The sequence below is a fragment of the Leuciscus leuciscus genome (assembly GCF_965113295.1).
Source record: "Leuciscus leuciscus genome assembly, chromosome: 6".
In the NCBI taxonomy this organism is placed as follows: Eukaryota; Metazoa; Chordata; class Actinopteri; order Cypriniformes; family Leuciscidae; genus Leuciscus; species Leuciscus leuciscus.
Genome location: NC_138730.1, coordinates 42,281,582 through 42,402,809, shown reverse-complemented (window position 1 = coordinate 42,402,809; position 121,228 = coordinate 42,281,582). Strand labels below are relative to the sequence as shown.

Here is a 121,228-nt window from a genome sequence, read left to right as displayed (position 1 = left end):
TTACTATTATATTACTCTATAACAATTTGTGTCTATTTTTATTCATCCAAACACATTTTAGGAGAAACATCTGAGACTACGTTAAAGGGTGAGTTCAACCCAAAATGAAAATTCTGTCATTAATTTCTCACGCTCATGTCGTTCTAAACCTTCCAAATACAAATGAAAATCTTTTTAATAATATCTGAGAGCTTTCTGTCCCTCCATTGACAGCTACGCAACTACCACTTTCAAGCCCCAGAAAGGTAGTAAAGACATCATTAAAGTAATCCACGTGACTCCATTGTGGTTTAACCTCAATTTTGTGAAGTGATGCGAGTCCTTTGAAATTGGGTGAACACGTTTACATGATCATGTGCAGTGTCAGCTTATTAAACATAATCGGGTTAAGAACGTGCATGTAAACGCACTCAGTGACAGACTTTTCATTTTTGGGTGAACTAACCCTTTAACATATCCAGTAAATCTCCTGAAATTAAAAGAGAAACCTTTGAGCAATAAAATATTCCTCTGGGAAAATCAAGTCTGCCTCAAGTTTGGCAGTCTGTTAACAGCTTAAAGGAGTGTGTTAACAGATTATAGTTCATTGAAAATGAAAATACCGGAAAAAAAGAGCATTTGGATTTGGAACGGCATGAGGATGAGTAAATAATGACATTTTTTGTGAACTATTTCTTAAAATTTCCAAAAGTTTTTAGTTTTTTCTTCAGTTTTGTCTGTCAGATCTCCCTGTAAGTATTTAAACCAGACACCAGGTTTTTCTAGTAATCAGCAGAATAACAAAGGCCAAATGCTTTCACCCCGGCCGCATGACCGCATGACCGCTGACCGCATGTGCAATGATACACAGCGCCGGAGATGACAGTGCATTCAGAGCTCACTGCAGGGGCTTTCACCCCTCCAACCCACTGTCCTACAGGGATCTGTTCACCATCATTTATACTGTCTGAAATGAGGTGAGGGGGAGAACACTAACTCACAAAAACTGAAGAATATCTGCAGAGATTCTAAAGGTCAACATATGCACACATTCACGCAGAGAAGAAGAGTGCTGTGTTATATACAGTAGGCTATATAATATAGCATAATTGTGGAAAGTGTTATTTTTATATCACACTGTGCTCCAAAGACAGCTCAAAATCAATAGCTGCCAGAAGTTCCCATGGTAAAAAGGAGGAAAAAAAATACAAAACACTCAATTTCCAGCAATATATCAGCAGGAGAACTTCTCATAATTGAAGAGCTCGCCAGAATCAGATGTCCTTCAACATCAGAGCACTTTCTAAAGCATCAAAAACAGCGTTCTAATTATTTAGAAGGAATTTTAAATTGAAGGTTTTTTTTATGTCTACTTTCCCTGTATTGTTCCACTGCGCAAATGATCCCCATCCTCACGGCCCAGCAGACGTCTCAAACAGAGCCGGTGCCTCATTCAGGGCCCTCAGCGCCCGCTATCGCCATGGTGATTTGGTGGTGACGCAGAGGCGATAGATGCTTGAAGGGTTGAGCGCTGAACTCCTGCGGCCCCCTGTGAAGAGCGCACTGCGGGGAGGAGAACGGAAGCACTCCATAACGGCCATCAACATCCACTCTCATTAAGAGGAGGAGAGCATTGGCGCTCACACGCGTGAGATGATGCCAGGCGCAAAACATTCACTGCAATAAAGTTTGCCAATGTAAAAACACAATACAGCTCTATCTTTAAGAGTTAAAAGTTAAATACACATGGTTGAGGTACACTACTGTGCAAAAGTTTGGGGTCTGTATGTATTTTTTTTTTTTTTAAGGAATCCATTTTATTCAGCAATAATTTTCCCCCAAAAATTATATTTCAAATAAATTCTGCTTTTTTAAACTTTGTATTTGAAGAATCCTGAAAAAAAAAATGCATCACGGTTTCCAAAAAATTAAGCAGCACAGCTGTTTTCGCATTGATAATAACCAGATATTTTTTTTCTGAGCAGCAAATCATCATATTAGAATGGTTTCTGAAGGATCATGTGACACTGAAGACTGGAGTAATGATGCTGAAAATTCAGCTTTGCATCACAGAAATAAATTACATTTTCAAATCTATTCACATAGAAAACAGTTTCCTAATACAGTTTTTCCTGTATTTTTTATTAAATAAGTTTGCAACATTGCAAACATCGTACCAGATCTCTGTTCAGAGTCAAGATACTGTTTTTACTAAATATGTGGTTACTTAAGTCAGAATCGTACTAGATGCAAAACGTACTCGGTTACTAACGTAACCTCGGTTCTCTCTAGAAGAGGGAACGAGTACTGCGTAAGATATCTTACGCTAGGGGAAAATCCTTTTCCGCGAGATATTGAAGCCAAAAAATTATCCTTAATTTTGTAATAATGCAAAACGCGTTGCAGCAGCAATGCAGACATAGGCGAGACAGCTCGCGCGCCTATTGGCTGCTCTGCGGCAACTGCAGCAGCCTATCGAGCGAGGCCTGGCGTGACGTCAGACCCAATCAGGGCACTTCGCGCCCGCTGCGTCACGTCCCGCCGAAATGGGCGTGGTCTAGGCCTATAAATATCGCTCGCAGGCAGCTATTATCTGGTTTTTCATCATCGAAGCAACCAGAGCGTGTGCATGCACGGCAAGATACGCAGTACTCGTTCCCTCTTCTAGAGAGAACCGAGGTTACGTTAGTAACCGAGTACGTTCTCTTACGAGAGGTCTCTCGTACTGCGTAAGATATCTTACGCTAGGGGACCCAATGTAAAACGCCGTGCATGCTGAGATCTGACACCAAAGACCCAAGGGCGAAAGCCCGGGGTACATATAGTGCACAATCACTCAGTGAACTCACAGAGAGTCCGGGAAGAAGGAGGGGTGCAGCCTCACTTTTCCACATAAAGTAGCGTCGAAGGGACGCAAATTTCATCATACAGACAGGGCGGGGTACGGCCTGAACTGATGGGAAAAAATGTGGGTCTTACACAGTTTGCCCAGCTTTAAACTGTCGAAAATTGAGCTGTGCTCAGCAAACGCAGCATTCTGAGCTGAACGCATCAGGTCAGATAATACTGGTAGTTTAGACCGACAGCAGCCTGGCCTGCAGGGCGGGAACCTCTAGGTTATAAAACCTTATAAATGTAGACGGGGAGGCCCAGCCTGCCGCCATACAAATATCTTGCAAGGCAATCCCACTTGACCAAGCCCACGAAGAGGCCATGCCTCTTGTGGAATGCGCTCTGACACCCAAAGGGCACTGCATGCCCTTGGAGGCGTATGCCAGCGCTATAGCATCAACTATCCATCTGGATAGGCTCTGTTTCGACGCGGCTAGTCCCTTAGAACGTCCGCTAAACGAAACAAAGAGCTGTTCCGTCTGTCTGAAAACAGACGAGCGAGACACATAAGCTCGTAATGCCCTGACTGGGCAAAGGAGGCTCGCGTCTCTTTCCTCATCAGGGACCGGTAGGGCTGACAGAGAGATAATCTGCGCCCTAAACGGTGTGTTGAGGGATTTTGGAACATAACCGTGCTTAGGTTTGAGTATAACTTTTGAGTCATTGGGCCCAAACTCCATGCACGCCGCGCTCACAGAGAGCGCGTGCAGATCCCCTATGCGCTTCACCGAAGCGAGAGCCAGCAAAAACACCGTTTTGAAAGACAGGTGTTTCAAATCGATTGACTGTAAAGGCTCAAATGGCGCACCTTTCATGGCTTCCAGAACCGTAGAAAGGTCCCATACGGGGACTGAGGGAGGTCTGGGAGGATTCAGTCTCTTAGCTCCTTTAAGGAAGCGGATGACTAAATCGTTCCTTCCTATTGACTGACCAAGCGTTGTTTCTGAGAACGCTGCTATAGCCGCCACATAAACTTTGAGCGTGGAGGGGGCCCTGCCCCCATCCAACAGCTCTTGTAGGAAGGAAAGCACCTCCGTCACATCACAGTTTGTGGGTGACACACCACGGGCTGTGCACCAGCCCGAAAACACTGACCATTTCGAAGAATAGAGTCGTCTTGTAGACGGAGCTCTAGCCTGCGTGATCGTGTTTAATACTCCTTTAGGGAGTCCAACATGTACCCGTTGATGGCCCAGACATGAAGGGACCATAGATCCGGGTGAGGATGCCAGATCGAGCCGCGGGCCTGTGAGAGGAGATCTCTCCTCACTGGTACTGGCCACGGGGCAGTACTTGCTAACTGCATCACGGCTGGGAACCAAGGTTGGTTTTTCCAGAACGGTGCTACCAGCAGTACTGAGCATCCTTCTTCCCTGATCCGTTCTATCACCTGAGGCAGGAGAGAGACGGGGGGAAAAGTATAGAGCGGGCGGCGGGGCCACACATGGGACAGCGCGCTCCTGCTCTTGGAGAAAAATTCTTGACAGTGAGCGTTTTCTTGAGACGCAAACAGGTCCACTTCCGCTCTGCCGAATTTCTTCCACAGCAGTTGGACTGTCTGTGGGTGTAGGGACCATTCGCCTGCCAGAACATTGTTCCTGGACAGTCTGTCTGGTCCTATATTCATGATCCCTGGCACGTGCGCTGCTCTGAGCGAGCGCAGGTTGCACTGAGCCCATACCAGGAGGCGTTCTGCCAGCCTGTACAGTTTCTCGGATCTGATGCGATTTATGTAGGATACCACAGACATGTTGTCCGAACGGACCAAGACGTGGTGACCTTTTATTTGGGGACAAAAGCGCGTCAGCGCGTTGTCTACTGCCAGCATTTCGAGGCAGTTTATGTGCAGGAGCTTCTCCCGTTCTGACCACTGGCCGAAGAACGGTCTGCCCTCGAGCAGCGCTCCCCATCCCGAGGTGGACGCGTCCGTGGACACCACTTTCACCCTCGAGGAAGTCCCCAGGCTTACACCTGATTGGTACCAGTCGTTCGCTTTCCAGGGTTTCAGAGCTGTAACGCATTTCTGATTGACCCTGAGGCGAAGCAAACCGGGTGCCCACGCTTTGCGTGGGACTCGCGCTTTCAGCCAAAACTGCAGCGGGCGCATGCGGAGCAGACCCAGCTGGAGTACTGACGATGCTGAGGCCATGAGACCTAGCATCTTCTGAAATCTTTTGAGCGGGACAGACGCGCCGCAGCGAAAAGAGTTCGCTGTGCGTCGAATGTCTACCGCGCGCTGTTGTGATAGTCGCGCTATCATGGATAGTGAGTCCAGTTCTGTGCCCAGGAAAGATATTTTCTGACTGGGTGACAGGGAGCTCTTCGCCCAATTGACACTCAGACCCAAATCCTCGAGGTGATCGAGTAAAATGGTCGTGTGTTCTATGAGCACTGCGCGAGATTGCGCTAGAATCAGCCAATCGTCCAAATAATTCAGCACTCGCATGCCTCTCATTCTGAGGGGTGCGAGCGCCGCGTCCATGCACTTCGTAAATGTACGGGGTGCTAGGGACAAACCGAACGGCAGGACTGTGTACTGATATGCCTGGCCCTCGAAGGCGAATCTCAAAAATCGCCTGTGACGTGACGCTATCTGTATTTGCTCTTTTAGAAATGTGTGTCGCGGCGGCGACACACACACACAGAAATACAGTGCAATAAAGAGAAGGATATAAGCGCCGGAAAGCGCAGCAGGAAGGCAGGAAGGCGGCGCGGCCAGCGACTTCAGTGACTCGTCCCGCTGAAGGTGCTCTCTCTCGACGGCGCGGCTTCTAATCCAGCTCCAGCGATGCGTGTGCTTCGCTTGAAGGATGAAAAATCAGATAATAGCTGCCTGCGAGCGATATTTATAGGCCTAGACCACACCCATTTCGGCGGGAAGTGACGCAGCGGGCGCGAAGTGCCCTGATTGGGTCTGACGTCACGCCAGGCCTCGCTCGATAGGCTGCTGCAGTTGCCGCAGAGCAGCCAATAGGCGCGCGAGCTGTCTCGCCTATGTCTGCATTGCTGCTGCAACGCGTTTTGCATTATTACAAAATTAAGGATAATTTTTTGGCTTCAATATCTCGCGGAAAAGGATTTTCCCCTAGCGTAAGATATCTTACGCAGTACGAGAGACCTCTCGTAAGAGAACTGCAAGTGTGCAGTTACAGTATATAGAATAGCATGTGTTCTTGTGTTCAGTTTCTGTGCCATTAAACCAGATATGTTCAGGGATCTAACTCTATAAACATATAGTTTAACCAATTTTAACTAACCTAGCAAAGTTCTCTTCAAAATTGTTGCTCTGTCCTGACAGTGGTTGATCTGAAAAAGGAAAGAATTAGAGAGCTTATGCAAATTCCTTCTTTAATGCCAAGAAGTCAAAAGGCTGTTAATTGTATGTGCATATTTACAAATACAAACATGTTTTGTAAAGCGACTAAATATTAGTCTTAATGGAATAAATATAAATAGTTCTAATTTCACTCAATATTTGTGTTATGTAGCCTATTAATTTGGTCTTAGCGAAATGCCAACATCAGACTTAGCTTATAAAGAGTACCTTGTTGCACAAGTTGCTGGCTATAAATGACATGTTATTACAGTGCACTGTGAACGCTGCTTCAGAAGGCAGCTGCCTATGTAGACGGCGAGGTCGCTCTCTATATGGGGTTTGGAGCGGATGACACACGTCAGGGCAAAGCTTCCCTCGAGTCCAGGCTGCGAAATCTTTTTGCAATTCAGGCTCACAGCAATTTCACAGCAAAAGTTTCATTTTGTTCCATTTGTCTTTGACAGGCCCGTTCTGCAGTCGTCTGCCAGCGCGAGCCGACTGGTGTGTGGAAGAATAACTTTGTTGAAAGCTTTTGTCGTATAATTACAGCATGACTAAAACGAGTGACATACATAGGCATTTGATTGACGCGTGTCATTGTGTTTTCACTCTTTTCTGTGCTTCAAAGAACAAATCGCTTCACGTCAAAGTGGGTGTGCAAATGTTATATATACTAACTTTATTAGGTAATATCTTGCAAGTCTAAGTCCTATTCTTCGTGGCAGAGATTCAACAAGGTGCTGGAAACATTCCTCAGAGATTCTCGTCCACATGAGAGCATCACACAGTTACTGCAGATTTGACAGTCTCCCGTTCCTGTGGGGGGCATTTGAGTTTAGTGACTTATTGTCATGTTCAAAAAAACAGTTTCAGATGATTTGAGCTTGGTGACATGGCGTGTTATTCTGCTGGAAGTAGCCATCAGAGGATGATACACTGTGGTCATAATGGGATGGACATGGTCAGCCACAATACTCCGGTAGGCTGTGGTGTTTAATCGATGCTCAATTGGTACTAATGGGCCCAAAGTGTGCCAAGAAAATATCCCTCACACCATTACACCACCAGCAGCCTGAACCGCTGATACAAGACAGGATGGATTCATATTTTCATGTTGTTTACGCCAAACTCTGACCCGACCATCTGAACGTCACAGCAGAAATCGAGACTCATCTCCAATGAGTGCAAATAAAGGTAGTGCATCTCAGCGAAAAAATTCAACAGCTTTTCTGAGTGATTACAAGTACAAAAGTGACTCTAAAGAACAACAAACTTGAAAAAAAAGAAAGATATATATATATATATATATATATATATATATATATATATATATATATATAAGTAGATGCACAATGCACAATGAGGTTCAATAAAATAATAATCTGACAGTTAAAAGGATAGTTCACGCAAAAAAAAATTCTCATGTCATTCCAATCGAAGGTGTTTGACTGTCTTTCCTCTGTGGAACACAAAAGAAGATATGTAGAAAAATGTTTTAGTGTTGAAAGTCAATTGGGTCCAATGTGAGTATGTTTGGCTGATGATCACCAATTCCTCTTATTTTTCAACCCCTCCCTATCAAACTATAGACATTTTTCACCATAAAATCATGTCTTTATGAATAAGTCTACATTTGTGACTCCTTGATTTATCTTGTTTCACTAGGAAATGTCCCATTACTTCAGTCAAATGGATTGCAAATGCAGTTTTATTTTTTCTTTGGAACATTATGTCCAGTCCTGTCAAAAAAACAAGAAAAAAAAAAAAGGGGTGAAGCAAGATGTTTTGTGTGGGAAGAGCATTTGGCATCCAGCTGAGATGATTATGAGACTCTATGAGAGACTAAATATAGACTTTACCATACAATTCCATACAGCAATATTCACACATTGTCTTTTGATGTAAAAAAAAATTTTTTTTGATGAAAATGCATGGTCCCTATAATACTGTACCTCAAAAACATCAGACATGTCATTAGTTGTTCTCATGTGAACAACTATTTACAAAATAGCACAAAAAAATCAAGCCGCTGCTGGTGATCTCCCATGACGAATGTGGTCTGTAGTCACATGTGGCTTTGGGTTCATGTTCATCAAAGGCCTGAATTCATATGGGAGTAATTGAATCCATTCTCACAACAAATATGAGATTCCACATTATTAACCTCTTGGAGGATTTCACTGTGGTTAATAGCCAATGAAAAGTTAATAGTTCTAAATGAATGCTGTGTTTATCGCTTGCAGAGTGTGACGTGATCACACACACATGCAAAACAATGAAGAGGAGGACTGGTGCAGCCTGATATAGTCAAAATATATATATATATATTTTTTTTAATATATTTTTGAAAGAAATCTCGTCTGCTCTTCTGCATTTCTATGATCAACATTATTATTGTGAAATAATATTATTACAATTTAATCTAACTGTTTTCTATATTAACATATTTTTTAAATATAATTTATTCCAGTGATGAAAAGCTGTATATTTTCAGCATCATTACTCCAATTGTTCAATTGAATGCATCCTTGCTGAATAGAAGTATTAATGTCTTTAAACAAATATCTTATGGACCCCAGACTTTTCAACAATAGTGTTATTTGCTGTGGCTTTCCTGTTATAAATGAGGGAAAAAGCAAGTTTAACCCGAGGTCCTGACTCTCTGTGGTCATTAAAAATACCAGGATGTCCTTCGAAAAAGAGTAGGGGTGTAACCCCGGCATCCTGGCCAAATTTGCCCATTGGCCTCTGTCCATCATCATGGCCTCCTCTGTCTCCTCTCCACCAGTAAGCTGGTGTGTGGTGGGCGTTCTGGTGCAATATGGCTGCCGTCACATCATCCACGGCACATTGGTGGTGGTTGAGGAGATTCCCCCCTTCTATATGTGAAGCACTTTGAGGACCCAGAAAAGCGCTATATAAATGTAACGAATTATTATTATTATTATTATCAAATTTTCCTCAGATATTTCACGTTCACCACCTAATATCGGAATTGATAAAAGCATTGATTAAACCATGCAGCATGTCTTGAGGTTGCCATGGTTATGCTGCACTCAAACGCACAAGTCACATGATATTAAAGCGCATCCGTTTTATGGTTATGATAGTGAGAAACACTGTCCAAAAAAACAGTGTGATGTACAGTGTTGCCGGGAAGAGTTTGGAGTCAAGTGGGCGTTCTGCGTGTACCCTGTCATTTCCTGAGGATTCTTAGCATGAGAGAGAGAGAGATTGAGGGGGAGGTGAGAGAGAGAGAGAGAGAGAGAGAGAGAGAGAGAGAGAGAGAGAGAGAGAGAGAGAGAGAGAGAATTGCTCAATTGGAAAATACATTGACGATGCAACGCACAATGAAATAAGAAAGACTGCTTTGTTGGGTAAACCAGCTTGTCACTATTCAGATAAAGTTGGAAATAGTCTGTCTACAGTCTGTCAGCAGCAAAAAAAAGCATGTAGCCCTTGCACAGATTGTCTTCTGAGTTATTATGCATTATTTATGTAACTGTACAATACCATGACAAGCTCCTTCCAGGATATGACCCGACTGCCACCTCAGGTCTCCTTCCATTTAATCCCACATTTCCCAGGAGTCCTAAAAACTGGATCCATGCAGCTGAAATAATACAACAATATCACTGATTTCATGTTTAAACTGATTTAAATCAAGGTGAAGTTTATATCTTTAAACTGTTTTAGGTGCTCGCCATTTTCAATTTATTTTTCAACTTTTTAACACTGTTTTGCAGTTCAATTTAGTATTTCAGTGGTGTGACAAATTCATTTTTAAAAGAACAAATGTTTCTTCTGCTCACAATGGCTGCATTTATTTAGTAAAAAAACACTATTGTGAAAACAATATTACAAATTAAATAACTGTTGTATATTTGAATATATTTGAATTTACATCATTATATACACACACACACACGGTTTTCGGTTCCTTGCCACTGTTGCCTTTGGCTTGCTCAGTTGGGGATATTTTGGGGATATTTAATTTAATTTTATCAATCAATAAATTCCTCTTGAAACAAACTTTGTTGAATTTTTTTTATTTAATACTGTGAAGCTGCTTTGATACAATCTGTATTGTGAAAAGCGCTATACAAATAAACTTGACTTGACTTGACACACACATATATATATATATATATATATATATATATATATATATATATATATATACAGTATATATATATATATATATATATATATATATATATATATATATATACAGATGAGACTCATATCTGACTCGTGTGTATGTGTATGTATATATATATATATATGTGTGTGTGTGTGTGTGTGTGTGTGTGTGTGTGTGTGTGTGTGTGTGTGTGTGTGTGTGTGTGTGTGTGTGTGTGTGTGTGTGTATATGTATATATATATATATATGTATGTGTGTGTATATATGTATATATTCATATCTATCTATATATATATATATATACGCTCACCTAAAGGATTATTAGGAACACATGTTCAATTTCTCATTAATGCAATTATCTAATCAACCAATCACATGGCAGTTGCTTCAATGCATTTAGGGGTGTGGTCCTGGTCAAGACAATCTCCTGAACTCCAAACTGAATGTCAGAATGGGAAAGAAAGGTAATTTAAGCAATTTTGAGCGTGGCATGGTTGTTGGTGCCAGACGGGCCGGTCTGAGTATTTCACAATCTGCTCAGTTACTGGGATTTTCACGCACAACCATTTCTAGGGTTTACAAAGAATGGTGTGAAAAGGGAAAAACATCCAGTATGCGGCAGTCCTGTGGGCGAAAATGCCTTGTTGATGCTAGAGGTCAGAGGAGAATAGGCCGACTGATTCAAGCTGATAGAAGAGCAACTTTGACTGAAATAACCACTCGTTACAACCGAGGTATGCAGCAAAGCATTTGTGAAGCCACAACACGCACAACCTTGAGGCGGATGGGCTACAACAGCAGAAGACCCCACCGGGTACCACTCATCTCCACTACAAATAGGAAAAAGAGGCTACAATTTGCACGAGCTCACCAAAATTGGACAGTTGAAGACTGGAAAAATGTTGCCTGGTCTGATGAGTCTCGATTTCTGTTGAGACATTCAGATGGTAGAGTCAGAATTTGGCGTAAACAGAATGAGAACATGGATCCATCATGCCTTGTTACCACTGTGCAGGCTGGTGGTGGTGGTGTAATGTTCAATGTTCAATGTTCAATTTATTTATAAAGCAAAGGGTAAGATAACAATCATAAAAACACATTTAAATTCTAAACATTACCATAGACAACCTCCTAATCTAAGTGGCATTGATAATTACCTATTACACCACTAGCACAGCACTCATGAATGATCAAATGCCAAAGTGAAAAAGTAAGCTTTCAGATGTCGTTTAAACTCTATAAGAGAGGAACATTCTCTAATATAAGGAGGTAAACTATTCCACAGCTTGGGAGCAGCGGCTGCAAAAGAGCGATCTCCTCTCATTTTCCTATACGTCCGCGGGACTACCAAGAGGTTTAATGACGCGGAGCGTAGTGCTCTCTTTGGTTTATTCACCTGGATTAGATCGGCTATGTATGTCGGAGCTCTACCATGTAGGGCCTTAAAAACAAATAAAAGTATCTTAAAATTAATCCTGTAGAATACCGGCAACCAATGTAGTTCTCTTAATACTGGGGTGATATGCTCATTTTTCCGAGTGCCTGTCAGTAACCTTGCGGCCGCATTTTGGACTAGTTGCAGTCTGTTTAAGCTTTTGTGTTGAATACCATAATACAGTGCATTACCATAGTCCAATCTTGAGAAAATAAATGAATGAACTATCTTTTCCAGGTCCTTCTGTGTTACAAAGGACTTAATTTTAGCGATTAATCTTAATTGGAAAAAACTCATTTTGACTACTTGATTTATCTGTTTATCAAATTTCAGTGCACTATCGCAGATTATACCTAAGTTTTTTACTTGATGCCTCAGATAAGGGGATAGTGTGCCCAATTTAATTTTAGATGTATCAGCGGACTCTGAGGGACCAAATAAAATCATTTCAGTTTTTGATTCATTTAGACACAAAAAAATTGCAGACATCCACCTTTTAATCTCCCCAAGACACTCTTCCAGCCTTTCAACAGCAGCAGGGACAGTTGGTTTTAAGGGTAGATACAACTGAGTATCATCTGCATAGCAGTGAAAGGAGACATCATATTTACTCATGATCTGACCTAAAGGTAGCATATAAAGAGAAAAAAAGACTGGTGCTAAAATAGATCCTTGTGGAATACCGCATGATAAAGGCGCTGAGCTCGATGTACATTCTCCCATTTGCAGTGAAAAACGTCTATTTTGAAAGTAGGACTTAATCCAATTTAAGACAACACCTCGAATACCTACATAGTTTTCCAAGCGTGAAATTAAAATATTGTGGTCAATTGTGTCAAACGCTGCTGTAAGATCTAATAGTAGAAGTAAGGTCACGTCCCCAGTGTCTGTGGCCATAAAAACGTCGTTAAATACTTTTAATAATGCAGATTCTGTACTGTGTTGTTTTTTGAACCCCGACTGAAAAACTTCACCGATAGTATTGTCAGTAAGGAAAGACTCAAGTTGGATAAAGACTGTTTTCTCCAGGATCTTTGCTAGATAGGGAAGCTTTGAGATTGGTCTATAATTGCATAGCACACTCTTATCTAAGTTTGTATTTTTCAGCAACGGATGCACTATAGCATGTTTACAATAAGTTGGAACAATTCCAGACAATAGACTCTTATTAATTATTGATAATACAAATGGACCAATCAATTCAAAAACTTTCCTAAATAGTAATGTAGGAACAATATCTTGTGGAGAGACTGTCGGCTTTAACTTACAAACAATATCTAAAAGTGTGGATAAGGAAATAGGCTCAAAATCAGACAACACAGCATGAGTTACAAGTATATCCATAGGCTCATATGAACATTGTTGTATATTCCTTCGGATGTCCGATATACGTCCGACAAAGAACTCCAAAAGATTCTCACATAAATCCATAGGTATAACTCCAGGGACCTCTAATCTAGGGTTTAGAAATACATCAATTGTTTAAAAAAGGACTCTTGGGTTTTGACGATTCTTCTCAATAATGTCTGAAAAAAATCTGAACCTAACAGTTTTCACAGCCTGTTGGAATTTACCTAAGGAGTCTCTTAACATTTCATACGAAATTTGTAGTTTGTCTTTCTTCCATTTACGTTCACATCTTCTACACTCTCTTCGCACCGATTTAACATGTTCATTATACCAAGGGGGAGACTTTTTTTTTTTTGCTCACCTGTCTCAAAGGTGCAATACAGTCTAGTGTTTCTGTGCATATAATATTAAAACTGTTAATAGTTTCTTCTACACCAAGATGTGGAGATAATAAGTCCACGTTTCTATACTGCAACTTCTCCACAAAAGACACATTAAAATCTACATATGAATTAGGTATTAGAGGACGATACAATCGTTTAGCTGCACAAAGTTTTCTCGGCTGACAGGGAAGAGAAACAGTACATAAAATCGGATTATGGTCAGATAACACCAAATCCTCAATAATAATGTCCTTGACAACTAAGCCAAATGATAATATCAAGTCCAAAGTATGGCCATGATTGTGTGTAGGGCCATTCACCATTTGTTGGAACCCAAAGGAATCAATAAGATTTATAAAATCTTTTGCTAAGGGGTTTGATGGACAACATACATGAATATTCAAATCCCCCATTACTAGAATATGATCGTATTTTAAAACAATGTCAGATAGGAAGGCAGCCAGTTCTGAAATACAGTCCTTATTTGCTCTCGGTGGTCGGTAAATAACCGCACAAAGGACAGGTGTCATTGATTGAATTTCAAAAGCTTGGAGTTCGAAGCTTGAAAACTGCTCAAATTGAAGTACGGTACAAATAAAATTGTTCTTAAAAATAGAAGCCAGTCCTCCACCCCTTCCTATTTGTCGAGGAGAATTAAAAACTGAGAAGTTATTTGGTACGGCTTCTCCCAAAATGTATGTATTGGCAGAGTTCATCCAAGTTTCCGTAATAAAAGCAAAATCTAGATCCCGAGTACTAATAAACTCGTTTAGGATAAAGGACTTGTTTTTCAGAGAGCGTGCATTTATCAAAGCCAACCTTATAGCTGATCTTTCGACGTCCATAATCTCCAACGGCTGTCCACGTCCAAATGGGACAGGGCGAAGATTCTGCGCGTCAATTCAATTCCGGTGGAAATATCGTGCACGCCGAAGATGATTCGCCACAGGCCCCTCCGGCAAAACATGCCAAATCCATCGAGACACCCCGCTCTCCACATGCCAACACAGCACCCGACCGCCGCTCCAGCCCCACAGCGGCACATCCGCACGTCGCGGCCCTCCCGGGAAGGAGATCAGGTATCAGGTATGCATCAGGTATACGGCAAAGGGGACCAGGGATCATGTTGCAACCACGTAGGAATCCTTAGCGGCGGTTTTATACCATAGGACTGGATTTCCTGCTGAGCTTCCTTGGAATGTTTCTCAAATATATTTCGGATATTTAAAAGTGTAGCACGATCATACACCAGTGCAGTGCTAGAGTCATGTATAAACAAAGTCATAAGTAGAACGAAAACAGTAATAAAAAACAGACTATACACGGGCAGACGGCATGCCATTAACATCAGCGCCATCTTGTATCCGTCGAATAGTCTCTCAGTTGTAATGGTGTGGGGGATGTTTTCTTGGCACACTTTAGGCCCCTTAGTGCCAACTGGGCATCGTTTAAATGCCACGGCCTACCTGAGCATTGTTTCTGACCATGTCCATCCCTTTTTGACCACCATGTACCCATCCTCTGACGGCTACTTCCAGCAGGATAATGCACAATGTCACAAAGCTCGAATCATTTCAAATTGGTTTCTTGAACATGACAATGAGTTCACTGTACTAAAATGGCCCCCACAGTCACCAGATCTCAACCCAATAGAGCATCTTTGGGATGTGGTGGAACGGGAGCTTCGTGCCCTGGATGTGCATCCCACAAATCTCCATCAACTGCAAGATTTTATCCTATCAATATGGGCCAACATTTCTAAAGAATGCTTTCAGCACCTTGTTGAATCAATGCCACGTAGAATTAAGGCAGTTCTGAAGGCGAAAAGGGGGTCAAACACAGTATTAGTATGGTGTTCCTAATAATCCTTTAGGTGAGTGTATATAAATATATACATATATATGTATATACACATACTGTATATATATATATATACACACACTGACACACATACATATATAAAAAAAATATATATATATATATATATATATATATATATATATATACACACACACACATACATATACATACAAATACATACATACATACACTCAAATATCCTCATTTACTTATCAAGGCAATAAAGAAGAAATTTTGACCAACCATACAATTAGTTCATACTACTTTATATGCACTATTTATTAAGTCTTTTAAAGCTGAAAATCTTCCAGGTCACCATAGTATTCAAATCTCATTCATGCTTCTGAACTTTCACACCTTGAGACTCAAGATGCATAACACTTGTTTTTATATCAGTGATTGTTACCCTATGGTTTGTTTTGTTATATTTATGTTGTTTTGTGAGTGTAAGGCTACATCCGAAATTGTATACTTCCCTACTATACAGTAGGCAAAAAACAAAAGTGACAAAAGTAGTATGTCCGAATTCACTGTACTCATAAAAAAAAGTAGGCAAAATGTACCCAGAAGACCTACTACTTCTGGAGAGATTCTGAAGAGTGATATTTATTTATTTATTTATTTATTAACATATCTTTATTGCGAGGATTAACAGGATGATATGATGGACACTTTACTATCCCATGAGGCCACAGGAGAGGATTTATGAATGGCAGTGACGTGACGCAACTGAAGCTGGTAGTCACATGATAATGACAACAAAGTACATGCAGTTCATCAGGATTACATTCATACTCCACACATGCAATAAGTAATTATATTCAAAAAAGCACCTATTTAAGAGAGTATGTGATTTCGGACGCATCCAAGTCTGTCTAGGAACGTCGTCTGATTGGTTCCTGCAGGCTGATTGATGCTATGACCTGATTGGTGCACAGCACATCATCACTTCCTCTGGAGTCATGTGTTCTGAGCAGAGAGAGAGTATAGTGCAGAGTTTGTGTGTGTTAGGAGAGTTTGAATGTGTGTAGAGCATTAGAGACTGTGAAATTGCTTGTTTGTTTTAAGTGAAAATTGCTTGCATCTGAGGAACTGTGTTGGTGTATTTAGCCCTATTCGCACGGGATAAGTATTACCTGGTGACCTCTAGTCATTTGTAATAATTGCGGAGGTTGTCTGTGATCTTAATCCCGTGCGAATCGGCCATGTTTGTAATTTGTAAAGTAAAAATCCCCCCCCCCGGAAATGACCTACCATATTTCGCCGAACACCGAGGTCCTGTGATAATATTAGTCCCATGCGAATCGGCATCTCTGTGATTTGGTGGGGTCGTTTATAATTTTTTCAAGGTTTTTGTTTCCTGTGCGCTTTTTTTATTCATCTTTCGCGAAGAATTGAGTGTCATATCGCTATACACCATTCAACTATACAATTTGCAGAAAGAGAAAGCTGAAAACCATGATTAGATGGAGATGGATGACATGTATAGCAGCATGTGGTAAGGAACATTCTTCTGTTTATGATAAATCATACAGTTAGACCTATAATAACAACAAGACATTTCCAAGCAATAGCCGAGTGACATCATATCCGGGAGATAAGTCAGTCAATTTGAGTAAAGTCACAGGCTTCGCTTATCCCGTGCGAATGCGCCACACGAAATTCAGATGTGGGGGGGGGGGGGGGGGGGGGGGGGGGGGGTAATTTCTAAATCACACGAGGTCCCCAGATAATACTAATCCTGTGCGAATCGGGCTTTTGACCCCTTTGCCTGTTTTCTGATACTGGTTTTGGATTGCCCTTTCAATTTTGTTTGGCTTTGTAAATAGATTTGTAAATACATTCTAAATTGAGGAAGTTGGAAACTTTAATCAACTTTTGTTTATCGTAAACAGTTTGATCTCTGTTTTGGTTAGGGAGATAAAGGGCCCCTATTATGCTATTTCAAAGTTTCCTAATGTTGTTGTGGAGTCTCCTACAACATGTTTATATGCATCAAAGGTAAAAAATAAAAATAAAAAAACTCATTAATTTCCTCATAATATAGATTTGCACATCATCACATTTTCCATGACTCTCAAACGACTGGTCAAATGAATCAATGTCTCTAAATCCCTCCTTTCCGCAATAAACTCTGCTCTGATTGGCCAGACTGCTCAGCCTGTTGTGATTGGCCGTGTACAGCGCGTCGAAAACAAAACTGCCCATTGCCATAACAACGTCAGCTCTGCTTGTCCTGAGGCTTCCCACACCATAAACTAATATGGTATGATTTTACCATATCAATGCGAGCGCGAGTCCGATGATGAAACATTGGAAGAACTGTTATTCAACCCGAACCTCCATCGCAAGGACGACTCGAGCAGGACTCAGTGTTTATCAGTGATACACTACTCAGTTTGAGGTAAGTTACATTATGAGATGTTGCAACTGTAATTCCTCACCATCAGCATTAACAAGTGCATGTCCATCAACAAACCAATTATTTTACTTGTACTAATTTATTTACTGAGTATTTTTCTAATATATTGCGGTGAACACGTGGAAACTGTATCAATAACAGTGCATGTATACAATATACATTAGCCGAGCTCTAGAGTGAATGATCTGGTGTAACATAAACGTTGGTAAAAGAAATATTTCTTCAATGTAGTGAGAACGACAGACAATCTGCATTAATAGACACAGTTATAGGTAATCGTGGCCCACAACTGATTAGCAGAAGTATTTCAGTAAGACAGTGATAACGTGAGTTAGTTAGCAGGAGACCTACACAATATAAAACTCAAAACTAAGTATTTTGAACACCATCTTTCAAGAGCAAGCGGTTTGTGAATCCTGCATGTAACTCCGAGATTTGAGAAGTACTCGTCAGTGAAATAAAGGGAACACAGCAAAAGTTTAGGATTATACTGATGTGATATCGTGGTAAAGATGAATTTTAACCACTGATTCTTCACATGCTCGTTCTTGGGCATTGAAAAAAAAAACTGGCTTTACCTTCACATTGTAGAGCACTGCTTCTTCTGGACATGATGCTGTCCAGTATCCACAGGAATCAGCTGCTAGTTTGAGGTTCAAGTTCTCCCTGGTGTCTGTGCGCGCAAAAAGTGGGCGGGCAATATGCTAATGTTTCGTCTTGACGTCACAACGAAACGGCTTATGACTCGTTTGAAAAACATTTCATTGAATTGACTCAGAGTCGACTCTTACTTTTGAAAGACAATAACTTTATATACGGTGCACTTTCAGATTTTGCAGGATGTTTTCATTCACTTAGAGCTGTTACACACTACATGAAAGGTCATTTTCAAAATTCCATAATAGGGGCCCTTTAATGTTTGATTTATTTTTGTTTAGAGATTAGGAAAGTAAAGTTTTGTTTATTATTTTGGCCCGGTCAGCTCCTGAATCTAGAGAATCAGTAAATTCATAATTGTTGTTCCAAATTCACTGCATTCCAGAGATGGATGTAACAGTGATGTCAAATGCCATTGGTTCTCACGTTTCATGCCCAGTTTTGAATAACTTAAATAACCTGATGTCTCTGTTCACTATTGTATGACTTCAGAAGCCATGGAGTATATTGCACAGGAGAAGTACAATATGGACACTATTCTTTGAATAAAGTAAAATGCTATTACTGCACCCTTTTTCAATCAGCAAGATCATTTCCTGCATCTAGGATCATGTGTGTTTGTAGTTAGAAACATCACAGTAATTACAAACACACAAGCATCCCAGCCTCATTCTGTCAGCAAAATCAAACTCAGATATTTGTCATTTCAGATAAAAACCATCTGTTTGTGCAGGCGAGGAAGGAACAAGAAGCCGTAATCTACAGGCAAAATATGGAGTCATGTGGGTTTTCACATCCAGCTGTCAACACTTCACTGTTCTTCGGCCATCATTTGACCAAAATAAGTTTTACCTGCCCTCTGTGTCTCAGCAACAGATCACAAAGGTCTCATGGTTACAATTTCCATGGTAACTATGACCAGATCCTCTATTCATCAGATAAAAACCCAAAGAGCTTCATGCAGATCAGATGAACCTCTCCAGTACAGACAGTTCATGACTTCATGATCCACTATGATAAAACTAATACACATATGTAGTTTGCTATTATGTGCATAAAGAAATAAAAAATAGATATAATTATTAAATATAATTATATCTCCGTATATATATACACAAATACACACACACACACCTCACACACGTGTTCATGTTTTAAATATTTCATTTTATAATAACTTTTATAATTATAATATGCGAGCAGAATATTATAGTTAATAAAAAAATAAATAAAAAAAGGTTTATAATATTTTGACACTTTTCATGTTAACATCTAATGCATTTTTTTTTACAAATTGCATGTCACATATACAGTATTTATTGTCAAAATATAAAATTAATTATTTATTAATCATATAAAATAAAGAATACAAATACATTAAAGAAATAAATTCATGAGACCTTAGCTCTGTTGATCTTTTATTTTAACAATTACATATTTATTTTCTCTTTTGATATTTATTTAATATAAATTTTAATTTGTATATTTAATATTTATTTAATTATAATATGTGGACAGAACACATAAATAAATAATTAATTTTACTTTTTAAAATACTTTTTGCCATTTTCTGCTTCATAATTTTAATGTGGGTTTTTCTTGATTGTTCATGAAGCAATACAACACACTTTAAAATGAATCATTTCTATTTTACAGAGAAATAAAGGTTGTAACTAAACATTACATGCCATCTTATCATGAGAGAAACAAAATAGATTTTTACAGGCGTTTCTTGCCTGTGCAAACTTGCCACTATAGAAAACAAAGGTTCAATTGGGTTCTATATGCCAAAAAAAAAAAAAAAAAAAAGATTGCATAAGAACACAGTTCCTTGCATAGAACCTTTCTTCTAGGAGTGTAAGATGATGCGCACGTCAGATCAACAGACATGACCCAAAATAACCATGAGAACAAAGCAACAGTAACCGTGAAAGCACCCAAAAGGGAAAGTTCAAAAAGAGCTCTGCAGCTGTAAAACATGAGACATAATGTTCACAGAGCTGTGAGTGACATGTCAAACAAAAAACTGAAATATTACTGAAAACCAACGGAAAAGAGGACACAGTGTTCCCTCCGCTTAGAGTTCGCCTGTTCCGCTGTATAAACTCTTTTGTCCTCAGCGGTCAGATTCAGGCATACAGTAATGATGACTGGCAGAGACCAGCGGGAGTCGTGCTCCTGCCGAGAGCGTGAGATCTGTGTGAGGACCCTTCACTCCGGAAAAGTGTGAAGAGAGATTCAATGACCCTTCATCCAAAACACACCTGTCTGCGTGAGAACTCTCTCGGGTCCTGTTAGATTCCCAGCCGAATCCCAGCAGTGGCTTTACAGACAATCTATTCTTCAGTAAAAAGTCCTACAGAAAGCATCACAATTACAATTCTGAAATCGCCCACTATTCACTAGTCCCTCGGTTAGTCACCGAATACAGTCCACTTGAGGGAGTGAATGAAAACGAGTGAGTGAATTCGGACACTGAGTGTGCAGGAAGGGCTGTTTGATAATCATTTGAAAGCAAACTCCAAGAGTGAGATGAAACGATTTATGTTGAACTCTGTCATGGAAACTAGCATGTATAAACCTTAATTAAACAATGTAATAATCAAGTAACATGGACTTTATACCTGCATGATATTACGCTGTAGCCACATTGGACCAGCTGTTTGGAAAATGGATGAATGTATTCATTTGGCATGTGACTCTCACAGTGCATCATGGGAATTCTCTAGCCTTTGAGCCAAAGCCATTGGAAGGCAAGCCTGCAACCTTCACTGAAAAATGCGTAACACTAGCAAACTAACGCTGCGGTGCGCAGGGAAGGAGACCAGAGGAGTTTTATTTTATTTTATGGATTTCAATTGATTCACTACACTGAATAAACTGCTTTTGTGGGAAAATGGCTTATCATTTAATGAATCAACAGCCCATCGGCTTATCTTCTCGATCTATTTTTAAAGTTTACACCCCAAAAAAAGAATAATGCTGTTTTAAAAGAGAAGTCAGGTACAATTGCGCGACAATTGCGCGATTGCCTGTCGTACAACTCTGAACGAAATAAAATGATGTCACGGCTGTAATGTGATTGGTTATCAAGGCACACGTGATCCAAGTTAGCCGTTACGCTTTCTCCAATGGCAGAGCCACGGACCCTCTCATCTCCCAATAACAAGACAATCTCTGGTTGAGCGAATATCGTTTGAACACTTGTTATTGGGGTGCATTATGGGATTGAAGGAGTGCACTCGATAATGTCCACTATGGTTTCGGACACCACTACAAATGGCTGTCCTCTTAATTTAAGGGTATAGGGGGCGATTTCAGACACTGCCAATTCAGCGATATTATTGATTTGACTGCACTCGGATAGCGGATGAGAACAAAACTTGAACTGAATTGAGGTGGATGACGATACTATTGCCTTCTGTCGAGCTACTTTATGGCTGAATCGAATTTGTTTGAGAATTGATTAATTTTGTAATATAGACATTGTCATTGAACTGAATTGAATCAACACTGAACTGACTTGAGTCTGTTGTCTTCTGTAAAGCTTCTTATAACTAAATTGAGCTTCATAATTGATGAACTTGACAGATATTGAACTGAACTGAACCAACACTGATCTGAATAATGACACTATTGTCTTCTCAAGAGCAGAATAAAAATTTGTCTCATATTTGATAAAGTTTGCGTCATTGATTCTGTTATTTTCCTGTTTATTACTGTGAGGCTGCTTTGAAACAATCTGACTTCTGTGCATCGGTTTAAATTGACTACTTACCAATTTAACCCGCTTTTGTTTCATTCAGGACTGTGAGATCCAACCACATCTTTTCTTTTCCAGATCGAGAAGGAAACCCTTTGAGAAAGTTCAGCCACTTTGTAAGTACCTGTATTGACAATCTAACACAAAGTCATTCAATATCAAACAGCAGCATGCAATATCTGATGCATCAAAGCATATTAAAACTGGCGACAGTGTTCAGAGAAAGTAAAATGGCTTTCCTTTTAAGTCAGTATGTCAGACAAATTAAATGATTATAATGTGTGCCCCATCTGCAAGGTTTAAATCCCAGTAATTATCAGGGTTAATGTCTACTGTAATTTCTCAATTAGATATTTTAACTCTACTGAGAGCAGGTGGGGAGTGATGCACCTGTTCCACTAACTGAACGTAGGAGTGCAGAGGCGAGATGTCAAAGTTAGACTCATTAAAATGTTCAGAATGGAAGCACAACATACTGGTATTTTTTTTTTTTTTTAAATACCATTAAAAATAGTAAGTGAAGCAGTATGCAATATGCAGCATTTCATATAGTATATGCCATATTGGTATTACATGACCTTTTTGTGAGCATAATTCAAGAAAATCCAATATACATGGAAAGAACTATTTGTTAGAATTCTCATTCATCTCAAAGGTAGTTGCTTGGGTGGCACATTCAGAATTGAATGTGCCAATAGAAGGCTACATAAGGTCTATAGAATAACATTTTTGCAAATTAAGTGTTCACTGCTGTTAGGACCCTTGGCTCAAATGGACACAACAAAAATGGGACACATGAGGAAGCCAAACTCAATGCAAAAGTTTCTTAACAAAACTAAAAAAAAAAACATACAAAAAATAGCCTATGAAATGTAGCAGTCAGACATTAGTAATGTGATGCGAAATGAATGCAAACGCAACGTTTCTCAGAGGATTTTGCAATAAACTTAAAATATTTTGTTTATATATTCAGTATATAATCAACATTTTTAAATGCATAGTTTTTATATTTCTCCGTTTTTAATTCGATTATGCTGTTCGCAATACTTCATGGGACACAGTCTTGAACCCGATTTTCAAATGCTTTTTTGCTTCAAATCAAAGTGTGTAATACAATGATTCACCTCGTGGCTCGTGATTGGCTTGGTTCATGGCTTATAAAGCTTTAACGAAGACTTTTTTTTGAAATAGGGATTTCAAAAAAGCCTTCTTTAAAGCTTTTTCATTGTTGCACTCTATTATCATTACCGGAAGAATGTTTGTTCATAACTTTGAGGGACCCTTGCGAGAACATTAGCTGAAGTTTTAAGAACATTCCCTGTTAGCTGGGAAGAGAGTGTTTTAGAAAATAAGATGCTGTATAATATGGCTGGTGTTAACTGTTGATCACGAGATCCAGTACTGTGCAAAAGTCTTAGGCACGTTAGTATTTTCACAAAGTGTCTTGGAGACGTTGCCGCAGTTCTTCTGGATATAGTCTGTCTCCGTTTCTTCATGTAATCCCAGACGGACTTGATGATGGTGAGATCAGATCGTCATACCGGCTGTTGTCAGACTCCTTGTGCAAACAAAAATGCTATAACGTGCCTAAGACTTTTGCACAGTATATCAAGCAATCATCTCTGTGGTGCTTTTTTTTTTATCAAGTGTTCTACTTCCTTTAAAGAATTTAATCTATTTAGATGTTCAACAAAGGCTGATGATCAAGATTGGCTTCATGATTGGCACTATGTGGCGATGTATATTTGGATGCCCAGTGCGTAACAAGTAGGCAGACAGGTATATTCTCTCTGTTAAAGCATGCTCTTGTTGGCTGATGCTCGGCTGTCTAATGGAAGTCAATGACTCGCATTAGAAAGGTTCCAGAACAGACGGAGTATCCATGGAAACCTGAGCTGGAGAGCATGTCCGTCCCAGTGCCTGCAGCGATATATTGTAATTACAGAGCCATTTATTCTGCGCTTGGGAAAAAAAAAACCTCAGTGATGGTCGTAATCACGGCCGTCTGAAGGATCCGCATGTAAGTACACCAGCCTACGCATGACCTGATTAAAATTCCACCTAAATCAAGTCCTTCTGGCCTGTGAGAACATCTCATCTGTGAAGTGACACATGATATCATGCGTACTGTCATGGCCATGTGTCAGGATAACCTGCTACATGGCAGTACACGCAGTGGGCCACAACCTCTGCATGCAAGCAAATCTAATTTATCGCTTTGTCTTTGGCCATGAAGACTCATGGTCTCTCTCTGTTATAGCCTAGTATATTTTACGTGTTAAATCTCTTCAAGTGCAACCAAATAAATTATACTAATCAATACTTATATTGCAACAATACAACAAAGAGATGTTATATATATATATATTCATAATTCCTAGGCTTGTTACGCCGGTTGTTCTGTTCTGAGCAGTTTTACTGTGTTACTATGTTGTTGCTAGGTTGTTCCAATGTCCCTTGCAAGTAAAGTCTGTTCATTCATTCAGCATATTTACATATTTGGTCACTTAAATCCATGGACTTAAAACAACCTGATGCAACAACTGGAGATTGTCTCTTTTATTTAGAAGGCGGGACTTATTCCGCCTTATTCCACCCTATTCATTCATAATTAATATGAGTGCACCCATCGATATTTATACATATATGCCTCATTAGCAGCTGTTTTCTATGGGTTGCTGTAGTGACAAATTGGGTCTCCACTAGAAGTCGGTTCTCCATTAGGACCCCAAGCGATCCCATTGGTTCAAATTGCTTTTAATAGGTATTCTCCTGATTACAATTCCTAAAATCATGTTATGATAAATGCTGTTTCAACTACATTAATTACCATTTATGTCTGTATTAGTTAGCTTATGTTCTAGCATAGCAAACAGATACCTGACGAGCCTGATAGCTTAGTTTATACACACATTTGCACTTTTATCTTTAATGTAATTGTTAAATGTCCAGATATTTCAGTTATAAATAAAACAATTGAATGATGTTCAATTATTCACTTAATAGGCTATTATTATTATTATTATTACTTATTAATGAACAGTTAACCAAGTGTAAGAACTTCTGTTAAATTGGTTTTATTATGCACTAACTTGTTTTATCACACATTATATTGTAAGCTATGCATATTTTAAATTAATATAATTCGTAAATACTTAGTATAATCATCAACTGACAGTTTGTGGAGACCTAATTTCAAGGGAGGACCCGATTTGTCACGACACCGCTATAGACTACGTAAGCCGTCCGCCATATTGGAACGGTCAAAACACCGGTCCGTGAACCGTCGAGAGCAAGTTCATTCAAGTCACATTTTTTCTGGAATTTAAATCTCGGCAGATTCACAACCAGAAGCTGCACAATGTTTTGACAATTTATTCTTACTGTGAGTGACGACATGCTGACTGTTCCAAGATGGCGGGCGAATGTGGAATCTACGTACACATATCTATGAGTGCACTGTCTTTCTAGCCTATATCTAAAGTCTTTGGGTGTTCTGAGTGGGTTTTTTTCAATATTTATATTTCTTAATCATGCTGTTGGTTGCCTTCTACTGCAACACAAATGGATTAAAAGGGCTGTCTCTCAAACACTGCTCATATTTAGACATTTTGTTGAGAGGTTGAGCTATAGCACGTTGTCATGGAAACAAGAGATAAAAAGGCTATCAATTGGAAAGCTAAATGAGCTGAGAATGAAAAAAAAAAGGAAAAAGAGAAATGCAATAAATAAATGACTCAATTAATGAACTAATAACATTTTAACAGGAGACAATCAAATATTCTATCTCATTCAACTAAGACTCGTAACAAATCATTTTGGATATTTAAGTGTGTGTTTTTTCCACTGGAAGCGTTCTCAGAGTGTACGTGAAGACATGTTCTCCTCATGAGGTCTATCCATTGATCCATCATTCAAGCAGAAATATGATGTCTCAGAGACACCCGTTCAAACTCCAGAAGTCCTGGCAGGAAACATGATCACAGGAATGGGACTTAAAAAAATAAAAAAATTAAAAAACATGACCACAAACAATGTTCACTCGTTGGCCAGAGGAGAACTGGCCCAGACTTTCTCCATTCTGTCACCTGATGGAGTTTTGCTTCCTTGCCACTGTTGCCTTGGCTTTTGGCTTGCTTAGTTGGGGACATTTAATATTCAACAATATTATTGACCTGCCTTAATTAAGGCGGACGATGAAGCAATTTTCTTCTAGAAACAAACTTTGTTGTATTATTTTCATGTTATCACTGTGAAGCTGCTTTGATACAAAGTGCTATATAAATAAAGGTGACTTGACTTGACTTGATAAACACACACTACAAGATAATCGGCCGATTTTGGGGCCATTTCTCCCCCTCCAACAATCCTAGGTAAAGTCCTGATTATCCTGATGGTTCTACAGATGTCGATCTTATCAGATTTTCCTGTGGTGTGAGGTGTGTTAAGAGAGACTGAATCTGCTCGGGGCCAAACCGATCTCAAATCATATACATGTTGAATATTTATGATCAGAAATCCTGTTGAGAGGGGGCAACACCGAGGACAAACGCGCACGCGCCCTCTGACTGTCAAATGGAACGAAACCAGACCATATCACAAAGCGAGCTGACAGAAGCATAACAGGACTTAATCCAAACCTTTTTCTTTTTTTCCCTGCACATTTTCTGAAAAAAGCAGCCCAAACACTATTATCACCATTTCTTCTTGCCCGTTGTTCGCCATACGTTTGTTTACTCTACAGTCACGTTTGACCGCGGGAGATTTTGCGAGATTTCCTGTGTTCACAGTCGAGACTCTGGCTGTTTGTGAATGGGAATCTGTTCTGTACTGTCTTGGTCACATCGCGGCACTCCACAGACTAGGGCTTGCCTGCACGATATAACGTTTTAGCATTGATATCGCGATGTGTATGGCAAGCCGTTTTAGCTTAAATTGTACCCAGCGTTACTCGTCGTAATTGCATTTTTACTAGTAAGAATTCAATTAGAGAGCTCTACAATTCAATTCTTACTAGTAGCAATTACAATTAGAGAGCTCTACAAATTAATTTTTACAAGTCATAGCCTATGTCTCCATTGACTTCCATTCATTTTTAATTACGGAGCTGTACAATGGAATTGTTACTAGTAAGAATGTAATTGCAGAGCTCTTTAATTCAATTACAGAGCTCTGCAATTATACATATCTTTAATTCATATTTTTACTAGTAAAAATTCAATTGTAGAGCTCTCTAATTGTAATTCTTACTAGTAACAATTCAATTGTAGAGCTCCGTAATTAAAAATGAATGGAAGTCAATGGAGACATACGACTAGTAAAAATTCATTTGTAGAGCTCTCTAATTGAATTCTTACTAGTAAAAATGCAATTACGACGAGTAACGCTGGGTACAATTTAAGCTAAAACGGCTTGCCATAGATGTGCGCATCCGCAATAGTCACATCCCAGGATGTGCGATGTCAAGTATAGGGATCGTAGTTGATCCAAACGGTCCAGCGACTCCCCGGATCAGAGCGCATGTGTTTGTAAATTATTTGCAAAGTTAAACCATAGAGTGAATGTTATCATTTGCATGTGCTTTTAAGTCCCGTCAGTTTAGCGTATCCAGTGCAAACTGATGTGAACACCGAATTCAGATCTCTTTCTCTTGAGGCTGAACGGACACGTGCGTGCAAAATTAAGTCAAAAAGCCTGTCTCTGCGAGTATCCTCGTAAACACAGTCGGTTATGTGTTGTAAACAGAGAAAGGAAACGGATGAGTTTCATTATGCTGGATTCGTGCAATCGTCTTAAAGTGACAGCAGCCTAATATACCCGCAGCTGTTTGTGTCAGCAATGTTAATCAAACAACAAAAGAGAAGGAGAAAATCACTTTTTGTAGCTTTAACAAAGATAAATTGTATTTAATAATTATATTACATTTATACAGTAAATACAGTGTTATTTTACTAATGGAATAATATTTGATTTTTCCATTTCTGTACCTGAACACTGTTAGATTCACCTGAAAAACAAAGCACTTATTTAATTTGTATCTTTGTTGTATTTATATGCTTGTAATTTGTTTATTATTTTCTATTCAGATGTACAAATATGCAAAACATTGCAATGTCAGTTTTTCCCAATATCGTGCAGCCCTACCACACACTATATGGACAAAACTGTTCAATTATGATTTTTTTTTATCACCATGTTTGTGGTCTCTGTGGGATCTGATTAGATTTAAGTGTGGACTAGCCTTAAGGCAAGCATAACTATTACGATTTCCCATACTCTGGTTGAGATGTGTATTATTACTTCTCTTAGAGATTATACATACTATTTTCATCTGACTTTCAATAAAACAGCAGAAATCTAGAGAATATCACAGTGGACCAGAAACACCCTCAGCAACCTGCAAAAAATCACCGTGGCAACCACATAGTTATACCCTGGCGACGTCTTGGTGATGAGTTTTGTATGCATGGTAAATGCTACTCTTTTTTTATATATATATAAAATCCACAAAAAAAAATTTGCTTAAATGATATGCAACAACTGGTAAAGAATGAGATAAGGTAGTGAAGAAAACTTAAAAAATGGAAGAGTAGAGAATTACGCAAGACTGGATGAAACACAAGGAGAGCTGTGAGGAACAAGGTCTCGGTTGCTACCTGACAGGAAGAAGTTTGTGATGAAAGGCCTCTGAGGACTAAAGAAACCGCTCTGATGAAACTGTGCTTGACACCAAGCAATACTGGGAGAAACAGGACACAAATGCATCTGTTAGCCTACCTCTCTCTCTCTCGCTCTCTCACACACACACACACACACACACACACACACACACACACACACACACACACACACACACTTTGATATAACACACACAAATACACTTTGATATTGATTAGCAACACTGGCATATTAGCAGGGGGAGAATCTGAATAAGTGTACTCACAGTGCTCAGGAGAATAAAAGCGCTCTGTGGTTGTTCATTATGCTAATAAAATTCACACACTGGAACATAAACAGATTCCAGAGGCCACACATCACTATGGCCCGTATTTACATTTTATGAATTATGCCTATTGCTCATCACCCGTCCTGTTGTAGAGGTTATTAAGAACACTGTTTGTTATGCATGAAGGAAATCATGATGCATGACACTGGAGCTTTAACAATATTCTATATTTTCTGAAGGAAATTACTGCTGTTTACACGACATTTCATTTATAGTCCACCTTGCAAGTACAACACTATACATACCGTAAAGCTGAGGATAAATCTGATGGGTAGTTTGTCCAAAACAACAGGTTAAATATATAATTACACGTATAAGAAAAATTTATATTCCAAAATAATTCTGTCATCTGGATTTTTTCAGGGTGTTTTCTTACAGCCAACTTAGACATTCATTTATTCTCTGTCAAGTCATGTTTCGCATACATTTCACAGCTTTTATGAATGCAGTTTCAAAAATCTGATATAATAAATCAAATCAGTGCCGTTCATGATATGATTTGTTGCATTAGCAGTAATGATTGTAATGTGTCAGGCTGCCACCTAGTGCTCAGCACCACATACAGCACATCAAACACATCCTGACTAATAAAACGTTTCGGTTTAGACATGAAAAAGGAATTTGGATAATGCTGAAATGGATAATGCTGCGTGTTTCAATGCACCTCAGTGGGCCTTTAATTACATATCAGAGCCATGATCATTGGCCACATTTTCTTCACATCCCTGTGGAGAACGAGTAAAGATTTATGGCACCCTTAACAGAGCCTGATATGAAATGGACACTTCAATTAGCCAACGAGGGCTCAAAAATAGTGTCCTTTTCCTTAAGAGGCTGTTACTGTTACACTGAATATAGGATGGATATGACTGGAAAAACATTAGCTAACTCGGAATATCATAGTACAAAACTGTAGTAGTACGATTTCTGCAGTATAACACTGCATAAAATACTATATCCCATAATGCATTGTGCTCTGCCTTCTATTTCTGGCGTAAATCTTTCTTGACTCATTATTTGATTGGACTGTCAAAAGATATATTACTCAAAATAAAATAAAAATGCACTTCTGTATGTATTTTCATGATAGCTGGCCAGCACTCACACAGGGCCTAACGCAGCTCAGTGGAATCATATGACAACATAGTATACAAACATATTGTGTTGGATTTACATGATTTAATAGTGTACATCGGTTCCACATGAATCAATTAAGTTAAACAAACATAATTAGTTCATGTAACTTCAACATCATGGAATTAAGTCATTTTAAATTACCCAATTAAGTAGTCTCAAAGTGAATATTAAAAGGCTCCCTAATATGATTGTATTTAAGTTTTAAAATACATTTACTCATTCATCCAATAAGACTTCATTTGTTTAGTGTCACACAATTGAGGTGGAAAACTAGCTATTAGCTATCAATAGCACTTATTAGCATATTAAATGCTAGGATTTACATGCCAGCAGTAAAAAAAATAACAGAATCAGTCCACAGCCTAAACAAATGCTCTCCACAATGGTAACCCACTGTAATTTAAATGTAATAATTCCAATGTAATTGACCATTAAACACAATTACACACTATCAAGTCTTCCCCTTTTCTCAAAAACACATAAAATAACACTTCATTTCAACATTTATTCTCTCTTAATTCAGCCATATGCAAAGCATGCTGGGAACTATAAGCACCGCCCAGTTTCAGTTAATGCAACACAAATCATTCATGTAATCCAACACAAACAGATTAAGTAAACTTACATTTTACATATATTTAAGCAGATTGAACACAATCAAATTAAGTTAGGACAAAATGTATAGCAATTGTGTCATTTTAATTAAGCAATTTGAACAAGCAGGAAAAAAATTTTTTTCAGTGTACTACTGAAGCATTTGTCGATGTATAGCATTAAAAAAAAAAATAAAAAAAAAAGGTATGCAAATACAGTAGTGTATTGCACAGTATGCTAGTATTCCATTCCGAGCCAGGAAACACAGATGGATAGGACTGAAAGTGCACTGCCTGTGACTTAAAATGTGCCCAAAACTACGGGTGTGTTCAAACTTGGCATGTTTGGTTCGATTAAAACGAACCCTGGTGCGATTGCTCTGTTAGTGCGGTTCATTAAGTGTGAACGCTGCCATCTGAACCAAACAAGTAGACCGAGACCGCTGAAAGATGGGTCTTGATCCGCTTCCAAGTGAACTCTGGTGCGGTTCAAAAGCAATATGAACAAAAGACATGTAAACTAACCAAAAAACAGGACATGATGTCACAAGATGTGACCATAAAAAGGACAGAATGTTCAAGCATTCCTTTTTCTCTCTCGTCACAGTCGCGATGTTACCCATCGAAGATCTCCTAGCAGCAGATCTTCCTTGTGTGTGTGACGGAGGGATTCCTGCCACTGTTTTGACTCCTTTACATGAGTTCTTAGCAGGTCAAAATACCATCATATGTAGCTACGCACATACAGAGAGTGCCTTTAGCCCAGCACACAGCCTCGTTTTGGATGTTCGGTAAGTTCCGTCGTGAAATATGTCATAAAAGCCGACCAATCAGGTTGTGAACATATCCTTATACCTTCAGGTTCGGTATGGGGAGGAGGTCCAGACCAAACGAACAAAGCGAACCGAACTACAAGTGTGAAGTTGAATACACACTATAGTGATCATTAGGAATAAGTTAAGTGAATTGCTTTTGGGGTTGTATTCTATGCAAAATTCTATGAAAATGAACATGTGACCGACCTTCAACACTGAAATGTAGTTCTGTCAAGACAACTCTCTTGAGTGTTTGGCATGGTAATGAATATGATGATGTTAACAAGCTCTTGGTGTGAAGCACGTGCATTGCATTACATACACAACACACTGCTGTGAGCAAGAAAGACATTCTGCTGCTGTACAAAAAAGCATCCATGAATTACCTGTAGCAGATCTATACAGGTGGAGCTGGGGAAGGTGGAGGGTTTCTGAAAGCGCGACAATGCTGACCAGTATTTGAAGGTTAAGCAGCGAGCGCATTGGCTACTGATACTGCAACCAATCAGCAAGCAACCAATCAGCTGTGCCCTATAGAAAATGATGGGATTGCAAGCAGATTGAGATAAGGACCTATACGCTGATTTCACGCAGCCGCCATTTTGAAATCGAAAGTGAGGCTCCGGTGGGAAGAACCCCGTAAGTAAAGATAAACAACAATGCCTTGGATTACCAACCTAAAGCTGCTGCCGCGATTTACACTATTGGATGTTACTATTCAATATAGGATATATATAGTTCATTCCTGCTTCTTTTTTTACATTCTGAATTATATAAAAAATATTTTATTTATAAATGAATTTCACTGTATATAGTCTAAAGTATGAAAGAAATGTATGTACATTTTTAGAATTGACACAACATCATTAAACACAACAATATATGCCATCGCATTCACGACTCTCCTGTGATTAAAGGCGACACTTCCGGTTTTCTTCCCACCGGAGCCTCGCTTTCGATTTCAAAATAACGGCTGCGTGAAATCAGCGTATACCTAGAGATCCATGACAGAACTTTGAATTTTTGTTAAAATGACAAAATAAAGCTTAATGCTAAATTTACCGACTGTAAAATGGTTAACAAAACACTTATTAAATCAAAGCTGAAATTTTAACAAGATCTGTACGAAAAGACATCAAAACAATGATGTGATATTGACACTGAATCGATTTGCAAGATTGTAACACTTCAACAGTGATTCACTCGTGAATAAATGTTGTATTACTAAATACTGCAGAAGTATGGTAGAAATCTAAATCTTGTTAAAAAAAATACAGAATGTGTTTTTTAAAGGTCGACTCTTAAATGATCGCATCTGTTCCCCCAAATCCTGAATATGTAGTTTCTTTTGTGTATGTATGTGTGAGATGCACATTGATATTCAACTCACATTTTTCTACACACCCTCCCCCAGCTCTCTCTCTCTCTCTCTCTCTCTCTCTCTCTCTCTCTCTCTCTGTATGTGTGTAAATCTCTGATCATTGCAGGCTGGTCACAGGATGTGATCTGATTTACAATGGGTTCATTAACCTTGGGAAATGATCTGGGCTCTGCACCACAAACACGCTGTGTTCAGATGGACTTCACGGTGAGATCAACGGCGCTCTGTCGTAACCACGGGCAACCGGCATCTGAGCAAGACTGGATGCAGCCCTGGCAGGGAATAATCAATATCCTTATGGACACATGCATAGAGACTGAGCTTATCACAGTGAAGAACATACAAATATTGCTGGAGCAGATGGCAATGCCATGAGAGTGCATTATTTACACGTTATTTAAAAAGGCTTATGTGTTTTGATCTACACAACACGAATTATACACTGTCATACGCAGTTTTGTTATTGTTAACTTAAATTAAAGCTAATAATTTTTTTTTTTTTTAAATAGAGCTGAATTAATTAATTAAGACTAATTGATGGAAGCGACTTTTTATTTCACAATTCTGACTTCAATTTTTTCAGAATTGCATGATATAAATTCGCAATTGCGAGCCACAAAGTCAGAATAGCAAGATATACACTCATAGTTCTGACTTTATAACTCACAATTACAACTTTTTTGCATTTATCTCGCAATACTGAATTCTTTTCTCAGAATTGTGTGATATAAACTCTTATGAAAAAGAAAGACTGAGTTTATATCTCACAATTCTGACTTTATAACTCGCAATTGCGAGTTAACCCTCTGGGGTCTGAGCTGTTTTCTGGGCCCTGTCATTCTGAGGCCCTGTCATTCTGAGCAACCTTGCACAAAGAATGAGGAGATTTAAAAAAGAATGGCTTTTAGATTGTTTGGATTTATTTACAACACAACATAATCCAAAGATACACAACAAATGACAAAAAAGCACTTATTGAAAACAATGATCCAAAGACGGAGACCTTTGTGCCATTCCTAAAAACATTGTACATACCTTTCATTTCCAAGGTGTTTGATTTTCACTTTACCATGTTCATGTACAGAGACTCATGTGAATGTTGAAGTCAGTAGGACTCAGTGGCATCTGGGCCCTGAAAGAAAAAAAAAAGTGAACATACTGATATCAAGAGAAAGGCCTGCACGATTTTGGGAATACATTTTAGATTTTTCTGGTTAAAATTGCTTTTTAAAATTCACAGAATACACACACACACACACACACACACACACAAATGTTTCCAACAATATATAATATAATGAACATCAGGTTTGTTGTGCTATGTAGGCATAGGCTATGCAGTGCTGGATAAAATAATAACAATAACCTATAGCAGCCTATAAATCTTCCAAAAGATTTCAGTAACAACTAAGCTAAAGAAAAATATATTGATTATCATGTTACTTCAAATGTTTCCATTCGTTATGATGATATGAAATGAGATAATAGTAAAAACATGAAGCCAAACGAGATCGCAATCCAAAATATGATACATTCAAACGCGATCGCGCTCAAATATAAAACATTATGGTTACCATATACATATCCACAAACACAGTAACAGTAAACACAGGTCTAAATATTACACCATATATCTAGCAACAGTTCAACTGCAATGTGAAATGTATGCAACAATAACAAACTAATATGTAAGAATTTCTTACCTTACATCTTTCTTGTCTTCAAATCGCGTTCTTCTTCTTCTGAGGTAAATCCAATGTAAGCTCAGACGTGTCTTCCAAACTCGACGAAAAGCAGAGACTTGTGAAGTTTGTTCGTGCTTTGTGTTTGAGGTAATGAGCACGATCACGTTCCATGTGGAGATTTGCATGTGAATCTCTTTTGCGCGAGTGGGCGTGGTCGAATTAAAAATAATTAGGAAGCGTTTGAGAAGCTGGACATCTTGTTGGTTTTATACAAATTACTTAAACAGAGAATATTTGTTTTCAGTTTGAATCCGATCATTTAAAAGTACACACTTAAATGTTTATAAAGGTATATGGCTCATAAATGTGTGACAATATTCGCTGAGTTTTGTTTCAGTTTATAGACGTGCTCAAGAAAAAAAAGTTCACCGCGACGGAGAGGCAGAACGCACACCCTGTTTATTTTCTTTATTTTACAAAAGCACAATGTTTTGATTTGATTGTAAGTGGACACATACAAAAGTAGAAATATCACAGATTCTTTTTTCTGTATGACCATAAATGACGGAGTAATTTAAGTTTATTGTGCTACAATGTGAAGAAAATCCAGCAAAACGCGCGGGCGCGTTTGCCGACCTCAGAGGGTATCACGCAATTGAGAATTAGCCTACTTTTTTTTTTATTTCTGTGGCGCAAGTTTACATCTAACAATTTTGACTTTTCATCTCAGAATTGCGTGATATAAAGTAGCAATTGCGAGTTATAAAGTCAGAATTGTGAGATAAACAAAGAAAAAAAAAGTCAGAATTTTATCATGCAATTATGAGGTAAATTACTGCTAAAAGTACGACTTGTGAGATGTAAACTCGCAACGCTGAGAAAAAAACGTCATAATTATGAGATAAACAGTTGCAATTATCTTTTAAATTGTTTTATTCCATGGCGGAAACAAGCTTCCATAGGAACAAGCTTCAATAGTAATTTCTATGGAAATTGACAGCATGTTTTAAATATCGCAAACTCAATTTAAACAATTGGATATCAATTGTGGGCCTAAGGGGGGAAAAACATTTATACCTATAGATATAAAGTTGGGGGTGGGGGGGTTAAAAAAAAGGAGAGTCGTGCCATCAGGTAGTTTTATTTCAAAAGCTCCATTTCACTACTATTATATCACAGCTCTTTACAGTAAAAAATGACTGCCAGTCACTCTGATATGCTTACAGTCCTCTGATCAAGCACCGTCATCAGCCTCTAAAACACATTCAGAAAGTGCAACAGTGTTGATGCTTTTTATTAAAGTATCAATGCTTCTTATTAAAATTTAGATATCACAAAAAGTGCCATTTACAATATTCATCATCTTGAGTTATTGCACTGTGTGGCTGCCAAAAAATCTTATTTATGCAAATAAAATAAAAAAACAGTCACTGAGTTATTGCTTATACATTTTTGCCTGGCGTCAGCTGAATGAAAATGCATTTTTTTGGTTGATAATAAACAAGACTGCCAGGAACTGGAGTTGCCTCTTATTACAGTGTACGCGTCCTTTCAGAATACAGATTTTATGTCTGCATAGAAGTCTTAGTTGACTTATAAAGCTTTTAAAAAAAAGCCCATGATGCCCGAGTGTGAGATATGATAATCTATTGAAAATATATTAGTTTCCAATCTATAGACACAAATTCCTCCATATTTAGCATCTGTGTTAGACTTGATAGACAGATGGTATAAAAGAATGGGTAAAACTTTACAATAAGGCTTCATTGGCTAAATTAGTTAACTACATTAGTTAACATGAACTATCAATGACCAGTACTTCTACATTATTTATTATTCTTAGTTCATGTTAATCTAAACATTTACAAATACATTTTTAAAGTCAAAAGTTTTTAGCATTAGTTAATGCACTGTGAACTAAAATGAACATTAACATTTCTATTAACTGACATTAACAAAGGGTAATAATGCAGTAAAAATCACTGTTAGTTCATGTCAGTTAATGCATTTAATTATTGTTAATAAATGAAAACTTATTGTAACGAGTTAACACAGAATGTTAAAGAAACAAGACAGGCGTATGTGAGAAACCTGATGTCGTCTAAGCATTTTCAGCATATCTACATTACAAAACAATAATAAAGCTCTTCTGTAGTGCATAATCTCCTATCCTTCAACCTTCATCTATTTTACTACTGACCACACAGCTCTCTATATTTCACTGCATTTCAGAATTTTATTTATTTATTTTTTTTGCCATCCATTCCCTTTAGATTTATTGATAACTATGTCAGAGATATTGTGACATTCTGGCTATTAGAGTTAGCCAAAAGTATGTTAAAAGCATTCATAAGAGGGATGTGGTTTTTGAATTACATTTTTAGAAAATAGATTTTTCCATTATTAATAGGACAAGAATTTAAGGGGGAAAAATGATAAATAAAATCCTTATATGTGCTTCATTTCCTTGTGAAGTCTATTTTCGTATTTCCTTCATGTGATTGTGAAAGCAGCATCATGCACCATGTTTGGCTTGATGAATAGACATAGTCCTCGACAAGCAGTCCCTTGACCTGGCACCGACGGAATAGTGTGCGTGATTTGTTCTCTTATGAAGAACAATCACTTCCATTGGCTTCCTCTGGCTTCTCTATACTCAGTTTGTACAGGACCTTCTTTGAGACGAACCTGCAAGAACAGGAAGAACAACAAAACATGTCGTCAGACTTGTAGATAGTTTGCTTTGTTCTGAAACAGGGGCTTAATTTGTTACAATATTGCATTTTTTTCTTGGTTTGGTTCGCTTTCACAAGGCAACATTTCGAAGCGTACCAAAATGTGTTTATGCAAGTCACATGTGAGTAAAACTGTCCTCTTATTGGTCAGCATTCACCCGTTTTCTTTCCTCTGCGTCATCCCTTAAAATGTATTGTCAAGTTGTGTCGTGACCAAGCGGCAACATTCTGATCTGAAAAATGAAGCCTACCCGGAAGTGCGAAAAACTGCAATACATCGAAAATCCGCTAGAGGGAGGTCCCAAAAGGGAGCAAATGTCCATACACCCCCATGTTAAAATGTCCGTTTTCACAGCATAAATTCATGTTTTTACAGGTTGGTCCCATGGACTTTTATTGTATTTTTCGATAGGTTCCGAGTGCCTGACAACTGTGAGGGGGGTGAATTTTTTTCTAACTCGTTAGTTTAGATCGTATTTAGATATAAAATGTATGACAAATAAGGGCGCGATTGACAGCTTGATTGACAGCTGACAACGAGCATAGGCTGCGCCGAGTGGAATTCCTGAAATTTGACGTCTCGGCCATGATCTGACACAAACACATCATACCTGTAAGTTATACTTTCTGAACATTTGTATTGAAATATGGCGCCGCCCATACCCCCCATAAACGGCCTCAAAACCGTTCTTCAGAAGTCTATGGGTGACGTCACAGACGCTTTGTCCATATTTTTTACAGTCTATGGTCGTGACACAAGCAAACACTTATACAAATGCTGCCGTCATTCCCGCTTTAACTGATAAATGATATATATCTATAAGTATGGTGTAGGGCCTCCTTTTGCGGGCCAATACAGCATCAGTTTGTCTTGGAAATGACAGATACAAGTCCTTCACATTGGCCAGAGGGATGTTGAGCCATTCTTCTTTCAGAACAGTGGCCGGGTCCTTTTTCTTACTTGCTCCTCCAAAATACTAGACTGGGTAAACCCAGCCCGATCTCGCCCTGCAGCTCAGGCTGGAAACCTGTACATTCTTCAATCCTGCTTCCGTTACAAATTTGCGGAGACCAATCAACAAACTGCCTTATCCACCTGGCGCGATATTGGTGGGTTTAATCCAATCCAATTCCTTTTAACCTCTCGACGATGCTCAATGGCTTCTTTAGTTTAGCTAACAAATCGCTCGAGTGGGTATAAATACCACTCACTTTCATGTTTGTTTTTTAGCACAACCTGCAAAAATCGCTGGATGCCATTGCTGCTTCTGCAAACCGCTGATCAATGCTACAAACCAACACGTTTGTTGACACGTTTCCTGCCTGGAGTTTTCGCTGCAAAGTACGTCACCTGGATCGTTGGTCTGATTGGTTGAAGGAGTATCCAGTTGCGTACAGAGTACTTTTGAATCATGCCTGTTGATCACGGAGCAGACTCCCCAGACTCTTAAAAGATTGAGCTTGGTCTGGTGATAGCCAGACTACCAAAATACCCCACAGTGGTTCAAAACATTTTAGATCTGGTGACTGTGCAGGGCATGAGAGATGTTTAACTTCACTTTCATGCTCATCAATCCATTCTGCCAAGTCTTGCTGTGTATTGGTGCATTATCACACTGATACACGGTGCCCTCTTCAGGTTACAATGCTTGAACCATTAGGTGCACATGGTCCTCCAGAATGGTTCGGTGGTTCTTGGCAGTGACGTGTCCATCAAGCACAGTAGGGAATGCCATGATACTGCAGCCCAAACCATCACTGATCCACTCCTGTGCTTCACTGCAGGCATGCAACAGTGGTGTTGACTCTCTTTGGAGCTTCTCCACACCGTAACTAAAAAAAGATTGTGAAGGTGGACTCATCAGAGAATGTTTCACATTGTCCACAGCCCAAGATTTGCAGTGTTGGCACTAATGAAACCGACATTTGGCATTGGTATGAGTGACCATGGGTTTGGCTATAGTAGCCCGACCATGAATATTGACTCTGTGGAGCTCCTGATGAACATTTCTGGTGGAAACAGGAGAGTCGAGGTGCGCATTTTATTCTGCAGTGAGGCTGCAGCTGTGGTTTCTGGGGGGTTTTTGGACACAATCCAGGTTAGCACCTGGACATCCCTTTCAGACAGCTTCCTCTTGTGTAGACAGTTACTCCTGATGGATGTGGTTTGTCTTGCGTGGTGGTATGGCAACATTAAACTGGATACCGTGGCTCTCGATACACCAAAAAGACTTCCAGTAGCGAGAAGCGCACCAACATTTTGTCCTCTTTTGAGCTCTGATATGTCTCCCATTATGTTGTGTGGATTGCATATTTTATGTATAGCTGTGCTAATCCTCTGCAAATTCAACGTCACACTGGGCTCTTACTGATGGAATGTAAAATCAGTGAAGCTTGGCCACCAGGCCATGCATATATAAGCATGAAACCTCCAACACTATATTGGCCAGTGTTTCATTTTCATTGTCCAACTCTTGTATATATACGTATTAATATCAGTTTATAAATTATACTGCAGTTAGAGCGGGAATCAAGGATTCGTCAGGACAGCATTCTTGCAATGCACACAGAAGAGCAATTACACAACATTTTAAGATGAAGAGACACTCTTTGGTAGCCTGACGTCGTCATACTCAGATTCTAGTCAGAATTTGAGTCTGATACTGCTCCATTGGGCTGTGATTAAGGAGCGCGTTTCAACCGAAACAGGAAAGAAAATGCCTCTGCACTCAATTGGATAGACCTACAACCAATCAGAGCAACGGAGTAAGTGACGTATGTTCTTCATTCATCTTTCTGATCGACAAATGGCTTCTCTGTTCCTCTTTTAAAATTAATGCGCTGTCGAAATCTTCTATAACAGACACGATGGCGGAATCTACACATCTCAATTCTCCAGCGGCGGTCATCTTTGTTGTAAATGAATTCAACCCAAGAGGTCTTTGGTGACGTGGATGATTACGCTACTGTCGATCATCTCTGTCCATCATTGTATAAAGCCCGCCCTGACAATTTGATTGATCCGAACAGCTCTGGTTCGAGCATAGTTGCTCCACAACGGATCAAGTCCAGACTGAACTTTCCCGACCTCAAATGTTGTGGGCGCCTGAGCGGGGCTAAGTTCGGCTGGCATCCAGGCTCACTCTTTGGTGTTCAACTGCGATAACTAATATGCTCACTCACAGAGTCAGACACTGCTGCTTTTGATATAACACATTTCCCGTTATGAATTATGATACCGCATGGTTTGTTGGTCCAGACTTCATTTTTAACCAGGCCGAGACCACCTCGTTCAGCCAATATCGGAGTGATTGTTTTGGTGCGGTTCCAAGCGTGATCGCCCTGTATGCCTAAACAAACCGAACTAAGAGAGAAAACACACCAGGTTCCGAAACGAGCCAGATGTGAAAACGCACTAAGAGAGAACGACAGAAGAGAAATGAAGTGATCTCAGTACGAACCTGGAGAAGGAGTTGTCGAAGATAAGGGTGTATTCTCCAGTGTTCCTGACCTTCAACTGACCCTGAATTGTTTCCTTATGAGAGTTACATCTCGTCAGAGGGATCAGAACCTGAAAAGGAAGAACCAAGTTTTAGTCAAGTCAAGTCAAGTCAAGTCAAGTTTATTTGTATAGCGCTTTTCACAATACAGATTGTATCAAAGCAGCTTCACAGTATTAAATTAAAATAATACAACAAAGTTTGTTTCAAGAGGAATTTATTGATTGATAAAATTAAATTAATATCCCCAAAATATCCCCAAGTTTTAGGATCCATTCATTATTACACTAAGATTTCTAAAGCTGTCCAGATGTCATCGCCACAGGAGAAAAGTGCTGTGGTCTCTTTTTGTCAACACTCAGTGCAATGTGTGTTTGACAGATATAGCCATGTTCATTTTAATTTGCTGTAAAATTGCTGAATTAACTCCTCCAGTTAAGGTACCACATCTGTTATTCACGCAAGCAACGGCTTTCGACATCGTATATATTTATTGCAACTGCTTCACACACCACTAGGAAAATACTGTTAAAGTCTGCTGTTACTGTCCGGAGATTATTGTTAATGTGTTCTGCTGGAAAACTTGTATATAACACTAGTTTGTTAAAATGGTAAATGATGTAGAGTAATTGCCTCAGCTCCTACAGAACTTGTCTGGCTCAAACTCCATGACAACATCTTATATTAGAGCTGTGGAACTGTTAAAAGTTACAGCTTTGTTCACACATTGCATTATCATGGGACTTTTCTGCTGAATCCAAATCCCCTTTGGACCTCAAGGTATCTGTCTGTAATCAGACATATCTCTTACATCTAATATAGTAGTACAGTATACTATACAATAATATAAATACTGTTCAAAAGTTTGGGGTCTGTAAGATTTTATAACGGTTTGAAAGAAGGTTCTTGTGCTCACCAAGGCTGCATTTATTTGATCAAAACTACAGTAAATAATGTGAAATATTATTGCAATTTAAAATAACAGTTTTCTATTTTAATATATTTTAAAATGCAATTTATTCCAGTGACGCAAAACTGAATTTTCAGCACCAGTCTTCAGTGTCACATGATCCTTCAACAATCATTCTAATATACTGATTTCCTGCTCAAGAAACATTTCTTATAATCATCAATGTTGAAAACAGTTGTGCTGCTTCATATTTTTGTATTTTTTTTGGATATTACATTGAGTACATCAAGCTGTAGTAGTATCTTTCTGAGGTGATGTTTAAAATAATAATAATAAACGCATACCTTTTGACAAATGCATACAAAAACATGGAAAAATATAAAGTATGGTGTTACCATATTTAACTCTAAAATCACTCAATTCTAGGAAGGTTTGATATGATTATGTGCAGTAACTGAAGTAGAATGCTAACTGTAATCTAACTGAAATTAAAAAACAAAAAGACGTGATGTGGTATATATAAAATACATTAATTGGTATAAATATACATAGTTAAAGGGGTGGTATAATGCCCTTTTCACAAGATGTAAAATAAGTCTCTGATGTCCCCAGAGTGTGTATGTGAAGTTTTAGCTCAAAATACCACAGATATTTTTATACAGCATGTTAAAGTTGTCACTTTTTGAGGGTGAGCAAAAACGCACCGGTTATGTGTCTGTCCCTTTAAATGCAAATGAGATGCTGCACAGGGGGCGGAGCTTCAAGAGCTTCTGTCCTTTTATCTCACACAGACATGCACTGTAAATGTCAATGTTTATGTTCAAACCGGAGTCAGACAAAGATGGAGAGACTCAAGAAGACGTGACAACATGTAGAATGCAACAGGACATTTCTAAATAGTTAGTAAATTAATTTATGCAGCTTATGTGTAGTTATCTTCTAGTCATTGATTAGCATATTCTGTCATGATAATCTATAAATCGCGTCCCTGGGGGCGGGGTTTATGTCAATTTTAGGGTTAGTGATGTCACCAGTGGTGTAGTGGTAAAAAAAGAGGTGGGTAAACTATAAATTCTGGTGGACCACAACTTGATCACCCGGTAAGGTGGGCCACTGCCTACGGTGTATGTGTATCCTGATGACATCACTATAGGCTATCATTTGATGGTACTACCAAGGGTATCACTGGTTGTTCCCTCATCATAGGTCGCACAATCACTATTCAATTCATACATTAATCTAAGTTATTGTTAAAGAGACTCAAAAAGGAATAATATGGTTGAAATCTATCAAGTTTACTAAATGACAAAACAGAGAGAACAAAAATATTTAAGAGAGATAGAGAGGGAGGCTTATATCCAGGGCTTCCAATGCAATGCACTTGTGCATAATGATTAGGGATTTGGGATTATTTTCATAGTTGATTAATCTGTTGAATATTTCCTCGATTAATTGATTAGTTGTTTGGTCTATCAGAAAAATGTGGATCAGTGTTTCCCTGTAGAGGGAAAAGTCTCTAACCTGGTGCAGGCTTGATTCCCTCTGAATATCTTGTACAGTTGGGTTTTGACATGCTCCCTACATTAAACCAACTGCCTGTAATGAATAAAAAAATGTAAAAAATCGTTTGAATGATTTCCTGTTGCGGCTGCGATCAAGTTTCATTCTCGCGCAGCTTGTTTAATAACTTCACGAGCGTGTGTTTTCTGCTACGTGTGTGCGCCGTTCTCTTTGTTCCGTGTGTGTGTGTGTGTGTGTGTGTGTGTGTGTGTGTGTGTGTGTGTGTGTGTGTGTGTGTGTGTGTGTGTGTGTGTGTGTGTGTGTGTGTGTGTGTGTGTGTGTGTGTGTGTGTGTGTGTGTGTGTGTGTGTGTGTGTGTGTTAGAGTGCAGATCGGGCCGAATTTTTTTGTCCGAGCCCGGCCCGCGTCCGACAGAGCAGTAACCGAACCCGACCCGAGCCCGACAGGCATAATGATATTTATGTCCGAGCCCGACCCGAGACCGACAGTTAAAATCCCATTTTTTTCTCATACTAATAACACATGTACGTTTGTTTGTGTGGAAACCCCGCTTTTATTAAGCAACTGTAGGAAGGCATTCGGAAATGTCAGCAGGATGAGTGCATCAGCGCGCACGGAGCAACAAGCGCACTTAACGCAGGCGCGCACGCACGTGTTTCGTTGTCACGGCTACATAAACAAATTTCCGCACACAGGAAGACAGATGTTATGGTAATATTTTACATGTATTTTAATCACAAAAACGAACGTTTGCATCAAGTGAAAGCATCAGGCACATTGGCTACCTACATAATAAGCTGTTTTAAAATGTTCAATGCCTTATCGCGCTGATGTGACCGAGCCCGACCCGAACCCGAACATAATTTGTAAATATCTGTCCGAACCCGGCCCGGCCCGTCGGGTACCGACGGGTCCCGTCGGGCTCGGGTCGGGTATCCATCCTCTAGTGTGTGTGTGTGTCGGCGCGCTGCGCTCTCTGCTCCGTGTTTGCGTTCTGCGCGTTCTGCTCTGTAGTTAACGGCCCAAATGCTCGAATCATGTACCGATCGGCGATCACGCACTGGAAAAGCAAAGTCCGCTCAAATAACGTGAAATTTAGAGGTGGATAAACGCAATGTAGAGGTGGATAAACGCACTTTGGAGGTGGGCAAACGCTATTTCCAAATTTTGGGAGGTGCGTAAACGGCGTTTACGTGCGTTTAGCCTCCACTACATCCCTGCATGTCACTAACTCTGGAGGAATGTTGTGTAGTTCCTACCAGCCATTTGTTGTAGTCCTTAAAAAACGATTTCTTTAAAAACAAATATCTCCCTTTGCTTTAAACTTTTAGCTTCGTAACTTTGCAGATGTTGTTTATGCTCAAACAGCAACATTACGCACTAACTAAAGTTAAAAAAGTGAAATCATAATCAACCACCCCTTTAAAACATCAACAAGCTACATTTCTAATAAATCAGTACATTACCTTGGCCTCTTCTAGAGGCGTATCTGTGTTCTCTCTGTACACCACGCTGAAGGCGATGCTCTTGGGTTCAGAGGAGAAGACCCAGCTGATCGTAGCACCCGGATGTGCAGCGGTTATGAGAATGACACTGTAACAGCTGGACTTGATGAAGAGTTCTCTGGACATATCACCAAACTGATTCACGTCCTTTACACTGAACGGCACAGACAGCCTGTGAAACACAACATCACTGATGTCACCGTTGCTGGTCATGGAATTTAATAAATATTGCAATACTAGATTCAATTTGACATTATTTATTTTCATGACAAATATGCAAATTTTTCCCATTAAATTCTTATTAACGTAATGCATCTGAAAGTTTTAATAATAACTATAAATAATACAGTATATATATTTTTTTCTATATTTCAGTAAACTAATTTGGGAAACACTTTAGTTTAGGATCCAATTAAGATCCTTATTATCTAGTTGCTTATTAACATGCATATAAGTAGGATATTGGCATAGTACTTATGAAGGACATATTATTGCCTTATTCTGCATGACCATATTCTACTACATCCCTTAACCCAACCCAATACCTAAACTTAACAACTACTTTACTAACTAAACATAAGAAGTAATTACTTTTTTCATTACAGTAATAGGTCAAGAATTTAAAGGGGAAAAAATGTGATCAACATCGCTGGTCATGGGAATAAATAAACATTGCAATACTAGATTTATTTTTTGCAAATGTGTAATAATATTAATAACAATGATAATAATAACAATAATTTAGCAAAAAATCTGGATCCATCATGTCTCACTCACGTCATCTCTCCAGATTTCAGCAGGCAGATCTCGGCATCCTGAACAGAGCCAATCAGCTCGTCTGAATCTTCTGTGCTGGCGATGTCACTGCTGCTTCTGCTTCTGAAAACATATATGAACTTACATTCAATTTCCTGTCATACACTTATTTAAATCACAGAATAAAAAAAGTGCACATATCATACCAAGTGATACAAATGAAATTAAAACAGAGCCAGAAAATTTCAATATCATGTAGTTTACTTAGCAGTACATTAAGATACACTGGCAGGCGCCATGTGTTCATGTCAAATTTGCTCTGATAAATAAGTCCAATAATGAAACTGAGTTCAGCTCAGCAGGAGCAAATTTAATTTTGTTTGTTACTTCAGCACAAATTCAGAGTGTTGTGTTTAGTGCAGAGAATCTGTGCTAACAAGACAGGTGTGTGTGTGTGTGTGTCTCACAGCTGTTGTGTCTCTGGTGACAGTGCAGTGTAGTATGAGTCACTGTCATGGACACAGTTCACCTCCTCTTCTGTGATGATGTCATACACTGCGTCATCTGGTCGAGGGGACTTCAGTGCCCCTGTGAGGACAACAGTCACATTACACGCAGAATTAAAGGGGACCCATTATGCCCTTTTATAAAGTCTTGATTTTGTTTTTGGGGTCTACTAGAATAGGTTTTCATTCATCCTTTAAAGGGATAGTTCACCCTAACTATCTTGATTTCTAGAACTAGTGTGCTTTTTCTAGGTGAGTCGGAGTGAACTGCGGCACTAAATAGAGTCTTACAAACACGCACATACCATAGCAGTGCACAGAAGGTCAGGATTTTTATTTATTTTTTTTACCCTAAAAAATATGTATACCCCCAGAACACTTGGAATATATGACGTCACATCAGAATGTCACTTTTGAGCTCTATGACATCTCACCAGGGACTCTAGGTGTGCTGGTTCGGGTTGGGCTTGACATTGAACGTAAAAGACCACCCACATTTTCCTTTGGGTGGCGCTCTTGTCCAGGGCTGTGCTGAGTGAAGCAGTCCTTGCAACAGCGCTCCTTAACACCGCCTTGGACACTCACAGCATAATTGCAGCAGTAGTAACAGAATGGGCGCCCACATAGCCTGCCAAAAAATATAGAAAACTCAAACATACACCACCTTTCAAAAGTTTGAGGTCAGAACAATTTTTTATTTATTTTTTTTAAAGAAATTAATACTTTTATTAGCAAGGATGCATTAAATTTCTCAAAATTTACAAAAGTGAAGATATTTATAATGTTAAAAAAGATTATATTTCAAATAAATGCTGTTATTTTGAAGTTTCTATTCATTATGTCATGACTTAACATGCAGACACTCCATTGCATCATTATTCCATTGCATCTAGCTGATTTGAAGGCAAGGACATGACATTTATAACAGATAACACAATGCTTGTTTCCCCTAAAAGTTTCACCCCTGACCTGCAGTTGTGTCTGTGCAGCATCCAGCCGAAGTTATTGCGGCAGCTCAGGCAGTATGTGACGTCTCTGTCTGTCTGTTCCTCAGCTCTCAGTTTCTGTTCAAACTCCAGTGCATCTGACTTCTGCCATAAAGCATCTTTCTCCCTGCAGGGGGTGCCAAAGTTCTATGAAGAACAGCTTGCAACAATTTTAGCAGATACAATAAAGGGATTTTTAAGTGCAGTTTTGGGGTTGTAGGTAACATATCTCCTGATGTGTTAGATAAATGTGAGCAGAAAAAACATAACATTAGTAGGTAGGCTAACTGTCTAAGTCACCTTATGAGCTCAATAAGTCTCTCTTCCAGGTTCTTTTTGGTACGATAAAGGTCATCTATCTCTGCAGACATCTTCAGTTCAATGTCTTGCTTCTCCATTGCACTTCTGCTTAAGTTCACACCCAGTTCATGACAGGACTGCTGAGCAAGTGCCAGTTCCTTCTCAGCTCTGACAAAAACAAGGATCAGGCCATTATCAACTCTTGTTTTTTTTTGTTTTCATGTGTTAACAATTTTAATGTATGGTCTACCTGAAAAGCAGTACAGAAATCTCTTACCTTGATAAGTCCAGTCTGAGTTTTTTTATCTGTTCCTCTTTCTGATGAATTTTTGTTTCAGAATCATCAACGAGGGCATTTTTCGTTTCGATCATCTGATTGTTGACGGACTTTCAAACAAAAACACACAGAAGCAAAAACCTGTTTATTTTCCAAAATGTAAGTCTTCTGATCAAAATAATTCAGAGTAATAATTCATAATAATAATTCAGAGTCACATGCTAAATACTTTATATAAAATAATTTCAATAGCATTATGATAGCCTAAAGGCCCATTCACACCAGAATGATAATTATAAAGATAACTAAAATGATAATTATATTAGCATCCACTTCAAAGCATAATAATGTTTTGTTTATTATAAGCACACACTGAAGTTATGTCAACTGCAGCTTTAAATACTCAAGCCTTTGCTCAATTCAGCGCAGTGGAAAGCAAAAGTCAGCTGTTTAACAGTTGCCAAGACTACAGCAAACTATCCAGTGCATTGATATAGGATTCACTTGATTCATTCACAGGTTTGTCAATTACTCTATGTAGTGAAATGCCAAGTAATGTGAAATGGCCTCAACAACAATCTAATGAGATCATAATACCTCAAGCTCCAACACTTTGGACTCAAGACTTGAGACTTTCTCAACTTCGTTTTCCAACCTCTTCCTTAGTGCATCCAGTTCCTCATTCAGACCCTTCAGAGAGACATTCATAAACAGTTGTTCAATATGACAAATCCAAAACCCATAAGCATTGTTTACTTCAGTTACCTGTATTTGACTTTGATGGTGCGCAGCCTCATCGCTCAACTGAGACCTCAGTGTGTCCACTTCCCTCTGCCGGATCTCTTGGAGGCTTTTGGCTTCTTCCTCCACCTGTTCAAGTCTCTCCTGCAACTTCTGCATGGCTTCTGGGTGTCCCTCTGTCTGCTTTAGCTGCTCTTGGAGTCTTGCATTATCGTTACTCATGGCCTCCATCGAATCACTTAGAGTTTCCACCTCCTCTTGTGCCTCCATCTGTACCTCCTGCAGTTTGGTAGAAAATTCTTCCCATCGCAACTGAGCCTCCTCATTCTGGCCCTTCAGCATGCAAACGTGAACCCCGAGCTCTGCTGTCTCAGTGTTGGCCCTATGTAAGGCCTCACGAGCTTCTTCGTTCTCAAGTACAAGTGTGCTGTTCTGCTTTTTCAACAAGTGAAGCTCTTCCCTCATAGCAGTAATGTTCGTTTGGATTTCTGACCGTACCTTGGCCTCCATATCCCTCTCTTTTACCAGAGAGTCCTCTCTTTCATGGCAGCGTAGCAGTTCGTCCACATGCCTACGGTTTAGCTCTTCCACCTGGGACTTAAGTTGCTCCGTCTGAGCACGGAGGTCTTCTCTGGAGGCTTCTGTCACTTCCTGCAGAGCCTGGATCTTCATCCTCTCCTCTGAGCTTACCAATAGCTGTGCCCGGAGCTCCATGACCTCCTCCTGAAGTCTGGAAACCTCCTTCATGTTGAGTTCAAGTTGGGCCTCAGCCAGAGCCAACCTGGAAGTGGATTCTCCATTTTCAGTTCTTGAGGATTCAATGGCCTCCAGTAGTTGTCTAGAAGATGTTCTCTTGTTCTCCTGTGGGACTACAGCACTATCATCTAATTCTTCCAGCCTTGATATACTCTTCTCCCCAAGTTGTTCATTTTCGGTTTCCTCATTGTTCGCCTGGCCGTTAAGTATGCACTTCTCCAGATTTTGGTTCTCTACAGTCAGTCCAGCTGACTCCAGTCTGCTTATCAGTTGCCTCTCGAAGGCCTGTGCAGTGATCAGTTCTCTCTCTAGAGCGGTCTTGGTTTGTGCCAGCTCTTTGCTGCTGTCCTCGTTTCTTTTCACAGTCTGGATCAGCTTGGCATTGATCTCCATTAAACTTGTGCACTGGGTCTTGTAATCTTCCAGTTTCTTGGCTTGCCCTTGAAAGCTCTGACTCTCTGCAGTCAACCGCTGGTTGTGATTCTCCAGTTGCCGAATCTTCTGGGTACTGGTGGATAACTCATTCATCTTTGTATTTAGTTTGTCTTCAAGCACACTTTTATGTTGCAACTCATCTTGCATCCTTTTCTTGTGCTCCTCCAGTTGACTCTCCTGGGCCTCCAATGCCCTTTGCACGTCCTGAAGCTGTGTCTGGAGGTTCCCAGTTTCCCGCTCCTTCAGAGATAGTGCTCCCTGAAGGCGGTTAATGGTCACCTGCAGCTCATCAGCCTGTTGCTTTGCAGTTGTTCGTTCTTTGTCGGCGGAGACGCTACATGTGTCCAGTTTGCCTTCCATCTCCTTTACCTTCTCTTTCTGAAGCGTCAGATCCTGGGCAAGTCGCTCAGCTAGTCTAGCCCGGTCTTCGCTCTCTCGTTTAGACTCAATCCTCTCTTCTTCAGCCTCCTTTAGCTTGGTCAGGAGCTCTTGGATCTTCCAGGCTGAGTCGCAGTAGTTGGCGGCCTGCTGTCCTTTTTCGTTCAGAGCTCCGTCAAGCTTTGACAGCAACTCCATGTTCCTGTTCTCCGCAATACTCAGCTTAGCTTCTAGCTTGCGTTCTGATGTCTGTAGAGACTCCAGCTCCGGTGTGGTGGTGGGGAGAGCCTCCCCTGAGGACTGTTCTCCTTCTTTCTCTTGATTAGGTCCTTTAGCCAAGAGTTGTTCCTGTAGGTCACTGAGCACGGCTTTCAGATCAGCTGCCTCACTGGTGAGCTGATGGACCTTCTCCTGGAGCTCTTGTTGTTTCAACTCTGATTGGTCAAGATCAATGCGCAGGTCCTCAGAAGGGCTACAAGACAGCTCGCCCAACTCACCTAGCAGATTGGAGCCAAATTCTTGGCCTGGAAGAAACTCCTGAGCTTGCTGCATGAGGGAAAATTTCAACAGTGACTAACGACAACAGTGAAAAATAAAGTGCAACCACTCAAACTAGTCCATTGTTGATAATGAAAGACACTAAATTACTGGTATTGTGGTATTGAATCCAAAATTAAAAATAGACACATAAAATTTAAAATGAACAGCGTTCATCGTGGCATGATTCATGTAATGTGTTTTACATAAAAAGATTACGTTCTTGAAGAACTGAGCGCTGATTGCATTATAGCAAAGGTACTTTTTAGAGTAAGTACCAGCTCTCTTTTAATTTTTTTTTATTGAATTACTGAGAGACACACTTGAAAACCTCTCCCTTTTCCATATTGTAGTCATGTATGCCTATGATGTGACTACATATGCAATGTTATTATTGTTAACTAAAACTTACAAATTGTAAAAAAAAAAAAAATAATAATAAAAAAATAAAATAATAAAGTATAACATTTTAAAAATAAAGCTGAAATAAAATAAAATATAAATATTAGTAGAAAAACTTAAAAAAATTAAGTTACAAAAATGACAAAACTGAAATAATTTTTTTTTTTAAATGTACAATAAAGTTCCATTTGTTAAAACATCAGTTAACATAACATCAATTAAAAATATATTTAAAGCATTTGGTAGGCTTATCTTAGTTGATGTTAATTTCAAAATGTACTATTACATTATTAAAATCAAAACTTCTATCCGTAAATATTATTTAACAGACCTGAGCCAACATGAACTAACAATGAACAATGACAAATATTTTGCTCATTAACTAATAAACAAAAGTTTTGTTTTTCGTTTTTCGTATATATATGGGGCAACTTAATATTACAGCACATTACTTTTAAAAGAACAGCTCCCCAACATGAAATGAATAAATTAATGAATACATCTGACAACATGTATCCAAAGATTGTGAGGATATGAACAGAACTGATCATTTTAATGCTGTTTCTAATGTGTTAGCCAACCTGTGAGTAACTGCTGACCAGACTGTTAACACTAGAGCAGCGACTGGGTGGTTTCCACACATGGCCAGATGAGAGAGCTGATCCCAAAGTCTTTCTGTATGTGTAAAAAAAAAACATAATAAGCATGCAATTTGTATTGCTCATTTGAAATACATAGGCTAAAAAAGTACACATTTATGTAGAGCTTAGATAAAGTTACAAAGTCATTGTAGGCAATGCCCTTTTGTGTACTACTTTCCTGATCCCTAATGAAGAAGATGAACTGAAAAAAAGTATTTGGATTATATGTTGTTATTTTTTTGTATGTGAAAGCTAATTTTCTTTAATAAAATGTTTACATATACTGTAATGATGCTATTAAAAACAGACTGTTCAATTAATAGAAAAATCAAAAAATAGAACTGGTTAAATGTGTTGAAGTCAATACTTGTACATTACTATTGTGATATACATAGATTGAAACTTTATGAATTACCTAGCAAAGGTAGGCCAGTCAGAGTCGAGATCATAACCTCGGGATGCTACATCAAACTGGACCTCATTGAGTTCATACAAGTGGTTGATGATATCGATGTTCAGATGGGACTTCAGGAAGGGACTGCGTTCATAATACCACTCACTGTGAGAAACAAAAATCAGTGACCAATCATAAACAAATCTGAAGTTCTCAGAATGCTTGTTTTGAAGAAATGTTATACACTGCATTTCAGTGGATTTAATTTTGCTTTTATAACACAAACACAGGCCTTTGGGAAGCATATCCTGTGCTGTCAGTATTACAATAAAAATCGCTGACATTACATGCAAGTATGCTACTTCAAGACAAGAAGTTTAAAAAGTGAAGTGAAAGTGGGTGGAGGAAGAGAAATTACTGTTGAAGCGTCAACACTTCTGTTATGCAAAAAACAGCTTTGCAAAAACTGTGATAAAGGTGATGACTATGATTTTTTTAATTAATGCATTAATATATGCACTAATGCATCAACATTCTTTTTTCACATGACCATGTTGTGTTATACGCAAAAGAAATATTACATGTAATTTATTGTAGACTAATTTGCTGAAGCATAAACCTTTTAAAGTTGGTTAGTAGAGCTAGTTTCTGGTTTCATGCATAAACATTATGTTCGTGTGAATTCTCCACCACACTTTAGAGAGTCGAGTGTGGTTAAGCTTTGCACACAAAGTGTTGTTTACAAGTTTGATTTCATATTATTTCAAAAACAAGTCTCAGGCATAATACTGATATTATCAAGAATTATTAATAGAATTATATATATTAATATAATTTTTTGCATTCTGTTTGCACTTTATAATGTAAACATATTTAAATTATCATGTGCCTGATGTTTTTTTAAATGTTTGTATTGTGATTTATATATATTTTTAATACTTGTCTGTGTTATGTTGGGGTTTTACACCATGGGTCAATCCTCTGTATGTCCTGTACATATAGTAGAATTGACAATAAACTTGAACTTGAACACTCGAATGTCATACTGCTACATTCTATCTTCATTACTTCTTTTTCTCATGTTAATTTTTAGTTAATGCCATTTCATAAACATTTTACTGGATGTCTACTGAAAATACAAATGATACTTTGCACTTGAGATAGCAAAACTATGAATTTTGAGCTATGATTCATAATCTTACTGTACATGTAATAAGAGAAGTTCCCATTAAGATGGTCAAATTATTGGTGAACACATTACCATGTGATTTTGTAGTTCATAAGACATTGCTGAAGAGTGTCTGCCAGCCTTTGGTGCACCAGACAGTAGCGGATGAAAGCCCGTCCTTTCCCCAAAGACGTCTTCAGCTAAATTCACAAAAAAAACCACACAAAAAAACACATAGACATTGCATTTGATAAAAAAGATATACATGTTTTAAAATCACAGAGACCTGAGAATGAAAGCTGTTCATGTTAACTATATATAGATTACACAAGATTGGCCTGACCACAACACAACAGCTTCAAAAACCAAAAGATCCTTAAGATAATGGAATGAGACATGTTGAAGAACAATAACAACACACATGTGAACATCACAAAAGAGTTACGCCGAAAACAAATTTGGTGTAGAAACAATTTTCACTCAGAAATATAATAAATGATTACAAAGATCACATTGCACTAAATGTGAAACTTTTAAATAAAAAGACTGAAATTGTATTTTCTTTAAAGGGGTGGTATAATGCCCTTTTCACAAGATGTAAAATAAGTCTTTGATGTCCCCAGAGTGTGTATGTGAAGTTTTAGCTCAAAATACCCCACAGATATTTTTATATAGCATGTTAAAATCGTCACTTTTTGAGGGTGAGCAAAAACGCACCGTTTTTGTGTTTGTTCCTTTAAATGCAAATGAGCTGCTGCTCCCAGCACAGGGGGCGGAGCTTCAAGAGCTTGCACTCACACACACACACGCACTGAAAATTTCAAAAACTTTTAGCCTTTTATGTTCAAACCGGATTCAGACAATGATGGAGAGACTAGAGAAGAAGTGACAACATGTAGAAGCAACAGGACATTTCTGAATGGTTAGTTGATGAATTTATGTAGCTTATGTGTAGTTATCTTCTAGTCATTGATTAGCATATTCTGTCTTGATATTCTATAAATCGTGTCCCCGGGGGCGGGGTTTATGTAAATTCTAGGGTTAGTGATGTCACTAACCCGAGAGGAATGTTGTGTAGTCTCTACCAGCCGTTTGTTGTAGTCCTTAAAAAGCGATTTCTTTGAAAGCAAATATCTCCCTTTGCTTTGAACTTCGAGCGTTGTAACTTTGCAGATGTTGTTTATGCTCAAACAGCAACATCACACACTAACTAAAGTTAGAAAAGTGAAATCATAATCAACCACCCCTTTAAAAAACATTTTTATTTAACTTAGAAAAATATTTTTTACAGTGTAACAACACCTGACAAACATTTGAGTTTTGAAAAGAAACAATATTAGTTCAAAGGTCTGCTTAAAAAACTAAATGATAGCCCTCAATGAGCAGGGTTGGAGACAACTACAATATCCATCATGTTTACACAGCACACACAACGCATCTGCACTTGCTCTCAATTTCTCTCAACATGGGGACAGAAGAGGTGTCAGTCAATAATTGGGAAAACAAAGTAACTTGCATTACGTATTTGAAAAAGTAACTGATATTCTGCTGTAAATGTATTAGTAATGTATTACTTTACTAGTAACTTGAAAAAAATAATGATTATGTAACTTGTGTTACTTGTAATGCATTACCCCCAACACAGGTCTTCATTGCCCGCTGCCAACGTCTACTTTGACCCGCCCTCAAACACTGTTGAGTTTGGTGTGTGTTGTCTACATGTCGAGAAGATACTGTTTTCAGCGCTGCAAATCCACTTTGCATGCACTTCCAAACGATGAGGATACGAAAAAAACGCCATCGTTACTGTTCGTATCACTGTGTATACAAGTGCTAAGGATGATCCAGAGTTGAAATTTAAATATGGTAATAGGCATTCCTTTTCCGACACCCGCTGTAAGTGGTAGACCAATCACAACAGACTGGGCCATCTGACCAATCAGAGCAGAGTAGGCTTGCGGAAAGGAGGGGTTTAGAGTTTAGAGTCTTCAAACGAAGATTTCAGACTGTCTGAGAAATGAGGTGATGTGCAATGTATATTATGAGAAAATGAAATAAAATAAAAAATATAACAATAAATTTTTTTTTTTGACCTTGGATGCATGTAAACCTGTTGTACGAGACCTCCAAAGCAAAATTAAGAACCTTTAAAATAACATAATAGGGTCACTTTAAAGTGCCCCTATTATGTTTTTTGAATATTCCCTTTATAATACAACTTGTCTCAACCTCAAACACATAATTTTACTGACGACTGCTTCTCAAATCTCAGAGTTCAACACAGGATTCGCAAAACGCTTGCTCTTGAAAGATGGGTGAGAACCCAGTTTATTTGGACCAGCTTGCTCCTCAGAATCACAATCTGTAAGTATGAATAATTTTTTATGTATGTATTTTCTACTGGGTGTTCAAAATCCGTAGTTTTGTGTTTATAATGTGTAAGTTTACGGCTAACCAGATAACTCACATTATTACTGCCTTGCTGAAATAGTTCTGCAAATCAGCTGTGAGCCACTATTACCTAGGGACCGTTTGGTATTTATGGAATGGACCACCGGAGGAAAATAGGGGAGGGTCATGTCTTTTTATTCTTTGTTGAGGGGAGGGTCATCCAACTTTTTTTAGTCTAGGGGGAGGGTCACCCAACTTTTGTATTCATGAAAACAGCAAAATTTCAAAGTGGCTTGTTTTGTGCATATTTTTCCATGTAGCTCCATGTAGATCTCTCAGTCTCGGCCCCCCATCGCTAGCAAGGTCTGACCCAACAAAAATCCAGTTTGGCGCTGTTTGACAGTGCGCGCGCTTCTGGCGTATACGTTTAGAAAAAGTGCATCATGTCAGAACAGAACACCAATGAAATGTTTACCCGGCAAAGCTTTAAAGCACGAGCAAAAAATTTACTTCTGTGATTGTGAATAAGTGCAGTGCCCTGTGAGTGTAACTGTACCGCTGCATTAACATGTGGTGTGAATGTACGTCGAGTTTTACAGTATTGGGACTGAGGTGCCAGAACTGCAGCTGATAGAATGAGCACTGTACGATACTACCATATTTTAGTTTCCATGCTTATTGTGTTTCCACAACAATGTTAGTGAGTAAATCTACTGAAATGGCCACCATAACAGTGGAGTGTAAGATGAGAAAGCAGAGGTTAACGCCCGTTTCACACATACTCCTGTGCAGTGCGTATGCGGTGCAGGAGCAGCACGCGCTATAGTGCTTTCACATGCTGCGTTTGCAGTGCGTAACTGATCCACGGCTGGACCACAAAAACATACTCACTATTTTAATTTCAAATCCAGAAGTTATCAGCAACTTTTATTAAAAAAAAAAAAAAAAAAAGTGTTGTCAGCATTGTGATTCTCTTTGTACATATATACACTCTTTAATAGACGTATTCACTTTTAAACAATTTAAACAATGTATTATTCAATATGGCAAGCCGTTTTAACTTGTATTCATTTCCAGGATATGAATTGTTGATATCAAGAATTACATTGTTGATATCAACAATTTAATTGTTGATATCTGTAATTATATTTTCACTAGTGAAATTTCACCATAGGCTGCCATTCAAAATCAATTGTTGATATCAAGAAATGATTTCTTACTAGTAGAAATATAATTTTTGATATCAAATTACATTGTTACTAGTAAAAATGCGAATTACTGATATCAATAATTCAATTGTCTCTAGTTGAAATGTCTATTCTTGATATCAACAATTGAATTGCTACTAGTCAAATTTTTCATTTTTGATATCTGAAAATGTATTTCTGATATCAATATTATTTCAGATATCTAAAATGGCTTTCTTATAGAAACAATCACATTCATGATATCAGAAATTAACATTGTCACTAGTGAAAATGGAATTATTGATATCAAAATTAACATTGTTACTAGTAGCAATTCAATTGTTGATTTCAAGAATAGACATTTCAACTAGTGACAGTTTAATTCTTGATATCAAAAATAAAGGTTTTTACTAGTAAGAATTGTATTTCTGATATGTGAAATTGGAATTTCAACTAGTGAGAAATCAATTCTTGATATCAACAATGGATTTTGAATGGCAGCCTATGATGACATTTCACTAGTGAAAATACAATTACAGATATCAAGAATTATAGTTTTTACTAGTTGAAATTAAATTGTGGATATCAAGAATTAGCATTGTTACTAGTGGAAATGTCATTTCTGATATCAAAAATGGCCACTGTTATAGTAGAAATCTAATTCCTGATATCAATAACTATCATTTTAACTAGTAAAAATTGAATTGTTGATATCAAGAATTAGTATCTTGGAAATTAATAAAAGTTAAACCGGCTTGCCATAGACGAGTGCTGTTCATTATGTTGCCTTGTTGAGGTAAATTGTAGTTTTCCTTGCTTTAACCCAGACTTAAAGTAAAAAGATGACTGTGAAAAAAGTAGTATTTAATTAAATACATTTATGGTGAGATTACTACATGCACATTTCATATGTGAAACGGTTGTCATGGTTGTAAAAAAACAATGGCTATTGTACAGAAGTAATCAATACATTATCGGGGAGGAGCATGCCTTTTTCACAATCATTTTGGAGGGTCATAGAAAAATGAATTGCTGGCGAAAGGGAGGGTCAAGTCTATTTTGACTATAGATCTCAAAACTCCTCCGGTAGCCCCTTAAATAAAAAACGAACAGTCCCCTAAAACTGTGTCTATTAATGCTGATCGTCAGTTGTTCTTACTACTTTGAGTAAAGATTAGCAAACTTAAATGTTACATCAATCATTCAAGTTAGTGCTCAGCTTCCTGCGCTGTAAACGGTAGACCAATCACAACAGACTGGGCCATCTGGCCAATCAGAGCAGAGTAGGCTCACGGAAAGGAGGGATTTAGAGAGACCGATTCAAAAATGTGAAAAATGTGGCGATGTGCACAGTATATTATGAGAAAATTATGAGTGTTTTTTGACATTTGATGCATGTAACCCAGTTGTAGGTGATCTACAGAACAAAATTAGGAACCTTTAAAATGCATAATATGTGACCCTGGACCACAAAACCAGTCACATGGGTCACTTTTTTGAAATTGAGATTCATACATCAACTGAATAACTGCTTTCCATTGATGTATGGTTTGTTAGGATAGGACGATATTTGGCCGAGATACAACTATTTGAACATCTGGAACCTGAGGGTGCAAAAAAAACGAAACATTGAGAAAATCGCCTTTAAAGTTGTTCATTTATGTTCGCGATTGTGCTGCATACACTCACAAAAATAAATGTTTTATATATTTACGGTAGGAAATGTACAAAATATCTTCATGGAACATGATCTTTACTTAAAATCCTAATGATTTTTGGCATAAAAGAAAAAGCGATAATTTTGACCCATACAATGTATTGTTGGCTATTGCCACAAATATACCCGTGTGACTTGTGACTGGTTTTGTGATCCAGGGTCACATATTAAAATTCATTATTTTGCATTTCTTATTCCTTTTTAGCATTAACAAATAAAACAAAACTTTTGGCAGTCAAATAGTCAAGAAATCATGTTCAATATTGCTGGTCTGGCACACTAGAAATGAAAGGTCAAGCTGAGTGCACTGCATAGTGGGATACACTATCCATGCAGTGTGCTCTGGTTGTATTGTGCACAATTTGGCAAATGTAGTAATAGGACCTCTGGGTATTCCATGTATACAGAAAATGTGTGTAGTACACACACTGCAAACTGAAATTATTGTATGAATAGTATGGTAATATGCCATTCTAAACACAAACAATGTCTGTCTCTGGTACAGTATGGGCAGGAGAACAGATGGAGGATTACAGTGGGTGACCAAAGAGCATAAGGACACCAGATGGAAACGTTACACTACTACAGCTGATGCTGGATTTCTGGATTTTTTCTGGATTCAAGACTCACATAAACCTGCATTTCAGTGGCAAAGGAATTGTTGTATGTATTAGTAGAAAGTTGTTCTTCAAAGGAGGAACAAAAAAAAGGAAAATGTCCTAATAATCTATTAAACTTTAAAGGAACACTCCACTGTTTTTTGAAATAGGGCTTATTCACCTTCTTTCCTACATTTAGATAGGTGGGCAAATGCATTTTTGTCTCAGTGCATGCATTATTTTAGTTTGACAGGGTTGGCGCTAGCTTAGCTTAGCATAATGAATGGAATCCTTTGTTGCCAGCTAGCATGTCCTGAGTAAAAGTGATATAAAAAAAATAATAAAAAAACCTAATTACTTCTTGTGGCCTGCGTATTCACAACAAGTACAAATTGCGATGCAGATTAACACTAGGCGATTTCCTATGCAGATTTTGACTTGGGACTATATTAGGGGGAAGCACAGGCGAAGCACTGCTACTTGGGCGCAGAGATATCACGCCCAAGTAGCAGTGCTTCGCCTGTGCTTCCCCCTAATATAGTCCTTAATATATAAGTCAATATCTGCCTAGGAAATCGCCTAGTGTTAATCTGCATCGCTATTTGTGCTTGTTGTGAATACGCAGGCCACAAGAAGTAATTAGGTAGGGTTTTTTTTTATTTTTATATCACTTTTATTCAGGACATGCTAGCTGGCAACAAAGGATTCCATTCATTATGCTAAGCTAAGCTCACGCCGACCCTGTCAAACTAAAACAATGCATGCACTGAGACAAAAATGCATTTGCCCACCTATCTAAATGTGGGAAAGAAGGTGAATAAGCCCTATTTCAAAAAACGGTGGAGTGTTCCTTTAAACTGTGAGTAAAACAGGTTAGTGTCTTAAAATGATTCTGTTGGGAACAGTACACAAAGAAAATGATCACATCTCACTAAAGCCTACTCTGAAAAAATGGTACAGGAATGAGTGCGAGAATGCAATACAACTGAAGTGTCGGTATATGTTGTGGGAGATTGCTAGGATGTTGCTAAGTGGTTTCTAGGGTGTACTAGTGGTTGCATACTGGAGCCAGGGTAAATGCTGCTTAGATCCAAAATTGGTCAAAATAGTAATAATATTCTGGTCCCAAGATAAGGCTCAGGTCCCTCCTTCAATGATTTTTCCACCTAATTGTTGTCCAACCGGCTGATAAATGAAGTCTGATCCCTTAAAAAAGTAATAGCTAACCTCTCCACAGCAAGCTGCATGATTTAAGGTACGAGTTGATGAGTTGTGTCCCAAAGTTTAATACTTAAGCTTTTTTTCTAACCCAAAGTAATAGTTATGCATGCCTTAACAAACAGCACTAAAAATCACCTGTCTATGTGTAGTATGTAAAATTCTTTGGTAAATGACCAGAACAATAATCTTTGCGAGAGCCTCTACCGCTAGTCGAACGCCTAAGAGCACATGACCAACCTGAGGCCGAGTGTCACTGCTTCCTTCTTGAAACCCTCCAGAGAGGTAGATAAAAAAAATAAATAAAAAAAATGTATATAAAATGTCAGAAAAACAGTGAAATGAAACTGTGAAAGAGAAATGAGAAGATGTGCTGGAGCCAAACACGCACTGGCTGAAGAGATGTGTTTTCCTGCAGAGCTCGTGCAGTGGATTACCTCAGGGATTGATTTGACAAAGCGAATGCCGTCATTAGCTCCTTTAATCTTGGCCAAGCAGTCACAGAAATAGTCCCAGTAGTCTTTCCTGCTGCCCAGAAATGTGGTCCTCTCTTTCTGGTCAAACTGGACAAAACGGTCAACAGGTTAATCTCAAAGCAATCACTCTAAACACGACTTTTGGTTGAATATGAATGCGGAGATCACCAATCTCGTTTCAGGTCACCACAGAACGTCATGTTAAGATCTACAATCAACTGGCATTCTACATGACATTCCACTTTTGCTCAAGTTAAAACTAGTTCCACCAGAATCTGCAAACTTGTTCCACACTTCATGGACTGATTGTGGGCAATAATCTGTGGAATGGATATAAATTATTGCCGGATTGTTTTTTTAATTATTATTATAACAAATTACAGTTGTCAAATCAGTTTTGTTGTTCTTATCTAAACCTAAAACCGTATCTATTAAAATTGTTTTCGGTAATTGAAATAAAGCTGAAATAAAATATACATATTACATTAAAAACGTTTTTAAAAAATGGCAATAACTGAAATAAACTAGAATTACTAAAACTGGGGCAGAAAGGATAAAAAAAACAAAAAACATAATAAAAATGACAAAAGCGCATCAGAAAATTACTAAAACTTTAACTAAAATAAAATAAAATAAAATAAATAAATAATTCAAAACATTAAATTCTATAACAGTATATAATTGAGAATTATTGAGAATTGAAATTAAGAACATTAATTAATTTTTTTATTAATTTAACTAATTTTTTTTTTAAAAATGCTATAAAATTAATCAATCAATCAATTTAATTATGTCATCTGACTCGTAATAGAGAGAAAAGGAGTATGGATGAAATTATCAGACCCTTATTTAAATATAAAAAAAATAAAAAATAAAAAAAATACAGAGCTGAAGGTCCTCCAATATTATTGGTAGATAATATTTAAATCCAATCAATGAACATAGATGGGACAGAGATGTGTAGAACTTGTGTGGATTTTGATGTGGAAATTTCTGCTGAATTTTGTAGGTGCAGATTCCATGCGGCCCTAATTTTAACTTCATGATGAACCAAGGTTATTTCCATAAACGAAAACTGAAACTAAGACTAAAACTATTGGTCAAAAAACATTTTCGTAAACTGAAATAAAATAGAAATTTCAACATTAATGAAAAACTAAAACTAAACGAAACTAACAACAGTTACTGAAAAACTAACTGAAACAAAATAATAATTCGCAGAAATAAATAATCGTTTTCGTAATTAATAAGCTCTCCTAAATACTTTTTTCCACTGTGCTACTTTATTTTTCAATGTATGACCGTTGCGCTTGAGTCTCGCGTCTTCTGCAGCATCACGTGCATGACACCACGACGCTCTAAAAACGCGGCACTCAAGTTAAAATAAGTTCAACTTTTAAGACACGTATCGAGACCTTGCGCTTTTCCCCCGTTTTTCAAAGCAAACCCGCTTTCTGTGTGAACCAGCCCTAAGAAGCAGAAAGGCCCAAATAAGTATTTCCACCTCATGCAAATACAGCTGTACCTTAATTCCAGGTATAAGATTATGGAGGACCAAACCTGCAGAAATAAAAAATTAATAGATAAATAAATAAATAAATAGATAAATAAATGTGATAAATAGATAAATAAAAGTGATAATAGGAAAAGAAAGAAAGAAATAAACGACTTGATAAAATAAATATGATTCATTTTTAATCAAATTCATTTTTGTATTATTTTTCACCTTAATGTATTATTTTCTGCTTTTATACATTTTTACATTTTTTTACAATCTTTTTAACTTTTATTTATTCGTTAATTATTTATTTATTTATTTATTTTTATATTTATTCTTACATTTATTGTTTAGATTTATGTATTTATGCATTCATTTATTTATAGATTTATTTATTTCCACATGTATTTATTTTTAGATTTATTTATTTATTGATTCATTTATTTTTACATTTCTTTGTGTAACATGGAAATGAGGAAGGCGGTCCTTGTGTAGCTTCCGTGCATCATTGGTTGAGAGCGGTTGAGAGCTGACGAATAGAATCGTCAGGCTTAGCTAATAGAGAGGAGATTTTTCCAAAAATAAAAAAATAAAAAAATGGCGGCAAGAAATGATTCGTTGTCCAGTTTGCTACGGGATGTGGCAGATTAGCTGGAGAATTGTAAGTAATTTTCACCTAATCGCATTATGCCGAAATATTTTGGAGCGTCAACTATTTTTCCAGAAATAATAACACGAAGCTGAAACTACTTATGTGATCCCTCTCAGCATCGTCGTTATCCCTCTCAGTATCGTCGTCGTCATCGAGTGTGGAACCGTCGGCGTCAGACGCTGGGTTTATGACACCCAGACACCCAGTGGATAGTTGGTTTTCAATTACCTGTATATTTCAAATTACCTGTATGTAAGCAGCACACAGTGCAGTGTTGATGTTAAAACTGTGTTGTTACAATGTTTAAAGTGGCTGACAACAATAAATATTCTTATTATAAATAAAACTGCCTGGTTTTTTGAGCTGTGCATAACTGTAGCTGAATAGTTAGGCCTACTACGCTACTGTATTTTAATATTGGTCATTATGGTGGTACTTGGAGAGCCAAATATTTTCTGAGGTGGTACTTGGTGTAAAAAGTTTGAGAACCACTGCTCTAGCTATTTGTAAAACGTCCGCCATAGTACACACACCTGTCACCACCACCCGACGTCACTACAAAGCCAGAGTAATCGAGCAAGCGCCTCAATCAACGATGAACCAATGGTAAGCAAGACCAACCCACCTAATTATCATACAAGACAAAGAAATGTAAAAATAAATGAATCAATAAATAAATAAATCTAAACAATAAATGTAAGAATAAATATAAAAATAATAAATAATTAACGAATAAATAAAAGTTAAAACGATTTTTTATTTTTTATTTAAAAACGTATAAAAGCAGAAAATAATACATTAAGGGAAAAAAATTATACAAAAATGAATTTGATTAAAAATGAATCATATTTATTTTATCAAGTCGTTTATTTCTTTCTTTATTTTCCTATTATCAAATTTATTTATCTATTTATCACATTTATTTATCTATTTATCTATTTATTTATTTATCTATTAATTTTTTATTTCTGCAGGTTTGGTCCTCCATATAAGATAACCATCTCATGTGAAACTAGCCTAAACAAGATAGGCCTATACCACACATATTAGACAAGATACCACACTGAGCAGAAAACGGAAAAAACAAATAGCATGTCTAATAGCCCAGACATAGACTTATATTTGTAGTAGAAGTATAATAAATGTCTGGTCTGAAGAGAACATTTGAATATGTGTATAACTATGATTATATGATTTTAAACGATGCAATGGACAGAAAGCATAAATGGATCAATACAAGAATAATGTTTGAAAGGATTAATCATAGAAATAACCTTAAAGAATAATCATACGCATATCTTTTTTCTTTTTCTTATACACCACGTTTAACAAGATTTCATTTTTAATATTATTATATCATTTTTACTTTTTAGTTGCATTTGTCTGGTTCTTTGTTCATCCTCAAACAATTATTTAATTTATATTATTGAGAGGTTTTCACAAGAGTTAACTGTAAACTGCAAACATTAAACTTTGCTGAAATTAAATGTCTTTAACTGGAAATGTTCTGTTAACTCTGCTAAACTATAATTACTAAAACTGAAACTAAATATATAAAGACTAAATAGAAATGTGTTCACAAAATAAAAACTAACAAAACCATTAATGAAACTAACTAAAACTAAACTGAAATTTAGTTTCAAAATTGTGATGAACAAAGAAATCTCTCAAGCATTAAATGTAAAGCAACTTTAAAAACTGTGCCATACTTGCAGTAGGTACTCCAGTTTATAGCAGAACTTGTGAAGACTGGAACTGTCATCGGTGATGGGCTCTCCAGTGTCACAATGTTCTTTGCTCAACTCAGAAACTGCATCTGCAGGTGAAGTGCAATTTACATTAAAATATATGAAATTACATAAAGAGTTATATTATTATTGTTATCCAGGCTTGACATTAACACCACCAAATGCGGATGCATTTCAGATGTTGTGTGTAACGCGGTCATTCCTACTAGACACCTTGGTGGGTTGAAAATTTTATAATATACATACATTTTTGTCAAAAATATAGATTTTTCAATACTGAAATATCTGAAACGCTTCCAACACTAATTTTCCACAGAATAGATAGACGATACCGGCTGCTCTTTCTCGCTCTCTCATCTCTCCGAGAGCGAGTGACACTCAAACCCGCCTCTCCTCACTCACTCGTTTCATTTGCTCCGGATGAATATTGTTGATGTTAAGCGCTTGAACTTCGGCGTGGGGTTGCGCATATTGCACATAATTTTACTCATTCCTGCAGATTTTGTGCTCACACCCACAGTGCGCACACATTAAGCCGCCTCTCAGTACTAAACTGAGTTATTTTTTGCTGATTATTGCGCTTAAACAGTCAAACACACACCAAATATAATGTCAAAATGCCGGTCTTGGTGAGTATTCACGTAAACACAGTCAGTTATGATAAAAGTGAACTTAAACAGTATCAAACGCATGTGTAACAGTATATTGGATCAGTGTGTCAGGTCTTAAAGTGACATTAGCCTAATTTACCTGCTGGCCTGAGTGGCTATAACTTTGAAAAGTTATTCAAAGTTTGAGTTAAGTAAAACTAGTTCCAAATTTCAGTAACATATTAGGATTTCCATTAGTTACCACTTATTATTGACATTTTCTTGATATTTTTAGGCTTTCCATTATGGTGAGACCTTAAACAATTAATTGCACCTCACAGTAATGATAAACATTAATTATATTAATAAATAAACACCAATGAACCAAATTTCACAGATTATAATCTAAACACTGCACATGCAGATAACATGCTTGCTGATTCTGAATACCTATGAGAATACAGAGTATGTGGGGAAATGATGTGGTGTATAAGCGTTATCATTTCTTGTCCAATCACAGTGTCGAGACACTCAGTTCACATGAATGTGAGCACATGCAATAAATCACACTGAGGGTGTGAGGGAGAGACAGAGACTTTACCATGCAGATCTCTGATTATTCTCTGCAGCTGGTTTTCTCCAACTGTACTCATGGTGGGCTGAATATGTTAGTGTGGATGGTTCATAAAGTCAACATTATGCCTGTAAAACCAAAGAAAAAACAGGGTTGTACTAAAAGAATAAAGACAACAATAAAACAGTAAATCTCAAACTGTTTATGATAGTATACGATGTCATAAAATAACATAAATGTTATGATACTTTTACTTTATATCATAACGTAAAAGAAGAGCAATAGAATAATTAATGTAGCCTATTCGTGAGTTATGCAGGTTTATTAGACAGTTTTACTTTTGTTTTTAAACGTGGAGAACTTCCATAAATTCACAAACCCTTAGATAATATATTATGATTACCATGATTAAAAAATTTGTAATCTTTAAATGAAACTGAGGAGACTAACGCACCTGCTGAACTTTACAACTTCTGAACAGCGTAACTTATATCGTTTTAGTCATTTTTCTACTAGCACAGTTAATCGTCAGGATAATTATATGTATATACGATAAACCGATGTAAATAATGATAAATAGACGTAAATAAAGACATACTTCAAACAGAAAGATGATCTTCCTCATCGAGTGTTTACAGTGCATACAACCCTGCTGCCACTACAGGGGACGGTTCCTTAGATTGACTGACAGCACGCTGATCCAATTAGAGGCGAAAACGCAGTTGCACATTTGTCCAGGGCACCAAGTTTGGTTGCACGATAAAAAACGCAGTTAAACAAGCAGTCATTATGATCAGTAATGAACGCATCATTAAAAACAAAAACAAACTCAGGTGTTAACAAACATGTTACCATATGAGTGTTACTGTATGACCAGATACATTTAACACAGATTGAAAGATCAAACATTAACTACTGTTAATTTGATCAATTGCTTCTTTAGAGTCATTTAGCAGGTGCTTCGTAAAAAGTGATGGTAGAAAAAGTAAGTTAATTCGTAGCAAAGTCTGTGCTCAACATAATCTATATTTAATATATAGGCCTAGGCCTATTGTTCAACTCAATGTGATTTCTTTTGATTCATCTTTCTTGATTCAAGTCCATTTTTGTCAATTGTCAAGGTACCTCTCTGGATCTTGCAAATGAAAAGGAACAGAAAATAGGGCATGGGCTTGATTGGGGATCTGAGCATCATTTATTGGGTGGGTTGTACTCTTTGCTGACTCTAATAGGAACAAATATTTAGCCTATTTAGAAAGTTTCATGGTTTTTAGGTTACTTAACTACACTCGCTCAGCCTGCCTTCACCTGTTTCCATTAAAGTTTTCTCTGTAGAATTTCATAAAGGTAAGTTATAAAACTCATCTCTCCATATTTCTGAAGTTCATGTTAATGAACATTTGCAGTAATTATCAATGCAATCATTAATTATTTCTCAAAATGGTTAATTAATGTTTGACTTATTGTGATCAGTTACACTATATTTAATCCTTTTAAATTTGACATTAGTGGCCTATCTTTATCTACACAAATTTCAGTTGTGAAAAACAAAAGATTTCTTTATTCTTCAGTTCCATGTTTTACTCCTTTCAGAGGGTCTATCATCACCTTATTTTTGTATTAACCTAAATATCGCTTTTTTTTCTTCTTCTTTTTTTTACACTGTGCATCAAGATGACAGCCCCATCGATAACTAAAAGTCAGCCTGCAACATTTTTTTATGACACTGATTTTGATTATTTCACTGGAAGCCCAGACGAAATCTGTAACAAGACAAAAGTTGACCAGTTTGGAAGAACCGTCACACCAATCTTTTTTATCATCATTGTTCTGTTCAGCTGTGTGGGAAACACATTGGTCCTGTACGTCCTTGTGAAGTATGAAAATCTGAAATCCCTCACCAACACATTCCTGTTGAATCTGGCTCTCTCTGATCTGATTTTCACATTTGGCCTGCCGTTCTGGGCCTACTACTACATGTACGGCTGGACTCTCGGAGATCCTGCTTGCAAAGCAATTAACTACGTGTTCTACACGGGATATTACAGCAGCATCATCTTCCTGACAGTTTTGACTGTCCACCGATACATGGCCGTGGTTCACCCCTTGTCGGTGGTCATGTCTAGGAAGAGCCTGCACTGCTACGCCACCTCAATTGTCATCTGGATCATCAGTTTTTGCGCTGCCATCCCACAAGCCATGTTCAACTCCGTTGTGGACAGCTCTGATGAAACAATGTCAGTGCAGCTTTGTGATTTCGTCGGTGAAATCAACTGGAAGCTTCAAACTGTATACATGCAAAATTTCTTTTTTGTTGTCGCATTTGTGATCATTGCTTTTTGCTACACTGTGATCCTGATACGGCTGCTTCGACCGACATCTCACACTCGTAAGAAGACAGTGCAGCTCATCCTCCTCATAGTGGTGTTTTTTTTCTTGGGATGGGGGCCGTACAACGTGGCCATTTTTCTGGACTCTCTGATTTCATGGGGAATCTCTCCTTTTAATGAGTGTGATGTCAGTAAATCTGTCGACTATTGGATGTACATTTCTCGCATGGTGGCTTTCTCACACTGCTGCCTGAATCCTGTGTTTTATGTTTTTATGGGGATAAAATTCAGAAACCACTTGAAGAAAATGTTATGGACTTTCCGTAAGAAGAACAGCGAGCCTCAGAATCGACACAGCAGGCTTATTTACTCCAATGGCGAAGAAATATCAATGTATTAGCCATGTATGCTTAAAAATAGCTCCAAAACAATGAGTTTACAACTGATTTTCAGCAACAAAATTAATGCAATGTAAAGTGTCTGTACTGTAATTGAACAAACCTTTAAAAATGTTACAACTAATTAAAATTGCATGTAAAAAAGCTCTCAAAATCAGATGCAATTTTACAAGAGTATGTTTAAATACATTTACTGTGTTAAATTCATTTGCATTATATGTTTGCTTTCTTTTATACTTTATATTTTATATTGTCATTATGCATGTGTTTCACATAATTCACATTTTCCTAAATAGATTTATTAACTTTAAGTAGCTTTACTAACAACAATAATAAGCGATTTAAAAAAGAAATTGCACAACGTATGCAACTGCTACAAACTCAAACTGAGTGAATCTTTATAATTTCCCCTTCAATATAGTTCTGATTTATTCATGTTTTTGAAAACGTGTGCAATAAATAGTTTCCTGCATGCACTTCTGTCACAAATGTCATGTATGAGCCACAAACAATAAAAATAAACTGCACCCAACCACATCCTCTGCCAATTTTTTACAATGTGGGTAACATATTTTACCCTAACCTAGCCCAATACATGATCTTAAAAATATGCAATTATAGCATGAGTTCAGTTTTTTAACTAAATTAATGCAATGTAAAATGCTTGCATGTTAGCTGTGGCCTCATACTCTGGTAACTTTGAAAAATGAAATATTTTCCCAATAAGATTTATATAAGACCTGACAACACTGTTTCTCGTACATTCAGCAGTTATATGATCTATATGGTTCAGTTCACCACAGCTTTGACACAAGCAGTAGCAGTCATATGTGGTTAGCTGATTCAGTGTGGTCCCCTGGTATACGTTTAGATTATATGTCCAGGAAAAAACAAATGACGATTGTAAACTTTGCTTGGGGGGGGAGGGAGATGGGGGGGATATATAATAATATATATCATGCAGTCTCTTATAATAAGAATCCATATCCAAATCCAAATCCAGAATTGTTAATAAGTTGTCTTGACTAATAGTCCAATGTCTTTTGTGTGTAGTGTGTCACGTCTGGGCCATTAACAACCTCAAACAGAATCGCAAAATGATGATTTTATACGGGTTTCCCCAATACTCCCCAGAGTCATGCCACTGGTCGAAAAGCAGATGCAGCCGCTTCGGGGATGACAAAGCAGCAAAGCAATGTGACTAAGTGTTACCGGTCCGACTCAACCCTCTCTGAGCGGGATTCAAACCAGGGTCTCTGGTGTGGGAGGTGGGCACGCTAACAAGGTCGCTTAAGACCGCAAGCCTCTAGAGCACCTCTTGAGGCCAGGGGAGTGAAGTTTACACACACAGCTCTTACTGGCCTATGACAGTTACACTCACCCCCCTAAACCTCACTCCCATCCGGGTCACGGCACCAACTTTAATTGGTTCTACTTGACCTGCTCCAAGCGGGATTCGAACCAGGGTCTCTGGTGTGGGAGGCGGGCACGCTAACAAGGACGTTAAAATAAAAACGAAAACTTTTGAAAACGGGGCCTGAAAACGCAACTTTTGAAAACGGGTTTCTAAGTGTACGTTTTTGAAAATGATAAAACGTGAATTTGTGAAAACGGTGATGTCATGCACGTGAATATTAGTCAGTCTATAGGCGCGTAGTGTTTCTTTACAAAGTGCCATTGCCATTTACTGGCCTGGCATGCAAAAAAAAGGTTTTCGTGAACCCGTGTGAACTTGGATTGTTTTGACAACATTGTTGTCTGTATGCAAAAAAAACGCAAAGGAAAAACATTTCCATTTTTAGTACATCATTGTCGTGTAAACGTGCCCTGAACTGAAGCATGTTCTTGTTTCTCATCTGATAGAGAATGGCCCTGGTAATGGAAAGATAATGTATAGGCACCTGTATACCAACAAAACCGACAAGCAAGTCACTATAGTGACAATGTCTTAAAGATACAGTATATGTTTACAGTATAGTACAGTATATGCATTTTGTCAATAGTATTTTTAAACATTACTAGTGCAATTAGTGAGTATATAAATTATGTTTAATTAGTTCTAGTCCTGTTTATATTATCGAAATTATCTTAATGTAAAAGATACAATGTAATGGCATTTTCCCCCAAATATTTATATAAATATTAATATAAAATCCAGTATTTGGATAGCACTTATGCTGCTTACTAAAAGACTGTGCAAAAGTCACTAAAAGTCCTACCTTTTGCAAGAACTGTTTAAAAATTATATTATTGAAATTACCTCAATGCAAAAAGAGGCAATGCAACTGCATTTCCCCCCCAAGTATTTATATGCTTCAAGGAAAAGAATTAAGGAACTGTAATCGCTTAAATTCGCAAAAATGTCAGTGTAAATACACTGGGGGGAAAAAATGGTGTAAAAACAATTTCCCCCCAGAAATTACTAGTAATAAACAAAAACAAAGAAATGGCATGTCACTCATTTAATTAAATGTGAAATTTTGAACGACTGAAATAGTATTTTCTTTAATAGTAAAATAGTAAAACGTACTCCAGTAATCGTTGTTTTATTCACAACTTTGAAAATAATTTTTTGTTAATGTTGATAAGTGTATTAGGATCTGTAGACCACTCTGTCAAGAGTGTTTTACACTTCCCAGAAGACATGCTTCAATGCCAAGCCACACACTTATTCATTGTGAAACTGCTCGCATTAGCAAAAGGAAATGACTACACAAAAGTGTGATCTCTATTGTCACTTAGACATTTTTCCTTTAGAAGTTATTCAACCCGGTCAAACACAAACCTTGAGGTAAGCATTTCGTGTTCTTTCATTCTTGATATACTGCAGATGATGCAAGAAACAGTTGCAGAGCTTTTTGATTGTGCATGACTATAAAAGTTTGATTTGAAATGTATCGAAATGGAAAATTGCACAGTGTTGTAAAATGCTCATTTATATTCTTGCTAGATGGACCCGTACAACTCGACCAGCAGCAGCAACAACTCAACCAGCAGCTATGATGATTTTTATCCATATGACTATAACGGGACTGATGGTGATTTAATCATAATGTGCGAAGCTGATGACTATAAGAAGACCACAGCCGTCTGCTATGCCACGATCTTCTGCCTAAGCATCCTTGGAAATGGCTTCCTCATGTGTGCACTCATTTGCTACGAAGGCTTGAAAAGGGTCACCAACCTTTTCATGTTCTGTTTAGGACTTTTCGATCTTCTGTTCACACTGACGTTGCCTTTCTGGTGTGTGGAGTTTGTTCATCACTGGATTTTTGGTGACGTCGCCTGCAAGATCATAACTGGGGCCTATTTTGTGGGAATCTACGGAAGTCTTATTCTTCTCACGGCCATGACCCTCGACCGTTTTGCTGTCGTGGTGGTGAGAAGTTTTTGGCTAACACAGAGTCGAAGGCTCAAATTTTCAAAAGTTGCCTGTGTTGGTGCATGGATCATAAGTTTGATTGCTTGCTTGAGAGATTCAATAGCCTCTAAGGCAGAAAAAGTCCATATCGACATTTATACTTGTAAAAGCACAAATACGGATGATGATAATGTGGGATATTATTCACAACTCGTTCTGCTGTTCTTTGTACCATTTGCCCTCATTGTTTTCTGTTATACCAAAATCATTATAACTCTCATGTCAACGTCGACCAAGCAGAAATACCGGACTGTGATATTGGTGCTGTGTATTATTATAGCTTTCTTTATATGCTGGGGTCCCTATCATATCATCATCGTGTTGATGTCCATCTATGAATTTGAGCCCTGCAAACATTACCAGCTGCATGTTGCGTTTGTCGTCTGCAGAATTATGGCGTTTTCTCACTGCTGCGTAAACCCAGCGCTGTATATTCTCAGAGGGAAGTACAGAAATCTCTTGTCCAGCTTTTTGTTCTGCTCTCCTGAACTCAGGCAGTCGGGGCTCAACAGAGGACCCACGGATCCCAGCGACTCCAGGATTCATCCGTACACAAATGAAGGAGCTTCTGGAAACTGTGACGTGAGACAAACAAACGCCACAGAGCTGAACACACTGGAAAAATAGAGAATGCAGATTCCCAGAGAAACATTTTAGTACGTTCAGTTTCATTTAAATCAAATCTTGCTTTTTTTCCCAGAAAAATACTTCATAGATGTAAAAAATATAAATTGATATTTTTTTTAAATATTCAAATTTTTTGAATTTAGTATAATCATGAAGTAAACTGTAATATATATATATATATATATATATATATATGAATTTATTTATTCCTGGAGAAACATTTTAGTACATTCAGTTATGTTTCATTTAAAACAAATCTTGCTTTTTTTTCCCCTGAAAATTACTTAATAGGTGTAAAAAAATATATTTTTTTTTATTTTATTTTACAAATATTTAAAAAATGTGACAATTTGAAATTAGTGCTGTCAAATAGATTAATCACAGTTTAACAAACGGTGTTTAAATAATATATAGACACACACACACTCTCACACACACACATACACATATATATATACTTTTTATAATATTAAAGAGCAAAACTCGTAAGGATGTTTATTTAAAGGTTTCTTTACATTTATTTTTTTTAATTCAGATTTTATAATATTTGAAAGAGCAAAACTCTTGGTATGGATGTTTCACTGTATTAGAACTGTAAAGAGTGATGGTGGAAATGATTTGTGTTATCCCTACTGTGTTCAGGGATTTTCTTTAAGATGGATGTGTTAAAGAGGATGTGTGTTAATGAGTTGGGTGGTAATGAGTGGGCTGGATGTTCATGTGACTGGAGGGTGAGACACGCAAAACGAAATATTTTCTTCAGTATCTCTATGACAGACAAGCCAAATATTTGAAGGAACAATTCACCATAACAATCGAGGTATTTCTTGTTTTTGTATTTTATCCTTTTTTTTTTCTGTTCTGCATGGCTTCAACAGATTTGGTATATACAGTAGCTGTAAAAGGTTCACTTTATAATGCTTTTTGATCATTATTATTAGTCATTGCATGGAAAAGAATTGTGTAAAAAAATATTCTAAATGTATAATTTTGTGATTCATGTATAAAAAAAAAAAACAGCATTAACATGACATACAGTAAATAAGAGAATAAATAAGTATAATCAGATTAATGGCAGACCAGACTTGTTGTAAACATTTTATATGGATTTTGATATGATCTCTGTACATAATATTTTCACATTATTGGATCTGTGTTTCTGTCATTCTATAATGAAAAAAATGGCTTTTAAACAATTTTCACTCAGAAATTGTAACATATTGTATTAATAAAACAGAATTTAGTAGAAAAGACTTTTTTTTTTTTGTTACAGACGATGAATAGAGACACTTTGAACAAAGACTATACTTTCAGCTATTATTATGGCATGAACTTCTCATATGGGGATTATGAGGATTATCCTTTGATTAAATTAGAGGAAGATAATTTTTCATTGGCAATAATCAGCGCCATTTGCTACAGTCTCATCATCTGCATAAGTCTGCCCGGAAACAGCTTTTTGCTCTGGGTGGTCTTGAAGAAGGTGGGTTTGAGCAGCTCTGCTGACTGCTTGCTCCTTAATCTCACAGCGTCCGACCTCATCTTCACCTTCGCGTTGGTGCCCTGGACCGTGTCTCACATCTGGGGCTGGATCTTTGGGAAACTGGCCTGCATGCTGTTCAGCTGGTTCATCTTCTTGGGCCTTTACAGTTACATGATGTTCCTCACAATCATGACTGTCCATCGATATGTGGCGGTCGTGCATCCGGTGTTCGCTTCGTCTGTCGGCAAAAGCAGACTGTACACACACGCCTCGTCTGCTGTGGTGTGGTTGATCTCGGTGGGCTTCAGCCTGCCTGAAATGATCTTCTCTGATACTGTCGAACGTCTTGGCAACGTATTCTGCATTCCCATTTACAACTCAGTGTTTATTGAGTTGTTTGGATATTTCACGCAGATTATTCTCTTTTTCCTGCTGCCATTCCTGGTCATTGCGTTCTGCTACACCCGGATGGGTTTTAGCATCCATCAGAGCCGCATCAGAAGCAGAAACCATGCTTTATGTATCATGTTAAGCATCGCAGTGGGATTCTTCATCTGCTGGGCGCCGTATAACATCTTCCTCTTCCTCATCTCCTTGAGGTCTTTAGGCGTCGCTGTATTCACGGAGTGGGAAAGCATCTACAGTATTACTCATATTCTAGCGTATTCCCACTGCTGTCTGAACCCGCTCGTCCACATCTTTGGAGGGAGGAAGTTCAGGAGATACCTGCCATGGGCCGGAGGCTTTCGTCGGCTCTCACAGAGGTTCAGCACTCAAACCTTCAGCAATCAGAGCAGCTTCTCAGGGCAGTTTCATCTCTGATCATATCAAGGGTCAAGTATCATGATATCATAAGGTGTGTTTGACTTCATGCGGCGCTGTGCAGACCCATCATGGTCTGACTTTTTCGAAATTTTGTCCGACTTGAGACTGCGCCGATGCCATCAACATTATAACAGTAAAAACACATTTCATGTAATCTTAATGCTGTACTGTGTCATGTTTATCAAAATAAAAAAATATATACCTCACTTATAAATATTATAGGCTTATGTTGAACTTTATTCTCATAGGCGCTGTATTAAGCAGTATAAACTACTGAATAAAAAGTGTTTCTGTGGCTTCGTGAAAACATTTGAGACTTGTGCGCATTTAACAAATATTGTATCTAATCCACTTCATCTGTGATAATGTACACAAATTACGGGAAGCAGAAAGTGTCAGACTTAATCTTCAACTCCACGACAGCAAGCTGTAAATCCTGCCGATCGGTTAAATCCATATATATATATGAATGTATTTATTCCTGAAGAAACATTTTAGTACATTCAGTTATGTTTCATTTAAAACAAATCTTGCTTTTTTTTCTTCTGAAAAGTACTTCATAGGTGTCAAAACTGCATCTGAAATCACATACTCTCTTAAGTAGGTACTCATTTTGAATAAGTAATTACATTATGTCCGCTAAAAAAAATACATTAGTATCTGGCAGCATCCGAAATTGCATACCAGCCTACATTGCACCCTTCTAATTGTAGGTGAAATACAGTATGTGACAAAAGAAGTATGTTTGAATTCACAGTACTCAAGAGTAGGCAAAAAGTACCCGGATGACCTATTACTGGAGAGATTCATTTTATCCCATGATTCCAAAGGAGAGGATTTATGAATGACAGTGAAGCGACGTACCTGACGCTGGTAGATCACATGATAATGACAACATGGCGAAAGTAGTACGTTCGGATTATATTCATACTACACACTTTTTAGCTGTCGTTAAGTACTTACTTATTCAAAATAAGTACCTACTCAAGAGAGGCTGCTCTGTCAAGTCTTCGTCGTCGGTTAGGAACCTGGGTGTGCTCTTTGATACCAATCTTTCATTTGAAAGCCACGTTCCTAGCATCTGTAAAACCGCATTTTTACATCTTAAATATATATATAAATTATGTCATATGCTCTCAATGACAAATGCGGAACAATTAGTTAATGCGTTCATGACCTCAAGGTTAGATTATTGTAATGCTCTACTGGGTGGTTGCCCTGCAAGCTTAATAAACAAACTACAGCTGGTCCAAAACGCAGCAGCTCGAGTTCTTACCAGAACCAGGAAGTATGACCATATTAGCCCTGTTCTGTCAACACTGCATCGGCTCCCTATTAAACATCGTATAAATGTTAAAATATTGCTGATTACTTACAAAGCACTAAATGGTTTAGCTCTGCAGTACTTAAGCGAGCTCTTAACGCATTTTAGTCCTTTACGTCTATTGCGATCTCAAAATTCTGGCTAGTTGACAATACCTCCTAGAATATCAAAATCAACCGCTGGCGGTAGATCCTTTTCCTATTTAGCACCAAAACTCTGGAACAGTCTTCCTAGCATTGTCCGGGAAGCAGACACACTCTGTCAGTTCAAATCCAGACTAAAAACACATCTCTTTGACCTAGCATTCACATAACACATTATAAACTTCTATAATTCAATGTTAAGCTGCATAGTTTAGGTCAGCCGGAACCGGGAACACTTCCCATAAATCCTGATCTACTCGTTACATCATAAGAAGAATGGCGTCTACGCTAATATCAGTCTCTCTGTTTATCCCGATGTTTACCGCAGTCCGCCTGATCCAGGCCGTATCCAGATCTGAAGAAGGACCTGCGCCTGGACACGACGACAGCGCAGTCCTGAAGTGTCAACTAGTCTCTCCCCTGTGAAGGCCTCCTTCCCTTCCCTTTAACTCTGCATAGATAAAACGCTGTCAAAATAACTCCGGTTCACGTGGCTACGCGGAAGCGATAAATAATTCTGCATTATACATTTTTAAGGCCAGACAAATAATTTGTTGAGGTCAATTTGTAAAGAATGACTACACGCCTGCGCACATATATATTCAAGCAACGCATTCTCATCCTAGGTCGTCATATACTGACGCTTTTGACATTTCGTCTACATGGCACCCTTTAGCGTCAATATGAGACGCAGATTATGGGTAGGTTTCGGTCTGGGGTAGGGTTAGGGTTAGACCGCTAGGAGGCGCCTTCTGGACCATATTTATCTCCGTCTCATATTGACGCTAAGGGTGACATGTGCGTCGACGAAATGTCAAAAGCGTCAGTATATGACGCCTTGGGATGAGAACGGGCTGATTCAAACGCACATATAGACTAAACACGTAATAAACATGTGCACGCCGTCAGCGTTCTCACAGGTTCGCGTTTTTTAAGTTTACACAGAGATACAAAAAAATTCAAGAATTTTCAACGCTTGCACCTTGAAATCTATTTCAAGGTTTGCGTTCTCGAGCCGCCAGGCACGTTGATGTGCAGATGAGCAGCCGGAGTGCGTTAAGGGTTTTCTGTAAGAACGGTGTCGTGTTAGCGCCCCCTAAGTTAATAACTAATGATCTTTGCAACGGAAGTGAATCAATCAAACGAACTTTAGCTGGACAAAAACTTTATTCTAGAGCTGCTGTAAAGCCCAAACAATCTCTGTTACTTGTTTCCTATTATCACTGTAAAGCTGCTTTGAAACAATATTGTTAAAAGCGCTATAAGTGAAGGTGACTTGACATGACTTAATTAAAATACAACTGTCTTTTAGTTTATGTTAATATTAAACAGTCCATTAAATAATATTAACAGATTTTACATTTTAATAATGTATTAGTAATGTAATTAGTAAATGTTGAAATTAACATTAAATTATTAAATGCTTAGAAGTATTTTTCATTGTTAGTTCATGTTAACTAATGTAGTTAACTTATGTTATAAATTATATATTGGAAAGTGTTACTTAAATGTCACAGATGAATAAAACTTAATAAATCTATTTTTTTAAAGAATGGATCATGTAATCTAAATGGTATTCATTTTGGTTTATAATTAACCGTTTGAATTAACCTTAAATGTCATAAAACGGTCAAAATGTCTATAAATATACTTGGCACACAGCCACGAGGGTCTACATGGTCTGCTTTGTGATATAATTTCTTGTTTTATGGTTTTACTGTAACAAAATGGCTTTCTGAATGTTGGTTATTCACAAATAAAATGGCTTTACTGCTTATTTTTAAAAGAAGCTATCGTAAAATAGCCTATTGTACCAAACTTCTTTAGTTTTTTTCTGGATAGTTACACCACGTTTTTGCCTTGAAGCCTCCCAAACTATCAAATTAAAACATGTTTATCATATGTGTATTTAAGTAGCTGTCTTTATTAATCTAATGTGTTATTTAATTTAACATAATAGATCTGAAAAATAGAACAGTGTCATTGACCTGCATGTATTACAGTAATACCGGTATGTGCGTGCTTGAGTTTGTGTTTGGAGAAGTGCTTATCATGATGTGTCAAACATTTTCTGAATGAGGAACAGAGACAGAAAAAAGCAGATGAGAAATGTGATTGCAGAATATTGAGAATGATAATTTTCCGATGTGTAGTAAAAACGGGAAAAAAAAGAAAGAAATGAAAAAGCTTTATGAGAAGTTTTTAGTTGCCCTCTGGGTTGCAAACTAAGGTTCAGGATGGTTCATTCCTGTTAGTATCCAGTAGGTGGCAGTAGAGGTCAACAAGTGAGAAAATTGGCACTTTAAATTACATGATTCTTCAAATGCCATTTTTATTAGTGTGTTATTTTGTAATATTTGGACTCACTTCTTTTTTTCATAATTAATTTAGCAGAAATATTAAAGGAAAAGCACCAAGGACATAGAGCAACATAAAAACACCATTAATTGTAGGCTACCAATACTTGTACTAAATATGGGTTTGTGTGAAAAACAGGCCAAAAGATATTCACTGAAAATCTTGCCTTAAAATATTACTATCATATTCACTTTAACTGTATCAAAAAAGAGCAGCTTGGACATTGTGTCCCACAGACTAAAGGAAGTCATGCTTTGAAATGTATGAGGATGAATTTGAGCAAGTTCTTTACATTTTATTGTGGAAGAAGCCATTAATAATTTAGCAGAACTTAAGCTTCTTAACATAACAATTAGTCAAAGTTAATCTTTTATTTTTGTTTAATGGATGTCTAGAAAAAAAAATTTCACAAAAGAAAAATTGTCTGAAATAAAAAATAATAATAAAAAAAAAAGATTTGGTGGACCCCCTGCTGCGGACCCTTGGAATAATTTCAATTCACAGTGAATAAATGTATAGATTATTTGCCAGTAAACCATCCAGCCCAGATGACAAGTGGATGATTGACAGCTATCTGCTTTGCTATTCATTAGAGTATTTCATATGAATGTGTCTCTGCGTTCTGAATATCACAGATACATACAGTATACTCCAAGGTATCTTTAATATAACACCTAACGTGATGTGTGATATCTGTCTAATAGCCTGATATATCTCATTCAGTGCAACTCAGATTCCCACACCGTCTCTGTCCTGATCTGATCCCATAAAACTCCCAAACCACAATCTTCTAACAGACGCCAGTCAATTGCTCCCCTAGACAAGACACAGACTTAGCTCGGTTCTGGAGTGATTTACCACAAATTCAATCAAGTTGAATATGCATATGAAGTCTTTGTACCAGAAAATTATTGCCCGGTTTCACAGACAAGGCTTAAGGCCTATAGTCCCAGACTAAATGCATGTTTGAGCTGTTTTACCTGAAATCAACTTGCACTGTTTATATCTTAAAATAGCCTATATATGTGCCATTGTTTTGTCTCAAGATGCACACCAGTAATGTTTTTTTAATTTCTTTTCTAATGCACGTTTATAAAATCTACTTAAATGCTCTAATTGAACTAAGGCTTAATCCTGGTTTAAAGGATAATTCCGGTTTTTAGCACTTTGAGTCTCTTTTCTGGTTTGTTTTGGATGACCTAGAGTGGTGGACACAGAAATTTTGACGATGTGAGTCTCAACTTTTTGACTCGTTTATAATCGCCGTTTCCAAAACAAGTAGCGTAGCGAAATACAGTTTCTGTCGTGTTTTATTTGGCATTTTGTAAAATCCCATTGATTTCTGTTGGAGGACTCATTGCTCGTTGATATTACTGCGCTACCGGAAACGGAAAAGACGTTCAGACTCAAATATCGAGCGGAAGTTTATACGCGGTTGTGAGGTAGGCCTATCTGAAAAAAATAGTTTCACTATTGCAAATAACACGGATTGAAATCATACATTGCGCCGATATATATTTGTTTTTAATCATAAACGAACACCACTAACCACTCGGTGAGTTGCACAGTTTTGAAAACGAACGTTAAGGGATGTTTTAAGGGCATGTTTGTGCATGCCCGATAGACAGCCACTCCGACGCGGTCAAAGGCGATTCTAAACGAGTCAAAAAGTCGAGACAGGACCCATCGTCAAAATTTGTGTCCACCACTCTAGTTCATCCAAAACAAACCAGAAAAGAGACTCAAAGTGCTAAATACCGGAATTATCCTTTAATCTAATTCTAAACCCTGTCTGTGAAACCAGGCACTCATAACTTCAACTATAATATTCTGTACAAACTGTTTTGAAGTTGAGGGTCAGCTGAAAGGTCTTAATCATTTTATTCAGCAAGGATACACTAAATTGGTCAAAAGTGACAGTAAAGACATTTATATTGTTACAAAAGTTTTCAAATAAATGCTGTTCTTTTACACTTTTTATCTTCATCAAAGAATTCAAAGAACTCTTCATCGCAGTTTCCACAAAAATATGAAGCAGCACAACTTTTTTCATCATTGATAATAATAGTAAATATTTCTTTATATCAGCATATTAGAATGATTTATAAAGGATCGTGTGACACTGAAGACTGGAGTAATGATACTGATAGTAAATTCAGCTTTAAATCACTGGAATAAATTGCATTTTAACATATATTCAATTAGGAAACACATTCAATTAGAAAGCAGTTATTTTAAATTGCATCATGTTACTGTTTTCACTGTATTTTTGATCAAATAAATTTGTGAGCAGACTGAGCATAAGAGACTTCTTTTTTTTTTTTTTAAATGCACAGACCCCCAAATTTTGAATGCAAGTGTATAATTTTTGTATCTCTCCATGATGCGATGATATGTGCATGCCCAGCACTGTCTGACAACACGTCTGCTGTGACATTTCAGCAGTGTTAAAATGACAGTCTGTTTATATCACTGACATGCCTCGCTAAATGTCCTTGATCGTGCTGTTTCACCAAACATGGACAACATTTCAGAAGAGACCATGAGACTGATGTCTTGCTCATCACATGGCATGAGTTATACCGTATTTTACGTTGCTCAGTGTTTTCAGAGCTCCGAGTAGACGGAGGAACACCTGCTGTTCACCTATAGCGTGCAAAATAACGTTAATTCCTTCAAAGACCTTTGAAATCTTCTCGGTTTGAACGGAAACAGTTTCTCGTCGTCGGAAAAGTTGAGAAAAGACAAACCTGTTCACTGCATCTGTTTACAAGTTTCTTGAAAGACGCGGTCCTTTACCATACTGTACCTCTCTGGCAAATGTGTGCTCAGATTATAGCCAGGAGCCAAACAGATGTTGTTTTCTGCTCAATAGTCTCATTAGACCTTCTTCTTCTTACCTGTTTTCCTCCTGTCTTTATTTAACGTAGTTTGATTTTTCATTTCTTTTGCTGGCTTTTAATGGCCTTGTTTTCTGACAGGAGTTTAGATAACCAGCAAATTTCTGTCTTCCTTCCTTGATATTATTTTTCACAAATGTTAGATCCGGGTAAAATGTCACATGTATCACATTAAATTGGTCATTTAAAAAAATGGTAATATGTGTTGGCCAAAACAGGGGTTTGATGGCCTATTTTTGCTATGTTTATGTTTCTTCATGTTTCATGAACTGTACTACTGCAATGTAAATTTAATGGCAGGGTCCCATTGTGACAACTTACCCCATACAGTGTGACAACATGTTCCACTATGAAGTTTGATGAGATGTTCACTGGAGTAAAAAGTGTGACAAGCTTTCTTATACGATTTAAAAAAAAAACAACATATTATTCTCATATTCTGCAAAAGAATAACATATAATTATATTGTATTATAGATAGATAGATAGATAGATAGATAGGAATAATATATTATAATATAATATGCAATATATTAGATATATGCAAAAAAAAATTATTATATTATTACTAAATAAGATAATATAAACAAATCTTATTCTCATATTCTGCATATATATATATATATAGCCTATACATATAAAAATATAGATACATATGCAAAAAAATACAATATTATATTATTATACTATTATATATTTACTAAATATAATAATTCTAAAAACAAATAAAGTCGATTAGAAATAGATTTCAAATATAGATGTGAAGATAGAGAGTCCTTCTTGTAAAAGAGAGGGAAAGAGGTGCATATGCCTCAGGCAAACCTCGGAGGACATCAGGGTTAATTGAGAGCAGATTGGAGTGAAACACAGTGTTCAAATCATCCTTGATCAAACCAAAAACATGAGTCACACTGCACAGCTCTACCGGGTCAGAGAGGAGAACTGTGGAATATTGGATTAAAGTTTACTATATTCATTTCTTCATGATTTTTTATTATTTTTTTTACACCGATGATGTTCTGCGTAACAGCAACAACTCTTTATTTACATGATTTTAATTTAACTGCCAGAACAGAGAATTAGAGAGTCATCTTACTAAAACAAAACTCTTCTCTTCTAAATATCAAAGGAATTATTCTCTGCTCACTCAAAGGTCTTGCTTATGAAACGATGCATTTTAATAACCAGGTGTGGCATTGATTGAAGCCGATAGACATCTGTTCTCTAAAGGATTTTTATACTAATCTCTTCCTCATTATATCCAGAACCGTCTAATTTATTAGCGCTTGCTGAGGCGTACTTAGGGTGGATTTGAACAAACCCCTAACGCTCCGGGACTTAAAACTCGTCCTGCACCATTTGTGCTATGGACTTTAATATATACCACACATTTTTACTGTTCGAAATGTTTGGACTTACCTTTTTTCTCCTGGAACACATATAGCAGGTGAAAAAAGCCCATAGAGGCCTATACTGTAGGAAGTTAGTTAAAATCAAATGACACAGTGTCCCAAATTACGCACTTACACACTATACTTATGCATTATGTACTCAACCGAATAGTGTATGAATTTTATAGGGTTATTTTGTCATTCAACATCAGAGTCTGATAGCTCCCCCCCCCCCCCCTTATGAAAAGAAAATATATTTCCCTATATATGAATGATCAACATATTAAATGGTTTAACAGTATATTTGAAAATATACAGAATAATTTATTGTATTCATATATTACAATATATTGGATAATACATGAAGAATTGCCGCTTTTCATATTGAAAAATATGTGACAATATTTACTAATATATCATAATGTCTGTAATTTTATATTCAGTAATACACTTCATAATATACAGATGTATATGTGATCAGATATGGTACTGCATGTGTAATATAGTGCAGATTTATTTACTCATGCACCATAAACACACATATATAGAGAAATATAAAATGTGTTTCATTTTTTAAAATAAATAATTTACACTATAAATGTTTCATATATTCAAGCTAGTTAACATGAGCATGAGCACGAGCACACCTGCATGTACTAAAATATTCAGCCATGAGACTATAACAGTGCTGAGGAGTGCACAGACATTACTTTACATTACAGTCTTAATGGTGTTTGGCCAATCGTCAACCGAACCACAGGCTCTACTCTTCAGCACAAAACCTCAGACATACCAGAAAACCTTTTAAATTCCAAAATAATAGAGCATTAAACACTAACAGATCTCCCCCTATTAATATTGAGCAAAACACATTAAATAACACTTAATTTGAACATTTGCTCTCCTTTAACAGTCAGAAGCAAAGCATGCTGGGAACTAGAAATCTGTTGTAACTCATCCCGTGAATGTGTGTGTGTGTGTGTGTGTGTGTGTGTGTGTGTGTGTGTGTGTGTGTGTGTGTGTGTGTGTGTGTGTGTGTGTGTGTGTGTGTGTTAACATACATTCACATGGGAACATGTAGGCCTATATGCAATATATGTACACAATAAAGGATAAAACTTTGTGAATATGACATGTAAAGCTATTTTTGTCTTCATTTATACATATTTTATATGTATGAATATATAGCCATACATGGTCAATGCATATATTGCAGTATATTAAAAAATATAAGCACTAGTTTCCCATATATGGAAATGTATGTAATATATCGCATTATAGTTTGCAGTAGCCTATATTCCCATATATTTTTGTTCCGTAAGGGCCCTCCGCAATGTAATAGAGTGCAGCAGGGATGACGTATTTTTGTAGGGCAAAACCCGGAAATGAGTAAGCATTTTAGTTCCATTGACCAAAGTCAATTGTTTTTTTGGTTAAATGCTTGAAATAAGGTCTGTGGTGAACACAAGCTCAAGATATTTTCACAGGTAGGGGAGCGCGGGGCACAAAGTAACATGGGGCTAGTTGTAACACACTTGTTTTAAATACTTCCACACATGCTAGGATGACGAAACTTGGTGTATTTACTAGTTGCCATATCAACACTATATAGAGAAAAAATAGAAAAAAAAATATTTATATATTGGAACATATCCATAGACATTTATTAAATCATAGCAAAAGTAAATTTCTTACTTAAGTAAATTTTTCATCTTTATTTTTTGTGTTTATTTAAAATTAGACAAATCTGATATTATTCAAAACTCCAATATGTTATTTTGCTTCGCTAACTAGCAGAAGACACTAGCAGGGTTTAAATCCCAGTTGTGCAGGCGGGGGCATGTTGTAACACCGCGTTACAATGTGCCCCTATTAGAAATATGCTATTATATTCTATAGTTTTATTCATTTTATTGAGAAAACATGAGAAAAAGGTGAATAAAGACTGAGAGTCAATGTTCAGAAATGACTAATTATTTATTTGTTTTGAACTATGTTGTATAGCTGTGTTTTCATGTGTTCGTAGTCAAAACTCAAAAATGAGTTTATATTTAATTATTAAAAATTGCCATTATTTTATATGAAAAAGTTTTTTAATTTAATTTTATTTTGAAAATATTTTATTTTGTCTTGTATATATATTTTTTTTATTAGATCAGATAACATTTTAAGCTGTCATTCTGTATGTCATGTTACAATGTGCCCCTCACATGTTACAATGTACCCCACCTATGGGGCATGTTGTCACATTTCACTTCCATTCTTTCGGGATATATCCAGAAAAAAGTATATGCTGTATTAATAAAACAAAACCACATAATTGTACTAGACATGTGGGAAATTAATGTGGGAAAAAACAAATACTCTGAACCATAAGTAGATTTACACAAACTGAGAAAGTCAAAAAGCGTTACTTTGTGTCCCGCTCTCCCCTAATATTCAACAATATAAAATACATCAGTAATACCCTCTGGTGATTTCTTAAAAGCATTTACATAAAGGTGGTTGCTAACATGTTGCTAAATGGGAGGTTGTCAGGGACATCAACCGAACAGGGGTGAGTTTCCCAAAAGAGTCGTTAGCCAACTATGGTCGCAAGTTCCTTCATTATCAGGGGTGCGTTTCCCAAAAGCATTGTTGGCCAGCTATGTTCGCAAGTTCCATCGTTATCAGCATAGTTCAACGAGTCGGTGTTTCCCGAAACCATCGTTCCAACCATAGACAGTAAAAGAAATGGACACAGCGACCCCATTGGATTCAACAGAGAAAAGTGAAGTCAATTAGAAGCACTCACTTCCTGATGGCTGAGCGTACTGCGCAGACTCAAACTGAGCTTGATGACATAGATGTGACGTGAGCAACCCGTCTGTCTTCTAGTAGCTGTGCCAAGAGAAATCTGAATCATTCCCTTCTGAAACTTGCGTGAGTAGGAGGTGTCCATGAGCTTGGAGCAGGAGCAACTTTTGCTAAGTATTCTGATTAATTATTTTGTCATTTTGCCTCCACGTCCCCCCGATTGTCCGCAAGCTTCTCCTCCTGTCCATACGGTAATCTCTCTACTGTGCGACAGAGAGTCGCGTGGTTATGACGCAATCGTTAGCCTATTTTTACAAAAACTGCTTCTACGGGGCCATAACGTAAGATAGAAGGTAATGGAGCCTTTTATGCATTTTCCTGTTTCTTTAGAAATAAATAAAGGACAAATGGAGTCTTTAAACGCCTCAGATGTAAAGTTATTCGCTGTCAAAGTGACGCCAAAATGAATGGGAGTCAATGGATGCTAACAGCAGGTGATGGTCTGCTAATCAATGGCGGCGCCCGGGGAAGCTTCGGTTTCTGGCTGATGGATTACCCCCTTGGTTCCAACGAACATTCGCAAACAGCATCGCAAACAGCATCGCAAAGTTGTGTGTTTGGAACGACAGCTCTCGACCTGTGGTTAGAAGCAGAGTTTCTAGTTTGCATGACATGTGGACTTAATAAATCCTTATCTTGAGCCAAATATGCAAGCTGACATTCAGTACATCCTGTGTCTTTTATTTAGAATACATAAAAATGTAATTTACGTATTTTAGCTTGTCAAGAGATTTAAAGTGTCATTTTTTAATACTGTGCATGTGTGAACGTGCTCTATTCTATGTAAGAACGAGCCTATGATTGAATCTGGAAATAAAGCAAAATAACTGAGAAAAATTAGAAATAGTCCTCAAATGCCATGACTGTAATTTATAGCAAAACATGTAGCATTAATTCGATCTCAAAAAGATTCATTAAAAGTAGTAATTACTCCACCACCTGAGTGACATCATTAACCAACGTGGTTGAACGACCAATTCGCGACAATAGGGTTTCGGGAAACAGTCGTGACTAGCTAGTTGATTTCTTCAATGATGCATCATACTATGGTAGTTAAGCAGTGAGTTACTTTGTTGTATGGGGAAACACACCCCAGGTAAACTCATCTAGTATTAAAGGGTTAGTTCACCCAAAAATTTAAATTTTGTCATCATTTACTCACCCTCATGTCATTCCAAACTTGTAAGATTTTCGTTCATCTTCTGAATACAAATGAAGATCTTTTTGATGAAATCGGAGAGATTCTTTCCCTCCATTGACAGCTACGCAACTACCACTTTGATGCTTCTAAAAGTTCATGAAGAGATCGTAAAACTAATCCATCTGAATTGAGCGGTTTAGTTCAAATTGTCTGAACAGACTTGGTTCTCACTATTGGCCGACGCTGGTCATGTGTGTGATGCGTGTGATGCTGGCCAATAGTGAGCCTACGTTCTGATGTACAACCCAGAAGCGCTGCACTGTTACACTACATTAACTCACTCAGAAGCCCACACAGAAGAAAATGAATAGTTGAATAAAGTCATTATTTTAGGGGGGGTTTTGCACACAAAAAGTATTCTCGTCGTTTGATAAACTTATGGTTGAGCCACTGTAGTCACTTGGACTATTTAAACATTGTCTTTAACTTTCTGGGCCGGCAATTTTCAATTACAGAGAAGCCTATGAAGGAGTGAGACAGCTCTCAGATTTCATCAAAAATATCTTAATTTGTGTTCCGAAGATGAACGAAAGTTTTACGGGGTTGGGAGAACAACATGAGAGAATTGACAGAATTTTCATTTTTGGGTGAACTAACCCTTTAAGTAAACTCATTGAGTACTAGATATTACTCTCTAGTCCGTTTTCATGGTGTTTATAATCACGCTCTAGCAAACTACTGTATAACTTGAACTTTCAGGGAAACATTTTTTTAAAGACGAAGATGAAGTCACGTGACTGTGGTGTAGTTTAGCTTTTGACTTGTGCCGATTGTATTATTTACGCTTTTCGTTGGTCACAGAGGTTATTTTCTGCAATAATACAAAAGGTAATGGATAAATCCTATTGAACCAGGGTGATGCTAACTTCCGTGTAGACCTACAAAAAATACGTCATCACCCCACTCTATTAATGCTGCGTCAGTTGAATGCATAAAGTGTCCAACATTCCACACTTCATTTTTTCGGTGAATTAAGTGCATCATTCAAGTATTTAAATTGTACTTTTTCTTTTGGGAATTTTCACACTACTCACAATATCTAAAACGGCAGTGCATAAGTAGGCTATATGAATTGGGACACATGTTCTTCATGCTTTTACTTATACGGATCAACACAGAAGAGTTTTGTTGTGGCATGCCATGTTTTTCGAAATGACACTGGCCATCCACTGACCTCTTAAACTTATGCTACCACCAACTTGCTTTTCTTAAACACATGCACACATATGCGTAACCCCTGCCGACCTCAGAGGTTTTGCACACTGTCCCCCACTGGGAGTGAAACTTTTGGAGAAATAAATAAATAAATAGAGTGGACAAAGTGATTTTAAACTGCACTGTGCATGACTAATGGTAGAAACATGTTAAAATCATTGCAGAAATGTCCTTGGGAAGACAAATGAATTTTCAGCAGAATAATTAACTTAATTAACAAATTTGCATGCATATTCATCAGGGCCATTGAAGTCTCTCCAGCTCAGTTTGATGAACGCGACTGTGCAATAACAGCCTCATTTACATTCTGTCTTCCATTGCCATTTCTGTGGATTACGGCGGCGCGGGCCTGCATGTTTGCGCATATATCTCACGCAGCATCGTCGCGAAGACTCTGAGAATTGATTGGCTGTGCAGGTACATGTAGGATCCGTGTCGATTCTGTTAAATTCCCCCTCTCTGTCCTTCATGATAGCTGTGGATGGATACCTCCCTCACCCCCTCTTTCTCTCTCTCTCTGGTGGGCACGTCTTGGCATGGCTCCCACCTCGTAACTCTCCAGGGCTGCCCGGCTGTTCAGCGTTCCCTGCTGTCTCTGCAGGGCAATCTTTAAAGGCAGTAAGGTGTGACGATACCGACTGGCAGATTGGCAGCGGTGCCCGAGGATATCAGAGCTCTCTGAGCCGTACGCGGATCAACCGGCGCCATCGCCATCATCAAACTATCTATACATTAACATCGGAGGGTGCATGCGTGGATGAGCACTCTTATGTGCAAATGTGATTGTTTTTTTATGCATGTAAAACCATATGTCCTTGCTTCCATTAGCCTATAAGTTTGTTTGCAAAGCACAAAGAGGCCATTAAAACGCATAAATAATAAAAGCAGGTTCACATTTCTATGACAATGGCCCTGGACGGCATCAACTCTTAAGGCAAAACACCACAGGTGAAAAGGGTTAAAACTGTGACTAATAGATATCACCATAGTTCTCCACGTGATTAATCGCAGTACATTAAGACAATTGTTTTGTATTACTATTTGTATTACAAGTTTTCTGAAATGTTATGTTTAAATATGTAAATTATGCATTATCTAATTGAATATGCACTAATATTGCACACATTTCCAGAAAAGAAATCTGAACATTGGATAAAGCTCCAGGTTCAAAATTCTTGTTTCATTATTTTGACATATTAAAAGAGTTAAAGACATATTAGACATGCTAACATATTAGAGTTAATTTAGAGTTTTTGCACAGAGGTTTTTAGATATCTCTCCACTGTCAACAGCCATAAAAAGATCACCATAATTTTAGGAATAAAATGTTATATAATAGAATGATATATGAATAGACCTCTCTGTAAAAACCTTCAAAATAGGTAGAGATCATTTGGAGAAAACAGCCTTTAAAGATATTTATTGCAATTTAAATCTAAAGATGCAAATAGAAGAGGTGTAAAAAATTCAACACATAAAAGTGTATTTTATGGGATTTTTTCTTCCCTCTAGTTTGAAAGAAGACATGTTTAGGTAGAAAAATCTCAAAATTCACCATGAAAAACCAAGGGTTTTGCCTGTAGCGACTTAGCTTAAACTCTTTATTTAGACAGTGGTGTGTTTGATCTTAGATTTGTGCTTTGACTGCTTTCCATTGCAAAACTCAAGCTAGGGTGTTTTAGGTGGTTGCTAAAGTGTGTCTGGGGGATTCTGGTTGTGTTCTGCCCAAGTAACAAAAGTCCACTGCCAAGTTTTCACATTTGCCCTTTTGGGCCAATGTGTTGTAACTAAAAATCTTACATTAATTTATCTTATCTATTGTTATGCCTTGCAAACTTAAATATTTGGCTTTCTGTGATCTATTCCACAACTGTTGTTGCGAATTCTTCAGATTTTTCACCAACACGATGTTTCTAGCTGACTCACATAGATGTTGAAAGTGCACAAATGACTTGTAATTGTCTTAAAAGTATTAGTAAGAATGTTAAACTATATATATATATATATATATACACATACCTTGTAGATAATAATTGATCATTCTTCTTTATAGTGAAATGATGGCATGCAGGACAAGTAAAATTGGAAATGAAAACTCTTATTGTTGAGATCTGACACAATGACTGACAACCATATTACACTACAGGCTTGTGTTTTAAAATTGCTTATTGGAGTAAACGAGCCGCTATTGGATAACAACGAATTTAAGCTCCGTTTCCAATTGCATGATAGAAGTTAATTTCACCTGTGAACATGACGGTGACTTAAGTAAATATTGATGAATATTGACACCCACGGACCGCTGAATAAACATCTGATGCATATGGCACTCAAAATAGGATACACTTCAGATGTTTCAAAGTCGTCATCTGATTGGTTGAATTCTACAGGATTTCCAGAAGACGTGTGAGTTGCGTTTTTTTACTGTCCGCCTGGAAACAAAGATGCCGTGATGCCAAACCCCCTCATGGAAAAAGAATGCTGTTGTGTTTACAACTGTTTCAATGAGCGCTTATCAGAACTAACTGAATGCTGGATTTTCAAAAGTATGTAAAGTTTGCAGCGTAGACTCTTTAAAATACGTCCAAGAATACGTCCACACCGGTCTGTTAATATTGGGACATCGACGTTACATTTTCATGCCTCTAAACATGTCAGTCAGATGGTCCTTGGCCAATAAAAACTGCTTTGGAGTCCAGACCTTCTGCTGTCAGTCTAAAGGTCTGGCTAAGCAAGACTAGTCCCGAAACTTAAGTTTGGTCACATCTCTGAGAATTTTGGGTTGATTTTGGGGATATTTATTTAATTGATTTTTTTCTGCTCTCATCTACATTCTGAAACAGGCTCAGAGCACAAACAGTTTAATATTTTGAGTTAGGGCTTTGTTCAATGTACTAAACCCATAGTGACTATTGCTAATAATTACATGTTTATGTTCTTCTCTTGGGGCCTAGAGTTGCTATAGACTACTCTTTAACCAACGATTTAATTAATTCCAGCACAAAAGAACAGATCTATCTCACCTAGAAATCAGAATAGAAAACAAAGAAAGGAATGAATAAATAAATAAATTGAAAGAAATGAAACAAATGCACAATTTGACACCATCCCCTCCCACACAAGGAATTACACTTTTTAGATCCAATATGTTTTTCCGCCCTGGAAATTCATCTGCCGTAATTAGCACCTTGTTACTCTAAGCTAGATTGACAAGAGAAAATCTGTTTTATCAGACAGACCTGTGAAAATGTCTCACTCCCAAACCTATTCCTCTCCATGTATGTATGCGTTCATGCGTTGCTGTTGTCTTTTTTTAAGCATAGAATTTATTTGTGTATTTTATGTCAGTGGCTTACATTATAAGTATGGAAACCAAATGTTTTGTTTATATTGGTGCTTTTTTTGTTGTTGCCATAAGTGGCACTTTAGAGGAGTGTGTTTTTCTCTACACATGTCAGCAAATCTTAAAACCTGTAATCAAATGTGGAATCAGTATAATTAAGCAATAAGGTACAAGAGGCTGCTTTATTGTGAATTTTGGCTGTGTCTCAAACCAAAGGCAGCTGTCCTGCTGCCCAATCAGTCAACAACTAACAGGCAGCATTTCTGTGGGATTTGGAGACAAGCTTCCAATTCTTTTCGTGTTTTTTCGTTTTTCGTTTTTACATTAATTCTCTACAATGTTTATTTCTCAGAAGATGTTGAATCATAAATTGAAAAAAAAAAAATGTAATTCCAACTTCGTATAGACTACAGCAGATCTTGCACTATAATATTCATAATAAAGAGTATCTTATTGCTTTTATTAAACGGTTGCTGCATAAAGACAAATTCTTCACTAAATAAATGCTATCTTTCCACTAGTCCCTGACATGTAAATGTCTCTATGGCCTCTTAACTGAACTAGGCATCTATTTTATAAATCGCTTTTTATAATATAGCCTATATGCCACCATGCATCTTTCTGTGTTTATGCACATTAATGGAAAGGAGGAGTCCAGATTTTGTCAGATGCAGCTTCTTGTGTTTGAAAACAACAGAATGGAGGTTCTGTCTTTAAAAACACATCGCTTCTGATGCGAGACGCTGAAGAAGAAAAAAACATCGAGGTGTGTCGCAAACAATGATCAAATATATGTCTAGCATGCGTTTACACGGTAAAACAGATGCAAAAAAAAGTCCTGTTTGAACAGACCTTTAATTTTTAAAAGATCTTTTGCATTAAGGCTGCGTGGAGTTTTACAGGGTTCTTGTGACAGCCGTGAGGTGCGGCGCTGGCGTTTGATGGCACTATTGATGGGAAAGTTGTGAGGAAAGTCACAGAGCCACAGAGGAATTTGATTACCTTCATCCATTATCCGCACAGTGAGCGACGGAGAAACTCGCCATCTGTCATCCGTTTCATTAGCATCGTCAACACCTGCCCTGCCTGTTTACCACTCTCTCTCTCTCTCTCGCTGTCTCTCTCTCTCTCTCTCTCATACAGATTTTTTCTTTCTTTTTTTCAAACAAGCTTTTAATGAAATAATAAACGTTTTCTTTGCTCATGTAAATATAGTCTTATCCGGTTTAGGTGAACATATGTGCATCATATTTGAGATCCTTTTCACAAGTTTGTCGAAAGAAGTTTTTTGCTTGTGTGTTATTGAGTTATTATTGAGTTCAGGTTCATTATGCCACCTGCCTAAAATAAATCAATCCAATATGATATAATTGGGGTTTATGTTGTATGATTTCTATCTATCTATCTATCTATCTATCTATCTATCTGTCTGTCTGTCTGTCTCATCTGTCTGTCTGTCTATCCGTCCGTCCCTCCTCCGTCCGTCTATCTATCTATCTATCTATCTATCTATCTATCTATATATATATATATATATAATGTTACCCTATATCTATCTATCTATCTATCTATCTATCTATCTATCTATCTATCTCTATCTATCTATCTATCTATCTATCTATCTATATATATAATATGTTACCCTATCTATCTATCTATCTATCTATCTATCTATCTATCTATCTATCCAAAACCAAACTGTCAACCAACAGCTAATGACAAACAAACATGACAGATTGCGGACTACCACACCATGGCATTTCGATAGTAAGGTAACAAAAAAGTGAAAGGAGGAAACAGTCCTTCTGGTTACCGAGGCATTCTGAATTCCTCCTCCAGCCCTCTCTGCAAAATCCCCAGGTGCTGCTGCGGGCCCCATTAGCGCCCGAGTCTCTGCCTCCAGCAGGCCATGCGTGTCCCCAATGACACTTTGTTGGATGAGAACCAAGTTTTTCCCCCCCTCAGCAGTCAGATAGCTCACTTCCGTCCAATCGCAGGACAGGAAGAGACAGGGGCGGAGTCCTGGAGAACAGGGCTGTCCCGGTGGACAGGTGGAACAGAGGAACATCATGAGCTGAACAACAGAACGGCGTGCAGGACAGGAGGACAGAGGGTGAAATGTGACTGTCAAAAAATCAATGTACTGTTTAGGCCACATGTGTACTTTAAAGCAATAGAGCATCCAAAAATGAAAAATCTGTCATTTACTGTATACTCACCCTCATGTCATTTCATACCCATATGATTCTTCTTTCCACATCAGTAGGTTTTATAAATAGGCAAATGAAAACTAAATTTTCTTTTAGAAACTTGGGAACTAAAATAAAATTAGTAATAAATGCACATTTTACCAGGGCTAATAACGTTACTTAAAACTGAAACTAAAACAATAAAAAAAAAAAAACATTTTCATTACCTAAAATTTAAATTAAAATATTAAAATATAAACAGTAAATCAAGTGTACTAAATAACACCTTGTACTGCTGTCTTGTCACACTTACATTTCTATACTTAAATCACATTCCTCATGTGTAAGTCATTTTGAATGCAAGTATAATAAAAATAAATTGTGTAAAACAGCCACGCAATGCATTGTTGTTGAATTTGTGTGAAATGTAAACATTGCATTTGCTTGTAAAAAACTCAATAGTGCAGAATAAATTTGCATACTAGATGTACATCAAAAGATGCCCAGTATGAAGCGTGTCACAAAGCTCCGCCGCCTTTGCGAATGTTGTTTTGAAGCCATGCCATACAGCATCTTATGATATTTTTTACAGCTCTATAGAAATACGCGTAATGCAAGACGCATTGTGTGATCGTATGTGAGAGAAGCATGAAATACAAAACAGCGAATGACTTTGAATGAGCAGCTTCAACAGTTCATAGTTCAGCGAACAGCAGTGTAAACACACAATCACACATCTGGTGTTGAAGCTCCAGGAGCCCGGGGTCAAGTACACCTCCACCTTGAAAATATCAGGCTACTTGCAGCCTCCGGGGCAAATGCCCCAGTCTTCATGAATTCACCCAGCCGGTGTGTTGTTTACTAAGAGGCTATGAAATTAATGCATGGATTGTTTTCAAGGTTTTTGTCTTATGTAACCGACACATTCGAATTTTCACTGCCATAGAATATACAACAAAATATTAACTTTTTAAATCAATTGTAAGTGGTCCTGGCTATGCAAAATGAATCCATATACAATATTCCTGTATATATACAATATTCTGTATTCCCTTTTAAATTGGATGTCATTACATATTAGACGGGAAATACACTGGTGTATTTTTATTTATATAGTCCTATTAGGTCTATTACCCAAATATCTGCAATCACATGTTAGTACATATTCAACCCGATCATCTAATCATATTATTTTGATTATGGGAGAAAAAAACTGTTTATGGTCGCTCTGCTTTTGGTTTTGCTGCTCCAAATGATTGGAATGTGCTACTAGTCATTGAAATTGGAGTCATTTATTTCAATCTCTGCATTTAAAAAACTACTAGGAAGGAAGTGTTTTTATCACAACATATGTGTGTGCTTTCCTGTAGCTCAAACAGTAGAGCGTTAATGCATGCAACGCTAAGGTCATCATGGGTTTGATTCTCAGGGAAATAAAGCTGCAGTCCGTAACTTTTTGGGGTTAAAAATGATCCAAAATAAAAAATTTTATTAGGTACAGAACCAACCAGTGTTCAAAACTATCTGCTTGCCTTAGCTCGATTCAAAACGGTAGCTTGTAATAATGTTTTTAATTCCAGTGGTACTGGTGGATTTCCATGTCTTAGCGTCATTACGTCACATCTGTACACATTAAGAAGATGTCTCGGCTAATAGGCTATACTGGAGGCGTGTAAGGATGCTGGAGGTGGAGATTTATAGCCTTTTCTCACAGCACTTGATATAAACTTATCAATTTGATGGCGGATTCAGAAAGGTTCAAATGACAATCACCAGTGACAACTGGAGATTCACCCGTTGTAAAATGCAAAAGACTGTGGCTTCAGAAAAAAAGAGACTGCAACCGGGCCATGCGGAAATCAAGGATAAATATTGGGGCATTAAATGTAGTCACGCAATGCTGATGTTGTAAACATTAACAATTTGAGAACAAAGTATAATTTGTACAGTTTGATGTGATATGATGAGCGATCGTTAGATTTAATCAGCGCGATTTACTGCAATTCTTATTTTCCCTAAGTTGGTCAGAACAAAAGTGGATGTTACTTACTTGTTCAGATGACATTTTCCGGTGAAAATTATGTTGGTCATACTTCCAAAAAAGTAGAATCTGTGATTCCGAATGACAGTATCCACACCGGCGCGGTGACTGACAGCCGCACATTCTCCTCAAAACATTGGATTCATCCGCGCTGTGCCGAGCCGAGGCACAACCCACGTGAAGTTGATAATTCCGCGAATAACTGCAATTGCAGATTTCGAACAGAGATAGCGACAAAGAGGGCAAACTACGGACTGCAGCTTTAAGTGACTTGCCTGTTTAAATAAAGGTTAACAATAATACACAAATTGTTTTTCATTATTACACTAAAAAAAGAACCCTTTCAAAAGGTAGGCTACTAATACAATTTAGGCAGTAATAGGCCTATATACATCTTAGGTAGGCTACTAATATGAACCTTTAAAAGGCTGTTTGAAATTGTATAGGCTATTAATCACTTTTTTATTGCCAAAGTGTGAACAGGTTGTAACTTTAAAAAACGAGATCTTCCCAGTCTTCCTAAGTTTCCTATGAAAGTCTGTAGACTTGTTTTTTATGTGAAGAACACTGGACGTTTTTGCGGGAAAATCAAAAGGATGTGACGTTTACACGCGGTCTGATATCCTCTCTTCCATTCTAAGACACATGAAACGAATGCAATGTTTAGGATAATGCCGAAAGAGCCATTCTGTGCTGCAATGTCAATGTGTCATGCAAAGAAAATGGATTCATTCAAACTAATCTGCCAGATCTATATAGTCTGTAGTCTCAAATAGACCTATGTAGGCTATAGCCTATAAACTATCATAAAAGTGTAGCTAATTTTAAGTAGCCTACCTCATCATTCGGCATGATGCAGGTGAAGTGCAGGGCTGGTGGAAACATATCCACATCGCTCAGATATTTTCTTAACTTCCATTTTCTGACCGCATTTGCACGATCACGAGCAATTAGTGGCTGGCTGCAGTTCACTTAACGGCCACCGGTGGCGCTAATAACAAGAGTTTCTCAATTCCACACAGTAGCCACACCGCCCTTGTGAGAGCTTTTGTAGGCTACATTTCTTTCTGAGATTTAGGCAGAGTTTCGTTTGAACAGTTTAAAATGATTGTGATGCTGGCAGAAGTTTCACACTCGAGCAGTTTAGATTTTATTTTCCACTCAACTCCACACAGCCTGATTTATTTTAGATTTTGGTTTCAGTTGTGAACAGCAGGTGTGTTTCTGGGTAATGGCAGTTGGAACGTGTCCCATTAGCTCACAGACAAACAGCACAGACATGGAGAAATCTGACACATGGAAAGCTGCTCAGTTTAATGTTCATTTAATGTAGGATTATTTTCTGTGCCGAGGCTTTAAAATCACTTTTATTTCAAATAGCTGATGATAAGAAGAGGAAAACACACTTTTAACTTTAGCATTGTGCCTCGAGCATGTTACGCACGCAGGTCTGTTCAAGCCTTTGTCTGTTCTGCATTCTCTTGTGCTGTAATTAAATCGTGACTTTGTACAAGTGTCAATATATGAAGTTCTTCGAGATGAACTCTTTAATAGCGTTCAGCCTCTCAGCAAGGACCACACTATTATAAATGATCTGCCATCACGTTTTACTAATGGAAGTTAAATATGTCTCTTATTAGTCTTTTTGGGGCTCCAATAAACTTATGATTTATATAAATGACGGGAACTCATACATGTTTAATCAATGGCTGTATCATGTTCATTCCTATGAAATTGAAACTTCATTCTGTATGAAAATAGATCTGTAAAGTTAGCCCTGTGTAGAGTGTAAATGCTATTATTTGCTATCATAATGCTATGTGTGTGTGCATTTATATATTTTATTTTATTTTATTTTATTTTATTTTATTTTATTTTATTTTATTTTATTTTATTTTATTTTACAACCAAATGTACGTATGGTTTAAAACTTCAGCACAGGCTATATTTTTATCCCTGACTGAATAAAAAAACAAAACAATTCACAAGTCATCTTAAAATATGATTTTTTTTAAGATTGAGCTGAAAAATATTTCATTACACGATTCTTGTCATAATGAATGCCCTGCAGTGTGATGTTATCTATTAAAATTTAACAAAAAAATATATAGTCTTAAAATACTCTATACATAATTATGTAATATTGTTTTTATTGATATAAATATTATATAAATATAAAATGATTTATTTAAAATGTTAAATATTAATTAGGGCTGTCAAATCGATTAACTTAAGTTATTTTGTGATACACACACACACACACACACACACACACACACACACACACACACACACACACACACACACACACACACACACATTACATAAACGAACTTGTAAAATGCGATTAATCGCGATTAATTGTTTGATAACACTAATAGGCTATAGCTATAGGCCTGCGCGCGCCTATACACACACACACACACACACACACACACACACACACACACACACACACACACAAGCAGCACATTTGTGTAGGCATTGTATGACGAAAAAACAATCACATTAATCAGTCAAGATCTGTATGAATATTTGTTTTGGAATGGGTCTTCTTGCTTTAAAAAAAATAGTATCATGCAATACTGTTACGTAATTTTTGTTCTCATTTCTCCGAATAGACTCTCACACTGGAACATAATTGCAGTCTTTCTCTCCTCCTCAGACCTCTGACTGCTGAGTTCAGAAGTGTTTCCCAGTGCCCAGGCCTCGTGCCAATCCGATGCCAATCTGACATGCAAATGAGCTTCTGGCTTCTGCTGTGGTGTCATTTTATGGCAGCCCTGCACCCATCACTCCCAGAATGCACTGCTTCCCACACCGCCTCTGCTCCTTAAAGCATCTAATTAAAACAGCAGATCCCTCGGCCTCACCCCTCCCCTCCCCAGTCTCTCACACCATTCCACAAGAGAAATGATTATTAGGAATTTAATAGGGAGAGTTTTGTGTCCCATGCCATCTGTGTCCCGGGGAAGGCTGGAAATTTGGGGAGGGTTGACGATGTGACTAGAGCTGTCCTTTTTCCCTCTCTCTCTCTCTCTCTCTCTCTCTCTCTCTCTCTCTCTCTCTCTCTCTCTCTCTCTCTCTCTCTGGGAATTATTATTCACTTCTGCAGCCAAAGTTTAAGGTGGTAAATCACCATTGTGGGGGCAGAGCATTTTTCACTTTTAATCACCAAGATTATTTCTAACAGGCTATTTATCTTAGGCAATGCCAAACTCAGAGGAATTGTGCCCTTTAACCATTCAAGACACTGTTTGTCCATTTAAATAATTGCTATTTATCAGGACTGGAATTCTATTTCTTTTCATTTCATTATATTCGGTAAAATAGACAAACAAAGCATTTACAATTATTTTCTCTCTTTTTTTAACTCACAAATGTTTTTATCCTCAGTGATTTTTTTCCAAGAGTTATTTTGTGAATTGAGAAGACACTAATTATGTTATGACCACGTAATAATAATAAAAAAAGACGTTATACTAATAAAATACATTGTATTCAATTTAACAATACATCTATCTATCTATCTATCTATCTATCTATCTATCTATCTATCGATCCATCCATCCATCCATCCATCTGTTTGCTTGTCTTACCTTGCATCTCACAGACTGTATATTTTCATGAAGCAATGTAATTTATTGTAAATGCTATTCATATTTACTTGTGACATATTGACAATTAAGCCATAGGGTGCAATTATGAGCCACTCGTTAATTGATTCACTTAGAGTAAGTTGATTGTATGTGTTATATATGCATGTGTTGCATACATTATGAATAGCATTTTAATATGGGTCGCATGGACTATAAGAATATATGAATGTGAAAACTGTGTCCATATAAAAGCCAGACTGACGCCCCCAGCTCTGCCACCCACACAGAATATGCCATATGCTGCTATACTTTACCTCTATATTCTCCTGTGAGAAAGAGAGAGAGAGAGAGAGAGAGAGAGACATGGCACATTCACGGTTAACCTCTCAGTCAAAGGAGAGCAAATGCATGCCAAGCATTGAGACCTTCACCCCCGAGACTGTTTGCCTGCAGACCTCTCTCTCTCTCACACACACTTTGCACACACACTCCTCCTGTCAGGGAGCAGCTGTCAGAGGCTGACTGAAGGAGAGGATGAGTGTGAGAGGAAGGATGGTGTCATTGGCCTGGAGGTTTCCAGCTCCAGAGATTCACATGCCAAACACAGAGACACATTTTCACACTATAAGAGCAGGACAAGTTGATGTCACAGAGGAGCAAAAACCAGCATGGGTTTCATTTTCCTTCTCAACAATTTTATTTTATTCTATTTTATTTTATTTTAACAACCAAATATACAAACGATGTTTACGTATATGGTTTAAAACTTCAGTACAGGCTATATTTTAAGCTTGACTGAAAAAAAAAAAAAAAAAAAAAAATCAAAGTATTCATAAATGTTTAACGTCGTGTTTAATTTTCACGTGCTATCTGATAAACTGTAAGATATAGAAACTTTAAATGGCTGTATAATTCTCACTGACAAATTTGTCGCGAACAGATTAGACTGTAAAACAGACAGATAAATGCTCGGTTTCTGATAAATGGAATTTTACATTTTATTTCTAAATTTATTTCTAAATAAGTAACACATTTGCAATTGCCGTTTTATCTATTAAATATTTTAATGGTCGGATACGTATAAAAAGCGGTTTGTGTGACAGTCGGTCAAACTCTGGCATTGAGTCAATTCTGTCCGCCATCGAGAACTATTCGTTTGACTCTCAAAAAGAGAGGAATTGAATAATAATATTATATTAATTAAATGTAGCCTAATAATAATAATAATAATAAAGAAGAAAAAGAAGAGTCACAGAATTAGTCACTGATCTTGTTTCAGTGATCTTGAATTTCGTCTCTTCGTTTTACAAACTGCGAAACAAACTTTGAAAATGTGTTCGAAAAATCTTAAATAATAATTTTAAAAATATATACTCAAAAACTAGAATAAAAAAAAATATAATTTACATTTTAAATCAACATACAGCAACTGTTATCTCCCGACTTGTGTTTTCCGACATCTGAAAATACCTTGTTGATCTGAAAAAATCTGTAGGACAGCTGCAAACATGTAAATTCATTCGATGTTTTATCTAATATCTTATTTATAATAATTACGGTAATAACAATAATAAATAAATAATCTAAACAATAATAAATTGCATTAAAGTTCGTTATTTGGTTAACATACATTATTAACAAGCTTGTAAAAGGTCATAATGAATTCAACATGGTCATGCTGAAACCCCAGTGGAGCACTTACATCCAAATATGAATAAACATAAGGTCAAATGCAAACAATTGCTAATTGAATATTTATTATTTCAAGTTTTTTGCTTAACCTTCACTCAAAAAAAGCATTACAAACAACAAATATCGCCCAAGTGTTTTTCGGTCCGATTGTCAGCTGTCATACATGTCAGACTCATTAGTGCTGTGGAGGATTTATCAAGTGTAAAAGTTTATTGCAATATAAGTTTATTGCAATATAAACTGAGAATATTAAGAACGTTATTTAGAGATGCATAGAGGTTTTTTTTCTGTATTTACTAAACTAGCCACTTTTAAAGACACGCTTTCTTTATATTTTTTAATTCTTTAATTTTTACATTCTACATTCGTTTTTATTTCTCCTGTTATTATCAGATATGAATCTGATAACTTAATGATAATACATTTATACATTATTAAATTAATAATAATAGGCCTACATTTAAAACGTAAATGTCGCGATTACAGTCTGATGCCGAACTGTATTCTGCTTATAAATAATAGTAGGCTACGTTAATGTATATGGTCTAATATTTTCTATTAATGCTGCATGTTCATCTTTTAGGTGACTTCCTCAAGAAAGAGCATAAACACAGTTGATCACATTTAAGATTTATTTCCACAAGCCGACCGAAGTGCACGAGCCCCTCAAGTTCACATCATTCACAAGACCCGAGATGCTCCTCTGTCAACAAAATAAATAGGAAAAACATTTCCACGTTGCAAAATCACAATAGTTTTCTTGTTTACATGAAGCGAAATCAGTCAAAAGGGTGGGTGCGTATATAGTTCAAAGACACAGATGTCAATAAATAATAAAATTCACACAATAAGGCTATTTACATGTCTGCACGATAATATACTGTGTTGCATAGTTCCATTATTGCTATCATGATTCTGTGTTTCATGTAACACGCAAATAAATCCATTTCCACAGTATATACGAGACAAGAATTTTAGTTTTTCGATTAATTGATTGTAATAGGCCTACCACAGCCTGCGTCGATGCATGAGCAACCTATGCAGTCTGAAATAAATAGAATTGATTTTACAGTATTTTATGATGAAATCAAACGTGCCAAAAACAAAGCAAAACAATCAGCAACACGCCCTAATTAATTAACAGATTAGTGTAGCTGGCGTCCAACCCCTATGCTCGCTTTTAATTATGGAAACCAGTATTTAATTCGTCCTGGCTCTGGAACGATTGGCTGCGGGGATGTAAGTCATAAGGAAAATGGCTGTCTGGGGAAACGCGGTACATGGAGCCCCGGCCGGGAACGTTACAGTATCTCATCCCATAATGGCAGTTCTTACTGTACTCGACTTGGTCCTCGTGTTTTTTAAGCGAGAAAATCCCGTTGTAATTAATCGGAGGACTCATTTGGCCTTCGAAACGAGGGCTGCTGCTCTCCGGAGAGGCGCTGTCGTAATAGGACTCGTAGGACGCGTAATAGTTGTAGGGCCGGAACGGTTTGACGCTGTCCCGGGTCCCAGAGCTGAGGCCAGTGGGCGTGGCCATCTCAGCAGCGTTCGGGTACGGGTACAGAGAATCATACTGAGGCCTGCCCGAGAACGACACGTCCCCGTTGTGATCTGTGAGGAAATTTCTGGAGTTCAGCTGCAAGCAACCCGCGACCAAGTTAGTGGTGGGCTGCGACAAGCCCTTGCACAGGGTCTGCACGAACGCGAGCAGGTCAGGCCTCTTCCCCGCGCTCAGAGTCTCAGATAGAGCCCATATGTAATTCTTGGCCAGCCTCAAAGTCTCGATCTTGGAGAGTTTTTGCGTTTTGGAGTAGCACGGCACGACTTTGCGCAGGCTCTCGAGCGCGTCGTTGAGGCCGTGCATGCGGCTGCGCTCGCGCGCGTTCGCTTCTTGGCGGCGCACTTTGACACGTTCGCCGCGTCCTTCAGAGAATTTCTTTTTACGCGCGCCTTTCTTCTTCGGGTGATCGTTCTCGTCCTCCTCTCTCTCCTCCTCCTCGTCTTCCCTGTCCGTGTTGTCGTCCTCTGCCTCCTTGAGCTCGGCGCTATTGAGTGTCCGCGCGTCTTCTTGACGCGTGAATGTCGCACCAAACTGAGACTCGCGCATCATGTCTGGGTCTTCAAATGGTACGGTTAGCATCGTCCCTGTGTAACAACAAAAATGAACAACAAAATAAAACAGTCTTGACGTCAAATACCCGGAAGCATAACTACCCATGGCTTACTAAAGTATTAAAAACAAATTATTTACGACTAAATATGGTCAGTGGTTAGCTGTTGAAGAGCCTTTTACGTTTTGTTTTATAACATCGATTATATAACGTGATTTTTTTTTTTTTTTACTAAAGCTATAACAAGGCTATGTTGGTCCAACATGCATGTAAAAAAATTTCAAAATGTGTTTCAGATTTTGATATTTGTCTGCTACAAACTAGTTTAGAAATGTATAACTTATCCCTAAACGGTGTAAACACCTGTCAAGAAAAAAAAGAGTGGAATTTTTACAATCTATCCCACTATATTGTCCACTTTGTGCATTAACGTAGTGATATGATTACATTATTTTGCCATCCCAAAATGTCCTTTGAAATGATCAGCATTTTCATTCAAAACAGTTAACAAATATAGAAGGCTAACAAAAAAATAAAAAAATAAACCCCCCCACAAAAAACCCATCAGAATGTGTTTGTCACTCAAATCTATAGGCCTGCACGATGTTTATTTTGTTCAATTTTTGAGTGCAAGAGAATTGGAAAATGTTCCAATGTACGCATTATGATCATGAATCATATTTCCAGGGGTTTTTTTTTTAAGCATATACATTTTGTGTTGATGTTTTATGTCAAATCAAATGATAACCTGCTGATTCAGATGATGCACATTTTGTCATTTTAACATTCATTAACATGATCACAAATCAAATTACTAACCAGACGTGAAATTATACTTAATCAACACAAATGTGTTGTTCTGTAAACGTTTTTCACACAGATTTACAGCTTCTATTGTCAGCTCAGGAGGGTGGTGGTCATGTATGATAGAGATTTCACTCCTGTAGCTCATTTCTAATTGGTTAATCTGGCGATGTTACTCCCTGTACTGCCCTACTCAGACAAACAACAATTAAAAATATAGCAAGAACAATCCTGGCTGAACTCAAAACCATAATGCCTGTCGTACCAACACAAATAAGGTAGCAAAGACTGGAGCTAAGCGTTTTTTTTTTTTTTGTTTTTTTTACAATAAACACAACAATAACACATCCATGCCAAAAACTGAAGCTCTAAATCAGACTGGTTTCAACGGCTCACCTGTTTCGTTCAGTTTTCAGCTCGCATGTTCAAATTCCTTGCGACGTTCAGAGCTGCCTCCCATGTGCTTGATGTGGAGCTGTATGAATTCCTTTAATCTCCCTCTCCCTCTCTCTCTCTTTCACAGAGAAATGACACCCATGCCAGGCACCAGCGCTGGTACCCATGCCATCTGCCACTGACGTTTTGTTGGTCACATGATGCAGTCTCCAGGGACCTTCATTCCGCTCTCATCATCTGGTGCGCACGGTAATGGGCACCGGGAGGCTCTCATTTACCGTCAAAAAACTCCGGGTAAAAAAAGAAGAGATTAATGCCAGTATTGCTGCGGCAATACCAGTGTAGAAACGACTAAATGATTTAGACTTTAAAGTGAAGCGTGTATTTGATTATAGGGCGACGGATGCTGCAGGCAAGAGCAAATCAGTTGAGATGTCTTCACTATGCATGTTAGAGTCGTCTGATGGATAATAAATGCTCAGATATTACATCAAATCTCTGCACCTACAGTAAATATGAATAATAGCCTGCGTGCATATACATGTTAAGGAGCATTCAGTTGGTAAACAGCAAAGAATGAATTCATTGTGCTGTCATGTGCAATATATAGGCTATAAAGCCTCGCTTTGGTGTCAGAACTGTGCCTTTTAGAGACTGTATTTAGGGGTGAATGGGAAACTTTTTCTCAGTCATTTCAATTGTAAAAAGTGTCCATATCAACCTGAATTCACCCTATAAGGCAAGTTGTCACAATGGATATGTCTCAAGAATTCATATTTTTGCAATATTTATTAGGTAAACATAATAAGGTGAACACAGCAAAATCACTCTGAGAGACAAGAATCATATAATGAACTGAAATGTTGAACAAACTGTTCTCAAGAGAAGAGTTCATATTTTTCATCATCATCAGATTGGTGCAAGATATGTGTTTTCAATAAAGTCATTGGCTGAAAATGATGTTTTCATACAGTATGCTTTTCTTTTCTTTTCTTTTCTTCACATTTAAAATGTTACCTTTGAATGTTCTTGCTATTTAATTTGTTGCTTTGTCTTCCATAACTGTTTTACTATTTTAAATGTTATAAATTCCTTATGAAACCATTATTTATAAAAAAAAATAGTATTTATCATAATAAAACAGTATTTCTTAAAGTTCACTCAACCCCCTCTTCAACTTTAAACAAACGCATAATAACTATAGATGTACTTACTGAGAAAGGTATACTGAACTGAAACCAATAGCTTCAGTGAACTTTCAAAAAATGAGTTGGCACAACTTTAACCACTGAAGTTGAGTGAACTAAAAAATGCTTTGCAGTTGGTTGCTTTATTTTTTAAAGTTAACTCAACTATTTATTTATTTTACAGTGATATATAATTGTTATATTTGACATTTTTGCTTTACTTATGTGTTTATTTTTTTGGAGAAGCAATTGCAAAGCAGTTTGATTGCAACAACTTGCCCCGCTATTGGGCCAATTCAACAAACTGCATCGTTTTTTCATTAAATAATAGTGGAAATGTTCATTACATTTTTGTAGACAAGTCTTTTGGATTTGACTATTTCCTAAGAAATAGTCACTGAGAGTCAAATTTTGATTCACTTCCTTACAGAGGTGTAAAGTCCAGGGGTCAGAAAGTAAAAGTCCTGCCATATGTTTATTCCACCCATGAACTCAGCCAGCTGATTTCACTAATTAGTTCTATCTCCTAGCTGAAAAACAGTGCTAATTAGCATATCCAGGTGATTGGGACAAAATACAGAGGAGGACTTTTACTTTCTGAACCTGGACTTTACACCTCTGGTTCCTGATACTTTGAGGAATGCATTTTGAATGAAAGCATGCGCACATCACATATATTCCTACAGATAAAACAGTGTAGTAGCATGGTTTTGTTGGTGTTAGATATTGTTGCGTTAAGTGCTACGGTAACTTAGGCCCACGGTGTGTGACAGCTCTGAATCTCTGTAGTGCAGTCTTGCGAGAAGACTGTTAGAAGTGCAGCTGTGTTTAGTTTACGCTTCATCGTCTTTAAATCATATAGCAGACAAACTACTACTTTTCCAGTAAATATTTCTCTGTGCAGCAGAGGGCAGTCCCCAAAACGGCAACATTTGGACACACACACACACACACACACACACACACACACACACACACACACGCACACGCATTCACAATCTGCCCCCCAAAACGCCTCAGCTGGCATTCTGCACGTTCTGGTCCAGTTCACACCAGCATCTGATGAGTCAAACTCCTCATTTCAGACTAATCAGTTGACTGCACTAATTGCAAATGCAAATATGCAAATTTAAATTAATTAATTACTCCACTAATTAGTTCTCTGGTCTTTTCAGGTAATAAATCATTGTGTAGTTGAAAGAAAGAGATGGAGAGAGAAAGGGGAAATGCATCTATCTGCCACCTACTACTCTTATAGTGAATCACACACACTCAACACACTGAGGAGAAAGTTTGGAAGAACTCCAACGGGAATGACTTCCGGGTGTGTTTTAGTGACAATTCGAGTTAGATATTTTTGGACATGGCACCATGCAAATACCATGGTATACCACCATTCAAAAGTTTGGGGTCAGAAAGATTTTCAGAAAGAAATTAATACTTATTAAGCATTAAATTGGTTAAAAGTGACATTAAAGACTTTTATTTCTATGTCACATAAATGCTGTTCTTTTGAACTTTTCTATCCTATTCCTGAAAGAAAATGCATCACGATAAAAATATACCATAAAAATATGAAGCGGCACAACTGGTTTCAACACTGATAATAACAAGAAATGTTTTATAAAATCTGCATATTAGAATGATTTCTGAAGAATTATGTGACTTAAAGGGATAGTTCACTTTGAAATTAATTTTTGGTATGTTTTAGCTTACCTCAAGGGCATCCAAGATGTAGGTGTCTTTTTTTCCGCAGTAGTTTCAATTTTGATATTTTTAGGTCAAACCGTTCTTGTCTGTCAGTCATATAATGCAGGTCGATGGTCACTGTCTCAAAGAGCATGCACAGAGTCCAAATTAAACAATTCCCCATCGTAAGTACACATTGATGGCCTAAGACACGAAACGAGCGGTTTGTGTGAGAAAACGAACAGTATTTATATCGTTTTTACCACTTATACGCAGCCATGTCGAAGTGATCTGATCTGACGTGTACGCAGACTGGTGCATAGATATATACACACTAGATGTCGCCTTAAAGACATTCGTTCCAATGAACTGCCGTAGACAAGGCGACATCTAGTGTATATATCTATGCACCAGTCTGCGTACACGTCAGATCAGATCACTTCGACATGGCTGCGTATAAGTGGTAAAAACGATATAAATACTGTTCGTTTTCTCACACAAACCGCTCGTTTCGTGTCTTAGGCCATCAATGTGTACTTACGATGGGGAATTGTTTAATTTGGACGACGGGGAATTGTTTTAATTTGGACTCTGTGCTTGTGTTTTGAGATAATGACCATAGACCTGCATTATATGACTGACAGACAAGAACGGTTTGACCTAAAAATATCAAAATTGAAACTACTGCGGAAAAAAAGACACCTACATCTTGGATGCCCTTGAGGTAAGCTAAAACATACCAAAAATGTATTTCAAAGTGAACTATCCCTTTAAGGATAGTATTTAAAGTTTACTATCCCTAACTATCCCCTTTAAGAGTAATGATGCTGAAAATACAGCTTTGAATCACAGGAATAAATTACATTTTAAAATATATTCACTATAGAAAACAGCAATTTTACATGATAACAATATGCCACAATATTACTGTTTTCACTGTATTTTAAACAAATAAATGCAGCCTTGGTGAGCAAAGGAGATTCTTTCAAAACAATCTGACCCCAAACTTTTGGCAGGTATAGTGTATACTTTATCAAAATACTACGGTATTCAATCTGAAACAATTGCTATACCGTTATACCACCCAGTATATTTTTTTGTCAGGTTTTTATCAGCTATATTGGAGGTGGATGGTAAACCTGCATGATGCATTGCGATTCTTCCACCTGTAAATGAGGCTTTTTGTTGCCACAGCGATGACAGCTCGTGCTCGTCAGCTGTTTTAATTATCACATTATCAGCGTTTAAAGGCAGTGTGACGAGCCGAGTTGCTAATGAAGGCGCTGGAACTCTCACAATGAGACGGAGATGAGACAAACCGCCTGCCAGAATCACAGGTGACACTGACTGCTGGTCCGACTGAAGCTGCTGGTGGCACAAAAGAAGGATGTGTTCGAGAACGAAGCGTGTGCCGTATACCTTTCCTTGAGTAAACCTCTTAAAAATAGAACTTTTTCCCCCGCAGATGTTTCTGGCTGTGGCATTAACTAACACCTACACTACTGACAGTGTTGGGAAGCGCACCCTCACCTCACATTTCATAATCACACCTTCACTGTGTTGCAAAATGCAAAAAAGCACCCTGATTTCCACCACACACACATGATCGATCAAAACACGAGGTTACACAAAGATTCACATTATAACAGGTGCAATCTTCCTGCTCAAGGTGTTTCAAGATCTTGCTGTGATCTTTCCTGTAGGTTTATTGACTGAATATTATCTGAATATTATCAAAAAATAATTCACTAAGAAACACATTTTTGGGGTGTCTTTTTTATATATATAATCCTCACACTGTGGTTTGTATCATTTGGAATTTCTAATCAGTTCTTATCTGGGAAGACTGGGATCAGTTCTGAGCCATTCCAGGTGTAGACAGGCACACACACACACACACACACACACACACACACACACACACACACACACACACACACACACACACACACACACCAAAAAAAAGATGTGGGATTTACTTTGAAACAATAAAAAATTTTTTTAAGAAATGGCAAGTAACACAAATGAAATGAAATTTAGAAGTAGAAAAATTAGATAGATGGACAGACGGATGGACAGACACAGAAAAACAGATGGATGGATGGATGGATGGATGGATGGATGGATGGATGGATGGATGGATGGATGGATGGATGGATGGATGGATAGATAGGTATCTAGAGTGGATGATGGATGGATGGATGGATGGATGGATGGATGGATGGAAGGTAAAATATTTGGATAGATAGATAGATAGATAGATAGATAGATAGATAGATAGATAGATAGATAGATAGATAGATAGATAGATAGATAGATAGATAGATAGATAGATAGATAGATAGATAGATAGATAGAGGGATAGAGGGATGGAGGGAGGGATTGATGGACAGATAGATAGATCTTTTACTTCAGTTAGCATTAAGTTTTCCATCTTTATTTTATTTAAAAAAATTTCAATGAGCGAAAAACCATTTTTAATAGATTTGGGTTTAGGAAAGAGAAACAACACTAGCTGGAAAATAGAATTGCAAAAAGGATGACTGTTTTCAAACTGTTTTCAGACTGTTTTTGTTTTTACTGTTTTACTGTTCTTTTGTCCTTGATTGACCCTTTACCTGGATGAAAAAATAACATCATACGGGTTTGAAACAACATGAAGGGGAGTAAAAAAATGACAGGATTTTAATTTTTGACTGAACTAAACCCTTGGTTTGCACAAGAACAAAAATGTGATTTTATCTGCAAGACTGTCAAAAGAACAATCTTAACATTATTAAGCATCATGAAGTTGTGAAATGATCATACTGATGGACCGATGGCAGAGGACAGGCACACACACACACACAGGCGTGCAGGTTGGCTGGGCACTGTTATTCTGCTGTGATTAGAGGACTTTGGGTCTCAGAACCACCATCTACAGCTGTGCTGTTTCTATCAATTACATGGCCCATATGCCAGCAGCTCACTCCACCCAGGTGGAACTCAGACGGAAGAAGGAGAGGTGTAACATGCTGATGGACACACACAAACACCAACACAGCGAATGCGGAGGAGTCTTGCTTCCTGAAAGACATGCACATGCACGCAGAGTGTTAAATATAGAAAGGTTGATCTTTTATGTGTGTCATTCAATTTGAAGTTTCTCCCATAGCGAGAAGTTTGGTGCTATATTCTAGACGAGCACATGGATTGCTGCTATGTAAGTAATGAAATATTTAAAATATTCAGTGGTGCCTAAAAACATGAAAACACAGATGGAGAAAACCAGCACTAATTAACATGAAATCTGAAATCATGAATAATTTATTTGTTTTTAAGATGTACAATGTAAATATATGTGAGGTAAGACATTTGAGAAAGAGAAGTGAAAGGAACTCATATGTTCTGCCGCAGGGCGATATCACATGTTAACAGCAGCATGTTCAAAAGAATCAGAATAACTGGAGAAATATGGCATTAGTGTCGGAGGTGAAACATCTGCTTCTTACATTTTCACATAACTATATACATTTCTACATTGTGTTTCATTAATTAACATAAAAAGACATTTATTGCATGACAGATATATCACCGGCCGATGTTCATTTTTTTTGTTTACAAATATGTACATTTACATTTATTCATTTAGCAGACGCTTTTATCCAAAGCGACTTACAAATGAGAACAATAGAAGCAGTGACATTAACAGTAGGACAACAATATGCAAGTGTTATGACCCTTCCCAGTTTAATCTAATGCAGCACATGTACTATTTTATTTTTACATTTTTTTGTAAAGGTCATGTGATTGCTGATTGTGTTCAGTTTAAGAGCTCTGAGTGAAATTTTCTGGTATAAAAAGTCCATCTCTAAATAATCCTGTATAGTTTTATAAAATCATGTATTTTAAATGTAATAATATAAATGTATTTGACTTATGATTTGAATTTTCTCAATTTTATGTATATGTATTTATTTTAATTTCTTGTTATATAGATTTCTTATTATTTTAACTAGAAGAAAATAGGCTAAATGTAAATATATATGAAATAGTTTTACAAAACCATGTATTTTATATTTGATTTATAATAAAATAAAGGCATGCATTAAGCTTTTGACATGGTTATAATTTCCTTAATTTCATGTATGTATGTATTTTCTTCTAGTTTTTAAAACAATCAGCAATATAATTTTACTTATGTTTTTTATCATTTAACAGTTTTACAAAATAATGCAAATAATACAAATGAGCAATGCAATATTATGATATTGCTTATTATAACTAAAAAAAAACTCAATTATATAAGACTTTTATATTTAATATATAATCATATTCTCATTATTTATTGTATATTTTAGATTGATGTTACTTTTGCAAAATCATTGTCATATTACAATTTGGATATTCAAAAATAATGTGTTATATATATATAACATTATTGTTGAATATCCAAATTATATGTTATTATTTTGCAGTTTAAGTATTTCCATCTTCCTAGGATGAAGCGATTGTGATAAGTGTATGGAGTGACAGTGATGACTGTATAATGTGTTTCAGGGTTAAATGTTCTGGACTCTCCGTGCTGAGAACTCTGGGCTGCTCCTCCTGCTCTCAGCTGCTCAATAATCCCACTCCTTCTTATCAGGTCGTGTGTATTGGCAGACACTGCCTCTCTCTCAGTTCTCTCTCTGACTCACTGCCAGTAAATGATGGCACTCGTGTACTTGTAGTCGCTCCAGTGCTGGTTTGGAACAGGAAATGCTGTTTCATCATTGGTTGGGTCACATTCAGCTGCTGACATCAGCTGTCAGTCATAAGAGAGCGTTTGTACTTCTGTTTGCAGTATACAGTCATGATGTGGATGGAGCTCTTGAGGCAGTGCTTCATTTGACTGGGATATGAGTGAGTGACTGAGTGACTATTAGTAAATCAAGTGAGTTGAGTGAGTGAGTGAGTGAGTGAGTAGAGTGAGTAGAGTGAGTGTGTGAGTAGAGTGAGTAGAGTGAGTGTGAGTAGAGTGAGTAGAGTGAGTGAGTGAGTAGAGTGAGTAGAGTGAGTGTGTGAGTAGAGTGAGTAGACTGAGTGTGTGAGTAGAGTGAGTAGAGTGAGTGAGTGAGTGAGTGAGTGAGTAGAGTGAGTGTGTGAGTAGAGTGAGTGAGTGAGTGAGTAATTAGAGTGAGTAGAGTGAGTGTGTGAGTAGAGTGAGTGTGTGAGTAATTAGAGTGAGTGTGTGAGTAGAGTGAGTAGAGTGAGTGAGTGAGTGAGTGAGTGAGTGAGTGAGTAATTAGAGTGAGTAGAGTGAGTGTGTGAATAGAGTGAGTAGAGTGAGTGTGTGTGTGAGTAGAGTGAGTGTGTGAGTAATTAGAGTGAGTGTGTGTGTGTGTGTGTGTGTGTGTGTGTGTGTGTGTGTGTGAGTGAGTGAGTGAGTGAGTGAGTGAGTGAGTGAGTGAGTGAGTTGGGTGAGTGAGTGAGTTGGGTTAGTGAGTCGAGACAAAAATTATAATTTGAAGGGATAGTTCACCTGAAAGGAGTGGTATTTTGTAGAATGTTGGGGTCCAAATAACATTGTCATTGTATTGAGAAAGAAAGAAAAAAACATTTTTAATACAGAAATAAAGTCATACAAGTTTAAAATTACAATAGGTTAGTAAATGATGAGAGAATGATAATTTTTGGGTAAACTAACCCGATGACTGCATAACATTTTTGTATAGAAGTTTTGGAGTACTGTATGTGCTTTAACAAAAATATACACTACTGGTCAAAATTTTTAAATATTTTTAAAAGAAGTCTCTTCTGCTCACCAAGGCTGCATATATTTGCTGCATACAGTATACTGCATATCCCCAGGGGAATGGTCTCTTCACCCACAGACGGTTCAGCTGATATGGAGCATCTTCGGCGAGGCAGAGGTCGACCTCTTCGCATCAAAAGACAACACTCATTGCCAAACGTTTTTCACAAAAAGCAGGGACACGCTAGCCCACGACTGGCCGAGCCACCCACTGTATGCATTCTCTCCGGTCACGATGCTACCGCAGGTCATCGAACGGATCAGGGAGAGCAAGTGTGCAGTGCTACTAATAGCCCCTCTCTGGAAGACCCAGTTATGGTTCTCCGAGTTGGCACAGCTGCTGGAATGGCCCATGGCCAATCCCGCTGAGGAGAGATCTCCTCACGCAGGTGAACGGGAAAATCTGGCATCCCCGTCCCGACTTGTGGGCCTTTCATGTATGGCCCCTCAACGGGTACCTGGGTGTCCCCCGGAAAGGGTGCTAAAAACCACCACTGAAGCAAGAGCGCCTTCGACTAGGCACCTCTACGCTCAAAAATGGGTGGAATTCTCTGGCTGGTGCGCAGCACCCCTACTCATGCAAAGTATCAAGTGTACTCGCCTTCTTCTTGCAAGAGTTCTTGGACTCGGGTCACACCCCCTCCACGCTCAAAGTGTATGTGGCGGCCATAACAGCATCTCACGCTCTTGTGGCCGGAAAATCACTTGGAAGAAACAACCTCGTTGTGCGCTTCCTTAAAGGGGCAAGGAGGCTAAACCCTCCGCGACACCCCTCTGCGCCTATCTGGGACCTCTCCACGGTTCTGGAAGCAATGAAGGGTGCCCCATTCGAGTCGCTTCGGTCTGCGGACCTGAAGCATCTTTCGCTTAAATCCGCTCTCTAACTGGCGCTCGCTTCAGTCAAGAGAGTGGGCGATTTACATGTGCTATCAGTAAGTGCTTCCTGCCTTGAGTTTGGGCCTAACAACTAAAGTGCTCTTGACTCCGTTCAGAGCACAGGTTATTTCGCTAGCAGCTCTTCCCTCGCCAGAGGACGAAAGAGATCCGAATTTACTCTGTCCCATCAGAGCTCTCAGAGTTTATCTGGAGCGTTCTGCCTCATTCAGACAGTCGGAACAGCTCTTTGTATGCTTTGGTGGACGCACCAAAGGGCTCGCCAGAGATTACAAAGCAGAGATTATCGCGCTGGATAGTGGACGCTATCATTCTTCCTTCATTGCCCCTTAGGCGTCAGAGCTCATTCCACGAGAGGTATGGCCTCGTCATGGGCTTGGTCAAGTGGAATACCTATTGAAGATATCTGTGAGGCAGCCGGCTGGGCCTCGCCGTCCACATTTATGAGGTTTTATAACCAGGAAGCACAAACCCCCTAAGCCATAGGGCTCGATACATGTCTGGTCCTGGCTGAACTCGAACTTTGGTTCTTACCGTATACATACATTATAAAGGACTTAGTCCTGTTATAGGTCCAATCCTTGGTTCCCAATGGAAGCTCATCAGGGGACTGGCTTCAATTAGGATTCATAACTTTACTCTTCTATGGGCTTCAGGCATCTTGCCTTGGGCTATAGTATGGAGCGAAGTTTAAGCACGCACAGCGTTTTGAAGGGGGTTCCCATAGCTTAAGCTAGCCTTACACAATACGAGAGATGGAACGAGATGAGGGAACGAGAATTGCGTAACCCGGGGTGCTACTGTGCTTTGATCAGGGGATCGCTTCAGTCGATTAAACCTGAATTCTTTGGCTAAGAATGGATCCTTATAAAGACATCCTTATAAAGCCCATTCTGGAGGGCTCTGACGTGCCAGGCGGTCTGAGTGGTGTGCGCGTCTGAGCCGCCTCGCCATTGGTTCGTGTAGTTGCCGCAGCACAGCCAATGACCGCGCTAGTCGCTCATCTGTATCTGCTGTGCAGCTGCACAGCAGAAAAGGAGTTTTCCCATAGCGTAAGCTAGCCTTAAGCAATACTCGTTCCCTCATCTCAGGGAACCGAGGTTACGTTAGTAACTGAGATGTTATTCAACCCGAATCTCCATCGCAAGGACTCGAGCAGGACGTTTCTCAGTGATACACTACTCAGTTTGAGGTAAGTTACATTATGAGATGTTGCAACTGGAATTCCTCACCATCAGCATTAACAAGTGCATGTCCATCAACAAACCGATTATTTTACTTACGAGTATTTAATAAAGCTCTAAACTAGAAACTGTATCAATAACAGTGCATGTATGCAATGTATACATTAGCCGAGCTCTAGCGTGAATGACTGATGTGAATGACTGATGTAACATAAACGTTGGTAAAAAAAAATCTTGCTCCATGCTTAATCTTTACTCAAAGTAGTGAGAACGACAGACAATCTGCATTAATAGACACAGTTAAAGGTAATCGTGGCCCTCAACTGATGAGCAGAAGTATTTCAGTAAGACAGTGATAACGTGAGTTAGCCAGTTAGCAGGAGACCTACACAATATAAAACTCAAAACTAAGTCTTTTGAACACCATCTTTCAAGAGCAAGTGGTTTGTGAATCCTGCATGTAACTCCGAGATTTGAGAAGTACTCGTCAGTGAAATAAAGGGAACACAGCAAAAGTTTAGGATTATACTGATGTGATATCGTGGTAAAGATGAATTTTAACCACTGATTCTTCACATGCTCGTTCTTGGGCAGTGAAAAAACAAAAACAAACTGGCTTTACCTTCACATTGTAGAGCACTGCTTCTTCTGGACATGATGCTGTCCAGTATCCAAAGGAATCAGCTGCTAGTTTGAGGTTCAAGTTTTCCCTGGTGTCTGCGTGTGCAATAAGTGGGCGGGCAATATGCTAATGTTTCGTCTTGACAAGGAAAGGCTTATGACTCATTTGAAAAACATTTCATTGACTCCTTTTACTTTTGAAAGACAATAACTTTATATATGGTGCACTTTCAGATTTAAAACTTTGCAGGATGTTTTCATTCACTTAGAGCTGTTACACACTACATGAAAGGTCATTTTCAAAAATCCATAATAGGGGCCCTTTAAAGAAACATTATTTTCCATTTTGAAAACAGTTGTGATGCTTAATATTTTTGTTAAAACCGTGATACCATTCAAACGTTTGCGTTTAAGATTTGTTTCCTGGTCTAGCTTTCTAATAAACCTATATATATATATATTGACTATAAACCTATATATTGAGCACTATATTGTTGGTTCTGTAACGAATTGATTTTGTTCCTCTATTCTCTGTAGTTCCTCTTTGAAAAAATAAAAATAAAAATTGTTGTCTGTGGTAACTGATAGAAGGCAGCAGATGCAGTTGTTCTGAACCCAGAGATTTGCTTTTTGAATTAATTAGCAAATAAATTGTTTCCAATCTCACAACAAAATATTTGCATTTACTATTTATTTAATTGATAAATGTGATTTAATGCAACAAAAAAAAATAACACGCATCACTCAAACCTTCCGGGCAACACATACTCCGACACCCTCCCTTACTGCAATATTCTTCAGATAACACAGCATATGGCCTGTTGCTACAGCGACTCCATCTTAATTACAATATTCCTCTTTGAAAAGTCTCTTTCGATGCAATGACCTTTAATAAACTATACAGAGACTGTGAAACACCAAAGGTCTAAATGAGATCCCACTTTCGGCTCACAATATGCTCAGCTAAATCTGTTCATTCTTAAATTAGAGAGAATAGTTGTGTTAATCTGCATATGTGTATATGGATGAGGTATAAGGGAAATATACATATCCCTGTAATGTGTAATATATATGATAACACAAGACGTTTGTAACAACATCATGTATGCAATATACAACATTTATCATCCAAACAAATATATATTCATAATATAGAGGTGGATGGGGACCCTTCAACACAGATGTATGCAGACACACACACATCTGCTTAGATGCCCTGATGATCATTTTCACTTCAACATGTTTGCTGTGTGAAAATTGAATATGGTGTAACCAAGGTGTTATGTTGTTGAGTCAGGGTTTAATCTGTTATTTTTTCTTCTTCTGTCAGGCAGGCCCAGGACTGCTAAACCTCTCATAAACTCAACATATTCAATGAACTCGAGTCTTAAAGAACTTGATAAGTGCATAAGAAGCACCTGTACACTTACGTGAGGACATTATGTCTCATGTTTCTGTTGACAGATGCTATATAATGAGGACAGGAGTGCAGCGCAGGGAAGGAACAAGTTAAACAATTCCATTTCATCAATAAATATACTGTGATCCCAAAAACTGGTTGTATATTCAGATCACACTTAAAATATGGGAATGTTTGATTTAAAATAAAAATAAAACAAAGCCATACATTAAGTATTTGACATGTTGTTTTAGTTTCTTTCAATTTATTTAATTAGTTAGATTTCGTTTTTTTTTTTTATAATCGAGCAATATAATAGATCATTTTGAATCATTGTTGTTATTATTTTAAATAAGAAAATAAACTATATGAAATTATTTATTTGTATATTGCTCATTATTATAAATTATATATTTTAGATAGGTGTTATTTTTAGCATGATTATTGTGTCATCATATGTATAATACCTTCGATTTTTAAATAATTGGATGGATGGATGGATGGATGGATGGATGGATGGATGGATGGATGGATGGATGGATGGATGGATGGATGGATGGATGGATGGATGGATGGATGGATGGATGGATGGATGGATGGATGGATGGATGGATGGATGGATGGATGGATAGATAGATAGATAGAATACATTAATTATTGAATATTCCAATTATTTTTACGGTATTATTTTGCATTGAAAAAGTATTTCCATCTTCCTAAAGTGCTTTTGATAACTGTAGAGTATATGAGAGCAGCACTCATGTCCCTGTCATTACATTAAAAACAAAATGACAAAAAAAGTTAGTTTTTGGTTTCAAATTTTTAAACAATAGATAGACAAATCAAATCTAAAGCAAATAGATTTCCAAGTGTCTGAATGCTCACAGTATTTGGGATTGTATATCATTGAGAAAGGTGCTTCTGCACAGGTTTGTCCACTACTATATGCAAACACTTTCCACTTCTTCAGTAGAGCATGGTGACATGCAAGTGACTGGATACTGTCCATTGAATAGTATGCAGCACAAGTAAATTAGTTCCCACATAATAACAGTGACACCTAGTGGCAAAATTTGTTGTAACCTTCACCTATTGACACAACAGTATCACTTTTGTTCACCCCAAAATTGAAATGCGTCACCTGATATGACTTTGTTACCTCTGTTTAACACACACAGAGGAGATTTAGCAGAAGGCACATGCTTCTCTTGTCTATACAAAAAAAGTATTTAGTGACAATGGCTGTCAAGACACAAAAATGACAAAACCATTTAGCCAAAAACCATAGAGTAAATACATCAATTAGTCCATATGTACTGTATTTAAAGGGGCTATATGTGAGAACTTTCATGTATTAATTGCTTTTTGTATTGCCAATGTGTAAACAGCTTGTAATGAAACTTAAAAAACAAGACCAGGTTGTCTATGAAAGCCAGTAAACTGATTTTTCTGTAAAGGACTCAAAAATCTAAAGTATGTGACGTTTATGTGTGCTCCCGAGAGCATTTCTTCTGTTCAATGACACTGTAACCATAGTTTCCTGAGAAGGGCATGAGACGCTGCGTCGATGACGCTTTGGGAACGCTTCTGCGTGATTGCGTCTGAAGCACGTGTGTCAACTAGTCCAGTGGCGAGAGGGAGATGGAAGATCCCTCCTGACCGGAATCTCCAAGGGAGAGCCGTTAAGGAGGGACACCAGGTCCGAGAACTTCATTCGGCTCGGCCAGTAAGGCGCTACTAGCAGCAGACTCACTCTGTCCCGGCGGCCCTTCTCCAGAACTCCTGGGAGCAGAGCAATCGGGGGAAAAGCGTACAGCCGTAGCCTCGGCCATGTCTGCGCCATAGCATCCCCAGGGAGGCTGGATGTGTGAGGGAGAACCAAAGTGGACAGTGTGTCGTATCCTGAGACGCAAACAGAACCACTTCCGCTTAGCCGTAAACCTTCTATATATGCTTCACCACCTCGGGTTGAAGTCTCCATTCCCTGGCCTCAGCCCCTGTCTCGATAGGATGTCTGCTCCTATATTTTGGCACCCCGGGATATACACTGCTCTCAGGAGCCCCTTTCACACAGCGTGATGAAATTGCCAGAACACCTTCTGTGTGAATGCAAACACGAGCCGGGATTGATGCCGGCATCGATGCCTGGTTGGGGACCTAGTAACATTGCCGTGTTCAGTCCCGGAACGAGCGCTGTGTGAACAAAAGCCGTAATAATGCCGTGTCGTAATGATGACGCTGAAGCCGGGATCGTTCGCCAGCTGTGAAACGGTATGTAATGCTTACGTTTATGATCGAATCAGAGAAAAAAATGCACAAGCGTGGTTTCTCGAGAGAGAAATTGCAGCTCATAAGAAAACTTAAGTCACATCGATGTCACGTGTCTTTATGGGATTTTTACGGGTTGTGTGTGAACGCACTCTCTGATTCCGGAAAATCACTGGCAGTGTGAATGAACCAAAATCAAATGAACCCGGGTCAAATCCCGGGTCACTTTATCCGTGTATTTTCTGGAATCTCTGTGTGAAAGGGGCTAGGGAGAGCATCTTCCCTACGGATCACAGAAGGATCTGTTGCACCAGTTTGCATAGTGGACGCGGATGCAGAATGCAGAATGCAACTGATTTGACTTCTCTTTGACCCTCCTCAGAGGACGTAAGCCTGACGCTATGTCTTCTTGAGTCATGAGCTCGCTGGAAGCCGTTGCGCCCCGAGGCACAGAGGGTGGCGGGGTTGGCAGAACGGCCTCCTGAAGGCAATGAAGTGGCGTGGGCACAGTATACTGAGGTGTATATGACACAGAGCACTTGCTGAGGCACAGAAGCTAACTCCGGATGTGATTTTATACTTTCCTGGTCGTGACGTCACCCGCCCATGACGTTCCATCTCGCCATTGGACTAGTACTTGACACACGTACTTCCGACGCAATCACGCAGATGCCTTCTCAAAGCATCAACGACGCACCGCAAGTTCACTCAAAAAGGAACAAATGCTTATACAATGTTGTTCAGGATAATGGTGAAAGAGCCATTCTGTATTTTAATGTCAATGTGTCATGCTCATGCAAAGAAAATTGATTAATTCAATGTATAGTTAAACATAGCAAGATCGATATCTCTAGCCTCAAATATACTTTATAATTAAAGTATCATAACTATGTAATTTTAATTACCTCATCTGTGACATGATGCCGGTGAATTGCAAAGCTCGTGCACATATATCCACATCACTATGATGATGATCAGAGACTTTCTTAAAGGACAATTCCGGTGAAAAATTAACCTAGGGGTAGTTAACACATGGTTACCGAGTCGATCGTTCCCTGGGGTGCGTTTTCATGAAAATCGAATGTAAAGAGTTTTATCTCTAAAAACAGATTAGCTTATAACGCTAGTATATAGGGCACAGAGTAAGTAAAAGTAAATCGCTAGTTAATACCACTAACAAGGCTCAAAATAGCCTCACACTAACACGATAGCATAATGAGGGTCCCTACATGCAAACCGAAGCATTGAGAACTTTGTAAGTGTACAGACAGTTTAATAAGAAGATACTTTATAAAGACAGTACATTACGCGTTTACAGGCAGGCGTCATCTTGGAAAACAGTCTCGACTAATCGAGTCACGAACGCCGTGCTAAGTGAGCTGGTCGATAGGAATTATGTTTGTGAAATCTAACGTAGCACGGCGTTCGTGGCTCGACTAGTCGAGACTGTTTTCCAAGATGACGCCTCATTATGCTACCGTGTTAAGGCCAATTTATACTTCTGCGTCGAGTGTACGCCGTAGTGTACGTCGTAGGCTACGCACGTAGGCGACGCCGTCGTGAGCATTTATACTTCTGCGAATGTCTGTTTTGCTCTGCAGTTACACCGCCGAAACGCTAGTTGGCGCGGGTGGGTTTTAATGTTC

The 121,228-nt window shown here is 37.8% G+C and overlaps 5 protein-coding genes across 6 annotated transcripts; 3 read left to right on the top strand and 2 right to left on the bottom strand.

The window, feature by feature from the left end:
- Positions 1-35,943: 35,943 nt before the first annotated feature.
- On the bottom strand, positions 35,944-66,665 carry fyco1b (FYVE and coiled-coil domain autophagy adaptor 1b). Of its 2 annotated transcripts, none has more exons than XM_082172955.1 (18): positions 66,514-66,665; positions 65,943-66,043; positions 64,713-64,819; positions 60,815-60,940; positions 53,359-53,465; positions 52,119-52,262; positions 51,644-51,737; positions 48,579-50,669; positions 48,411-48,503; positions 47,814-47,923; positions 47,537-47,704; positions 47,220-47,363; positions 46,685-46,878; positions 46,212-46,332; positions 45,766-45,867; positions 44,950-45,160; positions 41,015-41,124; positions 35,944-37,506 (listed from the first exon to the last, which is right to left on the bottom strand). In XM_082172955.1, exons 2-18 carry the CDS (start codon positions 65,992-65,994, stop codon positions 37,428-37,430), a joined length of 4,053 nt encoding a protein of 1,350 aa, XP_082029081.1. In that variant the 5' UTR covers positions 65,995-66,043; positions 66,514-66,665; the 3' UTR covers positions 35,944-37,427. The 2 variants fall into 2 exon arrangements, with proteins under 2 accessions (XP_082029081.1, XP_082029082.1); XM_082172956.1 differs by lacking the exon at positions 66,514-66,665 and adding an exon at positions 66,370-66,388.
- Positions 66,666-67,114: 449 nt separating this feature from the next.
- xcr1b.1 (chemokine (C motif) receptor 1b, duplicate 1) lies at positions 67,115-69,180 on the top strand. Its single transcript, XM_082173188.1, has 2 exons — positions 67,115-67,262; positions 67,590-69,180. The coding sequence occupies exon 2, from the start codon at positions 67,590-67,592 to the stop codon at positions 68,643-68,645; it is 1,056 nt and encodes a 351-aa protein (XP_082029314.1). The 5' UTR covers positions 67,115-67,262; the 3' UTR covers positions 68,646-69,180.
- A 1,954-nt stretch (positions 69,181-71,134) lies between these two features.
- On the top strand, positions 71,135-73,942 carry xcr1b.2 (chemokine (C motif) receptor 1b, duplicate 2). Its single transcript, XM_082173166.1, has 2 exons — positions 71,135-71,434; positions 71,594-73,942. Exon 2 carries the CDS (start codon positions 71,594-71,596, stop codon positions 72,689-72,691), a length of 1,098 nt encoding a protein of 365 aa, XP_082029292.1. The 5' UTR covers positions 71,135-71,434; the 3' UTR covers positions 72,692-73,942.
- On the top strand, positions 73,382-75,215 carry xcr1b.3 (chemokine (C motif) receptor 1b, duplicate 3). Its single transcript, XM_082173190.1, has 2 exons — positions 73,382-73,511; positions 73,965-75,215. Exon 2 carries the CDS (start codon positions 73,968-73,970, stop codon positions 74,994-74,996), a length of 1,029 nt encoding a protein of 342 aa, XP_082029316.1. The 5' UTR covers positions 73,382-73,511; positions 73,965-73,967; the 3' UTR covers positions 74,997-75,215.
- Positions 75,216-101,729: 26,514 nt separating this feature from the next.
- On the bottom strand, positions 101,730-104,970 carry neurod6b (neuronal differentiation 6b). The gene is made up of 2 exons (XM_082173207.1): positions 104,565-104,970; positions 101,730-103,398 (listed from the first exon to the last, which is right to left on the bottom strand). Exon 2 carries the CDS (start codon positions 103,391-103,393, stop codon positions 102,431-102,433), a length of 963 nt encoding a protein of 320 aa, XP_082029333.1. The 5' UTR covers positions 103,394-103,398; positions 104,565-104,970; the 3' UTR covers positions 101,730-102,430.
- Between the last annotated feature and the right edge of the window lie 16,258 nt (positions 104,971-121,228).

What these genes read in the sequence shown, in the direction of transcription:
- fyco1b (XM_082172955.1), bottom strand. Translation starts at nt 65,994, where the DNA reads ATGAGTACAGTTGGAGAAAACCAGCTGCAGAGAATAATCAGAGATCTG. An exon ending in ATGAACTACAAAATCACATG is followed by an intron (nt 52,263 to 53,358) that starts GTAATGTGTTCA and finishes TGTTTCTCACAG; the next exon opens with TGAGTGGTATTATGAACGCA. An exon ending in CCAAAGTGTTGGAGCTTGAG is followed by an intron (nt 47,924 to 48,410) that starts GTATTATGATCT and finishes TTTGTTTGAAAG; the next exon opens with TCCGTCAACAATCAGATGAT.
- xcr1b.1 (XM_082173188.1), top strand. Translation starts at nt 67,590, where the DNA reads ATGACAGCCCCATCGATAACTAAAAGTCAGCCTGCAACATTTTTTTAT.
- xcr1b.2 (XM_082173166.1), top strand. Translation starts at nt 71,594, where the DNA reads ATGGACCCGTACAACTCGACCAGCAGCAGCAACAACTCAACCAGCAGC.
- xcr1b.3 (XM_082173190.1), top strand. Translation starts at nt 73,968, where the DNA reads ATGAATAGAGACACTTTGAACAAAGACTATACTTTCAGCTATTATTAT.
- neurod6b (XM_082173207.1), bottom strand. Translation starts at nt 103,393, where the DNA reads ATGCTAACCGTACCATTTGAAGACCCAGACATGATGCGCGAGTCTCAG.